The sequence below is a fragment of the Suncus etruscus genome, chromosome 14 (assembly GCF_024139225.1).
Source record: "Suncus etruscus isolate mSunEtr1 chromosome 14, mSunEtr1.pri.cur, whole genome shotgun sequence".
NCBI classification, from domain to species: domain Eukaryota; kingdom Metazoa; phylum Chordata; class Mammalia; order Eulipotyphla; family Soricidae; genus Suncus; species Suncus etruscus.
The window spans coordinates 78381112-78525290 of NC_064861.1; the positions used below are offsets into that span (position 1 = coordinate 78381112).

A 144179-nucleotide genomic window follows, 5' to 3' on the forward strand; every position below is an offset into this window, starting at 1 on the left:
ACAGATAAGAGACTACTATGACAATGATAGTAGAAAATGATCACTCTGGACAAGAATGGAATGCCGAAATAAGAGAATGTGATAGGCATTATAGCCTTCACTAACAATATTGCAAACCACAGTGTTTAAATGTGAGAAAGAGGGATCAGAGCAATAGCACAGCAGATAGGGTATTTGCTTTGCATGCAGTCAACCCAGGTTGTTTCCAATATCCCACTTGGTCCCCCAAGCCTGCCAGGAGTGATTTCTGAGCACAGCCAGGAGTAACATCTAAGTGCTGCTGGGTGTGATCCAAAAAGGAATAAAAGAATGAGGGAGGGGAGAGAGAGACAAACTCAATCATGAATAACTTGGTATCAGTGGAAAAATAAAACAACTGTACTATGAACAAAAACAGTAGAATTGGTAACTTGAGATCATTTTGAAATCACTTGTATCACAGTTGTAATGTTTTCTTTCTTCTGCATAAATAAAACACAAAGTAGCTTTTAAAAATACCCATCATAGAATGAAAAGTGATATGCATGATCTTTTAGTAACAGTATTGCAAACCACAATGCTTAAAAGGACAAGAAGAGGGGCCGGTGAGGTGGCGCTAGAGATAAGGTATCTGCCTTGCAAGTGCTAGCCAAGGAAGGACCATGGTTCCATCCCCTGGCATCCCATATGGTCTCCCCAAGCCAGGGGCAATTTCTGAACTCTTAGCCAGGAGTAACCCCTGAGTATCAAATGGGTGTGGCCCCCCAAAACAAAACAAAACAAACAAAAGGACAAGAAGAGAGTGAGTGAGTGAGTGAGTGAGTGAGTGAGTGAGTGAGTGAGTGAGTGAGTGAGTGAGTGAACAAGAAAGAGAGGAGAGAAGGAAAGAGAAAGTGTGAAAGTGTCATTTATAGAGGCAAACAGCTGGGGGTGGTGAAAAGGGCAAATGGTGGGAAGTAGACACTGGTGAGGGGTGGGTGTTGGAACATTGTATGATTGAAACCCAATAACAAAACTTTGTAACTGTAAAAAATAAAACCACAAAACACCCACAGCTTACTAGGGAATGGAGATAAGATTGTGTTAGTGAAAGTATAGAGTAACAGACTTTTAACCTTTGTACAATGAACTTGACCAGTGTTTATAATTACTCAAAATATGAGTTCTAGGGGCCGGAGTGATAGCACAGCAGTAGGATGTTTGCCTTGCACACAGCAATCCAGGACCGACGATGGTTTGAATCCTGGCAACCCATATAGTCCCCCAAGCCTTCCAGGAGCAACTTCTGAGCGCAGAGCTAGGAGTAAACCCGGAGCACCACTAGGTGTGATGATCCAAAAACCAATACATATAGTATGTACATATATATATAACATATATATATATATATGTTCTAGCCATTCTGTTTCTTTCATTCTTTAAAATACATAAGCTTAAGAATTATGCACTATAGCTTGGCTTGTAACACCATAAAACTTTCTAGTTTTTACAACCGAAAGGTCCACTTAAAGTAATTGTTAAATGATATTGATTGTTATTGTATTGATTTACACATTTCATAACAATCCAACTGTCAGCGGTTTATTTATTCATTTACTTTATTTGGGGAGTGGGGCACACTTGGCTATGCTCAGGGATTACTCCTGGCTCTGTACTGAAGCATTATTCCTGGCAGGGTCTGAGGATTGAGCCTTAGGTTGGATGCATGCAAAGAAAAATATCTACCTGTTATACTATTGCTCCTTGGTGTTTTAAAATGTCTTAGTATCTTTATCATTTTTCTGTCAGATCCTTCAAAGTGGCACTACTGAGTGCACTTCGGGTTCAGGAGCCCTCTTGCAGTCACCTAAAGGCTGCTGGGAGCCGACAGGTCACTCGCCTGGTTAACAAGGTTACACTGACTGTTGGTCAGAGGCAGCTTCTACCTCAGAGGCATTCTCCAGTCTATTCGTCACATCCAGAGGGCTGCCATCGCCCTGAGTGAGAGAAGTCCAAGATAGACTCAGGCTAAAACTGGGAACTTTCATGATCTTTCATCACCTCAAAGTCACAGCTCCACTAGTCTGTGAATCACATGGCAGAGCTGTGACTCAGAGAAAGAGGGAGGTTACAGACACCAGGCTACGAGGACCAGCAAGATTGCAAAGGCAGTAGATATGTGGTACTTGAAGATTTTGAATTATACTTAAACATTAAAAGTTTTGAGTTAGGGCCAGAGTGGTGGTACAAGTGGTTGGGTGTTTGCCTTGTACACGACTAACCTAGGATGGACCACGGTTCGATCCCCTGGCGTCCCACATGGTCCCCTAAGCTAGGAGCAATTTCTGAGTGCATAGCCAGGAGTGGCCCCCAACCACCACTGGGTGTGCCCCCCCCCAAAAAAAGTTATGAGTTATTAGAATAACATTGAAAGCTGGAGCTATGTGTCAGAATTATTCTTTAAGATGAAGAGGGGTTTATGGGATCTTGGAATGAATAGAGTAGATAGGTAAAGAAAGTGAAGGGGACCATTGATCTAAACTTTGAAGGCACCTTACAATTAAGGAGCAGCAGTAAGACTGGAGAGTTCCTGTCACTGGTTCATGGCAGTCCTGGAAAACTGTTAAGGAACCTGACTTTCACAATAAAGCTAGTAAGACATCGAAAGGTTTCCATATTAGTGCTATTTAGACTGGCTATTATATGGCGGATGATTGAGTAGACATGACAGGAAGTAAGTAGTACCTTAACTGATGGTTTTGGTAATAGAAAGAGGAAAGTTGGGCACATTCTGAAATATTTAGAAATAAGCCCAAAAGTCAGTGTATACAATATGTATAGATTGTATACACTGACTTTACAATATGTAAAGATTGTATTATAGAGAAAAATCATGGATAGCTCCTTCTTGATTTTTAAAAAGTGTGTGTGTGTGTGGTGTGTGTGTGTGTGTGTGGTGTGGTGTATGTGTGTGTGTGTGTGTGTGTGTGTGTGTGTGTGTGTGTGTGTGTGTGTGTGTTCTGGGAAAATCATCAAAGATGGAACCCAGGCCCCCTCATATAGGCAAAGCATATTCTCTACTCTACCACAGAATTTTACATTCTGGCCTGGCTCCTCTGTGCTTGGACTTGAGCAATTAGGTAAATGAAGCGGAAGCCTCATGCTCCAATCCCGAGGGATTGGGGAGCATGAGTCTGGAAGCAAATGCAGGCACAAGAAATAATCTACACAAGATTGAAGAGAATAAAACAAGTTCAGGAAAATTCCACCACAAGCTTTCTGCTTGCTAGCCAAAGAGACCAGCAGGCAGATAAACTGGTTGTGGAAATCAAAACCACAAGCAGAAGCAATTTCTCCTGGAGACCCAAGGTCTTTATTGGGAAAAGAAAGACCACCCCTTTGGGTGGAGAACAGGTAGGGGTAAGGGACCAAACCAGAGGTACTTCCAGTCCATAAATGACAAGCATAAGCAAAGAAGAATTATCCTGAATAGAATGAAAACTGGTTGCTCCAATAGATAAACGGAAAATGAAGAAGGAAAGGGAAGCCTGTGGATTTAAAATTCAATTAAGCTGAGGTGCTTGAACAAATGAAAACGTCCAGAAAAAGTCCACTAGGCAGTGGATATATGGGACCTGAAGGTTAGGAAATATACTTAGACATAAAAAGTTAGGCTATGTTAGAGTAACAATAGAAATTGGAGTCATGTGTCAAGGAATTATTCTTTAAGATGAAGAGGGGCTTAAGGGATTCTGGAAATTAATGCCAGAAAGTGGCTAAGAGGAACAAAAGAAGAGTCTACAGGGTGATTGTAGAGTGTTCATGCTGCTATGCCAAGTGATGTTTTAAATTGCATTTTAAGCACCATGTTTTACAATACTTTTTAGTTTGAGGGCCATTATCAGGTTTAGATTACTGGGTCCCTCATCAGTATTCGTTGGATTACTGGCTCCTTCCCTACTTAGCACAGTATTCATTCTCTTCGTATTCTGGTTCTTGCTAGTAAAAATTCCGGGTCTCAGGAAAGCATTGCATTCATTCTCTGGTCTTCCTCTGTTAAGCTGCCTTTCTTCTTAGGAGCAAAAAGCTGTGAGTGGAATTCCTGGCTTGAGTGTTGGAATTCCTGAATCCATTTCACTTGAGTGTTGGAATAATCCTGAATGCAGGATTATTTCCTGCATTTGCTTTTGCTTCAGACCCAAAACCAGTTTCTGGTTTTCGAGCCTGAGGCTTCTTTCTAACCAGGTGTTGCTCATGGCACACTCCTAGTTATGCACTCCGGGATCACATCTGCCTGGCAGGTCTTAGGGTCCAGGGATTGAATTCACGCCTGACACATGCATAGCAAAGCAACCTGTCTTCTGTACTATCATCCTGACCCCTACAATACTAATGATACGGTTTCACATACAATGTTCAGTTCAGACATTACACCCTCCACCAGAAGACCTCCTTCTCAAGATCCTAGTCTTCTCACCAGTACCCTCACTGTCGTAAATTCTGTTCTGTAAACCAATTCGTGTGATTTTTAGGCCATACCCAGTGATACTCGGGTGATACTCCTGACTCTGTGCTCAGAAATCACTCCTGGCAGTTTCATGGAACCATTCTATCCACTGTACTATTGCTCTGGCCCCCTTTGTATACTGGAACTCTCATCTCCTGGTCCTAGGGAGGATTGGAGAATGTGGGTCTGGAAGCAGTGTCGACACAGCAAATAATCCACACAAGGTTGAAGAGATAAAACGGATTCAGGAAATTTCAACCATAAGCTATCTGTCAGCTGGCAAAAGATAACAGCAGGCTGAAGGGCTAGTTGTGAAACCAAAACCGCAAGCAGTTTCTCTGAGGTATTTATTTGGAAGATAAGGAACCATCCCCATGGGTGGAAAACAGGTGGGGGGGGCCAATCCAAAGCTACTTCCAGTCCATGAGTGACAAGCACAAGCAAAGAAGAATATCTGAATAGAGTAAAAACCAGTTACTCCAATACCTGTGTTTCTTTATATCTTACTTAAGCAAGCAATTAAAACAACTTTGGAGGGATGCATGAGGCTGATCCTGATCCAAGCTCAGAGACTACCTAGTATGACCTTGTCATACTATGACCTGGAAGTCCCTGAGCACCACCAAACACCAATGTATGGCTCTGGAAGATCCCCAAGCACTGCAGGGAGACGGAAGGAAGGAAGGAAGGAAGAAAGGAAGGAAGGAAGGAAGGAAGGAAGGAAGGAAGGAAGGAAGGAAGGAAGGAAGGAAGGAAGGAAGGAAGGAAGGAAGGGAGGGAGGGAGGGAGGGAGGGAGGGAGGAAGGGAGGGAGGGAGGAAGGAAAGGAGGGAGGGAGGGAGGAAGAAGGGGGAGGGGGAGGGAGGGAGGAAGAAGGGGGACGGGGGAGGAAGGAGGGAGGGAGGGAGTGGGAGGGAGGGAGGAAGGAAAGGAGGGAGGGAGGGAGGAAGAAGGGGGAGGGGGAGGGAGGGAGGAAGAAGGGGGACGGGGGAGGAAGGAGGGAGGGAGGGAGTGGGAGGGAGGGAGGAAGGAAGGGAGGGAGGAAGGAAGGAAGGGAGGGAGGAAAGGAGGGAGGGAGGGAGGGAGGAAGAAGGGGGAGGGGGAGGGAGGGAGGAAGAAGGGGGGAGGGGGAGGGAGGAAGAAGGGGGGAGGGGGAGGGAGGAGGAGGGAGGGAGGGGGGGGGGAGGGAGGGAGGGAGGAAGAAGGGGGAGGGGGGAGGGAGGAAGAAGGGGGGAGGGGGAAGGAGGAGGAGGGAGGGGGTGGGAGGGAGGGAGGGAGGAAGAAGGGGGAGGGGGGAGGGAGGAAGAAGGGGGGAGGGAGGGAGGAAGGAAGGAAGGAGAGAGAGAGGGAGGGAAGGAGGGAGGTGGGAGGGAGGGAAGAAGGAGCATTGTACATTGGTTAGGAATACAATAGAGTGAGTACCTGCCCTTGTTCCCCAAATTAAACATTCTTATGGACATGCGAATGGTGTTGCTCATTTTTCCTGATGCTCAAAGTGTGATACACTTAAATACAGGGAGTTACAGGAAGATGAAGACTGGCTCAGCAGCTCTTGGGTAAGTCCTAAGATCCCGCATTTCTAAAGACCCAGCTTATGCCAATGCTACTAGTCCAGAGACCACACACTGAGTGGTCTTTGGTGTGGCCTTTGGTCTCCTGAAGGTCTCAAACTTTGCTGAGCCCAGGATCCCATGAAGAATGTCTTAAAAGTATTCCTGGGCCCACTCTTCTAAAAGTCTATGTTTTCAGATCTGGGATGAACGCGATGACTTGCAATTTAGCAAGTTCTCAGGTGATGGTGCCTGCAGGAGTCCAGACTATACTTTGATTGTTCTAGGACAGTGGTTTTACAAGTAGGTCTGCAGATGGATGTCAGTCATAGCTGTATACTGGGTTGGAAAACCACTGCTTCTAGCAGATGAAAAACCAGAGAAGACACCAGAGTTTCTAAACAATGCAAAGAACGTATTCCGTACCAATCAATCTTTGTGGAATGCTCTAGCGCTGGGAGGACAAGTGATGAATAAGAATATTTTTTCTTAGCCATCACCCTCAGAGTCGCTGCATCAGAACTAAAGTCTGATCTTAATTGACTTATTCATTTCTAGGACACATTCCCTGCAGTGAATGTCTGGTTTTTAGAAGCCTGAAAAAGGTTTGTTTTGCTTCCTAAAGTGAAAAGAGTCCAACTACCTTTATTCAAAAGACATATTTCCCCAGAGTGAGAGGATTTCAAGGACAGCCCTTGTCAGCACACAAGTTTATTTTATGGAAGGCTTCTTAACATGAAAACAAAGTTTATATAGTCCCTGCTCTCAAACCCTTACAATGAAAGAAGGCATCAGCAACCACATTGAAACATGACAAATGCCATCTGAAAAGACAGCTGACACTTTTATTAAAGGCATCCAGCAGATACTTCAATCCATTCGCACAGACAGAATGTGTGCTCATTATTAATAGCAACAGACACAACGGAGGTGGAAATATCTAACAGGGCCGAGAACGACAGGCTTCTTGGTTGAAGTGATTTTGTGTTGGAATTAAGACAGGCGGGCAGCTTTCTCCTAGATGAGAAAGGGACCCAAAGGCCAGGCCTTAGCAAAAAAAAAATAAATAAAAAAAATAAAAAAAAATCAACAAGTGGTTTGTGCCATCTGCTGTCAAAAGCCTTCTCGTCTACTTCTCATCATGTTGTCAGCAAGAAAGATGTCCAGTTGGTTTGGAAAGAATAAATAAAACCAACTTTCAAATTAAAAAAAAAAAAAAAAAGAGGGCCAGAGCGACATAGTACAGCAGCAGGGCATTTATTTGCCTTGCACAAGGCCAACCTGGATTCGATCCCTGGCATCACATATGGTCCCCAGAGGCCTGCCAGGAGAGCGATTTCTGAGCACAGTCAGGAGTAACCCCTGAACACCGCTGTGTGTGTGACCCACCCACCCCCAAAATAACCAAGTAAACAGGGAAAATATGTTCAGGTATATACAGAGCAATGTTATTCTAAAAAAGAAAAAAAAAAGGTGGAAAATCTACCCTGGAGGTTGGAGATAAATATTTGAGACAAAATCAACCCTTCCACCCTGTAACACTAGTGGGGTGTAAAGAGATGCGAGGGAAGGTCCGTGAGCACCCCAAGATGAGCAGAGACAGGGAAGGGGGCATAGCAGCCCCATCTGGCTTTCTCGGGTCCTCCAGCAACACCTGCCCTGGGGATTAGCAGGGGTCCCACTGGGCGAGGCCTCACTCTGCCCTGCCTGAGGAGGGGCTCCGCAGGGTGGCATCTTGCTGGAACCCAGCTGCTCCTCCTCTCAGCAGCACCTCTAGGTAGGGCCTGCTACGAGGGCAAAGGCAGCTTCGGCGCCCCACGTGGGCCATGCGAACCCCACAGCTTTCTGAGGCGGCTTTTTGAGGGGGCTTTCTGGGGTGGCTTTCTAAGGTAGCTTTCTGAGTTCTGAGGCAGCTTTCTGAGGTAGATTTCTGAGGCGATTTTCTTTTTCTTTTTCTTTTCTTTTTTTTTTTTTTTTTTTTTTGGTTTTTGAGCCACACCCGGCATTGCTCAGGGGTTACTCCTGGCTGTCTGCTCAGAAATAGCTCCTGGCAGGCACGGGGGACCCTATGGGACACCGGGATTCGAACCAACCACCTTTGGTCCTGGATCGGCTGCTTGCAAGGCAAACACCACTGTGCTATCTCTCCGGGCCCCTGAGGCGATTTTCTGAGGTAGCTTTCTGAGGCGGCTATCTTGAGGAGGCTTCTGAGGGGGCTTTCTGAGGCAGCTTTTTGAGGGGGCTTTCTGAGGTGGCTTTTTGAGGGGGCTTTCTGGGGTGGCTTTTTGAGGGGGCTTTCTGAGGTAGCTTTCTGAGTTTTGAGGCAGCTTTCTGAGGTAGATTTCTGAGGCGATTTTCTGAGGTAGCTTTCTGAGGCGGCTATCTTGAGGCTTCTGAGGCGGCTTTCTGAGGTAGCTTTCTGAAGCGTCTTTTTAAGGGGGCTGCCTGGGGCAGCTCTCTGGGGCGACTTTCGGGGGCGATTTTCTGAGGCGACTTTCTGAGGCGCCTTCTGAGCTCTTCAGGGCAGCGAGCCTCCAGCCTTGCCCGCGAGGCGGAAGTGCGCCGCTTCCTTCCGGCCGGCGCCGCACGAGACGGGGCGGGGCCTCCAGGAAGGGGGCGGGGACCGACGCTGACTGACAGCCGCACGGACCAATGAATGCAGCCGTAGCTGCCCGGCCTCCCAGGCGCGCCCCTTTCCCCGGGGCCGCTGACACCCCCGAGCCCCCCATTTCCAGGGTGTTGCACAAAGCCCCGTTCTCGCTTGCTACCGGCTGTGCCCGCGGCACGCTGCAGCCCGGAGTGCGGCCGGAGGTGCCCCGGAGCCGCACGCAGGACGGCCGAGGCCGCAGGTCTGTGACTGCGTGGCGGGCGGGCGGGCGCGGGACTTCGGGGTGTCCAGCGGGAGGGCGGGAGGTGCAGAGTCCTGCCTCGAGGCTGCACGGAGCTATCGCTTGCACCATGGCCAGGAGGGGGGAGAACCTGTCAGGGGGTGCCCCAGCCCTGCGCCGGTGCACCTTTGGGGGTGCCTTGCTATGGGAAAGGGTTCCAGATCATGCACCCCAAAATGAGGGGCCCGGGCTGGCGACGAGGGAGGGAGGAAGGGAGGGAGGAAGTTGGCCCAAAGGGCGGTGGCGCATTTTTCGGGGCGACTTGTGCGCTCAGGCCACGGGGTGCAAAGGGGGGGGTCCCTGGCCAGAGTCGCCTGGTAACTTGGCATGGGGCATCTGTCTGCGCCCGGGTGCGTGCATGCATGCTCCTGGCTGGCTGCAGGCTGCATGGCCCCCCGGGGGACCCAGTACCCCCACGCTGGAGTTTGACTTACATTTCCACGTTCCAACCCTTGCACAAGGGATGTCTTTGAATTTGGTGGCGAAACTTCCCGTTCCGTGGTGCGTGCGATTTTATTTTATTTTATTTTTCACTGCTGGACACTGAGTTGGCAAATACTTAAGTATTTGTTGCCTATCTTTTCTGCCTGATCGTGTTGGGGTGTCGATTCTGGGGTGTTTAAGACCCCCCCAACCCCTCCAAGTTCTATAAATCAGGGCTCCAGGATGAGGCTTCGGGGAAGGGGGTGTTAAACCACTCTCAATTTTGCAGGCATCACCCCTTCCCCATCCCCATGACCGTCCCCCCACCCCCTATCTTGTCTTTTCCCTCATGGCTCCAGAATCCTTTTCAGTGCTAGCGCTGAAAATGGGTTTGTAGATTTTATTTGTTTGTTTGTTTGTTTGTTTACAGAGATTGGGGGTTGAACCCAGGGCCTCACGCATGAGAGGTGGAGTGCAACCAGGGCTGAGCTCCATTTCGGACCCTGCTTATTATTTATTTATTTATTTATTTATTTATTTATTTATTTATTTATTTATTTATTTATTTATTTATGTGAATGAATGGCTAATCCCAGAATGTTGGCTTTGCTTTTTAAGTTTCTTTTCTGGAGAGCCATTAGTGTACCTTTAGGAATTAATTGTCCAAGCCATTGTGTCCTGCAAGTATTTAATCATTAGTTAGAGGCGCTTCTTGTTGGAGGAGTGAGCAAGATGTTGGTGGGGGGGGGGATTTGGAATCAGCTTACTCACCACCACTGCTCCCCCGCCTCCCACTTGCTGCTTTCATAGCAGACTGTGCTCCTGCTCCCCTGCTGGTCCTCCCACTGCTACTCCCCAGGAGAGCAGCTGGGGCCTGATTAGCACACCTCTGTTGAAGTCACCACCCAGCCCTAATCCCAAAACATCCCGGGTGGAGTGTGTTCCCCAACACAGAGAGTAAATACAGCTGGGTCAGGCCCTGGCATAACACTTAAGGACCCAGTTCGAGCCCCACCAGGAGTGGTCCCTGAGCACAGAGCCAGGAGTAGGCCCTGTGCCCCATCGTGTATGGGCTCTCAAACAAGCAAGCAAGAACACAGGTAAGAAAAACCATGTATGTATGTACCTGAGACAGAGTTCCATTTCAGTTCTTCAGAATCTCGACAGTGAACAGATAGGAACAAATCCTGCTTAAGTAAAGCGGGAACTGGAGAAAATGAAGGCGAGAAGCAGCTTGGCCAGGAGGCGCCTTTTATTCCTCCAGGCATTGCTAATGCCTGTCTCAGAAGAGACCCTTCATTTGTTATGTCAAATAAATATTTGTGTTTGAGACTCTTGGGCAGCTTTGAAGTACTGTTAGGATTTGCATGGGAAGATGAAAGGGCATGTGGAAGCAAGGGAAGCAGCTTAAGTCAGGCCAACACAGATGAGCATAGGGAAAGGTGCTCGCCTCCAGGAAGATGCTCTCTCATCTCTTTACTTTTTCTTTTAACTTTATTGATTGATTGATTGATTGATTGGTTTCTGAGTCACATCCAGCGGCGCTCAGGGGTTACTCCTGGCTCTGTGCTCAGAAATCTTCCCTGGCAGGCTGGGAGACCATATGGGATGCTGGGAATCGAACCGGTAACCCTCCCAGCAAACACCCCATTGCTGTGCTATCTCTCCAGCCCCTCATCTCTTTACTTAACTGTGCTGTCTGTAGGAGTGCTTGGCAGAACAATGCGAGTAAGTCTTTGACACCATGATATCCATCAGGCAAAGAAAAGGAATTAAAGCCACGGAAGTCTCTGAGGATTATTCAGCACCCCAGGAAAGTGTGAAGTTGGAAAGCAAGTTGTCATCTGGTAGGTGATTTGAATTAAAACAGCATTTGGGATCGCTTTTATTTCTGCACAGTTAAGTGTTGCTCTCCAGTAAGCTTTGGTGATATTTGTACCACCCTGTAATTTTTTTCTCTTATGACTAATTTGAGATTTATAAAATTGCCTTCCTCACTTTGGTGAAATTAAGATGGAAGAGATTCTGATGAATAATTGGTAATTATCCACTGTTGGTAGTGTATGGCTACTTTCACTAAAGAATGATGCTTTTCTCTACTTTAGATTTTACTTTTGTTTCTGATTTTTCTAGTTTGTGTATGCTGTTGATACTAGATAGCCTTACCTTGGGTGGATATTTTCATGGCAGTGAAGAGTTGAAAGATGTGTTTAAAGATGTTATTTTAGGGGCAGGAGTGATAACTCGGTGGGTAGGGTGCTTGCCTCTCATCCCTGGCAGAGCTGGGTTTAATCCTGGGCATTGCAGAAGTAACCCTGAGCCTGCCATGAGTAATTTCTGAGTGCAGAACCAGGAGTAACCCCTGAATGCCGCTGGGTGTAGCCTAAAAACAAACAAACAATGTTATTTTTGTTAACTTTCTAATAGTATTTGTTGTTTGGTGGAAAAAGTGGTAAAATTTTATGTTTAAAGAGCCGGAGTGATAGCACCATGGGTAGGGTGTTGGTCTTGCACACAGTTGACCGGGGTCAATCCCCAGCATCTTATGTGGTCCTCAGAGTAGATCCATCATAAGTGATTTCTGAGCATAAAGCCAGGATTAACCCCAGAGTACCACCAGGAATGGCCCCAAAACAAAAGATTAAATATCCAGTGACATGGATGGCCAACTTCTTTCCTCCAGAGTTGCTTTCTTATTTTTTTTCTTTTTTTGTTTATGGGACATACCTGTTGGTACTTGGAGATCCGTGCTGTACTGTGAGTCAAACTGGGTCTACTGCATGCAAAATACATGCTCAGCTCATTAAGCTATTTCTCTACCTTAAAGTTGCTTTCTCAACTCAAACACAGCCAAGAATTTTTTGGTTTGAGGGTCACACCTGGCAGTAGGAAGGATTAATTCCTGGCTCGGGATCACTACTGGCAGTGCTAAAAGGACCAAATGTGGTGTTGAGAATCTGAACCCAGGATAGCCTCAAGGAACACAAGTGCGGCAACTTTATTAACTTATTTTCACTCTGACTCAAGACTTTTTTGTTTATTTTGGGACCACACTTGGTAATGCTCTGGAGTTACTCCTGGCTCTGTGCTCAGAAATTGCCCCTAGCAGGCTCTGAGGACCATATGGGATGCCAGGGATTGAGCTTGGCGTCCATTCCAGCTTTGTTATGGGGTGGACTCATGCAAGGCAAACGCCCTACCACTCACTTCAGCCCCTGACTCAAGAATTTTTTGAAGGGCAACATGACTGCATCTCTCCTGGTAGTACCTAGTAACCACATAGTACTGAGAAACACACTATCATTTCTCTGGTCCAAGATTTATTAAAGGGTGAAAATTTTCATATCCAAGAGACATTTTAAATATTTTGCAACATTTTATATTAGTTACAGCCATGTTACCCTCCTTTTGGGGAGGACACATTTTGATTTGGGGGCCACACATAGTAGTGTTCAGGGTGCGTCTCGAGGGACCATATGTGGTGTCAGGAATCGAACTTTAATCAACTGAAAGTAAGGCAAATGCCCTCCCCACTATACTACCACTCTGGCCCCAATCATATTTTTTCTTACTGGTCAGAGCTAACATAAGTTGTGAAAAACTATTTAATAAGATGAAATTGATCTGTATTGAGAACTCTTGCCATCTAACTCAACTAGTAACAAGGTCTAGCTAATAGCAAAGAAGTTACTTGCTTGTAGCAGGTAAGCCTTACGGACAATATTTTAGTACCTTCAGCCAACCTTGTAGAATGCAAATTCAAGTTTGTTTTTTTTTTTTCTTCTTGTTTACTTAAAGCTTAACTGTAGGGAGCATTCATTTTTACCAAAGCATGCAGTATTTATGCCTGTCAGCACAACGAAACGAAAGTGAAAAATAAGAAACACTCCTACAAACCCACCCATGACTCTTTACCAGTGACATTTTTATTATCTTGCAGTCTAAATGCTCTCTGCACGTGTGTCTCCTCAAGCATTCATATATAATTTTATACAGAATTAGGATCCTGTAGGCTGTTTTGTAGCTTGTCTGCACGTCACTGATGTCAAAAACATATGTCAGTGTAATTTTATAATTTTTTAGTCATTAGTACTAACATTTATTTGAATATTTAAGTGTTTTTAGAACAGTTTAGTGTCTATAGAAAACAGTGGTGACAGGCATCCTTGTGGCTACATTTTGTTGAATGCTTTGTTTCCTAGGGGTATAGACCTAGGTTTAGAATTGCTGATCAAGTATTGGGCCCATTTTGGTGACTTTTTCTCCTTGTTGCCATATTGCATTCCAAAGAAGTGACAATTTTTTCTTCTGGGTGGGGGGGTTGGTGGCATACCCAGCAATGCTCAAGGGTTACTCCTGGCTCTGTGCTGAGATATCACTCCTGGCAGGCTCAGGAAACCATATGGGATGTCCGGGATTGATCCTGGGTCTGTCCTGGGTCAGCTATATGCAAGGTAAAGGTCCTACTGCTGAGCTATTGCTCTGGCTCCAATTTCTTCTTTTAGACAGGTTTGAAAGTGCTTGTGAATTATCAAATTGTGTTATTAGCATTTTTAAATGACCAAATCAGCCAATATTGTAAAAATTAGAGCTTGATGTTTTAATTTGCATTTCTTTACTGTTATCTGTTGTGCTTATTATTCATATTTTTGTATGTCCTAGTCCTGTGTTTAATTTCCTATTTGAATGTTCATTGTATTTTTACAATAATGAAAATTTTCATTTTGTTTTGTTTTGAGCCATACCCCTGTAGGCCTCAGGGGCTACACCTGAGTCTGCACTCAGGAGTTACTCCTGAGGGTTTGGGGAACCATATAGGATGCCAGGGATAAGGGATGCTGGGGGATTGAACCTAGGTTGTCCAGATGCAACGTTAAGCACTGTAAAATGCGTTTTTATGTTTGAGATATCTAAACTTTTGTTTGTTTTTATTTAGGGGCCATCCCAGTTGTTCTTAAGGCTTACTCCTAGCTTTGTTGAGGGATCACTGCTCATTTTGTTTGGGACAACATATGTGGTGCAGAAATCAAACTGCAAGCAAGGCATGAGCCCTACCCACTGAAATAGCTCTCTGGTCTCCTGCCTCCCCTTCTGTTTCTCCACCATCATCACCACCACCACAGAGCCATACCCAGTGGTGTTTCAAAAGTCAAGAGGTGCCTGGGGTAAAACTTAGGGTCTCATTTATACTAAGCATATTCTTTATTGCCTGATTCTTTAAGCTTTCTTATATGCAATTTTTTTTTTTTTTTAGTTTATAGGTTCTTTAACTTGAATTGTATGGCTTGTTTGTAGGTTTTTATTATTTTTTATTGAGTGAAGCTTAAAAACTAAGTATGAAAGCAGGGGCTGTAAAAATAGTACAGGAGGAAGGCACTTGCTTACATGCAGCTGACTTGGTTTGACTCCCCAGGACCACATATAGGCCCCTAAGTACAGCAGTAGTCACGCCTAAGTACTGAGCCAGGAGTAGCCCCTGAGCAGCACCTGGTATGGCTCAAAACTCCTAATTTCTCCCCACTCCCCTGAGGTTCCTATGAGTCACAGCAAAGAATCCTTGACTGGCTCTTGAAGATAGGGAAGACTTCTACAATAACAGGCAACTGGAAATTTAACATCCTTGATAATTGCATGTTGAACTAGTGCATTTTAAATGCTTGACTGATTTGTCTGTCTGTTTAATATTTCTGAAAGGCTGTACCAGTAGAAGACTATGGAAGATTCTATCATTTACAATTGGTGGAACTGTTGCCCTTTGCATTGGACTTCTTACATCTGTCTACCTGGCCACTTTACATGAAAATGATTTATGGTTTTCTAATATTAAGGTATGAGATTTTTTTGACCATTGTCTGATTTATTCCTCAGCTTAGTTGTTAGTTCATATAAAGGACCAAGCCAGTGCATGTTTGCCATAAAGAGTACAGTTTATTATGAGGTTTGATTCTTGAGTTAAAAAAATTGTGTTTAGGGGCCGGGTAGGTGGCGCTGGAGGTAAGGTGTCTGCCTTGCAAGCGCTAGCCAAGGAAGGACCGCGGTTCGATCCCCCGGCGTCCCATATGGTCCCCCCATGCCAGGGGCGATTTCTGAGCACATAGTAACCCCTGAGCGTCAAACGGGTGTGGCCCAAAAACCAAAAAAAAAAAAAATTGTGTTTATTTAAAAATAACGTTAGGATTTTAATAATTTGAGATTTTTACATTTTTTCAAATTAATTTATTCAACTGAGGCAGCAGTTATGCTAAATCAGTATTTTTCTGATTGGATTGTGAAATTGGTGCCATGGGCTTTCTAATTAGAAAACATCTTGAAATTTTCTTAAGGAAATAAAGTAAAAGAAAACGCTTTCCCATGCAGTACAATTGAGAACTATTTGTGGTACTTTTAATTATTATCTTTGTATATGCAATTTGCATCTTTGTATATGTAAATGGTAGACTTTTGTATGACTTTTTTTCTGCTAATATAAAAAATATAAGGAAAATCAAATGCTATTCATTACTCTAAGCCATGGAATCCTAATCTGGCCCCAGAGATGATCTCAGCATAGTCACATTTTTTTAAAAGAATAGTTTATAGAAATAGGTTATGGAGACATGGTTGTGCATCTGAAATCTTTTTTGCTGTCAATATTTTCCTGACCGCCACATTGTTATGTGGCACCATATAAGATCACAACCCACAGTTGTAAGGAGCTATATAGAGAAAGTAATGGCTAAGGATACCTGGTATGTGAGTAAGGGTTGACCAGTTATATTAAGTATGGAAGGTGAATGTCATAGGGACACAGATAGAGAAAATCTAGAGGTAAGAGTACTTGAGATCCTGGGTATTGGGCATAGTTGGAGAGTAGATGGAGAGAGGGAATGGAATGGAAAGATAAGCAAAACCCAGATTAAGAATGTGATCTGGGGGTCCGGAGAGATAGCACAGCGGTGTTTGCCTTGCAAGCAGCCGATCCAGGACCAAAGGTGGTTGGTTCGAATCCCAGTGTCCCATATGGTCCCCCGTGCCTGCCAGGAGCTATTTCTGAGCAGACAGCCAGGAGTAACCCCTGAGCACTGCCGGGTGTGGCCCAAAAAAAAAAAAAAAAAAAAGAAGAATGTGATCTGTTCTCAGAAACAGATTTTTCTTAGCATTGTCAGGTGCTCTAGTTTTACCAAGCCAGTGATGTTTGTCATCATATTGGTATTTTAGGTAGCTAAGGCCAATGTGTAAAGATTGAATTTGAAGATAATGAAACCACAGTTAGTAAACCACTAAGATAACCCTATTTGGTGTGTTCAGTAGTATCTGAATATCCCATTAGGATACTTTCATAAAGGAATAACTTCTATGTGTTAGTCAAAATCAAAGACCTGAAAATACAGGATTTGAATATGATAGGAAAGAATGCTATTGAGAAATAAATGAGAAACTAAGAGGAAGTAAGTATTGTAGTGAAAAGTAGCACAGGGTAAATTGAGAAAATACTTGAAATTTAGAAGCAAAGCAGACCACTTTGAGGATAAAGATCTAAAAAGTATAAAATAAACCAGTTAAATCTAGGTCTTTGAGAACATTCTAAGCAAAGGGAGGAAGTGAGAAGACTGCGGTCAGTGCCTTTCCGAGAGAATGCACATCATATGGCCAGAGTTAGGGCAGTGAGGGGAATGATTCAAGAAAATAAAGGGCTAGGTCATGGAGGCCTTATAGACTGACAGAAATTGGAATTAAGAAGATGGATAAATCCTTTTGTGGGGGATGATTGAGCGGGGGAAATCATTGCTGACTCATTAGCAAATGGGTGGACTTGTCAGTCACTGTAAGAATGAATTCTTGTGGGCAGCTGATCTGAGGGGAAAATGGCAGAACCAACTGCATGGTGAGAATATAGTCCCACAAACTGCCCTCACTTCAGGTGCCAGTCATAAATCTGGGGTGGCCTGAGCTGCCCTCACTTGTTGTTTGTTTGTTTTGAGGTCACACTTGGCAATGCTCAGGGATTACTCCTGATTCTACATTTATGAAATCACTCCTAACGAGTTCAGGAGACCACTGGGGATGCTGGATATCAACTTGGTTTGGTCATGTGCAAAGCAAATATCCCACCAACCAACTGTACTATCTCTCCAGCCCAGGGCTCCACTCACTTTTGACTATAAATTGGAAATTTCCACTAACACCTGATAGGAAGTTCCCCCAACACCTATCACCTGAGTTTCAGGAACTCAGTAAATACAGAAGTCAGGAAAGTTCTGTGATTTTGATTATAGTTTCATTATTGCAAAAGAATACAAATGAGAAGCACTCAAATGGAGAGATGAATGGGCAAAGGCTGAACAGGGTCCCAAACTTCTTCATACACTACTCTGCTCTGCAGTGTAGAATATTGTCAAACAGGTAAGCATACATAAATTCTAGTTGCCAAAGATTTTATTGAGGTTACTTTTATAGACAAGGTTGATTCATTGGCCACAGGTTGAACACAATCTCCAACTGTCCATTGTTCCCCAGAGCTTGGTTGATACCAGGTGGCTCCAAGCTCCAAATCCCAATCACATGGTCTTTCTGGCTTAGCCAGATGCTTCCTAAATCATCTCCTTAGCATAAACTATCAAGGGGCCACCTGAATCACCTGTTTGCATAAACTATCAAACATAGTTCTAGGAACCCACCATGAATAATAAAGGGCTCTGGAAATTTGAGGCTATATTGACCACACATAACAAATGGGGTATGAAGGTCAGCCAAATCATTTATTATGCAAGGGACAGTAAAACAGGAGTGGTGAGTAAGGTTTGGATATACTGTCAGTAACTTTCAGTAGTCCATGTAGGAAAATTTCATATTTATAGATCTGAAAGTATCTGTACTGGGATTAGACATTTTCCTTGTTAATGTGTCAGCAAGGTTGAGGCTTGTGTAGAAAGAGAAAGAGATGGCAGGCTAGTTTCTGTTGGTGCCTTCTCCATTTCGAAGCTCAAAAACAGGCACCTCCCCATCACAGACATCTCCTTAATTTAGGATTAAGCTCATAGTCATGGCATTATTCCCTCTGTGTTCAAGAAATGCATGATAAGCAGAGTATTTTTTTCACAAGAGGAATCCTCAGATGTTCCAACTATTTCTTCAGCCTGAAATACCTCTGTATAAGCTCTTGCTTTATTTTCTTTTGTTTTCAGGCCACACCTGGTGGTGCTCAGGGCTTACTGCTGGCTATACTCAGGAAACACTTCTGGCAGGGTGCAAAAACAAGCACTACCCACTATACTATATCTCTAGTCCTCTTAGTTTTCATCCTAATGAAAATGGTTGAAATCTGTAGCTATTATTGATCAAAGACCTTATTTTCGTGTGGGGGAAGCATACCCATCAGTGCTCAGGGGCTACTCTCCTGGCTCTGTGTTTAGGCGTCATTCTTGTTAGTGCTTAGGGCATCATATTTTGATGTTTGGTCAGCCATATGCAAAGCAAACATTGTAGCCTCTACTATCTCTCTGGTGCACAAGACCTAACTTAGCCAAAGGAAAGTGCTTTTTCAGAATTTGTATGCCTTTGTATAAGTATATTCCTATAATTTATACCATTTTTATATTGGGGCTTATGGGACTAATTGAGAAAAGTGCATATATTTTTCTTTTTCTCTTGTGAGTTATAACTTATCAAAATGACCAGGCTAGTTTTTTCTTATGAAAATATTTTACCTCTTGAATATTTTGAATTAGCTGTAGTCAGGGAGTAAAACTGATGTTTATAAAATATACAAATCATACAGAGAGCTTTATATTCAAAATTATTATTTAATGTTTTTGGTATTCTGGGCCACTCCTGGCAGTACTCAGGGCTTAGAACTGGTTTTGTGCTCAGGGGGTCTCTCTTGTTCGGCTCTGGGGATCATAAAGGGTTTAAGGGATAAAACGTGGCTTGGCCATGTGCAAGGTAAGCACCCTATCCACTATACCGTGGCTCCAGCACCCCAAGTTTTATACCCTTTCAACCATTGTGTTAGATTTCTTTTGCTAGGAAATTGAGAATATGAAAGATATTTTTATGCTCTTTATCTGCTGTATATGTGCCACTGGCGCAGGTTTATATACACATAATTCTATTTAATCTTGTTATCTCTGAAGCCCAAATTCTCTAACTTTAAATTGACTTTTAAAAGATATCTGCGGTTTTTAGCTGCCCTTCTTATAAATAGAGTAGACTACAAAGCTCAGAGCCTCATGCCTTTAAGTCTCAAGACATCTTTGGTGCTAATAGTGGCATATCTGAAGTAGAGTTAACTGCAGCAGTGAGGGAAATGGTGTCCTACATGGAAGGGAGACATGATTCTCTGTAAAAAAAACATCAGTTCAGAAAGAGAACAGAAGGATGCACCATAATGAACTTGGAGACACATAGTGCTGGCAAGTGAGGAACCAATTTGTGCATTTCCAGAAATTTATTATTAGTTGATACTATTAGGGAATTGCAGTTTCATAACACCATATCTACTGCTCACTCCCAAAGCCCCAGTGCCATTCTACCACCAAAGAACTCCTCTCCTCTTTTCCCATACCCCTTCCCTTTCGCTTCTGGTAACCACTATGTTTACATTTAGCCATAGAATCTTTTTTTTATATATATATATTTTTTACTGTTCCATTTGCTTTAACAATTTATAGTCCACGAGTGAAACCATCTTTCACTGCCCTTATTTATTTAGCATGATCACCGCAAGTTCCATCTTCTTTTTTTGTTCAGAAATGTAAAAATGCATCTGCTTGTTAATTTTTTGGCAGGAGAGATTCCTGCTATGCTTAGGAGCCCAGGGACCAGGCCCAAAAGCAATTCTCAGCCCAGCTGCGCAGAAATGATTGTGTACTCCTGGGGCAGGGGACGAAGTATGCAATGCTAGAGACAGAATTTGGAGTCCTTATATGTGCAACAGGAGTTGGGTTCTTGGAGCTATCTTCTCAGCCCCTCATCTTTTAAAATGGCAAAGTGTTTGTCCATTGAAGATATTGACCACACTTGTTTATCCCATAAATTGTTGATGGTCAGTTAGATTTGATTACTTAGGCTCAGCACTTCACTCTGATATACTATTTCCCAGGCCCTACAACCATTTTTTAAGTTATTAATTACCCTGAATAAAAAGTTATTTCTTCTGTTTATCCCTTCAATTTTTCATCTTATACACATACATATTTTACTTATGTTCTTAATGTACTAGCTTCCCAAATTGTTGGGTTGTGACACCTGTGGGAAGGGGTCACATAACTTTTTAAAAAAATGTTTTAAAAGAAATTTTACTATGATTTATATTCATAAGTGTTTTTTATACTTTTACCTGTATACACAAGGGCATGTAAAAATTTGGACAAAAAACTGTCTCAAGAGAAAAGAGTTTAAGAAGTATTTTGTGAGCCTGGAACAATGATAAACAGCAAATAGGGTGTTTGCCTTGCATGTGGCTGACCCAGATTTGATCCCCAGCATCCCATGTCCCCCCCCCCCCCCCCCCCCCGCCCCAGTCTGCCAGGAGTGATTTCTAAGCACAGAGATTTCTGAGCACCAGAAATAGCCCATAAACAAAAGACAAAAGGAAGAAGAAAAAGGAAAGAAGCCTTCTGTGATACCTATATGCTTTTACCTTATAAATATTTTTTTTTTTTTTTTTTTGGTGTTTGGGCCACACCCTGTGACGCTCAGGGGTTACTCCTGGCTATGGCTCAGAAGTTGCTCCTGGCTTCTTGGGGGACCATATGGGACGCCGGGGGATCGAACCGTGGTCCGTCCTAGGCTAGCGCAGGCAAGGCAGGCACCTTACCTCCAGCGCCACCGCCCGGCCCACCTTATAAATATTTTACACAACATTTTACTATTACATATAGATTGCTATGGTGATATAATTTAATATTTTTGGAGTTTAAAATACAGAAAATAGTAATTTAAGTAACCATATTATTTCTATGTTCCTCATCTTTGACTCATAGATTATTTCAAAATGTATAGTTAAACTCCTACAACTGCTTGCTTAACTTTTATTTTTAAGTAGCAGTGTAGAGGGCCAGAGCCAGAGTACAGCAGGGAGAACATTTGCCTTATACACAGCCAACCTGGGTTTGGTCCCCAACATCCCATATGGTCCCTTCAGCCTGCCAGGAATAATTTCTGAGTGCAGAGCCAGAAGTAACCCTTGAGCATGGCCTGCTGTGGCCCAAAAACCAAAACTAAAACCAAAATATAAATAAGATAGCAAGAAAATATGCTAATTCTCTTTTTCCTAAAAATTACTTTAGAGCAATTACCAAAAAAATGTCATATAGATTAATGATAACAGCATGTCCAGACTCTAAAAATAGTCTGTCAATTCATCACAAATCAGAACATCCTACTTTGGGGTGAATTAGGGGGAGTCAGTAATCACATTCTGTTTTTGAAAGGTCTGAAATCTGCAACCACAATATATCATGAAGAACTGTTAACCACAGTGAAACTGAAAGAGGTCTAGACGGATACTGAGAAATGACTCCAAGCTACAGATTTGTTCTTTTTTTAGGGGGGGTTTCCATACCTGGTGATGTTCAAGGGTGACTCCCAACTCCATGATAGGGGTATGTCTCATGAGCGCTTAGGGGTCAGTGGTGTCACTGACCTCTTTCGATCAAAATGAGGAAAAGACCAAAGAGCTCAGTCCTGTAAATCCCACTGTGTCACAAGGAAAATGCTTACTGGCCTCTGCCCAAGATGAATTTCATTGAAGTGGTTGATCTGCTAAAACCATGCCCTGCCCTAGTCAGATTTTAAAAAACCACATTTATATAGGAACTTTAAAATTATAGAATTACTCAGGAATCACTCCTGGTGGTGCTTGAGGAGCCATATGGAACACCGGGGATTGAACTCAGGTCTTCTGTGTGTAAAGCAAATGTCTACCCAATATACTATCTCTCCATCCCCAATTTTTTTCCCTAATTTTAATTGTAACACTGTGATTTACCAAGTTGTTCATAATACAGCTGCTTTAGGTATTAAATATTTAAATACTAATCTCACCACCAGTGTGACCTTCCCTTTACCACTGTCCCCAGTTTCTTACCCACCATCTTAGCCTTTCTCTACACAGGCACACTTTTATTTCATATTGCTTCTAACAGCATAAAAGTAAAAGCAAATAAAATTATTAAAATTTAGATCAACATAGGTTGATTTTAAACAATTGTTACATCTCTCCATGCTGTTACTAGAGTCAGTGTTTAAGGATTTAACTGGGCTGTGGTCAGTGCCAATTGAGCCTTCTGTGTTACTGTTTAGGCTCACTGAGTTTGGTAGATTCCTATGGAACTTTCCTATCAGATTTCCGATGGTACTACATGGCTGACACTATTATAACATATTAAGGTGTTGCTTGGTCGCTCAGTCCAGTATTTATAGATCTAAAACAAATTTGGTCAGTTGGCAGTTTGATAAGGCTAAGTCGTGGAGCTGAGCTGTTTCTTTTTCTTTTTTCTTTTTTTTTTTCCAGACGATGTAGGGGATTGCTTTGAATTACTGTAGTTCATACAGAAAGGGGAATCTGCCTCTTCCCTTTCTGAAAATGCCAGAGTGATTAGCCTAGACCAGATTACCTGGGAAATATCAGCAGCCATTATTTTCTTTTGGCTTCAAATATAATAAAACATTTGCCAATGTGTAAGGTTACATTCAAAAGGATATAGAGATATCTGTGGCAGACTGAAGTAATAAAAGTGCTGCTGTGGCAGAGGCTTTTACACACATTAATGGTAGTGAACATGCCAGTAATTTTGTATGTTAAAACCATGCATATTATAGGGATAGAGAGATAGTAAATCAGATAGGACACTTACCTGGATTCAATCCCAACATCTCATATATTCCCCTAAGCACCACCATGAATGACCCCTGTGCATTGTTGAGTGTGGCCCCAAAACAAACTAAAAAACCATCAATTAAAGCTATGTATGTAATACTATTTTAACCATTTTACTTAAGTTACAATATTTTTTTAAATAGCTATTTATAGAACCTGGAGTGATTGTACAACAAGCCTTGCCTTGCATGCAGCTAATCTGGATTCAGTCCCTGGCTTCCCATATGGTTTCTTGAATATAACCAAGAGTGATTCCTGAGCATAGAGCCAGGAGTAACCCCTGAACATTACTGGGAGTAGCCCTCAAACAAACAAAAAATGGCGATTTATACTTTCAGGGAGATAGAAGAAGGTAGCAACAGGAATTATACATAGGATAAAAAATGAAAGGGCCATAAAGATTTCCAACCACCTTGGAAGCAATACACAAGAATCTAGAATCTGGGAGAATTTAGCATGAGGAGTATTGGATCAAAAATAAGTAAAATTAGTAAATTATTAGAAAGTATAGGGATTAAGGTATAAGTGATGGATGTGGCTGATCCTGTTTCAAATCCACATGGTCTCTGGGCATCATTGTGTGTAGCCCTGGTGAGCCCTGAGCACTGCTGGATATGACCCTTGAGACTCCTGAGCATCATCTGTGAGTCTCTCTGGTACTGTAGGACTGAATCAACACTGCAACCCTGGATCCTAGCATTAAACTGCCAGCCTCACTGGTTTAGAATTGCCAGGAGAGTGTCACATAGCCTTCTGACATCATTTGAAAAGTCTCCCAAAAAGGAAAATCTTGGGTCAGAGACAGCTTAAATGGTCTGAACTTATGGTTTGTGTAAAAACACCTGTGTATGATCCCTGGCACTGCATGGACCCCTCCCCTCAATCTCCCTCAAACAATCCCTGTGCACCACCAGGTATGTCCCCAAGGACCCCCCACTCTCTACTCCCAATCTTAGGTACAAATATAAATTGTATAGACCAACTCATGGGCGAAATATGTGTATCCATCCACAGTCTTACACATCTAATTACACACTAGGGTTATATATTTAAATAATTAAAACTCATTCTAAATTATTCTGTTTTTCTGATTTTACAAAAGACAAAGTGTTGCACCCAAAGACTCTTCAGTGAGTGTCTCAGAACTCAGCCTCTGTACTGGCCTGTGCTGTGCTGCCCTGCCCTTTTATTGTTCTTTATGAGAGTTGCAAGAGGCAAATCACACCTCCTGGAGCTGCATTAAATTGATTTCATTGCATCTCTGTACATGTCTACCTATGGCTGTGAAAGCAAAGCAAAGTATTGATTTTGTTACAAATAAACCAGCTTTTAGATTAATTTGCAAGAAATCAATGAATAATAGGAATCAGTTGAGTATATTCAAATAGTATTTAAAAATTCAATAAATGGACCAGAGAGATAGAACTGCAAGTAAGGTGCTTGTACTTGGCTGACCCAGGTTTCATCTCTCTAGCACCTCATATGCTCCTCTGAGCTCACCAGGAATTATCCCTGAGCACAGAGCCAGGCGTAAGCCTTGAGTACTGCCAGGAATGGCTAATGCCACCCCCCCAAAATTCAATTTAAAAAATTGCACTTAATAAGTAATGAACTGAAATTTCTAAATTAAAATTTCCATTTAGAAATTGAATCAATGGGACCCGGAAAGATAGCAAAGCGGCGTTTGCCTTGCAAGCAGCCAATCCAGGACCAAAGGTGGTTGGTTCGAATCCCGGTGTCCCATATGATCCCCTGTGCCTGCCAGGAGTTATTTCTGAGCAGACAACCAGGAGTAACCCCTGAGCAACGCCGGGTGTGGCCCAAAAACCAAAAGATAAATAAATAAATAAATAAATAAATAAATAAAAATGAAAAATAAAAAAATAAAATAAAAATAGAATCAATTTAAAAAATTGAAAATTTAATTACAATTCAATTTTAAAAATTTACTTAATATGTAATAAACTTAAATTTCTAATAAGTTCTGGTAAAAAGAATCCAGAAGCACATAAGGTAATCTATACACTGTGAAAAATTAATTTTATGTCATGAGTAATGCAAATTATATTTGCATTAGGAAATCTATTAATGTACTTCTTTATCATATCAGTACACTTTCAAAAAGGTACAAAAATGTTCAGTATAATTTTCTTATATAACTTAAATGTTGCAAGACTCACACTTCCTGATTTCAAAACCTAAAATACTAAGGTACCTCCTGATTCTCCCAGCACCCAGCTGGAAATAGCTCCTGAGCACTCACAGATGTGACAAAAATGAAAGAAAGTAAAATACACACACATACACACACACACACACACACACACACACACACACACACGCGCGATTGTGTTTACAAATTATTTGTTAGGGGACATGTATTTGGAGAGACTCCAATAATTAAAACAACTCAATTAAAAAAAAATTAGGTCCAGCCAGAGAGATAGCACAGCAGGGCGTTTCCCTTGCAAGCTGCCGAACCAGGATGGACCTGGGTTTGATTCCCGGTATCCCATGTGGTTCCCCTAGTGAGGAGCCAGGATTAACCCCTGAGCACAACATGTGTGCCCCCCCAATAAAAACTAGGTCCACATCTGGTAGTGGAGGGTGTAGAAGAATGAAAAAGAGTGAGAAAGTAAGGTGAGCTCTACTGCATTGGATGAATAAAAGAAAAAAAATCCTATTATCTCAGGAGACATAGGGGAAACATTTGACAAAATTTGAAGTATGAAAACAGTCAAAATGCTAGAAATAGAATAACATCATAAAGAGTATCTGCCTCAAAAGTCAAAGCTAATATTATACTTAAATGGTAAAAGCCTAGAATATTTCTCTTGAGATCAGGAATATAACAAAGTTATCTACTCTTGCATTTGATTCATTATTATACTGAAAGTTCTAGTCAGTGAAGTTTTTTTTTTTTTTGTCTTTTAAAAATATTTTATTGAAACCATTGTGATTTACAAAGTCCTTCTTAGTTGGGTTTCAGACACTTGACTTGCATGTAGCTGGGTTCAATTTCTGGGATCCCAAATTGGCCCAGCATCACACTACCAGGTGTGATCCCTGATTACAGAGCCAGAAGTAAGTCCTGAGCACTGCTGGGTGTGCCCCTCCCCCCAAAAAAATCGAAATAGAAGATATCCAAAATTATGGAGTAAGTCAAATTTGTAGATGTTCTGATATTTTAAATAGAATCCACTAAAGGGGCTGGAATGATAGCACAGCGGTAAGGCATTTGCCTTGCATGCGGCCAATACAGGAAGGACTCGGTTCGAATACCAGCATCCCATATGGTCCCTTGAGCCTTCCAGGAGCGGCTTCTGAGCACAGAGTCAGAAGTACCCCTGAGTGCCACCAGGTTTGACCCAAAAACAAACAAACAAAAAATAGAATTCACTAAAATATAATACTGTAAGCTTTAGTAAGAGTCCAACATATAAGCAGTATATAAAAATTAATTATGTTCCCATTCAATAGCAATGAAGAAACAAACATGAAATGAACAATACCCTTTGTGATAACTACAAAAGGAATACAATACTTATGAATAAATTTAACAAAAGCAGTATAAAAGTTTAGTTATGTTCAGGAATTGAAGGACTATTTTTAAGAAAGGCATACTCAGCATATGTTTAATATGATAGTTTCTCTGATAGAACTTACTGGAGAAACTGATAGGCCAATCATCAAATTCATCTGGGAATTCTGGAGACCTAGAAAAGCATTTTGATTAAAAACCCTTCAGAGTTCATGGCGAGGTGCGATAGTGCAACGGTAGGGTGTTTGCCTTGCATGCGGCTGACCCAGGATGGACCGTGGTTGGATCTCCCGGTGTCCCATATGGTCCCCCAAGCAAGGAGCGATTTCTGAGTACATAGCCAGGAGTAACCCCTGAGCATCACTGGGTGTGGCCCAAAACCCAACAACAACAACAAACAACACCTTCAGACCTTCAGAGTTCTTTTTTTTTCTTTTTGGTTTTTGGTTTTTGGGGGTCACACGCGGCAGTGCTCAGGGGTTACTCCTGGCTCTATGCTCAGAAATCGCTCCTGGCAGGCTCAGGGGACCATATGGGATGCCAGGATTCGAACCAGCATTCTTCTGGATGCAAGACAAATGCCTTACCTCCATGTTGTCTCTCCAGCCCCACCTTCAGAATTCTGAATTCTTAGGAAAGGTTGCAAGACACACACTTCTTGATTTCAAAACTTAAAGTAAAATAAATAAATAAATAAAACCTTAAAGTAATCAGGTCCCTCCGGATTCTCCTTGCTCCCAGCTGGAAATGACCCTGAGCATTCATGAGTTTGACCAAAAATGAAAGAAAGTCATCACATACACACACACACACACACACACACACACACACACACACACACACACACACACACGAAACTGTTTACAAATAATTTATTTGTAAAGGGACTTGTCTTTAGAAAAACTAAATTAAAATAGGTCAATAAAATTGAGGTCCACGCATGGTACGGAGGTGAGAGGATGGGTAGAGTAGCATATGTAATGGTAGAGATTGGTTCCATGACTTCTTACATGCCCGGCGTGCATGTGCATACTTGAGCATTTCTCCAGCCCAACCTTGTTTTTCCTATGGACAAAGGTCTTAAACAGGCATTCCCCCAAAATAAGCACCCCAAAGGTGGTTAACTACCAGAAGATGAATAAAGTATGAGGGAGACACAAATCAAAAACATAGTGAGAACATCATCACACTCACTAGCAAAGCTTTAAAAGAAAGACATAATAAATATTTACAAGGATGTGGATGGAGACACTGAAACCTTTTTACCCTGCTAGTAGGAATATAACTGACTGTATCACCTCTAAATTAGTTAACAATAACTAAGAAATTATGATTTAGCACTTCAGCTAAGTATATACTCTAGAAGAATGAAATAACATCTACACAAAAATCTATACACAAATGGTGTTAACTACATTTTCCACATAGCCAGAAGACAGAAAAATAAAACCCAAATGCCAGCCCACAGGTGAATGAATAAGCAAATGTCATATATCCTTAAAATGAAAAATTACACTGCTATTTTAAAGGAATTACTGAAATATGCTGCTACATAGATGAACCTTGGAAGCATACTAAATGGAAGAAGCCAGGCTCAAAGAGATACATTTGACCTCATTAATATGAAATGTTCCATCAGGAGAGCCAGAAAGTGATTAGTGATCGCCCAGGGCCAGAGAGACCATGATAGATATGTAGTATGACAGCTCAGGAGTGTGAATTTCTTTTTGGGAGTAATGGAAATGTTCTAAAATTAGTGGTGCGTAACTCTGAATATAATACAAGCCATTAAACTGTACTCTTTTAAGTGGGTAAATTGTATTATGGGAAGTCTATCTCAGTAAAAGTTAAAAAAATTAATGTGTCCTTTCCAAAAACTATGGCATATACCAAATTCTCTCCTGACCCACTAGAAGCATGCTAGAACAATGCTCTCCAGTGGAACTTTCTGTGTTTGCAAATATTCTAGACCTCTGCCAAATACATGTAGGAATTAAGGACCTGAATTTTAATTTTTATTGATTTACTGGTTTGGGGGCAACATCTGGCGGTGCTCAGGGCTTACTCTTAGTTCTGTGCTCCTGGAAGTCTCAGGATACTGTGTGTGGTGCCAGTGTTGAACCTGAGTCAGCTGCATGGAAGCAAGTACTATCTCTGCAGCCCCCTGAATTTCTATTTTTAATTCAATTTTTTGCTGGCACTGGCAGCTAAAGGCAGCGAGGCTCTGGAAGCATATTCTTGACGAAAGTTTGCTATTACTGCTGTTGAAATCTGACATTGTGTTGGAAACTTCTCTCCCTCGGCTCTCACACCATTTTGTTGGGGAGACCCTTCTTATCTTCAGGATATAGCACTCCTCCCTCCCTCCCTCTCTGTCTGTGTTTCTACTTTACTTCTTATACTTCCTTTTTTTGTTTGTTTTTGATTTTGGGTCACACCTGGCAGCACTCAAGAGTTACTCCTGGCTCTATGCTCAGATATTGCTCCTGGCAGGTTCGGGGACCTTATGGGATGTCAGGATTCGAACCATCGCCTGTTCCGGATATGCTGCATGCCCTACCTCTATGCTGTCTCTCCTTCCCTTATACTTTACTTCTTATACTTTACTTCTTATATATTCTCTTCTCCCTTTGTTCTAGGATATCAACTCTAGAATCAACTCTAGAATGACAGGTAGACATGTTTGCCCTTTTTATTCCCTGAACATTTCCCAGCAAATGTATGCTTAGCACTTAAGAGTGGTCAACACAAAATAGGTTGATGCAAAAAGAGCCCATTAGAAGAAACACAGAATTCAATGGTTTTGGCAGAAGCTGTGCATTCCTCTTAATTGATAACTTTTCTTGAATAGTCATTTTACTTCCTTTAAAAAAAAATGCAGTATTCTTTCTCATTGAAACATTACCTCCTTGAGATCAAGGACTCAAATTTTTTTTTTTGGTGGTTTTTGGGTCACACCCGGCAGTGCTCAGGGGTTATTCCTGGCTCCAGGCTCAGATATTGCTCCTGGCAGGCACGGGGGACCATATGGGACGCCGGGATTCGAACCGATGACCTCCTGCATGAAAGGCAAACGCCTTACCTCCATACTATCTCTCCGGCCCTGAGGACTCAAATTTTTAGATCTTTTTGTTTCCCTAATAAGTATCAACTTTAGTGATGAGGAAAGGGGATTTTTTTTATTTGCTTAAAAGCACTTTTTATTTTATTTTATTTTATTTTTGGATTTTGGGCCACACCTGGCGTTGCTCAGGGGTTACTCCTGGCGGTCTGCTCAGAAATAGCTCCTGGCAAGCACGGGGGACCATATGGGACACCGGGATTTGAACCAACTACCTTTGGTCCTGGATCAGCTGCTTGCAAGGCAAACGCCGATGTGCTATCTCTCCGGGCCCAGCACTTTTTATTTTCATCTTTTTTTGCTTGTGCCAACATGTTTTACTGTTATTGCCTTACTTTTGTGATGTTACAGAATTTGTAGATCTTTTACATACTCTTGCACGAGCAAGGAGTCTTTAAAATAAATTGGATTTATTTGCAAATTATAACTTTAATAGTTGTCAGACTAAAATATGCTTCCTTGTGGCCCAGTGGGAGAACTGTCACTTTGGTAGTGTCTAACTGACTCACAAGTGCTGCTTGTAACAATGACATGTCATGACTTTAATCAACTCTGGGGCAAGAATCATTCCATTCTAACAGATGGACATGAATTTCACCAGACAATGAACCATATATGTGCACTTAGAATATGTTTGCTGAGGGCATGATTTCCATTACAGAATTTGAAGAACAGCTGTCTTACCATGAGCTACTGTTTCTTGGTGAGATGATTTGTTAACTTAATTCTAAAACAGATTACATTAATAAAGTTTTTCTTCCAATGAATTCCTCACTACCAGCAGCTTAATTATTGGAAGAACAATTATTGTGCACAATAGTTATTTACATGAGCTTTTTTAAAACTGGCACTTTTTTTTGTAGGCTTAGTGTTACTTTTTAAAATTTTTTCTTACTTCATTTTGGGGGATAGATATTCATAGCCAGTAATGCTTGGAGTTACCCCTGGATCTGACCTCAGAGATTACTCCTGGTTGTGCTTGGGAACCATTTGGGGTGCTGGGGATCAAAACTTGGGCAGTAGTGTGCAAGACAAGTACCTTTCCTGCTGTACTATGTGTCTGGCCAGTTGGTATTATTTTATTTTTTTATTTTTATTTTTTGTTTGTTTTTGGCCTTACCCGGTGACACTCTGGAGTTATTTCTGGCTATGCACTCAGAAATCACTCCTGGCTCGGGGGACCATCTGGGGTGCCAGGAATCGAACCCAGGTTTGTCCTGGGTAATCCGTGTGCAAGGCAAAGCCCTAACACTGTGCTATCACTTTGGCCCCGATTTATTTTATTTTTAAGGGCTTATTTTGTGTATTACCACAAGATGAAAATCACAATTGTGACCAATAAGGGGTGGGTTTTTTTTGATACCTTTTTTCTTTTAGTCCTTCAATTAAATTGCTACACATATTATTTAAAAGTTTTTGCTTACAGATTCTTAAAAATGCAATTCTTGTGTCTTTCATCTTGATATTTTTTCAGTCTCTCAGCATTGCTTTCCTTGTAGAACTTTTGCAAATTAAAGTATGAATTACATGTTTATTTTGCATTCTTTAGAGGTAACTTCTATTAGTGTACATTTTCATTGGCATGATCCACCAGGCAAAGTATAAATTGCTGTAAAACTGGAAAAGTGTGTGAATGAATAAAGCAGATGTTCTCTTAGCATGAAGCAGATGTAAAACTTGCAAGTGTCTGTCTAATAAAGTATAGCATTTGGTTCTATACAGCTGGTGCCAAGATTACCAATTAATCATGTTTGAATGCATTTTTACTAATTAGGTCCCCCTCTGTTCTTTATACATTCTGGGTATATTAAAGAGAGGGGCGGGGCACAGATGCTTCTACTTTTGGTACTTAAGGCAATGGTTTTCCTTTTTCCCATCTTTGTGAAGTCAGCCCTCTTTTATTCTTTGAAATGTTTGAGATATGAAACCCCTACAAGTGAATGTCTGAGTTAGTGCTCCAGTTTGATTGGGATGTTTGATATATCAGAGTGTTCTGTTGCAGGCAGCCCTACTTCGAACACTTAAAGCAGTTGGAGAGAAGAAAGGAGTGTAATTAAACCTAATGTTTTCATTTTTTATTTTCATGACAGAAGCTAATGTCTCCTCAGCTAAAGTCAGTTCATCACTTTTGTAGTTACTTGACCAAAGAGAAATTTGAACATTCTAAAACAAGCAATATCAAAAATAAAAGAGCAATTTTTCCCCTCAAAGATTCAAAATTAAGTACTTAAGATGTCTTCTAAGAAAAGGTGCCTTTACAGCTATGAAAATTAAAACCACAGCACCTGGGGACCAGAGTGATGGCGCAGTGGTAGGGTGTTTACCTTGCATGCAGCTGACCCAGGACAAACCGTTGTTCGATTCCCCCTCCATGGTCTGCCAAGCCAAGAGCAATTTCTGAACGCATAGCCAGGAGTAACCCCTGAGCATCGCCGGGCGTGGCCCAAAAAACAAAGAAACCCACAACACCTAAATTAATTTTTTAGTTTTTTTGGGGGGCCACACCCGGTGATGCTCAGGGGTTACTCCTGGCTCTGTGCTCAGAAAACACTCCTGGCAGTCTCAGGAGACTATATTGGATGCTGGGGATCAAACCCAGGTTGGCTACATGCAAGGCAAACAGTCTAAATCACCTACTGCACATTTGTGTTGCTAGCCCATGCACAGGTGGATGCATCTCCTTTGTTAACATCTGCATGTTCATACTTTATACTTGAATGCAGGGTTTTGTACAGGGAGGGGCTCTTTCTGCTGTCAGAGAAGGCCTCTCTCTCTTTTTTTTTTTTTTGCTTATTAAAATAGTTTTATTTCCTCCTTCATAAATGAAAGAAACTGCAATACCCATATTGTCATGTAGTTCATGGATTACATGAGATTATGCCTTTTTCTAGTATTTTACAGATTATTAACAAATGCATTCATCAGTTTTTCTTTTTTTTATTTATTTTTATTTTACTTTTTTAATTTTATTTTAATTATGACAACAAAGATGCAAAGAAAGAGGACAGGGTAAAGTTACAGTGGAAGCACAATCACCCATAAACAGAATTCTCGGTAGTCCCATCGATGATATCTCAGCCTTGAACTTTCAGCCAAAGAACATTAAGAAAAACAAAACTGAACCCATGTACAATACAATTACTTTGTCCCTCAAATCCCCAGTTGTAGTACATACTATTTCATAGCAGCACACAATATAATCTAAAGACATTAGACTTATGTAACTCCTTAACCATTGAGGGCAAAGTACATTTATCTAGTTCCATGCACATGCTAGTTTAAGTTAACCTCAAAAGTTTTAGTGGGTTGTTTTTCTTAAGGATTGGAGTCAAGGGAACATAGTAAAAAACGGTGTTAGAGTGGCATTTGTTTGCACAGGCCCACCAAAATATAAGGGACATGGAAAGAAAATTATGGCCTAAATACAAGGAGACCCTACCCCTGAGGTTTCCTGGCACAGGACTGACTCTAGGCTCCAAACTAGTTTGTCCAATCCAAGTCATCGTCTGTAGTGGCAATACACCTCCATTCCTCACATAGTCTCTGTTGTTGGTATCATGGGCCTCTCTCTCTTTTAAGCACTTTACTCCCTGTTTTTTTAGCCTCTCCCTCCCCTTCCTCAGAATTTCTAAATAAAACCTATCTCTTCTTCAAAATATAAAAGAAAATTAAAATCATTTATAGTAGCAACAGTTACAAAAATGCGACATCATGGGGCTGGAACAATAGTACAGCAGTAAGGTGTTTGCCTTGCAAGCAGCTGATCCCATATGGTCCCCCAAGCCAGGAGCGATTTCTGAGTGCATTGCCAGGAGTAACCCCTGAGTCTCACCAGGTGTGGCCCAAAAATAAAAAAATATTAAAAAAAAAACCTACATCATTTGATATTGTCCTCTTTTTTTGTTTGTTTTTGGGCCATACCTGGCAGCACCCATGGGTTACTCCTGGCTCTACACTCAGAAATTGTTCCTGGCAGACTCGGAGGACTCTGGGATATCAGGGATTGAACCTGAGTCCATCCCAGGTTGGCCACATGCAAGGCAATTGCCCTACCGCTGTGATCTCACTCTGGCCCCATAATGTACTTTTTATAAAGAAAATACATAGATAAATATAGATTTCCAATTGAATTCTCCTGGCCAGGATGATAATAGTTCAGGTGAGTTTCTGTGAGATCCTGAGTTGGCTGTTTAGTAAATGCATTTGCTCAACCAGCAATGCCAGCAGACGTCCCTGTAAAATACTAACTAGAACCTAACTGGTTCCCTGTTCCCTGGTTGATTTATCCAGAATGCTTGGCAGTCTCGCCTTTCTTTCTCCCTCCTTCCATTTGTCTGTCTACCCATTCCTCCCTCTCCCTTTTTTCCTTCTCTCTCTCCCTTCCTTTCTTCTTCCTTTCCTTCTTCCCTTCTTTCCTCTTTCCTTCCTCAGGGCTTACTTCTTATTCTGCTTAGCAGTCACTCCTGGCAGTACTCTTGACATTGTGACCTTATATAGTACAACCTTATACAGTCCCTTAGTGCCAGGGATCAGTGTTGGAGTTGCAAGGCAAGCACCTTTATACCTGTATCCTTTCTCTGGCCCTGAATATTTACTGTGAATGGGAAATTCATTATATAAAAAGGTTTTCTCCTCTTCTTCTTCTTTTTTTTTTTTTAATTTGTTCTTTGCTGCACTGCTCTCTTGTGGCTTAGTGCTTGGGGGCCATGTAGTGCTGAGGACCAAAATTGGGCCTCTTGATAGCGAAGCATGATTTCCAGCCTTTTGAACTATTTTTCTGCTCCCACTTCCTTTAAAAAATAGAGTCCACAGCAAATGAGGCATCATAGTGCTTCAAGGCCAATAATAATTAGAACTAATTTTTTTCCTCAGAAAATAAATCGATTTAGTTTTATTAAATTTTTTCCTGATAAAATGTGGATCCACTATAATATGGAGAAATATAAATGGAAATGCATTTAGATAATATTTTGCAGAATCTAAACCTGGGTTTTTTTTTGACCACTTGTTTAAACTAACTTACCAACATAGACATGTTTTTATACTACTGTGTAGATGACATAAAGGATCTGAATACTAATAAAATTATTTCTGAAAATCTCCCCATCCTTATTAACAGTTGCCTTCTTATTTTATCAGTCATTTAAATTTCAAATTTTGTAAAGCATCTTGAAACCAAATTGACTAATAGCTATTACTTTAAAATTTCCCCAAAGATTGAATATTTATCCAAAAGCAGTTTAGTGTTTCTTCTATCTTTTCTTCATGAACATTAAACAGTTTTAATTGGTATAAAATTGAGCTCTGAAACATCAGCTTAAGTGGAACTAGTTGTTTCCTTTTTATTTATTTATTTATTTTTATTTTTGGATTACATCCAGGAATTGCTCATGGTTCTGTTCTCAGAGACCACTCCTGGCAGGCTTGGGGGGAATATATGGGGTGCTAGATATTGACCCCAGTTGACTACATTCAAGGGAAATGCCCTACTTGCTGTACTATCTCTCTGGCCCCATTGTTTATATATATTTGGGGGGGGGGGCACACCCGGCCGTACTCCAGGGTTACTCCTGGCTATGTGCTCTGAAATCGCTCCTGGCATGCTTGGGGGACAATGCGGATGGGCTGCCAGGAATTGAACCAGGGTCTGTCCTGGGTCAGCTGCATGTAAGACAAACGTCCTACCGCTGTGCCATTGCTCCAGCCCATTGTTTATATTTTAGAAGTGGTTTCTTTTTTTTTGTTTGTTTTTGGGCCACACCCGATGATGCTCAGAGGTTACTCCTGGCTATGTGCTCAGAAGTCGCTCTTGGCTTGGGGGACCATATGGGACACCCGGGTATCGAATCGCAATCCGTCCTAGGCTAGTACTGGCAAGGCAGACACTTTACCTCTAAGCGCCACTACGCCGGCCCCTAAAAGTGGTTTCTTATAGAAAAAAAATTTAGCCCAATTTATTTTTGAAAAAATGGTTTGTTATAGAAATAAATTGGAAATCCTCAACACTAGATTAGTAGAATAAACCCTAATGACCCAGCTTCAATGATTTATTGGTTGCCTTTGACTGTTCTTATATACCAAGATTTCATAAAACTATTTTCACATAAAACTTTTACCACATATTTCCACATTTTTCTATAAAACTAAGAAGAAAAGATCAAAAGAAAGGCCAAGTGGTCTCAGATGCATTGGTGGGGAAATAAATAAGAACAGAACTAAATATCCAAGCCAAAGTCAATGATAAAAGAATCAAAGGACCTAAACTTTAACAATCTAAACTTAGAGGGAGTTGACACTGATGTTGGGAAGGGCCCTGACTCAAATTTAACTATGAAGGATTCTGTTGATCACAATTGTTTCAATTTAAAAAGAAGTTATTAAAAAACAAGTAGAATCCTGCACACACACAAAAAAGAACTATTTTCAGAGGTTTTTTTTTTTTTTTCCTTTTAAGTTGTTGTTCTGTATTCCGTTTCTACAGTGGAAGTAGTTGAACAAAACTAGGCCATGTAAACCCAGTAGACTTAACTTCATTTCAGGAAGTGGAGCGGGAAATCTCATTCAGAACAGAATGTGGACTGTATTACTCCTACTACAAGCAAATGCTGCAGGCGCCAACTCTCATGCAAGGTAATTACATCTCAAGGTCTTACTTGGGGTCTGTCTACTGTTTTCATGATTCCAGTTATGACATTAAATGTTTTCTAGAATGTGGGTAGGTTGCTTTTTGTTTGTTTGTTTTACACTATTGTGTTTTTTTAGTTAGTGTGCTTTTTTTTTCTTGTTAATATCTAATGAATCCTTGAAAATAGTTTCTCCTTATGTAATACTTTATGTAACTTTCCTTGCCTTGCCTCTCAGCTCTACTCTGTCCCAAAATAAATTTGTTTCCGATCTTGATTTTGCTGCTGTTTTTTTTTTTCTCGTGATCATTTTGAATGAGATTTTTGCAGGTTAAAGATGAATATTGTAAAAACAGGAGTCATTTTAGTAATAAAGGTACAAATAAAATTGATCCCCTGGCCCCTTCTTGTCCTGGTACTGCCACATATTCTTTGATTTTGCAAATGTTCTTTTCCACATTTTCACCTTTTCTAAATGAATTAGATCCTGTAGACTAATCTTTGGTTCACTAAATCAAAGCCCACTTCTTGAAAAATAAAATCTCTCCTACTTAGTACATGATCAATCTATGAAACATGTGGGTGCACATGCCAAGAATTGGCTTTTTCTAGGCATTACTTGGATTCAACATATTTTTGGACAGGAACTTCACATTGAGTTTTAAGTTATTTTATTATAGTTAGGTAACATAGTTATAAATGTTAAATTTATGGTATTGATGTACAAAGTGACTGCATCATTTGTATTCATTTTATCACAATAGAATGTATGAAATTAAAAATTTTTTTTATTTGAGAAGCTGTTTTTAATGTAGTTCCTAGTTCATCCTTCTATCACTTCACTGCTCCTTAAGCAGGTTTTCATTGCAAATAAAATGGGGTACCATTTATTGCAGTCTGCTTCTATTTCTCATGAACTTTGCTAAATCCCTTTAATAAGTTCATGAAGTCCACTTCATTTGTCCTCTCATTTCTCTCTCTCTCTCTCTCTCTCTCTCTCTCTTTCTCTCTCTCTCCTTTCTCTCTCTTATTACCTTTTTACACAAAAGTGAAGCATCCTTGATTCTTTTCCTTGCCAGCTAACAGAATTTCTTACCACGGTTTCACTCTGCAGAGACAAATTACAGTGTTTTGTTGACAACAATAATGTTAGTGGGTGAGTGCCTGGGAGAACCAGGACTGGGGAAAGTCATTCTGTATGAACTCCTGCATGGTATGGATAGCAAAGTGTTGCCAGCCTCACTAAAGCAGCTGTCAAGCTACACTTGGGAATCAGAAGACTGGTGAAGTATAGGGGAGCTTGTTCCTTCCAGAGACTAAGATTGTTCTCAGTTGAGAAGTTAGTTGGAATTTTCACAGGGTTTATTGAGGAAAGGTACTAATTTTGAGAGAAAGAGAGAGGAAGAAGAAGGAGGAGAAGGAAGAGGAGGGTAGTGGGAGAGGAAGAGGAGGAGGGAGAAAAGAGGAGGGGGGGAGAGAGAGAGAGAAACACTAAAGAAAGTATGGACAGCCCGAGAGAGAGAGAGAGAGAGAGAGAGAGAGAGAGAGAGAGGGAGAGGAGAGGAGAGGAGAGGAGAGGAGAGGAGAGGAGAGGAGAGGAGAGGAGAGGAGAGGAGAGGAGAGGAGAGGAGAGGAGAGGAGAGGAGAGGAGAGGAAGAGGAAGAGGAAGAGGAAGAGGAAGAGGAAGAGGAAGAGGAAGAGGAAGAGGAAGAGAAAGAGAAAGAGAAAGAGAAAGAGAAAGAGAAAAAACTAAAAGTATGGACAGCCCCAGAGAGGAGTTCTTGGAGATGCATCTAGAAGCGAAGTAGATGGGCCTTTTCAACATCCCTTGGCTTGGGGCTCTCTGTGCAGTTGAGTTTTATTGCTAGTGTGTTAAGGAGAAAGGGAGTTGACCACTAGTGTCTTCTTCATTTTGTCTTTTGTTTTAATTTGTTTTATACATTCTGGCTTATACATCCTGATTTACATATATTATTGGGTTTCATGCCTATAGCATTCCAACACCATAGTCTTCTCACCACCCCTTTATTCCCCACACATTCACTCCCATCCCCCATCACGGTAAACTCAGTTCCCTAGATTTCTCAGTTCTCAGATTCTATTGTGTTGTGCATTGAAAGTCTTATCTGCATCTTTTCTGCTAATGTTTCCTGGGTGATTTGGGGGGTGGGATGTGTTTGAGTTGGAGACTTTCAATCACTAATAAAGACTTAGTTGGAGTGAAAAAAAATTTAACACTATGAAAATGAATCACTAAGTTCCTCTGTGGTTGTTAGTTGGATTCACCCATAAAAATTTTAATTCTCTTTCACTTCGTGGTCTGAGCAACCATTGAGGATTACTGCTGACCACTGGTAATTACTGATGATTATTGCTTACCATTATGTAAGTTAAATCTTAAAAGTGATGGACAGATACTCTGCCATTCTTCCTGTATTGACTAGAACTCTGTTATCTAGAAAACCTTCTCTCATAAGCTCTTTGATTGACAGTTTGATGTACAATTTATCTAAGAAAAGTAGGCTAAGTGTTAACATTTTTCTCCTATACAAATATGTCAGTTCTACTAATTTGTGGATCTGTATTTGCTAATTTACTTACTCAGACTTAGTTGTAACCCCACAATGAACATTTGTGGTGATTTTGTGGTAACTCAGACATTTGTGGAAGGAGTGGTGAAAAACTTTTGTTACCCATCTCATGTTTTCCCAGTGAAGGTCACATAAGGACCTTTTCTCTTTTATATCACGGTGTCCTTTTCGATCAATTTGGTGCTTGTTTGTTGGTTTTTCTTTTTCTTTTCTTTTTTTTTTTTCTCTTTTGTTAATGATTTTGCAGTTGAAAATGGCCCTCAAGTATATTGCTCAAGCACTGTTTGAGTATGCCTAAGGGAAAAAATATGAAAGTTATCAGCAATCAGAAAAAGAAGTATATTAGATACGCCTCATTCAGGCATGAGTTAATGATTCGACAGTTAATATTAAAGAGGTAATTTTAAACTGAAACACAAAGTATGAAGGTTATGTGTCGAATAGAATGTATGATCCAAACTAAAGACGAAGAATAAAAGGAAATTTTAAAAATACTATATATAAGGGCTGAAGAGCTAGACAGCTAGTAGGGGCTTTACCTCTCATGGTCTGGCAAGCATGTCTAGGAATGATATTTGACTGCAGGGCCCTGAGTAAGCCCTGAGTACTGTCAGGTACTACCTCCTGAGCAAATAAACATATTTTAAAATATATTTATTTAAGTATTAATGATTTCATTTTCAGGACAGATTTGTAGACAATCAATTACTTGAAAGATCTGGAAATTGTGAACTACTTCTGTAGCATTCTCAAAGGTGGTTGTTTTGTTGAAGAGCATTTGTGTCCTTGTGGGACCATTCAGAGTTTCTGGAAGTGTTTTAGCTGAAGGATGAGAGACTACTAGAAGAGAGGGAACATAAATGCTGCTAAACAGCTCCCAGTGGATCACAGTGCCCCCCCCAAAAAAACTTTTTCCTTTTGTTTTTGGGCCACATCTGGTGGCACTCAGGGATTACTCCTGGTTCTGCAGTCAGAAAGGCTCAGGGGACCATATGGGATGCCAGGGATCAAACCCTGGTTTTTCCCAGGTTGACCACGTGCAAAGCAAATGCCTTACCGCTGTGCTATCACTACACCACCACCACCACCCCACACCAACATTTTAACTGGGAACAATATCAGGATATTGATAGAGCTGAAGTTGGAAACTTATGACTAAAATTCAACTACAAACATGCTTATAATCATAGTGCTTAAATAAAGATTTATTAAGAAAAAAATGTAAAATAAGGCAATTATTTTGCTAAATGTCACTGTGACTGCCAGGTCGATTTCTTTTAACACTTTCAAGTCATTTGTCAAGATATTTTTCTGGGGGTAGGGGCCACACACAGCAGTACTCAGGGGTTACCCCTGGCTCTGCATTTGGATACCACTCCTGATGGGCTTGGAACACCATACATAGAGGATGCCAAGGATTGAACCTGGGTCAGCTGCGTGCAAAGCAAATGCTTTGCTTGCTGTACTATTACTCTGGCCCCTCGAGATTAATTTGTAAGCAGATATCAAACACATGAAAAGGTAGAATCATCTAATGGATTTTCATCTATCTATCATCCAAATACTGTTCATCTATAGGTATTTCCCATCTCTTTTTTCTTAGAATTTTTGGTCTAAAATGGTTCGTTATGTCATAGTTTTCCAATGTCTGGGTTTTTCTAGAGCAGGGGTCCTCAAACTTTAAACAGGGGGCCAGTTCACTGTCCCTCAGACCATTGGAGGGTCTTGACTATAGTAAAAACAAAACTTATGAACGAATTCTTATGCACACTGCATATATCTTATTTTGCAATGTAGAAACAAAACAGATACAAATACAATATGTGGCCCACAGCCGATAGTTAGAGGACCACTGTTAGAGTCTTGTGATGCCTGATGTTGTTTTTCTGTAGCATAACTTCTACTAATTAGCAGTTAGATCAAGGAGCTAACTAAGATTTAGTTTATGTTCTTTGGCAAGACTATTCCCTTGGTGGTCTTTATCTTCTACACCCAGTGGCACATGTCTTTCAGTGTGTAGTTGTCTCTCTGTGTGTTGAGACTGACTCTTCCATTATTAAGTTATTTTTAGACTTTTACCTAATGGTTTGTACCATTAGGTGCTTGTACCTAAATATGTTCATGTCATAAGTTATTGTAAAATTATGCAATCAGATTATTCCACCATTTCATTCCTAAAGAAAAAGGTTTTCTCAGAAATGACTAAGAACACAGAATTTCAGTCCCTAAAGGAAAGGTAGGATAAATATTGGTCTAGTCCTTTTACTGGTTTGGTTTTGTTTTGGTTCCACACCCCACTGTGCTCATGGCTTAGTTTACCTACAGCTTTGTGCTAAAGGCTCCTGGTGGTGTCACATGCAGTGCAAGGGATTGAGCTTGGGTTGGCTGTGTACAAGGCAAGCACCTTACCCACCATATTATCCAACCTCTCCCGTTACTATTTTTATTTTAGTTTTTTGTTGTTATTTTTTGCAACACACCTGGTGATGCTCAGGGTGCAGAGCCAGGAATAACCCCTGAGTATTGTTGGGTGTGACCCAACAACTTAAAAATAAGAAAAAAGAAACTCCATTGCCTTTTTTCTGTGACATGATGTTGTAAGACCATTTAGTGTATTTTTTATGCCAGGCCTACTCTCAGCCATTTTCCTAGAAATGCTAGCTATTCCTAGTAGTTATTTAAGAGCCTAGGATCTGGTGCAAGGAATGTTTGTTGCTATTTGTTTGGTGTCCATGGCAATTAAGCAAACAAACAAAATCATTAAGGTCCTGAGATATAATATAGAGTTCGAGGCACTTTTGCTAGTCTTGCCATGACATTGCCAGGAGTGAGCCCTGAGCTCAGATCCAGGTATTTTTTTCTTCCCATATATCCATATATCAATATACAGATATATATTTTCCCACATATCCAGAACTATTTAATGAGCAGAACTAGAAAACATGAATTTTTCCAAGAAAAAATTTGAATAAAGTTATATTGCAGTTCAAAGTTAAGATGTCAAGCTCTTATCCTTCTTATTTTATAATTGTACCATCTTAAGTTGGAAATTTGAGCTATTTTGATATGAGCAATATCATGTGTTTTATGTTGACATTTTAAATAAAACCAAATAATTACTATATAATTAATATTAAATAAAAACTAATTTTTTTTTTTTTTTTTGGTTTTTGGGTTACACCTGCAGCGCTCAGGGGATTATTTATTGCAGACCTATTCTCCCCAGATAGGGGCTAAGGGAGATCCCTTTCCCTTCTAGAAACTGTGGGATAATCAAACCTCAACCCAACTCCCAACTCCTAAATGATGACTCTTTACAACCACCCACTCCATATCAACACTTTCTAACATAGATGCAAAGATGTGGATAGACCAGTTTAGTCTAGCAAACTTCCTACTTGCTGATGGATATCTGACCCATTCCATAAGGGTCAGACCTACAACTGCAACCTAAGAATAGATCTCTAATGTCTGTCTATAAGTGGGTGTCAGTGTGTATGTGGTAGACTCCTCTATGTTAGTGTAATCTGAATTGTACATATTCTCAGCCTATATTGTATATAGCCCCTGTAATATATTATCCCTCCTTTCCCACTCCCCCATTCACCACTCTACAAAACTCCTTTTAACCTTTCACCCCTCAACCCTGACCCATTATTTTACCCTATTTAATCCTCTTTACCTTCAGATCATTTCTGATCTTTTCTGTTTCAGATACTGCATAATACACTTGTGTTGTCATTTTCTTTCTTGTTGGTCTTCTACCTTGGAATGATTCCTAGACATATTCCCTCCGGATCAAAGAATAATTTTGGCTGGGGACAGTACTATATCACATTCCTACCTACTGTATCTGAAAGAATCTGTCCCCATTTTTGGAGATGGGGGTGTTTTGGAGTTTGGGGCATACCTGACAGTGCTTAAGCTTATTCTTGGCTCTTTGCTTGGAACTCATTGCTGGAAATACACAGGAAACCATATCCAATGCCAGATTTAATTTTGTTTGTAAGCTGATTCCCTTTTTTTTTTTTTTTTTATCAACAAGACTTCTAGGATCCACACATTTAATTGGGCCACACCAGAAATCACATACCTGTTGTGATGCTGGGGGTCACTTCCTTGTTGTGATGCAGTACCACTGGAGATGTGGGGTTGTGCCTGAGAATGGGACCCCAATTTCTATGCCTCACCAGTAGGTGCTGTACCACTGAGCCACTTGCCAGGCCCACCTTCCTTCCCACCTCAAGGGCATTTTCAAAATAAGCTTCACAATGAGAACTCAGTGCCATTTTAGATTGCTCTGCTGGTAGGAACAAGGAGGAGCTATTCCCCCCCCCCCCCCATTTGTAATGACTGTGTGCATGTTTTTTTCTATAAACTATTAATTTGACCTCAGCAGAACACCCTCATTCTGTAACACATTTCCTGTTATCCAGCTGCTATTTGGAACATGCTGTTAGCATGGCAGAGAGAAAGTCCGCTGGTAGAAATATGTATGTTAGGGCTTCTGCCCAGTCAGTGCATGTGTCTTGGTCACTCATGTGACACTGGTCACAGAAGCTCACCTGTTCAGAACTTCCAAGTGCAGTGATCAGGGAATGGCATCTGCTACATGTGGTCTTCTAAAGGAGCCTCTGCAAGTCTCCTCTGAGGAGGTCAGGCAGGGGTGGTATATACCATGGCTCAAGTTTCTGTAGAAGAGCTGTATTATTTTTTCATTGCATTCACAAAATTGTTGCCAACAGCCAACAGTTCTTTGCAGGTAAGTCTATTTTATCCTTGCTGTTATATCCTTCATGCCTAGCTCAGTCTCTGGCACTTACTAAGAAGGTAGGAATGGATTTAAATGCATAAATAAATAATTATAATTATTTCTCCTGATTTTTTAAAATACCAATCTTAGGTTTTCGTGGCTTAATATATGATAACAAAACTGAATCTATGAGGACAATTAATCTCCTTCAACGAATGAATATTTATCAAGAGGTTTTCCTCAGTATTTTATATAGAGTTCTGCCCATTCAGGTATGTTGTATTCTGTGATATTAACCTGTTAATATAAGAAGAAAGTAAAAATTTCTCCTATTTTGTTTCAATTTACATGTTATTCTGATATTCAGCTGCTTGATATAAAAATATAAATATTTTAACTTTTCATATGTAATAATGTATATGTTTATTATATATGATCTTTGCTTTATATTTATATAGAATATTAAATATGTATTGTTTATACACACGTTTTTATGCTTCCTGGCTTATTTATATGCAGCCTAGAGGTAATAAATATTTACTTTGGAAAGAGGCCATCACTTCTATGTAATTTTGAGAATTTTTAACAGTTTCTCATGTAAATAAGATAAAACTGGACCTAAAAAGTTAGGTGTGAAATTTTTCTAGTGTAAAGACCAAAGCCAAGGTCTTAAGGACTTCCCCCTTATATCTTGGTAGAGAAGAAAGCCTCTTTGTACAATTTTATATGGAAAGGCGTAAATGTTAAATTTCACATTCATATTTCTTGAGGTGGTTCTAAGTGCTTTCCTCATAAATCGCTTTTGTTCCCTTTTACAGGAATATTTAGAGCCTGTTTATTTTTATATATATACTTTGTTTGGACTCCAAGCGATTTATGTCACAGCTCTGTACATAACCAGCTGGCTCCTGAGTGGTACATGGCTGTCAGGGCTACTAGCAGCTTTCTGGTATGTCACCAACAGGTGAGTCGGAGTCAATAAACCTTTTCCCATTTGAAAGTACAAGTGTAGGGGGCAGGAGTGATAGCACAGCAGTAGGATGTTTGCCTGGCACTCAGCCAACTCAGGATAGATGTGAGTTCGAGTCCCAGCATCCCAAATGGGTCCCTGAGCCTGAGGAGTGATTTCTGGGCACAGAGCCAGGAGTGATCCCTGAGTGCTGCTGGGTGTGGCCCAAAACCATCCCCCACAAAAAGAAATAAAAGAAAAAAAGAAAAACAAAGTACAAATGTAATGAAGTTACTTCACTTCTACTTCAAAGAGAGCTGTTCTACCTTTCTTTGTACAGGAGTATCTCCCCCCCCCACACCTTGGCTTACTTAGTAGTGTTCTAAGTCCTTATTATGTACTTTTTCAGCTGAGAAACAAGACATTGAATTGGAGGTAAGGAGAATTATCCATAATAATCTCAGTTCTATTACCACATGACTGTGTGATCAGTACTTCTCTAGTCACACATCTCATCTAAAGATATTGTTGCTATTGGTGGCCAGAGCAATAGCACAGTGAGGAGGGTGTTTGCCTGGCGTGTGACCAAGTCAGACTCGATCCTCAGCATCCCATATGGTCTCCGAGCCCACCAGGAGTGACTCCTGAGTATAGATCCAGGAGCAATTCCTGCATACCACCAGGAATACATACATATATATGAATATATAACAATATATATAGTTGCTATAAATCTTAATAAGCTTCTAATTAGCAAACCATAAAGGACTGCAAAAATAGAAGGAAATTCTTACGTTATTTAATATCTATTATTAAATATATTATTCATTTCTAAATACCAAAGAGTAATAGTATTCAAAAATATGTTCTTAAAGGAGATATTGCATGGCCTACAGTAGCAGCATTTTTTTTCGGTAGTTATATTAAAATTGTAATATAATTTGAATAATAATCTTATATGATCGTAAGTAAGTAACGTTTTCTGTTTTGCTCTGGGAGTTGGTCTATGTGTATTACTTGGGATTTGCTCCTAGGGGTGCTCATGGAACTGTGCAGTGCTCAGAATTGAACCTTGGCCTCCTGCACGCAAAATATGCACTCATGCCCTTAAACTATCTCCTTCACCCTATAAATTACTTGTTTTGTTTTGGGGTTACACTCATCAGCGCTCAGTGTTACTCCTGCCTACACTCAGAAATCAATCCTAACAGACTCTGGGGACCTTATAGGATGCCGGGTATCGAACCTGGGTTCATACCAGGTCAGCAGTGTACAAGATAAACACCCTACTGCTGTCTATCAGTTCAGCCCTGCAAATTACTTTTTACTATAATCCTATTGAGTGTTTGCTATGTAACGAGCATCTTTAAAAAATCTTAAAAAATATATTCTTTTGGGGCCAGAGAGATAGCATGGAGGTAAGGCATTTGTCTTGCATGCAGAAGGATGGAGGTTCGAATCCCAGCATCCCAAGTGGTCCCCCGAGCCTGCCAGGGGCGATTTCTGATTGTAGAACCAGGAGTAGCCCCTGAGTACTGCCAGGTGTGACCCAAAAACTAAAAATATATATATATATTTTTTTTCAATAGTTTTATAGTGTAGGTTTTATTAATATTACAATTTTTGAGATAAGCAACCTAAGGATTAAAATATTTTATAAAAGTTTCAGTTCATGTATGTATCTATGTGTGTGTATGCACACAAATCAAATTCAGAATGTGAGATCTCTGTGTTAATGGTGACTTTTTAACATTTTAGGGTTTTTTTTTTTTTCCCTTTTATTTCTATGTTCAGGGTCTTTGTACTTGGTGAAGCTGATATTAAACCCAGAGGTCTTTGCATGCAAAGTTATCTTCAGCCCAGTAATTTCTTAACATTTTAATCTGACATTTTGCTTTTTTTTTTTTTTTTGCTTTTGAGACTATATGAAAGTCAAACTTATTGTTCTTACTAATTACTATTCTTACTAACAACTTACTAAAAGTTATTATTGACCAATGTTCAGGGCTGATTCTTGGTGCTGTCTGTACCTTTTGTACTTGGTATTCAGCACCAACATAAACACTATATTTGCCTTTGGGTTCACGTTCAAGTAAGCCAGGAAGAGGCTGCTTTCTTATCTCCTGTTGTGCTGGAGATAAAACCTGGGGCCTGACTCAGATGTGAGTCAAGCGCTCTATCTTTTAACTAGATCATAGCCCAGTAACACTATGACCCTTGACAAATTTAAGACACATCTACAGCACTACAGAAACACAGTGCCAAAATACAAAAACATTACTAATTTGTTGATTCAACTAAATCCAGGGTGGAGTTACACTAATTGACTAATAAAGTTGGCGATAACAAGGCAACTTAGCATGCATATCTGTGGTTTACAAATTGTGCTAATAAAGGTTTGAATCCCAGCTCTACCACTTGGCTAACTGCATACCTATGGAGAGGAATCATACTAATACAAACTAGTCATTATTATCTTTGGGACAAAATTTTCTCAGTGCCAATTTTATATTGCAAGGATGATGACATGGACAAGTTATTATTATTGTGATCTGGTCACCAGGATCTAAATCCATTTACTGCAATATAACTGTCATATTGAGGATATCTTTGAGGAAATTATAATTAAAAAAAAAAAAGGGTCACTTTGACCATTTGTGTTTCCTTTTGTGCAGAATAGATACTACCAGAGTGGAGTTTACCATTCCATTGAGAGAGAACTGGGCGCTGCCATTTTTTGCAATTCAGATAGCAGCAATTACGTATTTCCTGAGGCCAAAATTACAACCACTTTCTGAAGTAAGTTTTTATTAGGCTTTATGCATATTTTTAACCTCGAATTTTATCTAAGAAGCATCAGAAAATGTATGTGGTGCCCTAGTGCCTGTGAATAGTTCCCCTTCTATGACTGATTTTTTAAACTTCAGTTAAATTGAGTTTTCTTTTTCTGAGCTTTTTCTTTCTACTTTGCAAAGAAAATGTTTTCCTATTTGATGTTAAAAAATGTACTGTACATAATCTGCTCTTAAATAGTTGCAGCAAACCCACACACAATTTCTGCAAAACTGTCAGAATTTTTAAGCCATTGCTCTTGGGATGTGATTTGGTGCATTACCGCCTCCATAATAGTGTGGAATACACATACCGTATATGAATATTTATATGCAAAGTGTCACTTTGGTATATTTAGAGTTTAAATAACAAATGCAAGGGGTTTCAGAGCAACAGTGTATGGTTTTTCTATTGGGTTTATAGAGATATTGGCTGCTCTTGAGAAAACTTGTCTGCAAAGCTTTTTATTACTAGAGACATGTAAATTATACCAAGGCTTTCTTTTTACAGAGGCTGACACTTCTTGCCATTTTCATATCAACTTTTCTCTTTAGTCTGACATGGCAATTTAATCAGTTTATGATGCTGATGCAAGCATTAGTGCTCTTCATACTGGACTCCTTGGACATGCTGCCAGCTGTGAAGGTAAGCGTGGTTTTCTTTTCTCATTTCAGAGGGCCACCGTTTAATGTTCTGATGTCGTAGAATGAGCACAAAAGATGCACCTGCTTTGATAAAGTTGAATCTTCTTGCATCTAATGTAAATATGCCGTGCTCAATTGAACTAGAAATTTATGCAGCCTGGTTTGACCATTCTTGCATTCATTCTGCTATTTTAAGTTAGTTATTTTCAATTTTAAGAGATGGCTTTATGTGGAAAGCAAATGCTCACATCTGTTGTCCTTTATACAGCTGATTTAAATGATAAAATCAAGAGTAGCTCTTTAAAAATGTATGGCCTCTTTATTTTTTAACCCCCCTTTGAGGAACTCAATGAGTATACAACTTTTTATGTAATTTTTCACATGTTCATAGGCAAATTCACCCAGTGTGGAATATGCCTGTAGACTGGCCAAAGATTGCATATGAAATCAAATTAATTACAAGGAAACTCTTGTTTATCTCCCAGATATGTGCTACTGTCATTTCACTGCCTGATTTTTCTTCATATGCAGAAGTATTATTTAATGTTTTGTGTAAGTTTTTTCATTTGTAGTTACTATCCTAAATGACATATTTTAAAAGTACATTTTGTATTGTTCAAAATTATTTCAAGTATTTGTGGCAAGATAGTCTAATACAAGAGTTACTCTCACTTATTCCATATAAAAGAGATATAGAAATCTGTAGGTATTGTCCAAATAGCAATACATATTATTATCCACTGAGGTGTTAGGATAAGCACTGTGGGGGAAAAAATGCCATCATGTATAAGAAAGACGTTGTCCTATTCAGAGTGAGTTTGCCATTGAGCCAGGATGGAGTGGGGGAACTAGACAGTTTGAATAGAGAAAGAAAATTGTCATACAAATACCAGTCTAGAAAATGAAACTTCTTTTTCAACTGACAAGATCTCACAGCAATAGGAAGCTCCAAATTGGGCCACAAATGAGGAGAATAGAATCGAATGGAATGTAAAGGAATAAGGATAAGAAGGTAAAATGCAATAAACAAGACAAATATATAAGGCAAGGTTAGAGGATATGGAAGTGAGAAGGAGGGAGAGAGGAGACAGGATTTAGCATTTCTGTAGGTGTGAAGCAGAGATCACTCATGTACTGATACTAAGAATCTAGTGGTTATCAGTTTTTGAAGTGAGGTTTTGCTGTGGATCTAAAAGTCTAAAAATGTATTTACCCTTTCACCTGACACTTCCATACCTGGGAGTTTATCTTAAGAAAATAATAAAACACATGTTGGTTACCATTTTTGCTGTGGTAAGAAAAGACTGGAACAACTGAAGTTATTAATTAAGAATTATAAGGAGTATTGTTAATTAATATGGCAGATAATGACAGATGGTATTAATAAGGTTTATTCCCCCTCTTCTTTTTCTAAAGAATAAAATGGAAAGTGAGCAAATATTATGGAAATATCAAGAATCAGCAGTCATTTTAAATTTTCTGTGGTGAATATTTCTTCTAAAATTAGAAAACAGAGCTGGGGAAATAGCTGGGAATAGCTTTGCATGCAAAATCCACTCCCTAGCACAGTAGAACTCCAAGTACTGCAACCCCCAACACCATATTAGAAACATCTCCCAAGTACTGGTTGGGGTGGGGGTATGTGGCCCCCAAACAAGAAAAGCAATAAATATAATTAGAGGGAGCTGGAGAGATAGCATGGAGGTAAGGCGTTTGTCTTGCTTGCAGAATGGTGGTTTGAATCCCTGCATCCCATATGGTCCCCCGAGCCTGCCAGGAGCGATTTCTGAGCAGACAGCCAGGAGTAATGCCTGAGAGCTGCCGGGTGTGATCCAAAAAACAAACAATATACATATTGTTTATTTTGTTTATATATATATAATTAGAGAATGAAAAATACTTAGCACACAAAGAGAAATAATAGTGACTCTTTTTCATTTTCAGTTCTAAATTTTGTTCAGCTGTAACTTCTTTGAAAGTATACTGTAGTTAAGGTGATGTGTTGACATTTACAGTGTTGGGGTGTACAGTAGCCTCAGGTCACCACCACCAAAGTATGCACTCCTGCCCTTGTGTCCTAAACTCACCACCCACTCCTCCTAATCTGATCATTTTAAAAAACTCTGTTGATGTTATAAGTAGTTACAAATGAAACAGTTCTGAGTTATAAAATCAGTTGCTACTATCAGCTTTAAAAATAACCAGCTCGGGGGCCGGGCGGTGGCACTGGAGGTAAGGTGCCTGCCTTGCCTGCGCTAGCCTAGGACGGACCGCGGTTCGATCCCCTGGCGTCCCATATGGTCCCCCAAGCCAGGAGCGACTTCTGAGCGCATAGCCAGGAGTAACCCCTGAGCATCACCGGGTGTGACCCAAAAATCAAAAAATAAATAAATAAATAAATAAATAAATAAAATAACCAGCTCAACAGCCTGCTGCCATGTCAACAGCCCAGCCTCACAGCTTCAAGACTAATCTTGGAAGAGACACCAATCTGATGAAAGTCATGGGAACATAGGTCTTTGGGCTCAAAATGAGGGGGTTCCTTCCAGAAGGAACTGAGCCATGTCCCCCATCCTGCAGATGCCCCTGCAGCCAAACACTCACACCTCACAGCCACTGCCATCCAATCATCCCTACTTCACAAAAAATAACCAACTCTTTATTTGTTTTTGTTTAGGGTTTTGGGCCACACCCAGTGGCACTCAAGGGTTACTCCTGGCTCTGAGCTAAGAGTTAGCTCCTGGCAGGCTCAGAGGACCATATGGGATGCTGGGGATTGAATCCGGGGGATTGAATCCAGGTCTGTCCTAGGTCTGTGTGCAAGGCAAACCCCTACTGCTGTGCTATCACTCCGGCCCCATAAGCAACTCATTTTTTTTAATATCTTTATTTAAGCACCATGATCACATAACCAACTATTTAAATTGGCAGATAGTTCTACTTCAAAGAGCCATAGTTTCTTTATAAATAGTAATCACTGATCTCTAATCAGATTAATTAGTACAGAAGAGGATCAGATTAATTAATTAAGGAAAAATCTGATTAATTAGTACAAAAGAGGAAATACAGATTCAGAAGCTTCTGTGACAGGAAGCGTTATCTTGTCAATGTCCTCTGTACTTGTCATAGATGATTTAGAGGTTCTACCTGGATGTACCCAGCTGTCATTTCTAGTTCTGTGCTCAACAAAGATTCTGGTCAATGCCAAGGATACTATATGTAGTGCTGGGAATCAGATCTGGGTGGACTATAGACTGCATGCTACTGAAGTATTGGCCAATCTGGTATTTTATATCTTGCAAAAGTTTCCTTTAGGAAAGAAGGAAAAAACAATAACATTCACAGATGTGGGAAAACACATATGTTTTGTGACCAACAGACTGCTTTTAAAAGTTTTCAGTCATAGTTTTTCTGAACTAAAACGTTTAGCCACTTAGATGTTTTACCTTTTTATGGCCATGTAATACACGATTTATTGGAAAGTAAAAATGATAATAAAATTATTTAAATGTTACTTAAATGTATTGTTATGCTATACATAAAATTTTTAATTAAAAATTATAGTTTTCTTCAGGCCAGAGCCATGGTGCAGCAGTAGGGCGTTTGCCTTGCATATGGCCAATTTAGGACTGACCACGGTTCAATCCCATATGATCCCGCACACCAGGAGTAATTTTATTTTTTAAATTTCTATTGTGATCAAAGTGAATTACAAATCTTTCACAGTAATATTAAAGGTACATAGTGACAATGAATTAGGGGCTTTCCCACCATCAGTGTTGTCCTCCCTCCACCCCTGTTCTCACATGCATGCATCCTCTATCTTCCGTCAGGAGTGATTTCTAAGCATAGAGTCAGGAGTAATGCCTGAGCATCACCAGGTATGACCCAAAAACCAAAAAAAAAAAAAAAAAAAAAAGAAGAAGAAAGAAAGAAAGAAAGAAAGAATTTATAATTTTCTCAAGTATTCTTATAGTAGCATGTTATAAATATAATAGTAATTATACATTCTTTATAATTTTTAAAAGTTTGAAACTTTTTTTTTTTTGGGTAGCACTCAGAGATCACTCCTGGCTCGATGCTCAGAAATTGCTACTGGCAGGCTCGGGGGACCGTATGGGGTACCGGGATTCGAACCGCCAACCTTCTGCTTGCAAAAAGGTCACCTTACCTCCATGATATCACTCTGGCCCCCAAAGTATGAAACTTTTAAAAGCAATTAGAATATAATCCTGATTTTGGAATAGGATTATGAATTTTGCACCAGTAAATGGTTTCTTCCAGTATTTTTGAGTAGCTAAGAAGTAAAACAGGTTTTTCTTCCTTCTTTCAGAATTGATTTACTGTAGCAAAGGTTTCTTTTTAAATATTGTTTCATTATCACAAGATGATGTGCAACCATAGATTGTGAGGTATCTAAAATTTGCCACTGGCTATATAGCAATCTTTTAGACAACTTTATAGTGTGGCATAAGTTCATTTTCCTTATTTCCAGTATGTGGTATATTTAAAAATAAAATTTGGGGCCAGAGCTATAGCACAGTGGTGAGGGCATTTGCTTTGTATGCAGCCAACTTGGGATTGATCCCCAGCATCCTGTATAGCCCCTGAGCCTGCCAGGATTGATTTCTGAGTGCATAGCCAGGAGTAACCCTGAGCACCACTGGGTGTGGCCCCAAAACCAAACAAAAACGAAAACAAAGAATCTGCATTTGCCCTGCTCTGCCCAGGGCACACTTTGAGTACAGTGCCAACTTCTCAGTGCCTGGGAGGAGTACTTCCAGTGCAATGAGTGATTGTGACTAAAAGGAAGTATTGACAGAAAAAGGAAATTGGTAAAAAGAAGAAACATTCCAACATCAGGAAGAAAACAAAGGCTTGAAATAAAAATCTTTTGATTTCTACAAATTTCTACAAAAAAGACTAAGACTAACCATGTCTTAGTCTTTATTAATGTATCATTTGAAAATCTGAAAAACCACTCAAAATTCTGTAGAAATAAATCCTTACTGTCTTAGTAACTTACAGGAAGGCAAGAAAAGAAAGGAAAGGGAGCAAAAGATAGAGAACAAAAATATGGCAAGATTCAGGGAGAGAGTTCAAAGGGGCAGAGCACATACTTTGTATGTGACTGTCCCTGAATTTTATCTCCAGACAGCTCTGTCCTCTAGCACTGCATGGTGTGGCCCTGTTCACTCCAGGGGATATCCCAGCCTGGCTGGGCTAAGTAACATATTACCAAGTCCAGTAACTACCAATAGGCCCATACTGCTAGGCAGGGCATTACTGGAGTTGACTTCTGAGCCCTCAAGTTTCTGTGGGAAGGCCTCCTCTTCCTCTTTCCTCTGCTTCTTCCTCTCCTCCTCCTCCTCCTCTTCTTCCCTCTTACTCCTTTAGTCAGAAAATTAAACAAAGAAGATAAAAACAAAAATTCTGTTTATTTGCACTATCTGTATCGGATTTCAGTTTGGCTTTCCTGTCCAGAATTATTTCAGGCAAAAATCTATCTTTCCAGTCTTTTTAAAGAATTTTACTATCTTCTTGACTTATTTTATGGTTGGAAGCTCTGAGATTTCTTTACATAGCAATTTCACAGTGTTTAACATTTCCTTTGTCTTCTTCAGGAATGCCTTCTTTTTTCTTAATTTCTTAATTTCTAATCTCTATCATTTCTTCTCTTTCTGTTTTACTTTTTGATAATATATCTCCTGCCTTGTTGCCTCTAATAAAGCAGCGATTCGAGGCCAGTAAAGCCATTTTCTTGTCTTGGGTCCCACTGCTATCTTGGTCCAATTGCATGTGAACATTGCAAAAACTATTCCATCGGAATTTATACCAAGGAATTTTCCATAGCCAGATTTCAGAGCCATTATGGAATCACACAATTGGACAGCTGTAAATTGCTCTGAAGGACTTGGACCCTCATCAGCTTCTTTATATGGAGTTCTCAGTGTAAAAAAATCCATTGTCAAGTACAAGTATGTAGGTTCCTTTATCCATTTCAATTGCTATTGCTCCTGAAATGCCACTGAAGTTTGTTACTGTTCATCAGATCCCAACAATGTCTAGTTGTCAAGTTGGGTATCTTCATTCCATTCTTTCTTTTTCTTTCTTTCTGGCTTCTTTCTTTCTTCTTTCTTTCTTTTTCCTTCCTCCCTCCCTCTCCCTCCTTCCTTTTTTCCTTTATTTCTTCCTTCCTTCCTTCCTTTTTTTCTTCTTTACATTTAGCCTTGGTTTCCTTGAGAATGAGTTTGATAGATTTGGCATATAGTATTCTAACAGAGTTCCCAGGACACTTCTGTACAAAGAATTAGGAGTTAGCTGGTTCAGGACAAAATACTTGGACTAGCACAGAAATGGGTGAGGGAAACACAGAAATAGAGACAGGAGGACAGACACCCTAAAAGTGTAGACAACAGCAAAAGTGGATGACATTTAATTGAAACCTTAGTCTCTAAGCTCCCTGCCCCACGAATATACTTAATGAATTAAAGAGTTTTTAAAATGTAGTAGTGTCGTATCTATCAGAAATTACTTTAAAAGTAAATAAGCTAAATAAGCTCTTTTAAAGACCAGATGATAGTGCAGTGGATAGGTAGTTGCCTTGCACATGGCAGACCTGGGTTCAATCCTTGGAATCCTCCGAGTCCTCCACGAGTGACCCTTGAGCACAGCTGCTTTGTGGCCCCAAAAAGGTAAAAAAATAAAATAAAATAAAGACATGAGTGGATTCAATTTAAAAAGAAAATCACAATCTAACTATTATCTATAAGGTGCCAGAGCCATAGTACAGATGGTAGGGCATTTGCCTTGTATGTGGTCAACATTTGGTACTCCATATGGTTCCTGGAGCACCATGAGGAGTGATTCCTGAGTGCAGAGTCAGGAATAAGAATAACCCCTGAGCATTGCCAGGTGTCCACATTAAAAATAAAAAAAAAGGGGGGCCGGTGAGGTGGCGCTAGAGGTAAGGTGTCTGCCTTGCAAGCGCTAGCCAAGGAAGGACCACGGTTCGATCCCCGGGCATTCCATATGGTCCCCCCAAGCCAGGGGCAATTTCTGAGCATTTAGCCAGGAGTAACCCCTGAGCATCAAATGCGTGTGGCCTGAAAAACCAAAAATAAAAAAATTTTTAAAAAAGGAGAAAAGAAAAATAAATGGAAAAAGATATACCACCAGCACTGTAGGGTGTGACCCCAAAACAAAAACCAAAAAAAAGGAGTGATTATGTTAATACCAAATAATGTAGGTGTCAGAAGAAAGGATGTCAAGGACAGTAAAAGACTTTTATAAGATGCTTTTTGAAGAAAAAAGTTAATTTATTAAGAAGACACAACAATACTATATTAAGTACCAAACAACAGAAAAACAAAATATGTGCCACATAAACTGGCAGATCTAAAAGGGGAAATAAGTTATTCCCCAAAAAGAGCTAAGCGCTTCAACACCTCTTCTCAACAACTGGTAAAAAAAAAAAAAAGCAAGACAGAAAAATATGAAGATAATAGTACTCTACACCACCATCTGTCTCGAGAACTGATCATTATTTATAGAACACTCCACCCAACAATAGCAGAGTAACTATTCTTTGTAGCTTTCTACAGAATCAGAATAATAATCAATATACATTGCCTCCTGGCCCTAAGGCAAAACCAATTAATATAAAAGTATTAAGATAGAGAATACATATTTTGGCTCTTTGTTTTGCAGAAAACATTACGTTATCTGACCATGATAGATTCAAAGTGGAATTTAGTACAGAAAGATTGGAAAATTTTTTATACCTTGAAAAATACCCTTCTAAATAACCAGAGGGTTACAGAATAACTGAGGGAACATTAAATTCAAAGGTAATGAAAATGCAACCTATCAAACTCCACAATAGCAGAAGCATCAGTTAGGAAAATGCTTAGCATCAGTTAGGAAAATGTTTAGTACTAAAGGGAAAGTCTGAAATTAATCTACTGAGCTTTTACCTTAAATAGGGTAAAGAAGACAAAAATATCCCAGTGCAAGCAGAGGAATAAAATAGTAAGAGTAAAAAAAGTCAATGCAAATTAAAAATCTAAAAATATTAGAAAAAATATTCATGACATTACAATTAACTTTTTATTTATTTTATTTTTAATATCTTTATTTAAGCACCAGAATTACAAACATGATTGTAGTTGGGTTTCAGTCATAAAAAGAACACCCCTTTCACCCCTGCAACATTCCTGCCACCAGTGCCCCCATCTCCTTTCTTCCCCATCCTGTCTGTCTTTAAGACAGGCATTCTACTTCTCTCACTAATTACCATTGTCATGATAGTTGTTAGTATACTCCTTTCTTCTTCCTTCCTTCCTTCCTTCCTTCCTTCCTTCCTTCCTTCCTTCCTTCCTTCCTTCCTTCCTTCCTTCCTTCCTTCCTTCCTTCCTTCCTTCCTTCCTTCCTTCCTTCCTTCCTTCCTTCCTTCCTTCCTTCCTTCCTTCCTTCCTTTTCTTTCTTCTGGCAGGCTTAGGGGACCATATGGGATGCTGGAGATCAAACCCAAGTTCATCCTAGGTTGGCCAAGTGCGAGGCAGACTCCCTACCACTATGCTATCGCTCTGACCCCAATGTAGTTATTTCTTTAACTGCACTCACCACTCTAGACACAGAATAGTCTCACTCTTCTATAGGTTTTAAGAAAAATAAAAGACATTATTGTAATAATACACAGACAATAGAAATTAACTTTTTAATATTAAAATCTTTATTGAAGTTCTAATTGTATTAGAACATTAAAATTCAATCTTAATAGACTTGGATATATTTGGATATTCTAAGTCTCTATGGCACAATTTATATTTTATTCTATATATTAGTGGTTAAGATCACAGACTCCAAAACTAGGTAGAGGTAATATCTGTGAGTCATCACTAAAAACAAATATTCACTTTAATTACAAATGATTAGGGACTTGAGGAAGTATATATTATATATAAATTGAACCAGCTGATGGAACGTGGAAAGTTCCAGTTTCTTACCCCACTCTTCCCTCCTCCCTTTAGATGTACTTTTTTTGGGGAGAAGGGATTGGGTCGTACTCAGTGGTGCTCAGGGGTTCAGGCATTACTCCTGTCTCTGTGCTCAGAAATCGCCCCTGGGGTGCCAGGATTAGAACCGCCATCCGTCCTGGATCAGCTGCATGTCAGACAAACACTCTACCACTGTGCTATCTCTCCAGCATCTAGAGGTACTTTTGATAGTCCAGTACTTTCCAGTACATAATACTTCTCAGTTTTACATTTTGAGCTCTTCACCCAAATTGTTTCTCTTGAACCAAGGATGTCAATAAATTTACAAAACTGCGATCTTGTTGTAATACAAATTCCACTTCACACTTTTCTTAGAAACTTGTCTACTTGATATAAAAAGAAGGCTGATAGTTGGAGTGACAGCTCAGTGGTAGGGCATTTGCTTTGCATGCTGCTGACCTAGGACAGAGCCAGGTTGGATCCCTGGCATCCCATATGGTCCCCTGAGCCTGCCAGGAGCGATTTCTGAGTGCAGAGCTAGGAGTAACCCCTGAGCACTGCCAGGTTTGGCCCAAAAACAAACAAACAAAACAAAAAAAAAATGGCTGATAGTTTTATTGGAAAACTATATATCTGTGACTAAACTTATATTGTTAAAATTTATTTTTAAATTTTATTTTAGGTCTTTTAAAAACTTTTTAAATCGGGCCTGGAGAGATAGCACAGTGGCGTTTGCCTTGCAAGCAGCCGGTCCAGGACCTAAGGTGGTTGGCTCAAATCCTGGTGTCCCATATGGTCCTCCGTGCCTGCCAGAAGCTATTTCTGAGCAGACAGCCAGGAGAAACCCCTGAGCACCGCTGGGTGTGGCCCAAAAACCAAAAAAAAAAAAAAAGAAAAATTTTAATCATGATTTTAGGGTTTAATGCATATGGTATTTCAGCCCCAAACTCCCACCAGAATGTCCATTTCCCTACACCATTGTCTCGGGGACAACCCTACTCCAGTTCCATGACCTGGTAAACTAGTAGACCAGTTTTTAGGTTCTGTTACCTTTGGGCATTTGTTATTCCCTTTTTTGTATCTTTATTTTCCATATATAAAATAAATTATCCATATTTGCCCTTCTTCAGGCTGATTTTGCTCATCATGGTACCTATTTTCCAATTGCTTGTAGGTTATAGAAATTTGCATGATTTCATTTTTTCTTAAAGATGAGTAGTATTCCATTGTATGTTTGTACAATAGTTTGTTTGGTAATTTTTATCTTGGATACTTGGTTTTATTTCTCCCTAGATTTTGGCTATTGTGAATAGTACTACAATGAACATAGAAGCACAGATACCATTTCTTAATAGAGTTTTGGGGTCCCTTGAGATAGAAGCCAAGAAGTAGAGTTTTGCTAGTCATATTGAAGCTCAATTCTTAGTTTTTTGAGGAGTATTCATACTGCTTTCCAAAAACATTGAACCAAATAATATTCATACCAGCAGTGGACGAGTTCCTTTTTCCCTACATTCCTGCCAGCATAGGTTGTTTTTGTTGTTTTGGGTTGTGAGCCAGTCTGTGTGAGGTGAAATCTCATTGTTTTTATTTCATTTCTCTAATGATAACATGCCGAACCAATTTTTTTCATATACATATTGGTAATCTGTACATCTTCTTTGAGAAAGTTTCAGTTCAGCTCATTTTTTGATGGGGTTGTTTTTTATTTTGTTCTTGGTAAATTTTATGAGTGCTTTTAATGCTTTGTTAGATGAGTGGGAGACAGACATTATCTCCCAGTTTGTGGGGGTATTTTTTCTGATTATTGCTTTGCAGTGTAGAAGCTTCTTAATTTGATAGTCTCATTTGGTTAGTTTGGCTTCCATTTGCTTGGCCAATGGCATTGAATTGTTAAGGGTGTCTCTAGATACAGAATCATAAAGAGTTTTCCTCTGTATAAGTGGATACAGGTCTGATATCAAAGTCTTAATCCATTTTTTTAATTTTTATTGTGGTCAAAGTAAATTACAAATTTTTCACAGTAATATTTAAGGCACATAGTGACAATGAATGAGGGGCATTTCCACCACCAGTGTTGTCCTCCCTCCACCCCTGTTTCCAGCATGCATCCCATATCTCCTTCCTTTACCCCCCTTAATGCTAGTGTAACTGTTACCCACTTGTATAGCTTGTTGTAGATTGGGTATTGATTCTGTTGTTGTTGTCTTTGGGTTTGGTGTTCAAGTCTGATCATTATTTTCACTAAATGTTCATATGACTGTCTGGTCTTGGTACCATCCATTTTCCCCCTCAAATTATGAAGCTGAACAAGATGATTCCAATAATGTGGTTCTGTTGGAGATATAAGAAAAGATAAGGGAGAAGAAAAGAAAAAAATGTGCTCGCTTCAGCAGCACATATAGTAAAATTGGAACGATACAGAGAAGATTAGCATGGCCCTTGAGCAAGGATGACATGCAAATTCATTAAACGTTTCATATTTTTTAAAAGAAAATAAAAGAAGAAAAGAAAAAAAAAACAAAAAAAGAAAGAGAACTAGGAGGAGTCCATCTAGGTATTATAAATATCCCTTTAGAAGAAGAAAGGGAAAAAAGAAAAAAGGTAACAAAACAAAACAGACAAAAAATCCATTTTGAATTGATTTTGTGCATGGTATGAGAAAAGGAATAGGCAAATTTGTTAGTCACAAGTAAAATATGAAAATGATTTTCTACATAATTCCAATAAAACCCACATCAATAGGTGTGCCCATCTCCCTCCTCAAGGGCCACATCATGCATCCTTTCACCTTCAGCCCTGACAACCCCCAACTCCATTGTCTATACAATTCTCCCATTTTGTTGCCTTTGGCCCCCTTTGTTGTCACCTTGCTGTGTTTATTCTTTAGTCCCACATATGAGTGTCTATTCTGTCCTGTATCACTTTCTGTACCTATTCCTTTCCTTCTGGCTGACTTTGCTCAGCATGTGTGTGTTGTGTTGCTGCAAATTGCATGATTTTGTTCTTTCTTATAGCTGCACTGTGTTCCACTAGGTATATGTGTGTATGTGTGTGTGTCCATGTCTGTGTGTGTATACTTCTTGATTCACTTACCTGTAGTTGGGCATTTGGAGTTTTTCCATATGTTGCCTAGTGTACTAAATGCTATGATGAACATAAATCTGTATATATCCTTTCAAATTGATGTTTTTCACATTAATGTTTGGAGGATACATGCCAAGAAGTGCTGGATCATGTGGGAGTTCTACTTTCTTTGGAAGTCTCTGCAGAATACTCTTGCAAAATCTCTGCAAAATATTGAATACAGGCTGAACCAAACATAGATATTTGTTACCTTAATATACATTATCACCTTAATTTTTAGTTGGTTTTTGTTTGTTGGTTGGTTTGTTGTTATTTTTGTTTTTGTGCCACACCTGACAATGCTCAGCGGTTACTTCTGGCTCTGCACTCAGGAATCATTTCTGGAAGATTTGGGGACCATATGGAATGCCTGGATTGAACCTGGGTTGGCCTTTACCTGCTGGACTATCTGTCTCCCTGTTTGTTTGTTAAGGAAATTGATATTAAGGAAAGACAGAATTAAATGTCCAAGCCACAGAATCAACCACAATGAAATCATGAGACTCCAACGTTTAACAACCAAACTTAAAAAGGTGTCTGTTATGATGGCAGGCTGGGGTGGTGGGAAAGTATGGAATGGACTCTGCATACATTGGTGGAGGGAGATTGATATTGGTGGTGGGATTGGTGCTGACACATTGTATGTCTAAAACTTAACTATGAATAGCTTTATAAATCACAATGCATTCAGTAAAACAATTAATAAAAATGAATTTAATCTGAGCAATCAAAGTGCACACAAAGACTAGAATAAATTGCAGGGCAAGTAAGTAAGCCTAGAAAAGAATAAAATAAAATGGTGTGGAGTCTTTTAGATATGGAGGATAATATAGGCAAAAATAGAATAGGAAATCATTGCAAATTTACTCTGTACTTCAAAGGTGCCTATTGATGGGTTATGTGATATATTCCTTGTCCCTGCTTTTCATTTACCTATTGAATATTGATGTATCACTAACTTCTTAGTGTCCTGCTCAATTGGGAGCCAGAATCAGTGAGCAATATTATATTGAATAACTGGCTAGATAAGAGCTCACCAATGGCTGCACAAGTTGCCTAAAAAATAAAAGAAAAATTGGGACTAACATGATAGTTCAGTGGTTAGGGCATTAGCCCAGCTGACCTGGGTTTAATTCCATGTGATCCCCTGAGCCCCATCAACATTGATTCCTGGGCACAGAGTCAGAAGTAAGACCTGAGCACTTCCAGGTATGATCCCAAAACAAAGAGAGAAAGACAGGCAAAAATAGTCTATTGGTTTTTAATCAGGGTGCCAAGGTAATTATGATGAAAGAATAATCTGTTCAACACATGTTGCTGAGAGGCCAGAGCAATAGTACAGCAACGAGGACACTTCCTTGTTACTGACCCAAGTTTGATCCATGGTATCCCATATGGCTCCCCTGAGCCCACCAGGAGTGAGCCCTGAGTGCAGAACCAGGAGTAAGACTTGAACACAGCTGATGTGACCCAAAATCAAACAAAGGAACAAACAAAAATACGTTTCTGGATTAGGTGGATATCTTACAAAAGAAGGCCCCATCTCCTCCTCATACACATTAATGAACTCAAAATTAGTTATTAGGGACCAGGGAAATGACTCTGCCTTTGCCTCAATCAGACCGCTAGTAAAGATTGCTGTCACTGACTTTGAGACTTAGGTTCTTGGCCACTGCACTGAACTGTGTGACCTGCTCTGACCCTCTCAGATAGGACAGTGAAAAGCCTGCCCCGGAGGAGGGATCAGCAGGGAAGTTAGGCAAATAATTACATCAGTCTCACAAGGGAAATTTGTTTTTAAATTAGCCTTAAGAGAAAATTTGGAAATAATGGATTATAATAAAATAATGGTGTTGGCTGTAGAAGACAATTGTGAAAAATTGTATTTATTTTGGCTTGTGGGGACCACAGGTAGCCAACTACTCCCTGCATGGTTCTCAGAAGATACACATGATGCCAGGAATCAAACCCACGCCTCCAGGGTGCAAAGTATGTGACCTAGCACTTTGAGCAATCTCCCAGCCCCTATTAAAGAGTTTAGGAGAGAAATGAAGACAACGTGCTATTTTCTGGCCACAGGATATACTTTCAGCATTTGCTTCCTCTACTTCTTATTAACTCTGTTTGTTTACTCTTGAGTGTTTTAAAATTCAGAGGTGAATAACCAGTTGGAATTTTGGGGGTGGGAATGATGAAGGGAAGTGAGGGTCAGGGTCAAATTCTGCAGTGCTCAAGAGCCATTCCTGGCTCTATACTCAGGCAGGAGTCATCCCATGCAGTGAATCAGGGATCAAATGGTGTCAGTGACTGAACCTTTGTCTAACAAAGCAGACATAGGCAAGTACCTTACCTTCTGTCTTCTTTCTGGCTTCTCTTTTTCAGATCGTCTCACTCAATTAAATGTGTATTCTGCAATCTTTGTTACTTGTTATATATCCAATGAGTAAATAAAATGTCAGCATTTCCTGATTTTATATATTTAACCATCTTAACTTTTTTTAATTGTTGCAGGCAACATGGCTCTATGGCATACAAATAACAGGCTTACTGCTTGTTTGTATTCTTCAGTTTTTTAATTCCATGATTCTTGGATCACTGCTTATCAGTTTTAACTTTACAGTATTAATCGCTCGAAAGCTTCAGGTAGGTCTTTGTTTCATTCTTAGTAAAAATATACTTAATTGTTCAGTTGGCTGGAGAGTGATGTGTGTGTATTTGTGTGGGTGCGGGTGTATGTATCTAAGTAAGAGATAATAACATTTTATTTTAAATCATTCTTTTGTTTGGACATTTTTCACTTTCTAGAGAATTAAGCCACAATTCAGGAATCAGCCAAAGAGTCTCATTGGAGTATCATTGATTTAAAGATAAAGTAAAAGAAAATGCTTTCACTTTTTTCTTCAGTGTGGAAACTCAAGAAATTAGAACATCCAAACAAAAATGAAGGGGGGCCAGAGCGGTGGCGCAGGCGGCAGGGCATCTTCCTTGCATGCGCTAATCTAGGATGAACCTTGGTTCAATCCTTAGTGTCCCATATGGTCCCCCAAGCCAGGAGCGATTTATTTTTTTTCAAGAGCGATTTCTTTTATTTTTTTAAATAATTTTTTTATTGTGATCAACATGAATCACAAGCCTTTAACAGTAATATTTAAAGTACATAGTGACATTGAACCTAGGGTATTCCCACCACCAGTGTTATCCTCCCTCTAACCCTGTTCCCAGCATTCCCCTCCTTTGCCCTTCTAGGAGTGATTTCTGAGCGCATAGCCAGGAGTAACCCCTGAGCATTACCAGGTGTGACCCAAAAACCAAAAAAAAAAAAAAAAAGAAAGAAAGAAATTAGAACATGTTTGTAGGAATGTTTTTCTCAAGGCTTAAAAGTAAGTGACCACCTTATCCTTTTGTTTGTTTGTTTGGTTGGTTGGTTTTTTGGTTTTTGTTTTTGGGTCACACTTGGCGGCACTCAGGGGTTACTCCTGGCTCTACACTCAGAAATCACTCCTGGCAGGCTCGGAAGACCATCTAGGGTGCTAGGATTTGAGCCACCATCCGTCCTGGATCTGCTCTGTGCAAGGCAAACACCCTACTGCTGTGTTATCTCTCTGGCCCCACCTTGTCCTTTTTGATGTAGTAACTACCTCCATCACCACCGACTATTACCATATTATTGAGTTTTAAATTAATTTTGTTTTGAGCATTTTGAGACTCCAACAAGCACCATTAAAAGGAATGGGACATTCTTGGGATATTTTGTTTGAAAACTTTTGCATTATGATAGAAAATTTTTTAAATGTACATGAGATTTTAAGGGGCCAAAATGATAGTAATGTGAGTAGGGATAAAACTGACCCAGATTCTATCCTCAGCACTTCATATGGTCCCCAAGCCTCACCAGAAGTGGTTCCTAAGTGCAGAGCCAAGAGTAAGCCCTGATTGCCACCAGGTGTGCAGCCCCCCCCCCCCAAAAGAATATGTACAGAAGATTTAAGAATCAATTTCAATTTTTTCTTTATAATATCAAAAGCTTATCTTTTTGTTATATACTTATGAGGAACATTTGTCATAATTGTTTCAACATAAGAATACATTTTGTTTAATGGTTTTGGAGGAATAAATCTTTCTTTTATTAGACTTTTGAAAGAAGGTTGCTATGAACATACAAAGCTTTTTTAAAAACAGATTTTATTCAACTATAAACTGGTGACTATAGTTAATAATACTGCATTGTGTGTTTGAAAGTTTTTAAGAGGCTAGGTCTTAAAATTTCTCGTAAAAAATAAAATATGTAGCTCTGCTGGCAGATATTAAGTAGAGTTATTATAGTATTTCACAATATATACAAATGCTGAATTATGTCATATACCTAAAACTAATAAAATGTTGTATGTAATTGTACCACAACTTAAAAAAATTACAGCCATCCAGAAAATAAACATATTTAAGCTCTTTAATACTATTATGTCTGGGGGGGGGGGGAAATACTATTATGTCTGATGAATCAAGTTATCTGAGGGTTATAAGAAAACAATAATATCAATGAACTCAAGTTACTTTTTAATGTTGGAAGATCATTTTAATGTTGGTAGGTGAATCATGATTAATAGACAAATAATCAAAAAGATTCTATGTATCTCTAAGTAGAAGATCACAAAGATTTCTAAGGGGAGTAAAGAAACATTTTCTCTTCTTAAAGCGTTTGTTATTTAGGGATGTATTTACTGTTTGAAATCAGAAATATCAGGGCTGGAGAGATGCTCAGTGGTAGGGCATTTGCCTTGCATGCAGCCAATCCAGGAGGGACGTTGGTTTGAATCCTGGCATCCCATATGCTCCCCCAGGCCTGCCAGGAATGATTTCTGAGCACAGAGCCAGGAGTAACCCCTGAGCGACACCAGGTGTGCCCCAAAAACAAACAAACAAAAAAAAAAGAAATTAGAAATACTAAGACAGTATAGCATCATGAAAATTAATAGTTTATATTTATCCCCTTAGATCCCTACATAATCATAAGTGTTTCCAAAATGACATTAAATTTTTTCACCCCTTCCCCCGACATTAAATGTTTTTTATTAAAACTAAATTTTTTTTAATTTCTAGAAAAATCTGAAAACTGGGAGCTTCCTTCATAGGCTCGGGAAACTTTTGTTGCATTTGTTTGTGGTGTTCTGTTTGACATTCTTTCTCAACAACATTATTAAGGTAGGTTAAAAAGATGGCATCCTTTTAGATGACATCATTTTAAATCACAAGTTTTACTTAAAACAGGCCAGGGTTTACTTGGTTTCAGAACAGGTTTGTTTTAGTGGTTAGTCATTGGCTTCTTTAGAGGCTTATTGCTTGAACTCACCTTTGAGTCATTACTTTTTTTCAAGGCTCAACTTTAAAAAGCATTAGATCAGGCCCAGAGAGATAGCACAGCGGTGTTTGCCTTGCAAGCAGCTGATCCAGGACCAAAGGTGGTTGGTTCGAACCCCGGTGTCCCATATGGTCCCCCGTGTCTGCCAGGAGCTATTTCTGAGCAGACAGCCAGGAGTAACCCCTGAGCACTGCTGGGTGTGGCCCAAAAACCAAAAAAAAAAAAAAAAAAACCCATTAGATCAATATTTCTCTGTATTTATAATATTCTACTTTTTAGTGTTGTGTACCCTGTAGTACCAGAAAAAAAAAAAAGTGGCATGGTTTTTGTTGGGATAAGTAAGTCCGCAATAGATTAGCTTTTAGAACCACAGTGATTGTGATGGTCTAACCCAGTGGTTGGCAACTTTTTTTTTTCAGCTGAGCCAAATCTTGCCAAAACCACGATTGAAATTTATTTTGAGAACCACACAGGGCGTGCACTGACAGAGGCTAGGAGCAGGGTCCTGACTCCTGGAGCGGCTGCCCGGCACACAGAAGAGCCAAATTAAAAGTGTAAAGAGCCACATGTGGCTCATGAGCCGCAGGTTGCCGACCACTGGTAACCTTACTACTGGCCTGGTCTCAGTATAGCACTTTGATATCCATTTGTATGGCAGATCAGATAGTGAGGCTTTCTTTTCTAGCCATTTGACTGTCAAATTAAAAAAAAAAAAAGGATATATAAACAGCTGCATTAAACTCTAGGTTCTTGCCATTGTTTTTCTTAAACAATATCATTCAAACTTGGGACTGGAGAGACAAAACAAGACAAAAATTAACTGAGGGGCTGGAGTGGTGGTGCAGCGGTAGGGTGCTTGCCTTGCACACAGCTGACCTAGGATGGTCCTGGGTTCTATCCCCCAGAGTCCCATATGGTCCCCTAAGCCAGGAGCAATTTCTGAGTAACCCCTGACACCAGTGTGTCCCCACCCCCCCCCCAAAAAAAAGATTAACTGAGCAGAATAATTGAGCATTTTTCTAGAAATAGGCTGAGATATCTGTAGTGCATTCATGACAGTCAGTGGCCATGTACTTGGATTAAGCCTGGCCCGGATTATTCCAGAGCTGCATACCTGGTCCGAAGGATAACATCGGCTCAAGTTGCCTTTGATGTTTTTACTAGCACTTGATCTGAGGGGAATTAGACAAAGTAATCCTGAGACTCCTTGCTGTTTTTGACTATACCAGACTATACCTAAGTCTGTTCTAGGACTATTAGAATCTCTTCAGAGTAACTGGCTTGTTTTAGTTTTATGATCCTCTAAATGACATTGATGCTTTTATCTCCCTTGTTGCATTTATGGCTAGAATGTATAAACTCAGATCTGCAACTCATCTCTGGAAAACATGTTTTGTGTACTAAACCTCAGTTGTGGATGCTTTTCTTTTTTAGTATTCTTTTGGTGCAATTTCTTTTCTCATTTATAGTATGTCTTGTAAATTATAATTTTAAAATACAATTATGTAAATTAAAATTATAATCATGGAGTAACCTAGCACAGGGGCCAAGATAGGTATCCTTCATGCACTCAACTTCATTTCCTTCCCCAGCACTGTTTCCCCCCCTAATAGCCCCAGGAATATCCCTAGAGGCCATGCAGTACCCCTACATCCAGCCCTGGAGATCCCTGATTACCTTCTGAGTGGCCCAGATCATCCCTAGAATCCCAGATTGAGTAGCACCTTGGGCCTTCACAGTGGACCTTCTGCCAGGCATTGCTCCTAGGCTCTCTGAAAACTATTTGGGAAGCCAAAATTTATGATTACTACTGATACTATGTTTCTGTTTACCCCTGGAGGTTAATACTGTACTTTTGTCTTTGTATAGATAAGTTTTACATTATTTTTATCTACAAACAAAAGACTTTGTAAGCAAACCTTGTAAGCAATATACCCATTTAAAATTTCAGATAATCTTATTGGTGTTCTGATCTAGAAAACTTTATGTCATCACTAGGCTTCATCACTAACTTTATGTCTCCTCTTCTTGAAATCAAAGAGCTCTTCTATCTGTTTTGTTCCTTTAACTTCTACACAGCATGTTTTGTTTTCTTTGGGGTTCATACCTGGCTATGCTCAGAGCTTCTGGCTCTGTCCTCGGATACCACTCTGGGAAGGGCCTAAGGGAACATTTGAGATGTAAGGGATTGAACCCAGGTCTGTTGCATGCAAGGCAGCTTCTTTATCCACTGTACTCTCTCCTGCTCAGTATTTTGTGTTTTAAAAAATGTATGCTGTGGCTAGAACCAGTAGTACCATGGGTAGGGTTCTGGCCTTTCATGTTGCTGACCTGAGTTTGACTCAGCATTCCATAGAATCCCCTAGCACACTAGAAATAACCCCTGAGTATCCCCAGGTATGAACCCCCCCCCCCAAAATAAAAAAAATTGATTATGCTAAAATAAAAAAATATAAAGAAGGAACTTTCAGATCCTTCTTTAAAATTTCCAAGTTCTAAGAATTATTATAAATATTTACTAACTAATATTATACAAGTGTACACATTTATGCAAGTAGAGAGTGCTTCTATGTATTAGTGGCAAATTATCAGGAAGCCATACCTAAGACATTAAGAATATTTTTTGTTTTCTCTCTCCTCAATAGAAAGTTCTTAACCTGAAGTCAGATGAACACATATTTAAATTTCTGAAGGCAAAATTTGGGTTTGGAGCAACAAGGTATGAACAAATTGTAAATATATCTTTTCTGTTAACTCACCATAACATTTAAAGCATAAATTGTGGAGCTGGAACAATAGTACAGTGGATAGGACATTTGCCTTGCATGTGGCCAACCTGGGTTTGATCCCTGGCACCACCAGGAGTGATCCCTGAGCATAGAGCCAGGCATAACCCCTGAACATTGCTGGGTGTGGCCCCAAAACAAAAACTTGTTATTGGTCAAGTTGGCTCAACTTGTTATTGGCTCAACTCTCTTGAGCTCAGAAGTAGAGCACTTGAAGTATATTTGAGATTCTGGGTTCTAGCCCTGGCCCTCCAAAAAAAAAAAAAAAAACCATCAACAACAACAAAAATAACATAAGCTGTTACTGTGCTTTCAACAATTGATGGTAAACTAATTTTGAGGGGAAAAGAATGTAGGTTACTTATCTTGTGTTAAATATAACAAATTTCTTCCATTTGTCCCCTAGAGATTTTGATGCAAATCTCTATTTATGTGAAGAAGCATTTGGACTCCTGCCTTTCAACACATTTGAAAGACTTTCAGATACTCTGCTTTTTTATGCTTACGTATTTGTTCTGTTCATCACAGTGATTGCAGCATTGGTTGTTGCCTTTCATAATCTCAGGTATGGTACATTGAGGAATTTAATACTTTGATGTGCTTTAATGAATTTGTTCTATGTTGCAGAAAAATTACTATGTTGGAAATGACTACATCAAACACAGAATAGCATTTATCTTAAAGGGGAAGATATCCAACCTAGAGTGGACTGACTCTCATAATAATAGAGCAATTGTGATATAATAAACAGGAATGATATGATAGATTTTGCTTTAAGTCCTGACTTGTACTCTGGAGAAGAGTGTGATCTTAGAGCCAGACATCACCTTTCAATATTTTGATTTCTTTATTTTTATAGAATGGGGACACTCAGGGCATTTATTCTTCAGGGTTTTTGAGAAATAAGTTAAAACAACATAAGGTACTTACAATAGTGTGTCTTTCCGAGAGAATTTTGTAGATTTTAGCTCCTTACTAGTATTATTTTATTGACTCGTAAACTCTTTTTATTATATTTTTCTGTGCTTTTCTTCCTCGGACCTTCTTACTTTCCATAAAATATCAACAGTTTCTTGTTGTTTGTGGCCACTTGTTTAGGGCTTATTGAATTGTAGAGGACTACAGTTTTTAGCATCTACTTAAAACACCTTTTGAACAATTTTCTAAAAGTTAACGTTCTGCTAATCTAGAAGCAAAAGTCAAGAATGTGTGCAGAATTATTTTTAAACTTGTAGACTATCTCCCCAATCAAGTTGATGGAAGATTTCACATTTACTATCTATATTAAACAGAAGGAAAATTAAGTGTAAGAAGTTGAAGCTACTGTCATTTGTGAAAACTTAATGAAGCTCAGAAGGAAACCCTTTTTTTATGTAGTTACCTTGCCAATTAAGGTGCTAGTGAACTATGATTCACAGCCACCGGAGAGCTGTTTGAGGAGAAAAAGTCATTAAAATGAGCCCAGATCAGTTGAGGTGTTTTATGATTATTAAGAATGAAGCAACATTGAACCGTGAAAATATTTCACCGACTATAAACTATTTTAGTATCTTTTTGAAGTGTTCCTTTTTATACCGAGCCCAAGGTAAAAATTTAGTTCTGTGAAAATCGATGAGAATTATTCTAGATGATGTGATTTAATTTACTCTGGACACACCAAGTGCCAGCAGGACTCCACACTGTGCCCAGAGCAGGAAATTCACTTGTCCTGCACTGTTAGGGAAAATGCCCACTATGCTCAGTGGGAACCTAGGAGCTATGTCTGGAGGCTTATACCGCATTTGGTCATAGATAAAGACTTTAGAGAATCCTCGTCTTCCAGCTAGGGATCTAAGCTTTCATTAGAGGGAAAGAGCTGCATTCTTTATTTGAGAATTATAATTGTCTTCGTAGATCTTTTTTAATGTAACTTGAAGGCTGTTTTATCAGTGCCAATCGCATTGATCTAAGAATAATTCTAAGAATAGTACTAAGAATTCTATTTCATTAATACAAGTCACCTGCATTAGTGTTCTTCTTCTTGTCATATTCATGGGGTAGAAGAGTGACCAGGGGTAGAACAGAGATGCTGCAGAGTTCTCCCAGGTGTCAAGGAAAAAAGTGTTTGTTTTTGTCTGGGGGTATTTGTTCAGTTTTAATACAGAAGCCAGCCTGGAGGTTACAATAGATAATATTTAAGTCAGGCCTTGAACTCCTCTGGTGAGAGGCAATGTATGTATGTATGTATGTATCTACCTATCTATATGTATGTAAGTATGTATGTATCTATCTATCCATCCCTCCCGTCAGAGCTAACACTGCTGTAAGCGTAGGGCCCAAACTTCAGTAATTCAACTTGAAATGTTTCTGTCAAGGAGACTGGTAGAAGGAGGTGGAAGGAAACCAATGGGTGGAGGGATGCAGACTCCGACACTGGTGTTGGGATTGGTGCTGGACCATTTTATGCCCGGGAGCCCATTGGAATAAATATGTAAATTACAGTGCACATAAATAAAAATTTCTGCTAGTGATAAAATAAAACCTGAGGGCATTGTTTAATTTAAGAATCTGGAGTGGAGTGGGGCTGAGGAATAGCACAGGGGTAGATTGTTTGCCTTGCACGTGGTAAACCCAGATTCTATCTCTGGCATCACCAGGAATGGAATGACCCCTGAGCTCAGAGCCAGGAGTAACCCCTGAGCACCACTGGGTATGGCCCGAAAACAACAATAACAAAATGAATCTGGGGTGGTCACATGTGTTGCCTGGATACACAAGCATAGGTCGCCCTGGGTCTCCCCTCTTGAGAATCACACTTTCTTGGGGGAGGGCACACCCGCCAGCAATCGGGGGTTTCCTGGCTCTGCACTCAGAAATCACTCCTGGCAGTCAGTCTCGAATGGGATGCTATGGATCGAACCCGGGTCTGTCCAGGTTCGTTCACGTGCAAGGCAAACACCTTACCACTGTACTTTTGCCTTGGCCCTGGATCTCCCTTCCTGAGATGTTTATTTTCCTACTTTGACACTGGGTTGTATACCAGGACTTTCTCCACCATTAGAGAACCCTGCACTCTTTTGAGCATGTAACTTGCTACTCTCTTTTTTTGGGGGGGTGGGGGCACTCCTAGTGGTACATGCAAGCCCCCACTTAAGCAAACTATAGGCCAACTCTCAGGGCCTGTTATCACTGGCTGATTGTTCTATTCCCTTACGATGTTTCTTCATATGAGATCAACCTGTACTTTCCCTCCCATAACTAATCAGCATGGCACCTTCTTATTTCATCCACATAGCATCTTACTAGAAGATTTCATGTTTTCCTTTGACAAATAGCACTTTTTTGTGTGTATATATCCCACGCATTCTTTATTTATCAACTGTTCTTGAGAACATGGACTGTTTCCAGATCTTAAGTTATTGTAAATAGTGCTGCAGTGAACGCGAGAAAACTCCACTAAAGATTCTCAAAAAAATTTTGTTTTCTCTTGTCTTGTAATTGAATACTTGAAGCATTGTAAATTTTTACTTAAAATGTTACCCATTAAATTTTGATTTTAATTACTAATGCACTTGTATTGTCAGTATTAGAATCCCATAACCATGCTCTGAACTGATCAGTACTGACTTATTTTGTCTTAGAAAAAAATATTTCTAAATAGCTGAAGGCATGTTTCTTGTGTCTTCTTTTAAAATATTCAATTAACTTAAGTTTATGCATCCAGTTTTAATTTTGAGTATTTGCTATTTTATGCAGTGTTTCTACAAATCAGCCATCCACGAATAAAATACAAAAGTCAATTGACCTAAAACCTGAAACTGCCTACAATTTAATTCACACTATTTTGTTTGGATTCTTGGCTTTGAGCACAATGAGGTAATCTTTTCTTAGCTGTTTGGCTTTTATTATTATTATTATTATTATTATTATTATTATTATTATTATTTGACCACTGTTTGTTTGATAATTTAGCATGTAGCATTTAGAATGTAGACATTGATAACCATTGTATTAATTAGTTTCCATAACAATGTTCTTGGTTGCCATCCTCTCCAACTACAAAATATATTTATAATGTTTTAGTTTTGGTTTCTGGTGTTTGGTTTGGGGGCCCTACCTAGTGGTACTCAGGGTTTATTCTTGGCTCTGTCTCCAGGGGTCAGTCCTCGAAGAGCTCATGGGACCCTGTGTGGTGCTGGGGATTGAACTCAAAATGACTAGTACAGGGAAAAATACCATACTATCATCCAACCCCTTAGTATGTCTTTTGTTTTTTTCCTTTATTTCCAATATTGCCCCCTCTTTTTTACTTAGAAGATAATTATCAAAACACAGTAAATTTGGGGTCGGAGAAATAGCATGGAGCTAGGCGTTTGCCTTTTATGTAGAAGGTTGGTGGTTCGAATCCTGGCATTCCGTATGGTCCCCCAAGCCTGCCAGGAGCAACCCCTGAGCGCTGCTGGGTATAACCCAAAAACCAAAAAAAAAAACAAACAAAACAAAACAAACCCACAGTAAAATTAATAGTTAATTCTTGTTTCAATGGTCTTCATATTGTTTTTTTTAGTAAGATTCTCCTAAAGCACAGATAGTTCTGTTTCCTTCAGAGCTGTCTTAGTCTCTACTTCTTGAGTGCTTAGTACCATATTTTTCCCTCTAAAAGAAGCACCTGATTATAAGACGCACATAGTTTTTAGATGCTCTCCTCACCTGCACTCAGGCTTCAGCTCCAGGCAGCATTCGCGCCATAAGATGCACTTTTGGGGGGAAAAAGTATATCTTATGGTATGAAAAATACGGTACTTGTTTTTGTTTGTTCGTGGTTAGTACTTGTTAACTTTTGCCTATCTCTATCCTCTCAGAATGAAGTACCTCTGGACCTCACACATGTGTGTGTTTGCCTCATTTGGCTTATGCAGCCCTGATATATGGGAGTTACTTTTGAAGTTGATCCATCTTTATAACCCAAAGAGGGTAAGTTGCTGTCCCTTTCTTTTTCCCTTCACCTTTAGTAGCTTTTAGCTTTTAATATTTCTTTACCACTTTTTTTTCAGTAATTATCCATACAGTGGCCTGATAAAATGGATACCCAAAATTGAAACTTAAAAACAGATCTTTGTTGTATAATTATTTAAAAGAAATTATACTCATTGAAATTTCATGTAGATCTTATCTTTCAAATCACTTTTTTTCAGATCGTAAGTATATATGCAAAATGTAGACATCATAGAATTTAGTGAAGAGCACAAAAGCAAAGTGCCAGTAATCCATATATCCAGAATGATAAAAAATATATATTCTCCATTATTATTTAGTGTATGGTAATAAAAACAGCCTATAAATGCAGTTCTGAACTTTCCCTCCTATAAACTGACTAGGTTTGAAGGTGCAAGTATTTTATGAATAATTGGAAATGACAATGGTTTGTTTATTTTATATTGGAGACATACTGTGTGAAATTTTATTTCCAGCATTTTGTTTTTAGACTTGCTTTAAAAATAAAAGTGTTCAAAATATTTGTAATCCCTAATGTTTTTCTTGTATAGATATGTATAATCCGATATACAGTGCCAATCTTAATACTGCTGTATCTATGCTATAAGGTAAGAACTATTTTCCTGATTTTTTTATCATCAATAGTCTCTTATTTAGCAAGATTATTGTTTTGAGTCCACGTACTTTGGGTGTTAGTTAACAAATAATACATTATATGTCACTTAGTACTCTGGTTAGAAATACCTCCTGAAAAAAAAATAAAGAAAGAAAGAAATACCTCCTAAGCAATGGGAGAAAACAGTTTCCTCATAGTTTTTTTTTTTAAACAAATAAAACATTATGATTAAACACTACTAGAATTCGATCATTTGAATTGATTTTAGTTTTGACTTGTTATTCAGATGATACAGTTCTGCAAATAAAGATGATTTTAGTCTGATTTTTGAGGTGAATCAAAGAAAAATTATCCTTCCTCTGCTTTAAATACAGCATGATTTCTAAAATGCATTGTACTGTAATCAATAAAGTTTAGTAGATTAAATGCTTAAAATGATCTTTATAAAAGGACTGGCACATATGAATAAATTTAGTCTCAGATAATCCTGCTATGTGTTCTTCAGTTTCAAAGGAAACCAATAAAATCCTTCTTGTTCTCAGTTGAGTAATTTTTGAAGCAGCTGTGACTTTGCTTCTGTGAAAGACAATTAGGTCGACTACTTGGTGACTTGTCATATCTTATGACTAAGAAGCAAGAATTGTCACCAAGGCAGGTAGCATGGATTGTTTTCACCCTTTCTGTTAAAAAAAATTACATTACATGTTCTTGAAAAGTAGAATTCCCCCCCACAGATCGCAAGTTAAAATAATGGATTTCAGAATTCACTGTATAAACCCTCCTTTGGGACTAAGAGCCTCAGAATAGTATCACATAGAGAATCTCAGTTTTATTTCCTAGATTTTCCTGTCCAGTTTTATTGGAAGTAACAATTTTAGGCTAAAATTCAATAGGCATAATGTTGGCTAATTCTATTATTAAACATTTCAAAAAGTTATTTTCTATCATGTTCCACTGTATCAAAACACCACTCCAAGCAGAGCACTGTGCTAACTGAGATTCTGGAGAACATAAAAAGAGGTTCTTTTTACATCCTACATCTGGGAATTTTATTGCTCTGATGTAAATAATTCAGACTTCTTAAACATCTGGAAAGCAACAGCTCAGGCTCAAGCTGAATTTCTGTTTAATAATGAATGAAGAAACTTTATCTTTGATGCTGTAGGAAGAAACACGGTGCTATCAGGAAAGAAAGAGCTCCTATCATTCTTAACCCCACCACCAACAGGGCCTGCACACTGTAACAATCTTATTCCAATGCTGTGTGTGGAGACTAAATTCTTTTATGTCTCAGCTCCTTTCATCTTGATTCATTTTTTTAAAAAAGCTGATTGAGGATTTGAATCTTTGTGGTTAGGACACCGTAGAAGAAATCAATTCGAGAACACTGACTCTCAAAGTGTTGTCCCTAAATCAGTGGCATCAGTTATTTTCTGAAAGGTGGTCAGTCAGACACACAGATATTAGCTCCCCTCCAGAGCTGGAAGATGGGAATTGGGTCAAAAAATGTGTGCTTTTGTTTTTTGTTTTGTTGTTTTGTTTTGTTTTGGGGCCACACCTAGCAGTGTTCAGGTTTTACTGTCTCTGCACTCAGAAATCACTCCTGGCAGGCTCAGGGGACCTTTTGGGATGCTGGGGATTAAACCTGGGTCCATCCCAAGTCAGCGGCATGCAAGGCAAATGACCTATCGCTGTGCTATCACTCTGGCCCCCAGAAATGTGTGGCTTTAACTGACCCTCCAGGTGCTGATAGACCAGATTTGAGCGCTCGACTGGGAACAGGATTTCTTAGCTGCCATTCTGGTTTTTTGTTTTGTTTTGTTTTGTTTTGTTTTGTTTTGTTTTTAAGCTGGATCATAGGAGGAGACTGGCTTGTGCATTGTGAGAGGTTTTGTAGAACCCCATCTTCTACCCACTAGATGCCAGTACTATTTCCCTTCAGTTATGACAGAGCCAGGAGACCATTTTCAGGGTAGATTTTAGGGCCGGAGCACATGCCAGGCATGCAAAATTCTCAGTTTCCATCCCTGGGGGGCCACGGCACTGCTAAAGAACCCTTTCTCCTTTCTAAAATGTCAAACTCTGAGAAGGGGGCTAAAATCTGCCCTCCGCTCTCTTAGAACTACTGATGGCACTGAAAAATGCTTCATTTCAAGGAAATCTTTGTAAGTATTCCCTGAGCAGGGAAGATAGTACTCTAAAGAATCCACCTAAGGATCTTTGGCCTAATACTTAGTATTGAGCTTTGGAAGAAATTCTAATGGACCCTGCTTTCACTATAAAATACTTAACATACTTTAGTATCCTAGAACTTTTCAACAAAACAATCACAAAGAAAATGAAGGTATTTACACATATTAAAGGACATTCTGAAACTAAATTTGTTTTCAAAATACTGAATAAATTTATTTGTAAGCAATGTGGTGAACTTAAACTTTATTGTAAAGCTTGATTTGATGTCAATTATAAGAAGCAATTATAAAATAGCAATTATAAGAAGCTTTCCCTTTTTATTACCATTTTTGTTATTATATTTCTTGAGGGTGACCTATTTAAAATTATAGGTTCTCAACTCTTTGGAACTAATAGTTACATAATATTAATCTCATTTTGATTAGTCTATTTGAGTTGTGAAATCTCATGGAGTACCACTGGTCATTTAGAAACAGAATTTAGTTCACTTAAAATTTACTTTCACTTTGCATAAAGAGATTCTCAACAACCCTAATTACTAAGTCTTAGCACTTATTAGATTAACAAAAGAACTTTCAAACTAGAAAAATACCTAGCACCTATTGAATACACAAATCTTAAAATAAGTTTATACCAAAAGAATTAGAAACCTATTGGAAAGGCTGAGGAAATGGCTCATGAGTCAGAGGCACCGTGCCCTGCAGGTGCAGTGCCTGGAGTTCTACTCCCAGTAGCATGGGGCACCCCCACACAGTACTGATGACAGTAGTGCTGGAGACCCCCTAGATCTGGGGGACTTCCAGTCCACTCAGCCTCAGCAGTACCGCATTGTTGGATTCTAGCTTTGAGCCAGTTAACCATGTATTTCCGAAGTGGCCTCCAGGCTCCCTAAACTTGGGTTGGGAGAACCCCCTCAAATTAATTAAAATTGAACGATAGTATTCTGTGAATCTTCAAAATGAATAAGGATAATGAATAATTAAAATATTACAAAGGTATTAATTGGTAGCTTTTTTCCCCGCCCCCGCCCGCGTCCTTTAATTTGTAGCTTTTATTGATCCTCCTCTAAAAACTAAAACTAGAAGTTCTGATACCTGATTGTCCATCACCCTAAATTTTTCTGATTAACCAACCCAGCACAAGGCTTAAATACTAGTAATAACAACCAAAGGTGTGATAGAGCGGAAATCCTTCTTCAGGAAATACCTCCCATAATCTGGGGACTTTCCTATCTTATTTTCCCTTCCTTTCTTTTCTAAATAAGATCTTTACTGATTTGGGGGTGGAGGTATGTGCTAATATGGAATAGATAAATAGCACATGGCCAATAGGGTTCAATCCCTGGCACCATATATGGTTCCCTGAGCACAACCAGGAGTGATCTCTGAGCACAAAACCAGAAGTAAGCTTTGGGCAGAGCAGCTTTGGTGCTCCCTCTCCCGCCAAAAAAGTATGATAGGGCTAAAAGACAACTATAAATTAGCCACTACAGTTCTATATATATTAATTTTTTAATACTGTATTTCAAATTCACTTAAGCAGAAATACATTGCCATTAGTCTTCTATTTTAATATATGAAATTAATTCTGCAGTTCACCTAAAGAACTTTGTCTTTGCAACCAATTGTGATTTGATAAAACAATGAACATTGAATTAAGTTGTTGAATTAAATAGACAAATTGCATTAGCTAGGCGGTAAGCTCAGTGTAATTTTTTTATTATAGCTGCATAACCTTAAGTAACTCAAGTTGACTAGGAAGTTTCATTGGCATAAGTATAATAATCAAATCTGCCACATTTTTCCTGAATCCTACTTTCAGAAGCTATTCTCTTCTATTGTACCTGTAATTTTATTATATCTAACCATTTACCTAGATTTCAGGTACAAAATATATAACTATCTTGTCACCCAATGAAAGGAGGCTGGCTTTGGAATGAGGTTTCAGATAATGGCACCTGCCTCATTGTTACCTGGTCAAGTGAAGTTTACGCACTGAATCAAAGATCTTTATATTAATAGAGGAAAATAAGTAGCAATCATGACAGAGCTCTCTGGATCATCCTTTTTCTTGAGTAGAGAGGAGGAAGAGAGGCTTAATATTCCAGAGCAATTTTGTAGCTCTAAACTAATACCACTAGCTATATGCACAGTGAAACGACAGATTTATGCTGTCACTGCTGGTTGTCACAGCTTCTTCCTGGTTGTTCTTCCAGTGTATTTCGAGTAATAGGACACAGAGGTATTCTGTCTTACTAGATATGAAATTCACATTGCAATAGCATGTTCTTATATAAAACAAGAACTCTCTTTTTTTTATTAAAAAGAATTGGTGACACCTGTGGTCCTGATATGGTTAGTTGTGACCCCAAATAATTTTAAAAGCTTTTCTCTGTCATGACCTCATACTTGAAAGAATGTCATGCTAGTAGCCCACTTACTGTGTTTATCTAGTCCACAAATTATGTATAGCTTCTTTTTCACTTTAATCTTATTAATAGTTATGGGTGTGGGGTAGATTTTATTTTTGTTTTGTTTTGTTTTTAATTTCAGTTCTGGCCAGGAATGATGGATGAACTCTCCGAGTTGAGAGAATTCTATGATCCAGACACAGTGGAGCTGATGAACTGGATCAAGTAAGATGATCTTTCTAACCTTTAACCTTTAAAGTATCATTTAAGAATTATGGAGCCAGAGTGATAGCACAGCAGGGAGGGCATTCACCTTGCACCTTGAACCAACTTGGGTTCGATCCCTGGCATCCTATATAGTCCCCTGAACCTGCCAGGAGTGATTTCTGAGCACAGAGCCAGGAGTAATCCCTGTTGGGTTGTTGCTGTTGGGTGTGCCCCAAATCTTTATTGTGAATATACCTACATTCTTACTAGATTTTTCTTTAAAACTTCATTTTTGCAAATACTTACATTCAAGAAATATTCTTTCCAACCATAGTTTCTTAAAAATCAGGAAGAAGGAAAATCAGAAAAAAGGGAAAAGAGAGAGTTTTTCAAACTCTTGAAAAATTTGAAAGAAGGTGGTATATTCCTGCCAATTTTATATCAAGTGCTGTTCTTTTAATACCATCCACATTCTCTGTTAATGTTGACACATAAAGATATTCTTCCTCGATTAATCATTTAAACATTTTGCAGAAAACGACACTTAATTGGATTCAATGCAGATTTCATTTCAACAGATTAAATTGTTCAAGGCCTGGTGGAAATTTAAAATACAGTAGCTAGAGTTTTTCTTCTTTGAACATGGCAACGCTTCAGCATGATAATGGTTCTTTCTTTTGCCGGCCTTTTGATGCTTTGTCTCAGTCTTCAGCATCAGGATGAAATTCTTGCGCTTCAAAGCTTTGTTAATAACTTCTGCCTCCCACGAGCAAAAATAAACTTTCCTAACCAGAGCCACATTCCAGTTCCTGCTTCATAACCAAAAGCAGCCCTGTAATTATTCACACATAAATAGATACTGCAAATCCTGTCTGACATATTCAGAAAGCATCGACTGTATTGTCCCCATCACTTAGACTTTTAGTAGCCATATTGGCATTTGCGCATGACTAATGTTTACTAACCAGTACAATTTAGCACCACTTGGTGTATAAAGAGATGGTAAATAGGGTTGATAGCTTGCATCTCCTGAGGGCAATACATGGATTTTTATAGAGATTTATGTCTAAAATATATATGTGCATTTGGTCTCAATGTCAGACTGAGTTGGACTCGCTGCAGTGAGTCTCATTTTTCATATATTTTTCCAATGCTGAGAAGGCTAAGCAGTGCTTTGTCTTTATTTATTTATTTAACTTTAAATCATGGCATACAGTTGCAGAGTAAATAATCCCTTCTGTGTATGGCAGAAGAGAGTTTGTTGTGCTTAAAAAAGAAAAGCTAATTACTTTGGCATCAACATGTCAACTGGAGATTTATGTCATGTTTATCTAAAGGTGAGGCAGATATTTTCAACTTTCAAAATTGCACTGTTGGTATCACTGGTGCCAGGTACTGATGGATCATGGAGCTGCAGATCTTCTGGGTCTACCTGGATAAACATTATAATCATCCCACCTCACTCCTTGGAATTCAGGGTTCAGTGTCATGACATCCTCCCAGGTTATCCTTATAATAAGTCAGACTGGCTGGACTTGCAATAGTGTCTTTGTTTTCATACATTTCCTCCCAGAAAACCACTTAGAAATATTAATTTTTGGTCCTGAAAACTGTATGAGAGTTTATTCAGGTATAAAGAAAGCAATCTGCTAGTTGGTTGTTTCTCACTTAGGGAAATGATCCATTTCTTAGATTTTCCTCTTTGTGTATGTATAGATAACACATACTCTTAACTTTTTTTTTTTTTAAAAGATTTTTTAGTAACTGGGATATATTTGTATTGTTCGGGGGGGGGGGTTTCCATTGTGCACTAATCTTGCCTGCTTCCTTCAAAAAATTCTTCAGATCTAAATGATTGTTTTTGCAAAAATAGCTGCTGGGCATGCTTGGGGAATGAGTATAAGTGATGATGAATGGATGCCAAAGAGGGTCTATTTAGACATGACATCGATTTATTTGAATCAACAATTACATCAGCTCTGGTTTGTAGGCTTCAGTTCCAAGCATAGGGAACTACTCTTCTTCTCCTAACTGCCCTGTTGTCCTCTGGTTTTAAAGCATCACATCTGACCTACAGCTTTCAATTGGCTGCCCAAAACAGGCTTTCTGTGATCATGGCAGGTTGTAGATATGCAGGAGACACCAGGAATGAGTCTCCATGTCTGCTTAAAATCATCTGAAGGAAGGTGGGGGAGCCCCAGCCTGCCCGTGGGAGACCCCTTGGTCTCTCAGCATGTCGTCACACACACCAGCAGACCATTCTGTGTCAAAGTGTTATTTGAAGTCAATTATTGGGGTAGGGACTGACATAGTGTTCATCGCAAGATGTCTGCCCTCCAAGCAGAGCAGGATGAGAAATACAAATTGCTCTAAGGAACACCAAGTGACCCTTAATTCTAGTACAGGCTACTCCTTGTAAAATATCACTTTAAGCAAGGTAAGTGGTTACCCAGTCTTTGCTTTGGGTTCTTAGAGCAAACCAGGAGCTAAATAGGAACCTGCATCTTTGTGGGAGTCCCAAGGACACTCAGCTTCCAGTTGGAGATTATTAGGTCTGTTTTGAGGGGTCCCCTGCTTGGACAACAAATGCAACGATGTCCTTGTCTCTGTGGTGTTAGCTGTTTTCTTCTTGAGAAGCTTAAGACTTTCTGGACTAAGCAAGTAGCCTTCAAGGGCATTAAGTGTATTTCTTTGGCATACAAGTTCCCAAGATATTCAGCGTATAGACACCCTTTTCAGGAGGGAAAAAGGTATCCTGGAAATCTATCTTCTTTTATGAAAAAACAGCTGCTCTCTTCTCCCCCAATACTACCCTGAGGTAGTATTGCCACTTGGGGAAGCAACTGCTTTAGAATAACACTTACTGATATGAAAGTATCAAAACAGTGACACCATATGTGTGAAAATATTTAAAGACTTAGCAGCTGAAATTGTATATTTATTAATTCATTTCAGTAGGCACATATTGGGAACCAGTCCTGCATGTAGAGGACTCCGCTTTATACCTGTAAGTGTCGAAAGAAGCCATTGCAACTATCTCTGATTTGAGGAAATGTAGCTGACTCTCAGCACTCTTGCCTTCATTCCTTCCTTATGGACTCATTGGCCTCATTTCACAATTAATAGAGGCTTAAGTTTTAGAGGAAAAATATTTTTGGAATTATGGTTTTGGTAATAGAAGTAGTTTTTTATTTGTTTGTTTGTTTTGTTTTTTCTTTCCTATATTTTATTAGTAGAGGGTTTTATTTTTCAGGAAAGAAAAACCTCACCTACCTTCTATCCTCATCCCTACCTTTTCACCCTTGTCTTCTTTTCTCACCCCTGCCTTCTCTTTCCACCTTCTGTCTTCACCCCTGCCTTCTCTCTCATCTCCTTTCTCGCCTCAGCCCTGCTTTCTTTCATCACCCCTTCCTTCTCTCTTCACCCCCACCTTCTATCCTCACCCTACCTTCTTTCTCTCCTTGCCCCATTTCTTCTACAGTCCTGGCCAGCATATCTCTGTTGCCTGTCTCATGAGTTATACCAGAATTCTGCCTTGCTGGCAGCAGATTGAAATGCCTGTTTCTTTTTTTTTTTTTTTTTTTTTTTTTGGTTTTTGGGCCACACCCTGTGATGCTCAGGGGTTACTCCTGGCTATGCGCTCAGAAGTTGCTCCTGGCTTCTTGGGGGACCATATGGGACGCCGGGGGATCGAACCACGGTCCGTCCTAGGCTAGCGCAGGCAAGGCAGGCACCTTACCTCCAGCGCCACCGCCCGGCCCGAAATGCCTGTTTCTTATCCCTTTTTACTGATAATGTTTCCTGGACACATAGATTAAAAACTTAAGTTTTTCTTTTTTTCTTTCTGTTATCATTTTCCACAAAGTACAGCTGGTGATTTCCTAGGCTTTGTGACCAGAAAGTGTTCACTTCAGTAGCTACGACACCACTCTCAACTCATCTTCATCTTCTGTCCTTGGACCACTTATTTCGTTCAGGGATTGGTTTAGTTTGGTTTGGTTGGTTTATATATATATATTATAAATTTTCTACATTTATTTATTTATTTATTTATTTATTTGGTTTTGGGGCCGCATCTGGTGGCACTCAGGGGTTACTCCTGGCTCTGTGCTCAGAAATCACTCCTGGCAGGTTCAGGGGACCATATGGGGAGATGGAACCTGGGTCTGTCCTGGGTTGTCCACAAACAAGGCAAATGCCCTACCCCTGTGCTATCGTGCCAGCCCCACTTTGGTTGGTTTTTTTAAAAGTGAAATTGTTCCTGAAAATTTTCTAATATCTATAGATTTGAATATTTTGAATTTTGACATTTTAATTTTTTAATTTTTAAAAAGTATACACACAAGAGTTAGCTTTCTCTTCTTCCCTTCCTTCCCTCCTTTTCTTCCCTTTTCCCTACATTGCTTCCTTTCTTCCCTTCCTTCCTCCTTTTTTCCTTTCTTCCCTCTCACTCTCTCCCTTCGTTCTTCCTTCCTTCCTTCTTTCCTTCCTTCCTTCTTTCCTTCTTTCTTTTCTTCTTTCCTTCCTTAACAGCTTTTTGAAGTTCATTAAAGAGTCATGCATTATAAGTTACTGACACAAGTCTTAAGCACGTAATATTCCAATACCAATCCACTGCCAGTGTCAACGTACCTCCTCCAGAGTTCCTGTGCTCCCTCCCAGCCCTACCCCAGATGTGACATTTTAACTTTTTGACTTTAGGAAAGTCTTTTTTAAAACTAAGAATAATCTTTTCCCTTGATGAAAACTGAATGAATGTCTACCATTTCCTTAATGGGACTGGGAAAATAACCCTAATTTTCTTCACAATTGATCAAAGTAGAAAGAATTCAAAATTTTAAATATGATGTAGGTCAAGTTCAGCCTTTAAATGCCTGTAAACCTCTTTTATAATTAACGAATCACTTTTATAGTTAACAAATCACAACTATAAAATTTTTGAAGTGTAAAGAATATATTCACACATTGTATTATAATGCCCTGTTTACCCATTAGTTCAATTTGTTGAAAGTTGATAGCTTCAAAAATAAATGAGATTATTCGTTAAAAATGTCATCAGGTCCTCCCGAAATGACATTTAAATTACATAATGTAAATTCATTTGACCTGTGAGCCCTTATCATTACTTAGTGACAGTCCTTATAGGACAAAGTGTTTGCGTATTGGACAGCTTTGCTTTGGAGCTTGGCAGGGAACTATGAAAACAAATCACCCTTCATTTTATACATCATTTGTTCAATGTTGGTTAAAAAAATCGCTTTGTTTTTCTATAATACAGAGACATGAGAGTCAATAGTTAAAAGCATAGGAAGTTGTTTTTTGACAAAGATTAGAACAGGAAAGTATTTATGAAAGAATACCCAGTATTACATCTTTTATAGTCCCTATTTCTACTTAAGGACAAACAATCCCTGTTCTCTTTGCTAAGTTTACCACAACGAAAATCTAAAAACAGTGAATTTGGGTGGTTTTATCTCTTAGGGGTCACCATATCTGATAGTGTTTGGGGTGCCATGCAATGAATGCTAGGGATCAAACTCAGAGCTTTGTACAGGTTACATAGGTTCCTTCTCTCCCTTCTCTTCCTCACTCTCTCTTCCCTTCTCCTTCCCATCCTCACCCCAGAACCTGAGGTTTTTGCTTGTTTCTTCTTTGTTTGCTTTGTTTAGGGGCCACACCTGACTGAGTTCAGGGCTTATTTCTGGCTCTGTGCCCTGATCAAACCCAGGCTGGCTGCAAGCAAGGCAAATGCCCAATCTGCCTTACTGTCTCTCTTGCCCCACACCTTAACAATGGTTTGTAAGATGTAGGGAAAAAAATGCTACTGGTTTTTTGTTGCTGCTGTTATTGTTCCACTTTGCTTGTTTATTTGACTTTTGCATTTGCTGTACAGGTAAAATTTAAACATTCAAAGCAAAACATTACAGATTTATGATGAGGCTACCATATAAAACCATATCAGACATAATTAAGTGAGTCAATTTCTGCTACACTGGGAAATCAGAAATAAGTTTTCAAAGATGTATTATTTCTACTTGATTTTTTAGACAATAGTGTTATCTGTGTTTTTCTTCTTTAAAATCAGGGGTCTTTGAAAGCCCCTGTTAACAATGCAAAGCATTGCAGCTTAGCAGTTTAAATGCATTCCATTTCTTTCAGGATTTGACTCTTACTTAACCTTAAAACTTTTTGTTTTTAAATTGTTTTAATTAATGGTCTTAGTGCATACTGTCGAAAGTGGTATTATTCACCACAATTGTACCACAACTTTCATTTCCTTTCCATTTTAAGCAGTGATAGCCTCTGTCATAGTGATTGCTTGTGGCTGATGGCAGATTAGACTCCCAAGAGCCAGAGTTTCTTGGCTCAATAAAGAATAACTATAATTTTTACTTACAACTAAGGGTACTATGAGTGACCTGACAATATGAAATGTTGAAGCATCTTATGATGGCATTGGGTGTGATCAGCCCCGCTGCTAGATTGTGATTGGTGGGGAGTGACAATAGGTTTGGCACTCTCTAGGCCACCGTCTGTACCAACTAGGATGGCTCCCGGAGTGCTCCCTGACATGGCTGCCACAAGGCCCAAAGATGGCCACCTTTGGGCATTGAGATATAATGTATCTATATTTGCAGTGAAACAGCATATGCCCAATGATATTCAACAAAAGGAAGAAGACCGACTTAATTAATATTTATCAGTCTTCAGCTATTCTGGAATATGACAAGTGAGGGCTTTATAGTCTAATTGACATAGGTTAAGAATTTAGTAAGTAGCAATGGAGTAAATTGCATCTTGGTAAAATCTTTGTGCATGTGCCTATTTTCATGCAAACCTTCATATTTCTGTGACCGGGTGGAACGTCATGAATTCCTTGCCAATTGTGTTTAAGGGAGTAAGCAAACATCTGTTTGTTCTTGTGTTGCTGAGTCTGGTTGTCAGCATTGACAACCTATTCAGACAGAGCCAGCTTGTGTAACATGGTTTTCCCTAGTAATCCATGTTTCGGGTCCTCAGCTGAGTAGGGATAACACAGCCTGCATCATTCCCTGTGTATTCATAGTAGATATGACCACTTTCTTTCATCACTTAAATGTTCTTGGAATTCAAGTGAAAGTGAATGCTAGTTGAAAGAAAATCTTGAATGGTTAGAAGAGTAATTTATAAATATTACTGTTGATCTCTAGGGTATCTTGTACAGAGACATCTAAAGCTTTCATTGGGCCTTTTTGTGGTCTTATCATAAAACTGAAGAGAAAAAAACAGCATCCTATAATGTGATGAAGCTTTTCTTAGAAACAGAGAAAAAGTCTTGCTCTGCTCTCCAAAAAACATTGAGAAGAGCAGCCTATTCCAGTTTTGTCCTGCAGAATATGTTGAGATTTTAATTAGATTCCTTCTAAAATTGTCAGCATCATTGTGACTTTCTCTAGCAGGTATAGATTTTTTTCTTTCTGTTTCTCTTCTTTTCTTTTTACTTTATTTTTTGGTGGAGGGCACACCTGGCAGTACTCAGAGCTTAACTCAGGAATTACTCCTAGTGAACTCAAGGGATCAAACCTGGGTCAGCCATGAGCAGGCCCTACCCATTGTGTTATCTCTCCAGCCCTGAACTCCCTTCTTTTCTTTCTGCCTTCCTTCCATTTTTCCTTCTTTCCCCCTCCCTCCTTTCTTTTCTTCCTTCCTTCCAAGCTTTCTTTTCTTTCCTTCCTTCCAAGCTTTCTTTTGCTTGCCTTTTTTTAATTTTCCTTCCCTTCCTTTCCTCCTTTTATCTAAACCTTCCTTTCTTTCTCACCCAATCCCGACAGTGCTGAAGATTGCTCCTTGCTCTGTACTCAGAGTCACCCCTGGCAATACTCAAGGGACCATATGTGATTCTGGAGGTCAATCCAGACTCAGTCAAATGCAGGACAAGCTTCTTACCTGCTTTCTTGTTTGACTCTTTCTGTCCAAAGACCCTCTTCTTTAATAAGAATAATTTTATCTTGCATTATTCCTACTGGGCCTCTATTTGGAATTCTACAGCAATTGTACATGAAGAGAAATTCACTAAGAGCCAGGTTCTAAGAAATAGTATAGGGGGAAGGCCTTCCTACCATGAGGCCAAATCCACTAGGAGCGATCTCTGAATACAGAACCAGAAATGATTTCTGAGCATTGTTGAGTGTGGCTCAGATCCTCTCTCCTTGGCCCACTCCCACCTCTCACCAACAAGACAAGGATTTTTGCCATTTTCATAATCAAATGATACCTCAGCTGCTGGAGTACTAGTACTGTGAGCAGGTGCTAATACTACCCTCATTCTATTACACATGATTGACCTGGATTCAATCCCCACTATCCCAGCACAGAGTCAAGAGTAACCCCTGAGAATTGCCAGATGTAACTCCCCCTCAAGAAAAAAGGGAGAAAAAAAATGATACCTCGTTGATTAATTAGCAAGAGACTATCTTTCTAAGATTTCTTTGTCGGAAAAGAGAAAGTTTAGAGTCACCACTCGGTGGTAATTAGTTCTTGAATCTGTATGTGGGTGTCCTTCATTATCTAAGATGCATATAGCAAAGGAATACATAAAATACTAAATGTACCACAGAGATTTTGTGCATCCCCACCTTGAAAAACTAGATATTTGCTATTTCATGATATTTTTCCAATTCTTTTATTTTCACTAATTCTGTTTTTCTGAAAAGTATTTTATAGTAAGATATCTGATCTTTGTTTGCTGTCTATAAATAGAAAACCTTGATAATGACTCATGACCAACTGCAGTTTCTAGCTTTATAATTTTTTTATTTTACTCCAGGCAGTCCTGTAAGCTTAACACAAACATCATAACCCCTCTTTGTAGGGTTATTTTTTTTGTTTTTAAGAATAGTTCCTACTCAGACAAAGGCAGGAGAGAGTTGGGGGTTTTTCGCCTCAAAGAGAAACTCGGGAGATATCTGCATCCTCAGACAGTTTTTTATTAGACTACAGCCATCAAAACAGTAAATTAGCATTTTCCCAACATTGTCAAAACAGATAAGTAAACTTTTTGTGCAATAGCTCGAGTGTAAATCAGAGACACCCAACCAGCCTCTTGTGAGTTCTGATTCTTAGCAGCTCCTAAATGTAGCTGAGGAATCCTGAGGGTGATACTGTCTTTGCTGTTGGCCTTTGAGAAAAACTGAGCAGTGGTGTTAATTCAGACCTGAAATCTTACAGCTCTCATACACCGAGAAAAGCTGTATTTGCTGGAAGCATGCAGTTGCTAGCCGGAGTCAAACTGTGCACAGGAAGGACTTTAACCAACCACCCACACTATGAAGACAACAGCTTGAGAGAGCGAACCAAAGCGGTAAGGGCCCACCTGGGGACCAATGTTGGCTTTTCTGTGTTTACTGAAACCGGAGCATAATGTTGTTTGTATTTTTGGAGAGAGAAGCAGAACTTAAGGCAGAATCTTCTAGTTCTTATCTCCGGGTATACCCACATCCATCTGAGGCCTGCTGTGCATGCTAATAATCCTAGTGTCGATAGGAAAAAGATGGACAGACTAAACACCTTGCAGTATGGATTGAAAGAGAGAGAGAGAGAGAGAGAGAGAGAGAGAGAGAGTGTGTGTGTGTGTGTGAATAGATTATGTAACCACAGGACTCAAAATTCAAAAAATAAAAATAAAAATAAATAGTGAAGAAAATCCTGCCTACCCTTGTCTTTTTCCTCCCTCCTGGGTCTCCTCGCAGGAGGTAAATGGTATTACCACAGATTCCTGTGCCCTTCCACAAGTATTTCAGGCACATACAAATAATAATACATAGAATCTTATGAATATACATATAAATATTTATACTTTATTATCTCTGATAATATAAATGTGGGCATATGCAGGTAATTGAATTGTTTCCTTCCCCCTTAACCAAAGAAATCGTATACTACCTTTTGCTTGTTGTGGCACTTAATATATTTTAGAGATAATTCCATATCAAATACTTTCTAGTGCATTGACATTTTCCTTGATATTTATAAAAATTGCTTAATACTTTTTTGGGGGGGCATATCCGGTAACACTCAGGGGTTACTCCTGGCTTTGTGCTGAGAAATCGCTTCTGGCTTGGGAGACCATATGGGATGCTGGGGATCAAACTGAGGTCCGTCCTGGGTCAGCCGCGTGCAAGGCAAATGCCCTACCGCTGCGCCATTGCTCTGGCCCCAAAAGTTGCTTAATATTTTTATGTGGCTGTTGCATATTTTGTTTAGTCACTTTGATAGTTTCTCTGTTTCACAGTTATATAAACAAACTTGTTTTTTATAAACAAATTTATATAGGTGTGAAATTAGAGGTATGAAAGTGTTGGCCAAAGGTTCATTTGTCATTGAGGTAGTTAATTTTTAGGGATTTGGTGGGGGGAGTTGGTTTTGGGGCAACATCCGGCAGGTAGTGCTCAGGGCTTACTCTGTGCTCAGAGATCACTCCTGTGTGGTGCCAGGGTTGAACCAGTGTTGCTGCTTGCAATGCAAGCACCTTACTATTTTTCTGACCCTAGGTAGACTTTTGGTTTGGTTTGATTTGGGGCCATACCTGGTGGTGCTCAGGACTGGCTCTATATGCAGGGATCACTCCTGGTAGGCTTTAGGAACCATATAAGATTCTGGGGCTTGAACCAGGCAAGCCACAGGCAAGGCAAGCTACCCGTAGTACTGTCTCTAGCCCCCATTAAGTAATGTTTCATATAGAGTGTACCAACTTCTATTCCAGTCAATAATACCAAAGAGTTTCTGCTTCTTTTCTCTCTAAAGGGGTTTCAAATGTTTCCTGTTATTTTTTATTGGTCACTTTTAAAAAATATGGGTCACTTCATTTTTGGCCACACCCAACAGTGCTCTAGGGTTACTCCTAGCTCTGTACTCAGGAATCACTGTTGGCAGGCTTAGAGGACTATGGGGTCCTGGGCATCGAACCTGGGTCTGTCGCATGTTAGGCACGTGCCATATGCACGTGCTATCACTTCATTCCCTGTGGGTCACTTCTTAAAACCATTTGTTAAAGAAACTTATTTGGGGTAAGATCTGACTAATCTAAGAAAAATATTTTTTTACTAACTCCCCTGTTACATATGAGAATCATCTGAACTTAGAACTTAACAGTTCCTAATGTGGAAACTCTTTGATTGTCCTGTTTTTCTTTTTGCTGTTGTATTTTGGTTTGGAGGGACACACCTGGTAGCGTTCAGCGGTTACTCCTGGATCTGCACTCAGGAATTACTCCTGGTAAATTCAGGGGACCCTATGGGGTACCAAGGATCAGTCATAAGTAAGGCAAATGCCCTACCTACTGTACTACTGCTCCAGCTCCTGTTGTTTTTTTACCTAGATAGTTCCCTTTGGTTAACTAGAGAGAGAAACAAAGACTCACTAGACCCAGATCTTTGCAGGAAGGAGTAGGGTGGTTATACTCAGAAAGGTAAAAGAAGGACATATCAAATGCTCAAGGAGTCCTTCTGTGCCCAGTTACGACCTTTGAAATGTGTTGTCTTTGGTCTGAGACCTGGTGCTGGTCTAGAGTAACCTCCTATTGCAGCAGTGGAAGAAGCTGACATCCCAGTTTCACCCAGCTGAACAGACGTATTGAACTGGGCTCTCAGAACCCAGTCCCTGAACTCAGAAGCATTATCACTAGAAATTGTCAGAAAACCAGGAAGTAGCACTTCCTGTTACACCCTCTGATGCTGCATATAGCATAGCCTCTTCCAGTGCCCAAGCCCAAGACCCTGAACATTTGTGTCTTAAGTAAGAAAGGCTTACGACAATGGTGAACAGGAAGGTGTCACCTTCTACTGAACTGCCATTGCATGTTGAAAGCTGCTTTTGCTCCAGAAAGGAGAAGTGAGGAGATGGGAAAGAGACGTGTAGATTCTGGTCTAGCTGGGGACCCCCACAAGGGTCCTTCTCCCCAACTACCATTATCAGAAATGGAGTCCTCTTTCAAATATGTCTCTCAAAACTACCATGACACTTAATAAATACTTCTAGTGAAAAGATCCCTTTATTGGGTCTGTGGCTAACCCCAATTTAATCCTGGCATCCTGAGCACTGCCAGGAGTGACCCCTGAACCAAGTACCAGGAATAAGTCCTTAGCTCAGCATGGTATAACCCCAAAACAAACAACAATCCAATAAGCTTGATTAAAGGTCCCCTTACTAAGTTAGAGATTTAATCATTGTTTACCTTGCTGAACTACCCATAAATAACTGCCCCTACTGATAAGAAGATAGATTCCTAACATGACCTAAGATTTTAATTTCAAAGCTATTTGGTATCAAAATCAGTAGCTTTTGTGTACCTATTGCCCTCTTCCAAGACTAAGCAGCAGCATGGTCTTTTTGGAGAACACACACACACACACACACACGCGCATACACACACACACACACACCTTTTAGGTTTGCAAGAACAGAAGAGGTTGGTTCAGGGAGAGCAGGAACTAGGAATCTCAGTCTTAGAGTCAGTCTCTGCATCTGAGCATTATTTTGCCTTATTTCCTTCTTATTTCATTTTGAAGGTTTATCAGATATATGCCAAGAGGTCTCCTGAGGAAGTGCATGCTCTCCTAAGGTCCTTTGGTACTGATTATGTCATCCTGGAAGACAGCATCTGCTATGAGCGGAGACACCACCGGGGCTGCCGGCTGCGGGATCTACTAGACATAGCCAATGGACATGTAAGCACATGCCAGCGAGTGCCACGGAAGACAGAGATACACTTGACCCCTGAGTGTAAAATAAAATCCCAGAGTTGTGAGATCACCCACGCACCATACTCTTCCCCCACACGCAGATGGGTCTGAAGAAGCAGGATGGGGGGGGAAAGATTCATAAACCAAGCCAGTCAGGAAAGAGTCATTATAGTCAGTCTGCTTTTTGCCTCATGGCCTCTCTGCCAGAGCCAAAAGCTAGCACTGCTTCTTTCTTCATTAAACTAATACCCATCCCACCAGGTGAGGTAGGGTGGAGTAAGATCCAGGTGGGCTTTTACATACCAAAGGAAGAAGTTACAGGGGCTGGAACGGTGGTGCAAACAGTAGGGTATTTGCCTGCCTTGCATGCACTAAACTAGGATGGACTGTAGTTTGATCCCCTGGCATCCCATATGGTCCCCCAAGTAAGGATCAAATTTCGAGTGCTTAGCCAGGAGTAATTCCTAAGTGTCACCAGGTGTGGCCCAAAAAGCAAACACACACACACACACACACACACACACACACACACACACACACACGAAGAAGTTACAGGGAAAGAGGAAGATGGGGTAATGCCTTTGTTTTGGGTTAATTGCTGGGTGTCATCTTATACCTGATTAGTGTTAAAATTGGAAGGGGCAGATTGATAGGACAGTGAGTAGGGTGCTCGCTTGCTTTGCACTCCTCCAACCCAAGTTTGATCCCGCACATCCTATATGGCCCCTGAGCCCTCCTAGGAATGATTCCTGAGTGCAGAGCCAGGAGAAAGCCCTGAGCAAGGCTCTATGTAGCCAAAACCCTTCCCTCCCAAAACTAAGAGTTTGATACTTGAGATGTATGGAAACATATTAGGAATTGTCTCTCATTTTTGAAGACTCTTAGAGTGATGCTTTTCTGACTGCCACACAGGTTAGAATGAGAGGAAGGTCCTGGATGCCAAGTATCACATCAAGCTGTGGCTTTGTCTTTATTCGGTTTCCCTCATTAAGATTTGCATAACTATTTTATTTATTTGAGAATTATTGGTTTGGTTTGGTTTGGAGGCTGCACCTGGCTGTTGCTCAGAGATTACTCCTTGTGGGCTCAGGGGACAATACATGATACCACTTCTCAAACTCAGTTGGCAGCCTGCAAGGCAAGTGCTTTTCCAGCTGTACTGCTTCTCCAGCCCTACATAAGTGGACTTTAGCGGTTTTATATATTCCCAGCGTATTTCTTTTTTTTTTTTTTTTTTTTTTTGGTTTTTGGGCCACATCCGGCGGTGCTCAGGGGTTACTCCTGGCTGTCTGCTCAAAAATAGCTCCTGGCAGGCACGGGGGACCATATGGGACACCGGGATTCGAACCAACCACCTTTGGTCCTGGATCGGCTGCTTGCAAGGCAAACACCGCTGTGCTATCTCTCCGGGCCCCTTCCCAGCGTATTTCAAATGGACACTAGTGCAAGCATTGTTTTGTTGTACTTGGAAGTTGGCTTTCCAAACTTATAATTTCTCTATTTTTATTGTCCTTTTGACCTTACAGATGTGCTCCCTAGCTTCATTGGGGTAATCATTTTATCACATACAGGTATTTAGTTTCACCACTTTAAATGCATAACTCTTATTTATCAATTATGCCTCAGTTTAACTGGAGAGAGAAGAATATAAGAATCAGGATTTTTGCACAGGGAAAATTAAACAACTATAAAATTCTTGAATATGGTTAGATAAAGCCAGGCATTCACTTAGTTTTGGTTTGTAAATAACTTGTTAATCGAATTACCTAATTTGAGAATTTGCTTTGATTGCTGATTCTCTGCTTTTGGGTAGGGGGACATAACTGGAGGTGCTCTGGGGTTACTCCTGGCTCTCTGCTCAGAGATCTCTCTGACCATGCTCAGAGGACCATGTGGGATGCTGGAGATCAAACTTGGGTTGACCGCAGACAAGGCAAGCGCCTTCCTCACTGTACTACCTCTCTGGCTCCTGCATTTTTTTAATTAGTAAAACAGTATAGTGAATCCCTAAGATTCTGGAGAGCCCAATTCTGGCTAGCTTTGGCACTGAAGATTAACACTGACTTGCTCCTTTAGCCTTGGTTTATTCATTCTTTTGTTTGTTTGTTTGTTTTTGTTTTTGGGCCACATCTGGTAATGCTCAGGGGTTACTCCTGGCTATACGCTCAGAAGTCACTCCTGGCTTGGGGGACCACATGGGACGCCGGGGGATCGAACTGCGGTCTGTCCTCGGCTAGTGCTGGCAAGGCAGACACCTTACCTCTAGCGCCACCGCACCAGCCCCTGGTTTATTCTTTTGAAGGGGACAATACGAATTAGAAGGTCTAAGTTTTAATGCGTGGTTCTTTTTTGTTGTTGTTTTGTTTTGGGGGGAGCCATACCCCATGATGCTCAGAGCTTACTCCTGACTCTACACTCTAGGATCACTTCTAATAGGGTTATGGGACCATTTAGAGTGGCAGGGATCAAACCTGGGTTGGCCACATGCAAAGCAAGCACCCTACCTACTGTACCATCTCTCTCACTTGTTCCTGTTTTTATTGTCTCACAACTATGATGTTCTCCTGTTGTGTATGTAAACATTTTTATGAGATTACTATGATACTGACCCTACCCTGATCAGTGATTGTGCCCTACCCTAGGGTGTGACCTGACATTCTGCTCCCACCATTGGGTGGTATCTGCTCCCACCATTGGGTGGTTCCTGATTCGGGGGCATAAAAGCAAGGGTCTGTGGAAGGCTTTTTTCCTGGGGCCTATTCTTAGGCCTTTTGGCTTTGGCCTCTTCACGGAATAAAGAGTTATTTTCTTCGGAAGCCTGCCTGCCTGTTGGCTTTCTTCCCGCCGCATTCACCTCAGAACCACCGGCTGAACAGGGTAACAGAGCATGGTCCAGGCTGGAGGAGAAAGGCCTCATCCTCCATCCCTCCTTCAGTCAACCTCATCAGGGGCTGATTTGCAACATTCTCCCTTCACCAAATTGTTTTTTTCTTTTGGCTTTAGATGATGGATGGTCCAGGAGAGAATGATCCTGATTTGAAACTCGCAGGTCACCCACGGTTCTGCGAAGAGGTCAAAAGAAACCTGCCTCCTTACCTAGCATACTTCACTAGAGTCTTTCAGAACAAAACATTCCATGTTTACAAGCTCACTAGAAACAAGTGACAAGCTTTCTGTTCAATCTCTATTTTTGATACATAAAAAAGTCCATCAAACTCAAAAGATGTTTCATATGTAATTGAGCAGCCAGTACCTTAAAGCTGTGATATGAATAAGTTCTACAGATGTTTACACAACTATCATCTTCGAAAGTATCTATCTTGTCTTGTCTATAATGTCTTTGGCTTAAATGTACTTTACTCACACAAAGAGTGATCAAGAAGTTGGTTGGTCTGAAGAGCAATAAATATGTCATGGGTAGATTAAACACCACTATGCTGGAAATGCAAAGCCTGATCAGGACTTGAGATAATGTTCAGTTGACTTAAGGCAGGTATAGTTGAAGTGCATAAAAGGGGCACATAATTGGATTTTTTTAGTATTATTTCACTTGGTCTTAATGAAGACCAGTTGATGGCTTTTAAAAATCCTTTATCACCGAAAACTTTTATAATGTTTTCCAGTTTTCCTGCTTTTAATGGTAAAAAAAAATCATGTTAGCTCTTTGTATGTACTTAAAACTTTCGTGTTGTGTTTTGTCCAAAAAATAATGTGATCGCTTATATATTGTCACATGTTATGAGTATGTGTATACACGCATGTGTGTGCATGTTTGAATCCTGAACACAGAAAACTGTCACAAGTTCCATATTGTAAGTCTTAAAGGAATAGAAATGTAACATAGCAAGTGGAATTTGTTACCATTATTTTAAAACTTATTGATACTACGGTATTTAACGTATATCCTGCAAGTAAGATCCTTTACCTTATTTCTTATTTAGATTTACTGGGTTTGCAAAATTTTATAAACTTTTGTTGTTAGCCTTTGTATTTTTTACAGCCTAGAATCTTGCAAAGTCTGGATATTTTTAAAATGTTGTATCTTAACTAATTCACTAATACAGTATTTTTGGCAGAGAGCATTTTCATACCAAGTTTGATTTACGGTCTCCAATCTTACTGTGAGGGTCCTGGTAGCGTTATTTTTTTCCTTATTAAAGGTAACCAAGTGCCTCTAAGTCATGCTTATTTGTAAACAGTCAGATTATGTATATCTGCTTTAAAATTTTTTTGATAATTGATTTTATAATTAATTTCTAATGAAAAGGACATGTAAAAGTTGCTGATAAAAGCAAATTGTAAATTTAATTCAAGATGGCTAGTGGAATTAACTTTCTCCCCTATCCTTGCCAGTTGGAAATGATTTAAATGTTTCTCCTTGCCATTGCATTGAAGCAAATTACCATAGACATCAAGATGGATATATCACATATTCAAATAATTTGTTCTTCAGTTACTTCTTATTAATCAGCATTCAGAAAAAAATTTACACTGCATATTGGGCTCGAGGAAATTCACCCTTTATCAAAAATAAAAATGTTGATAGTAGGTGGGATATTAAATTATACAACTGAAACTCCTGAATTATATCTTTCCCATATCCCTTAATAAGGTTGGAGACCAATGCAGTTTAGGATAATACAATAATGAAACATTTTAATCAGCACTAAACTGTACTGAAACAGTCATGCTGCCTGGCTGCTGTAGCTGACAGCTCAGGTCAGTGCCTCCTTCAGAGAGTGCCTTACTCTGACGAGACCAAGCACATGTAAGGTACAACATGTCAAAGTAGGTCACTTCGTTTTTAAATCCTATGTGACCTTCTCAGATATATGTCAGTTATTTTAAATAGTTCTGTATGCACTAATTTAAGCACTTGGGAATACAAGAAATATATACTTAAATCTTTATGCTTACCCTTACCAATCAATGGCATATATTTAAAATACCATGATCTTTTTTATTTTTTCATAGTCTAGGTGCCATTGTTGCAAAAATATTTAGTGTTCAATCTTTGCTTAAAAAAATCTAAAGTGCCAAAACTATTTTGCAAGGTTGAATATTTTACAAGTCTCTTTCCAAGACACTGTGATCATGCATAGTAGACATTTTTATTTCCTGATGACCAAATCTCTCAATGAACCACATTAGATATTTTTCGTGCTCGTCAGTGGTCTGTTCTAGGACCTTCTCATGGAGTACAGAGAAGGAAAGTCTGAAAAGGCAACTGACTCTCACCATCCAAAACAGGTGACCCGTGGCCTAAGCTTTCTGCCACACAGATCTTATAGACTGTTTTGGTATTTGGCAGTAGCCACAACTGTGGCTATTTTGAGGGATCAGATAACTCCATTTTACTCCAGAGTTAGAATTTAAAAGAACCTCTTAAGTAAAATAAGTGCTCTTAATGAATTTCTGCTTACCTGAGTCACCAGATCCCTTGAACATCTCCATCCCTCTTGTAAGTTGACTGCTTCCCTCAGTCCCAGCCTCAGGCTTCCTCCTTGGCATTTTCTCACCTGTGTTCCCTATCTTGAGTTCTGAACACCAAATTTCTCTGAGTGTTGCTGCTTACTGTCAGTAGCCAAGTGAGCACAAATTTAGGAAATATAGATATGAAAATATTTCTATTAAAATTAACTTTGATTTCTTTAGAAAGATTTGATAAGGGATGAATTGTAACAGCAGAAATAGAATGTGTAGGAAAATTGTAAAATATTGGGAAAACAAAATCAAGAAAACTTTTGAGCTAAGATTTTTTTTTTTCATTTAAACTAGACTGATCAGGAGGTACCAAAAAATTTCCCTATCATGTTATTGGCATGAGACCTTACTCAAGGGAAAGATCTTGGCTTTCTATCAGGATTAGTAAATGAGTATATAAATAAATATTTAAAATGATGAGTCCCTTCTTGCTTTATGAAATGTTCAACTACTGATACTGATCACAGTGGTTAATAGAAGTTCTTTTTTGTTGTTGTTTTTGTTTTTTGTTTTGTTTTTGTTTTTAGGTCACACCCGGCAATGCTCAGGGGTTATTCCTGGCTCTATGCTCAGAAATCAGCCCCAGCAGGCTTGGGGGACAATATGGGATGCCGGGATTCGAACCAGCGACCTTCCACATGCAAGGCAAACGCCTTACTGCGGTGCTATCTCTCTGGCCCCAGTTAATAGAAGTTCTAACAGAAAAGTTTAAGTCATTTAATTATAAACTTATTTTAAAAATCAAAATTTATTTCAGATATGTTAGTCAGGAGCAAAATTATTGTTCCCTTGAAAATTATTGTTTCCTTGAAAAAAAAATTTTTTTTTTCTAATTTGTTCCTGTAGTTTATTTCAGATTTTAAAGGGCCTGGCCAAGAGCCCTCCCCTGAGTCTGAAGGGGAAGAGTTGGGTCACAGGGCGGTGAGAGGTGAAATCCAAGGGGCATTCTTGAGCTGGCAAGGAAACACAACTGCCAGAGAAGTTCCAAAATTTCAGGGTCTCTAGCGCCACCTCGCCAGCCCCAAGAGTTGCTATCCCATTTCTATTGTTTGCCAGGTGTCAATTCAATTAAAATCAATAAAATCAATAAAAATCCACATGGCATTCTCGCTTCACCCTCTAGCGCCACCTCGCTGGCCCCAAGAGTTGATATTCCATTTCTATTGTTTGCCAGGTGTCCCAAGGTTAGTAAAAAGAATTAGAATTAAATTCAATTAAAATCAATAAAAATCCACATGGCATTCTCGCTTCACCCCGTGGCTCCGGTGGGGTCGGTAATTATTTTTTTAACTTTGATTAAATTTAAGTGTGTGTGTATGATAAAAAGAACATGTAGATCACTTTATCTGGTTTGGATCTTCACAACAAGACATATCTGATTCCACATGGACTTTGTATAAGATAAACAAATTTATCAGATCTTTGACCCAAATCTAACTGACATTGAAGCATTTCATGTTTGGGGACCAAAACAATAGCACACTAGGTAGGGCGTTTGCCTTACACACAGCTGACCCAGGTTCGATTCCCAATAGCCCATATGGTCCCCTGAACCTGCCAGGAGTGATTCCTGAGTGCAGAGCCAGGGAGTAATCTCTGAGCACCATTAGGTGTGGCCAAAAATTAATTAAGTATTTCATGTCTTAAGTTGTATTTAAGCTTTGGCATTTATGGAAGATTTAAATGTTCTTGGATCATGTATCTTGGTTAATATGCTCCCAAATTCTTTATATATGACAATCTTTGGGCCTGGAAGAGAGGCTTGTCTGTTTATGAGGAAAGGCTTTTACAGTGAGAGTAGCTTACTTTCTTGTGGCAACTGATTTTCTGTATTTAACATCCTAAGGGCAGATCTTACAAAGAGCTTTTATAATTTGTTGTACTGATTGTATGGAGATTGTATTACTTAAATAAAGCTCTTTCAAATTGCACAAAATGTATTTTCTGCATTTCTTTGACAGTTAAAAACCAAGGAACATATAGTCAATATGTGCTAAAAGTATGGTCACTACAGATAGATGTGACAAAGTTTAATAATACTTGCTCAATTAAAAAAGTTTTGTTCCTTCCATTGAATTTGGTTCAATAGAACCTTAAGCTTTAGGCAGAATTGTACACAGAGACATAAAGCTGTTTGATTTGAACTTTGAAATTGTTTCTGCTTCTTGATTGAATTTTTAACCTGCAGTAATTCAGAAAGATGGGTGGCAGTCTGTATTTTGCTAAGAGTGTCTGAATAAAAATATTACTCAAAAGTAGATACTAAAATATAGTGTAGTAGTTAGGGTGTATCACATGCTTAACATGAGTTCACTCCCTGGCCCCATTTGATCTTCTGGACACCAGCAAGTATTGCCTTAGAGAACCTCAGCTTCATCAGGTTTGACACCAGAGGAAGCCCTCGTGGTCCTAGGCACCATGGCATCTGAGCAGCGCCATGCCCTTGAGCCCTTGCCTTGAACTGCCAACCCAGTTCATTATCATCATGAGTAGCCCCCAAATCCTGTTGGGAGGTACTCACCAAAAAAGTTCTGAAATTTCATCAGAAATTATATGAGATTGAAATATTTCCAGCTGGAAGGACCTGGCAATAAAGTCTCCAACATTCTCTACCTAATTTTTTTAACTCTATAAGTGCACCATTAAGATGCTTACATTTAACTTTATTCTTTTTTGTTTTGTTTTGTTTTTGTTTTTGGCTCACACCCGGCAGCGCACAGGGGTTACTCTTGGCTCTATGCTCAGAAATCGTCCCTGGCAGATTTGGGGGACCATATGGGATGCCAGGATTCGAACCAACGTCCTGCATGCAAGGCAAACGCCCTACCTCCATGCTATCCTGCCCCCATTATTTTATTTTTTAACTTTATTTAAAGAAAATGCATCACATAGCTGACCATAATACATTTGTTTCCAGATAAGTGAAAGCAGTTATTGGGGTAAAAATATAGAAAGAATAAAAGAAAAAGGAAGATAAGACAGTTTAAAAATAGAAAGAAAAAAAATACCGTAGCAAGCACATTTATGAAAACTATTATAACTCCAGTGAAGTCATGAATAGAATGGCAGAAGGTTTAGTAAGCTTTTATTAGCTGTCAATTCTGTTAAATTGGTGTGTTCCGGGGCCAGCGCAGTGGTGCGAGAGGTAAGGTGCCTGCCTTGCCTGCGCTAGCCTTGGATAGACCACGGTTCGATCCCCCAGAGTCCCATATGGTCCCCCAAGCCAGGAGCGACTTCTGAGCGCATAGCCAGGAGTAACCCCTGAGCGTCACTGGGTGTGGCCCAAAAACCAAAGAAAAAAAATTGGTGTATTCCATAGGGATGAGAACATCAAACAAATTAAGTTGTCCAGAAATTCAAATCATTATTACTGATACTGTGAATTTTAGGGGTGAAGAAGGAAGATATGGAAAGAGGGTGCCCACACTTGTTCAAAAGCACTGGTGATATTAACCCCCAAACCAGTTTACCTGAAGTGTGGTCAGATCAGTGTCCTTAAAGGGAATCATAGAGCGGTGATAAGGCAGGACCAGTGGGAAAATGATAATTTTGGGTGATGGAGGCAGCAGGCATGATTTTGGCAGGGCAGGGGCTTGACCCACTTTCTCCTCCCAAGATGGCCAGCTTTCTGCTGCATAGGCTGGTGTACCCTGTTAGATTATACCGTGTTTTACCCAAAACAAAGATCTTCCCTGGTTTCTTTGTATCTGTTTGTTTATAAGTTTGTTTTACCCAAAAGATTGTCTTATATGTAAACCTGATCAGTACAGGCTCAGAATAGCCTGAGCTATTTGATTTTACTCAGTTCTTACTCCCTCACCTGGGGGTGGTCTCTTTACTCAATAAAAATGACAGTTCTGACAGACAGCTAGCTCTCTATACAAGGTAGAAGATTGCCAGACTACATGTGTTTCATCCTCAGCCTGGTCTAGATTATTTCATGTGTAACCCTGGGGTTGGAAATATAGTACATGGGGTGACTTTACAACTAGTGCCCAAACAGGGACCTGAACCCTGGACCCTCAAATCTTATGATCTTTCATGGCTCAGTTTACAACTCTTTCAAAAAAGAGTGACTCTATGGGGCCCGGAGAGATAGCACAGCAGTGTTTGCCTTGCAAGCAGCCGATCCAGGACCAAAGGTGGTTGGTTCGAATCCCGGTGTCCCATATGGTCCCCTGTGCCTGCCAGGAGCTATTTCTGAGCAGACAGCCAGGAGTAACCCCTGAGCATCGCCGGGTGTGGTCCAAAAACCAAAAAAAAAAAGAGTGAGTCTATGGGACTGACACAGTTCAAATATCTACTTACACTTAACTATTACGTATATTTTATGTGCAATTATTTTACTTGTGACATAAAGCACAATGCCGGTTAAATGTTTTTTGTCTGCCACTTCTTTCAAAAGAGGTATTTGAAACTCATATGAAGCTATTTTCATTAATTCAGTATTAGGAGTTTTCATTTAAGTTTATTTTTCAAGATGCATATAGAACTATAGAATAATGGAAAATCAGTTTATTGAGTTTCAACCAACATAAGAGCAAGAGAAGTGTGGAGAAAAGGTAAGGAGTGGGGAGAACATTGAACAAAAGGAAGGAAGAGAGAGTCCATATGGTAAATGTAGTTAATGCTTTGGAAAATGTTTGTTTCAGTTATGCATGCAGGTTTTAACTTGCTTGCATTCTGTATATAATGTATTTTTTTTATTATGAGCTACATTTTGAAAACCATGTTCTTACAGAGTCCTTGAAAGCTGACACCTCTATTCTTGTTCCCCGTTTCCAACAGTTAAACATTATGGACTTTAAAGGACTGTTTTCAGTTGTGATTTTAGCGTTACTAGTTTTAAAATTCATATTTTTTAAAATTTAGACATCATGATTTGCAGCATAATTAATGATAGGGTTTTATGCATACAATGTCCCAATACCACATCACATCTTCCAGCAGTGACTCACCCCTCAGCATCTACTACTCCATCCCCATCACCCCACCCAAGTTAACCCAATTTTGTAGACCAGTTCTCAAGTAATTTATCTTGTAGAATATATACTCAGTTGCAGATAGTATGTACAGAGCTTACATAAGCATAAAAATGTTTCCTAACAATATCAATGAGACAACATTGTCCACCAGTTAGTATAATTTAAACTGACTTAAATTTTTGTTGTTGTTTTGAGCCACAGCTGGCAGTGAGGGGTTGCTCTTGGCTGTGTGCTCAGAAATCACTCCTGGCAGGCTCAGGGGACCATATAGGAATGCTGGGGATCAAAACCAGATCTGTCCCAGGTCAGCAGCATGCAAGGCAAACACCCTACCACTGAGCTATCATTCTGGCCCCTGACTTGGAATATTTTTGTAATGGAAAAAGAAAAGTTAGAACCAACAAAGCAAAACAGGAAACAAGGAAGGCAAATATTAGAAGGATAAAAACTAAAATGGGTCAACTAGGAAAATACAATAAATAAATTCCCGAAAGCTGATATTTTTTAAAAGGCCAATAAAATAGCGTATATAGTTCTCTTCCAGGCAGATGCAAATACAAGTCAGTTGATTATGATTGTAGGAGTAAGGTCTTTAGTTCCTAAGGACAATCCTGTCCATTGGCAATTTGCAACATTGCTCTTGAATGTCAAAAGTGAATTTTTCCAAGAAAAAAAAAATCTCGTTATTTTCTTAAAGGACTTGCGTAGGCCTGGCCCATTTTTTAAATTATATAATCTTCACTTATGTCAACCAATTAATTTGGGGCCTGAATTCAGTCAAAATTTCTTCACCTTTAACATATTATAACCTCACAGAATCATGAGAGTGATATTCATCTTATTCCTACTATAGGGGATTGACTTATATAGTGTGTGTCCACCAGAAGGACCCATCTTTGAATTTTACCTTGCACAGATAGGTTAGAAAGAAAATGAGAGAGGGCAAAGAGCTAGTAGGACAATGAGGAGGGCACTTGCCTTGCATAGAGCTAACCTGAGTTCAATCTTTGGCATCCGAGATAGTCCCCAAGCACTACCAGGTGTGAACACTCAGTGCTAAACCAGGAGTAAGCCCTGAACACTGCTGGTGTGACCCTAAAACAAACCTAAACACAATGGTCTGGCTAAAACTTCTGATAGTAACTAATACAGGCAGAAAAAGAAAGAAAGCTTTCTCCCTTAGAGCCTTTTCAAATGATGGCACAGGGAAATGAAGTTTAGACAGAGAATGGCAGTTTTATAGAAGAAACGGATTTCTCTTTATGGTTGCTAAAGTGTCTAGAATTTGGCAGTAGTTGCAAGGGTAGGGCACCAAAGAAGAGAAAGGACACCCCAAGAAATTTTCTACTAATTTTCTACGACAGGAATGGATAAGCAGAGAACATTAGGTAAATGACAAGAGCTGAACAAATTACAAAATTAACACGGTACTGAGAAGACACTGGAAGAGGGGTACAGCCAGAAAGGAGAGACTTCAATGAACCCCTCTGCTAGAAACTCAATTGCTGCCACAGAAAGTTATAACTTACTCTAATTAAAAGCAAATGAAAATCTGCTAAAGATATTAACTTTACCCATGATCTCAATGGTCTAAAGCTTTGTGTAGACAATGGTAGCAATCAGAAACATCCAAGCCTAATAAAAGCAGGACTCACAAAACTGACTAGCCTCACTAGCCTTAGTCTAATCAGATAATGGGTTATTTACCATATATTTCAAAAATATTATATTATTATTATTAAGTGCCAATACAGATTATCTATTAGGCAAATTGATACTATGGACAAGAGTAATGGAAATTCTAGAAAGATGTAATAAATTAAGTACTCAGTGATGAGTTAAGTAGCAAATTAGACACAGCTAAAGAGACTACTGTCCAACTGGATAATAAAGTAGAAGAAAATACTCAAAGAAAAACTTAGTTGGGGGAATTGATGGAAAAGAAAGGATCATGTGATATTTTAATTTATCCTCTAAATAACTGAAGTGTCTCAATAAGGAAATAAGAGGAAAGAGAAAGAGCCTTTTGTCTCTTGGCAAGCTCCTTATACTCTTTTAGCTTATTTCTTTTTTGATAAAAGGATGCTTACTAATAATATTTATTTGGTCACCAAGTGGATTAGTAACATAACATTTCAAGTACTGATCTAATACTTTGCATATATCAAGTATAACAGGTAGAAGTTTCAAGATATAATCATTAAAATTAGAATGTCGAGAAACCTACAAGTCCTATGAGTTAGACACTAAAAGCCCTGTCACTTTTGTGAAATTTCCCCACAGTAGAAAAATATGACTAAAGAAAACATAACTTTGGAGACTTGGAAGAAGATTAACAAAACATGTATAAGGGGCTGGAGAGATAGCATGGAGGTAAGGCATGCAGAAGGATGGTGGTTCGAATCCTGGCATCCCATATGGTCCCCTGAGCCTGCCAGGAGCGATTTCTGAGCGTAGAGCCAGGAGTAACCCCTGAGTGCTGCTGGGTGTGACCCAAACAACAACAACAACAACAAAAATTTTATATAAGAAAATTGACTTTCCATTAATCTCTGAAGTGTGGATTAACATCATCAGAGAGAGAGCAAAAGGAGAGAGTGTAAGACAGAGGAACCACAGAAACAGACTTTTGGAAGACACAGCATCATTGTTGAAAATAAATGTCAAAGCCTTGCCAAGATGCTCATATTCATAAAGAAACAGAAGTGTGATTGTGTACGAATCTGCTTAAGAGAGGTAAGGAGTGAAGGAACATGATTTCAGCACTAGCACAGTAATTAGAACAGCAGTATGCTAATTAAGACTCATAAATTTAATGAAACTATTAGCATTTTCTCTTGCAAGAAAAGGTGGATGTGTTTTCCCCAGGAAATGACACCTGTGAACAATTATCTCTCATGTCATTGCTATTAAGATTATTTATATAAGTTGTACTCATTTAGCATTCTTGGCTGTTAATGTTTTAAAAAAAAATACACCTGATATCACCCTAGATTCACTCTCCCTAGCTAGGGAAACATTTTGGAATTATTGACAATAGTGTAGTAAAAATAGGCAAGAGCACTATTGGGAGACCTACGCTGTATAACTTAGATCTCTTTTGCGAACAGATTTCTGTCTATTATGCAGAGAGGAGGTCTTGAGGGAGAGAGATGGTTATACTCAGTGGTGATGTGGTGTTGGGATTAAGTTTGTGAGAAACCATTATTAATTGTAAACCAAGAAAATAATTAAGTGTTAAATGGGTGCTGAAAGGAAATAATAAAGTGATATGCCTGACACCCTACGAGTAACAGTATTGTAAATCACAGAGTCTAAAAGGGAAGAAAAGAAAGAAAAAAAAGAAAAAAGAAGAGTGTTGCCAGAGAGGCAGGCTAAGGGGAAGAAGGGAAATTTGTGGACATTGATAGAGGCTAGTAGACATTCAGGGCTTGATGATGAAACATAGTATATCTGAAACTAAATCATGAATAACCTTGTAATTCAGAGTTATTAAATTCAAAAACATTTAGAAAGTGCTTCAGAATAATTGTATGTTTAATAGCTTGGTTGGTTACAGACAAAGCCTTCCCAATGTTCATCATTCAGCTCAGAATTCCTTCTGGAGGAAGTAACTTGTCACCTGCTCTGATGGGTGGAACCTGTAGATAGAGAAGATCCTATGATGAAATACAGATGAGAAAGAGCCTAGAAATGGTCATGACATGTTCTAGAAAAGGCTATAAAAAATTCTCTGTGGAAAAGACTGAACTAGCTGGGAAGTTCCATGTTGAAGGTTACAGAAAACTCTATTCCAATTGTCATAAGCCATTAAAGAAATTTACTAACTTTATTTTAGACCTTTAGGTGAGCTTTAATCTATTATAAAGATGAAAATGATAGGTTTTTATGTTTATCAGATTTATTTTTTCTTATTAATGTATGTATTTAAGCACCATGATCACAAATATGTTTGTAGTTGAGTTTCAGCTAGAAAAAAGACAGCCCCCCCCCAGAGCCAGAGAGATAGCATGGAGGTAAGGCATTTGCCTTGCATGCCTTGCATGCCTTGCATGCCTTGCATGCAGAAGGATGGCCAGTTTGAATCCCGGCATCCCATATGGTCCCCCGAGCCTGCCAGGAGTGATTTCTGAGAGTAGAGCCAGGAGTAACCCCTGAGCGCTGCCAGGTGTGACCCAAAAACCAAACCAAAAAAAAAAAAGAACCCCCCTTGTGCCAGAGAGATAGCATGGAGGTGGGGCATTTGCCTTGCATGCAGAAGGATGGTGGTTTAAATGTTGGTATCCCATATGAGATGGTCCCCCAAGTCTGCCAGGAGTAATATCTGAGCGTAGAGCCAGGAGTAACCCCTGAGAGCTGCAGGGTGTGACCCCCCCCCCAAAAAAAAAAAAAAAAACAAAGAAAGAAAGAAAAAAAAAAAAAAAAGAACCCATATTGGGACCAGAGCACAAGCGATAGAGCATTTGTCTAGCACGAACTAACCTAGGACAGACTTCAGTTCGATCTCCCGACTTCCCATATGGTCCCTCAAGCCAGGGGCGATTTCTGAGTCCATAGCCAGGAGTAGCCCCTAAGCGTCACTGGATGTGATGCCCCCCCCAAAAAAAATATCCCTTCCTTCACCAGTGCAACCTTTCCATCACCAATGCCTTCCTATCTCCCTCCTCCCCCACCTCCCGTCTGTCTTCAAAACAAGCATTCTATTTTTCTCACTCACTCCTAAAATGGTAGTTTTTTAAACCTGCAGGGATTAGGGGACACATTAGTTTCAAAACTGAAAACTTTCAGGGCCAGAGTGATATAAAGGGTCTTGCAGACAGCCAACAGAGCCTTCAGCAAGGCTGGGTGTGCTCCCACACACTAAAAAATATTTTCATATTCTCATTGAACCTACGTTGTAGTGAAGAATACAGACAACGGGTAAGAAAAATAGAAAAATTGTCAAATGTTTAAAGAATGGTAAGATGTTCAGATGCTGTGATAGAGTGAAATTGGGTGATTTCATGGTTTTAGGTGCTCAGAAGTCTACTCTGAGATACAACTATAATTTGATGGAAGGGAGGTGGTCAGGATGCTCAGGGAGGGAAGAGGTTTCTGTTGTGTGGTAGTTGGGGACCACTATGGTCAGATAAAGAACTTGGGAAGGGAGAGAGTAGCTGCTAGGAGTCAAACCACAATAAAGTTAGAGTAAGGTCTGAATTCAAGGGCCAGCCCACAAAGACCACCAAGGACACGAACAGCACTCCAATAAGGCATGGGAGTCTATTTACCAGCTTGCTGGGGTCGCCCCTCTAAGGCCACTTACTGTGCTCTCAGGCTCCTTTTATTGGGTTACAAAGGCTTCAAACCATCCGTTAATCTTTAAGTTGTTTGGCTGTTGTCTAGTGTTTCCTCTTATGGCTTGATATCTAGAGTGAAATATTATGTTATTATTGTGTTTTTCGGGTCTGCGTAAGCTGAAGTAGTAGAAAAGGAGCTCAAGCACCCACAGGGCACCCGTGACCTTTTCTACCCACAGGTCCCTGGTTATTGCTAATTTATCTGTTTTGGTACATGCTCTCGAAGTTTCTGAAACTGGCTGTTCTGGCCTAGTCTTTGTTTCTTAAAACTTGAGCCTGTCACACATCACAAAGAATGAGAACAAGCAGTGTTGGCGGGGATGTGGAGAGAAAGGAACTCTTATCCACTGCTGGTGGGAATGCCATCTAGTTCAACCTTTATGGATAGCAATATGGAGATTCCTCCAAAACCTGGAAATCGAGCTCTCATACAACCCAGCTATACCACTCCTAGGACTATACCCTAGGAACACAAAAATACAACACAAAAATCCCTTCCTTACACCTATATTCATTGCAGCACTATTTACTATAGCAAGACTCTGTAAACAGCCAAGATACCCTTCAACAGATGAATGGCTAAAGAAACTGTGGTACATATACACAATGGAATATTATGCAGCTGTCAGGAGAGATGAAGTCATGAAATTTTCCTATACATGGATGTACATGGAATCTATTATGCTGAATGAAATAAGTCAGAGAGAGAGAGAGAGAAAGATGCAGAATGGTCTCACTCATCTATGGATTTTAAGAAAAGTGAAAGACATTTTTACAATAATAATTTTCAGGCACAAAAGAGAAAAAAGCTGGAAGTTACAGCTCACCTCATGAAGCTCACCGCAAACAGGGATGAGTTTAGTTAGAGAAATAACTACGTTTTGAACTATCCTAATAATGAGAATGTATGAGGGAAATAGAAAGCCTGTCTAGATCACAGGCGGGGGTTGGGTGGGGAGGAGGGACATTTGGGACATTGGTGACGGGAATGTTGCACTGGTGATGGGTGGTGTTCTTTACATGACTGAAACCCAAATACAATCATGTATGTAATAAAGTTGGTTAAATAAAAAAAAAACTTGAGCCTGTCATGGCTGTACTTAGGTTCATAGCAAAGCTAGGTACAGTTAATTCTAAATCAAACTTTAGATCCTAACATTAGAATTTCAGGGCCAGGGCAATAGTACAGTGGGCAAGGTGCTTGTCTTGCCCACAGCCAACCTGGGTTTGACTCCCCCAGCATCTCTTATGGCCCCCTTTGCCCACCAGGAGTTTACTGAGTGCAGAGTCAGGAAGTATCACCTGAACACAGCAGGTATGACCCAAAAAGACCAAAAAAAGGTGGAATTTCACTTTAAATATGATAGAAAATCATTGGAAAATGTGGTTGTGACTTTAGTTTATATTTCAGATATATAGTATATATATTTCATATACATTTCAGATATATATGTATTATGAGTGCTGTATTTGTTTTCTACTGATGCTATATCCAGTTGCAAAAAACATATATATATATATATATATATATATATATATATATATATATATACTTACTTCACAGGTACCATATCTCCCTGTCACTATTCAGCATGGCTGCTCTATGCTCAGAATCTCCAGAGGAGAAAAATCTAAGTCCCTTCTGAGGGCCGGGGATGAATCCATGCCCAGGTTCATCTAGACAGTGTGCAGAGGTCAGTTCTAAGCATTTGTAGAAAACTAAGGTTCTCGTTTTTTTAACTTTATTTATTTATTGATTCATTGATTGATTCATTGATTGGTGTTTGGGTCATACTCGCAACATTCAGGGGTTACTTCTGGCTCTGCAGTCAGAAATCGTCCCTGGTAGGCTGGGGGACCATATGGGATTTGGGAATTTAACTGACTTCCTTCTGGGTCGGCCACAAGCAAGGCAAATGCCCTACTGCTGTGCTATCTCTCTGGCCCCAGTTTCTCATTTTTTAATTGAGTCACTATAAGTTATAAAGCTATTCATGACTGAGTTTCAGGCATACACTGTTCCAACACCAATTCATTCACTAGTATCCATTTTCCTGCACCCAGGTACTATTTCCCTTCTGCTCCCCAGCCTGCCTTTATAGCACAAACTTTTTTCCTCCCTCTGACTTCTTTTAGGTACTGTGATTTACAATACTATTACTGATAAGGTATCATGCATATCACGTTACCTCCTTCAGCCCCCAGTCTTTATCCAGCGTGACCACTTTTCTCTCTCATTGTCCTAGTGACCTGACCTCTTCCCTCTACCCCATCAAAGTAAGCTTCCTACAAGGGACCAGTTTCCTGGTCCTTATCTTTGATTCTTTGCTGTTATAATTGTCTTTATTTTTTTGGCCACACTTGGTGGCACTCAGGGGTTACTCTTGGCTTTGCACTCAGAAATTGGTACTGGCAAGCTCAGGGGAATCAACCCCAGATCCATCCGGGTCGGCTGCGTGCAAGGCAAATGCCCTAATGCTGTGCTAATGCTCCAACTCTCTATCATTGTCATTATTTGGGGGCCACTCCAGATGATGTTCAGGGGTTACTCCTGACTCTGCATTCAAGGATCATTCACTCTAATAGTGCTTAGGGACCATATACAGTTCCAGAAATCAAACTCAGGATGGCCATATGCAAGACAAGTGCCCTACAAGCTGTATCATCTATTGCTCTGGCCCTCCTTTTCATTTCTATTAAAAGGTTCTCTTAGCTTGCTCATGCTGGAGAACAACCTTAACCATTCAAACCTCTTTGTGGTCCCAGTATACTGCAGACTGAATTGCAGGAGACTTATTCTCCAAGTCTTATTGACTTATTGACTTAGTGACTTATTCCTCCAAGACCCTCCCTGAGCGTAGAAGTCCTGCCCCAAGGTGGTACCCTAAAAGTGCAGGGCCCTGTTCCTAGGATAGGAACTGCTGCCTGAAAAGGCAGACTAAGATGACCAGAAGCCACTACCTTCACCCCAAAGCAGGTGTGTCCCTTAGAAACAGTGACTCTCTGCTCTAAATTCACAAATCTGGCTTTTAGACTCCTCGGTATTTACCCAAATGTATCCAAAATTCATGTCCACACCCAAACCTGTGGACGTATGCTTGTAGTGACTTTATTAAGAATTGACAAAATATGGAAACAAATGAGATAGTCTTTAGTAAGAGAACGAATAAACCATGATACATCTGGCCATGGAACAGCATGAACGAACCTTAAAGTGTATGTAACTTAGTGAAAGAAGCAATTGGAAACCATGACAAATAATATGATTGCAACTGTATAACACTCTGGAAAAGATGAAACAGCAGAGAGTAAAATAATCATTGTTTCTATGGGCTAAGGAGAAGAAAGGTTGAATAGCAAAAGGATTTTATGGGAAGGGAGAAAATTCTGATGCCATAATGACAGGTATAGTTGTCAATACCCAAAGTGCTTAGAGAACCCAAAGAGTCCAAGTACGAAGTACAGAGTTTGGGTAATAATGATGCAGGTTTATTAGCTGTAGCATCTACTCTGCTGATGGAGTTAGTTGCTAGTTGGAGAAGCTATCTATGGTGGGCAAAGAGCAGGAATCTATGGAAAATAAACCCAAAAGTCTATTTTAAGTTAATTAAATGGAACTCTGTCATTTGCAGAGAGAGCTCAAAATGTCTGCAAAGAGGACCAAGGATGTGTCTTATGTGGTGCAATCCAAACCTACCAAGTACAATGCTTTGAATTTAACCCCTGGTACCACATGCCTTCAAACAACATACCAGGTAGCTCTGCTACTCCTAAGTGCCTACAGGTCATTCCACTGCACCACTGACCCTGGCAATCACCATGAGTGATCCTCTGAGCACTGCTGAGTGAAGCCTCTAAAGAAAAATAAAATTGGGGCCGGGCGGTGGCGCTGGAGGTAAGGTGCCTGCCTTGCCTGCGCTAGCCTAGGACGGACCGCGGTTCGATCCCCCGGCGTCCCATATGGTCCCCCAAGAAGCCAGGAGCAACTTCTGAGCGCATAGCCAGGAGCAACCCCTGAGCGTCACAGGGTGTGGCCCAAAAACCAAAAAAAAAAAAAAAAAAAAAAAGAAAAAGAAAATTAAATGTAGAAATTTTGAGCCTAGTGTATAATCACAGTAAGTCATAAAGAATTACTACTAATGGTTGGCTGGGGCTTTTTCGGAGTGACCGTATTTTAAAGGGTCAGCATTAATCATAAATCCATTAGCCATTAATAGTTCTGTGATATTTTATATTTATGTCTATTGTAAGAATAACACAATCACACAAAACCTTGATCTCATCTGTATAATTTAAGTTGTTTTTCAACTGCCAGCAATATCATATCATTGTTATAGTAAGAAATTTGAAATAGATTTTTCTCTTCACATGCATAATCCACTATGTTGAACTTAAGTTATAATATACATCAGAACTAGAACTATTTGTCTCCTATTAATCTATTGGATTTGGGGCAAGCAGTACATGGGAAAGGGCCGGTCCCACCTACATCACTTGTCACCTTGGATTATGGAACACATGGTCATAGAAACTTAGGACTCAGTTTCCTGAACTGTAAATGGAATAAATCAGTAGTCACATCCTAGAGAGTTTTTGACATGATCTAATTAATAAATTAAAGCCCTTATCACCAGGCATAAAATAAGGCCCTAATGTTCTTTTTTTTTTAACCCAGCCCTAATGTTCTGACATTATTCATACTTATTAGAAAGGATCTAGCCTTTATAATTATTCTAACAGTGTAAGACCTTGGCTCCTCCCATAGACAAAAATAGACCACCTATGAGCAGACAGTTAGTCCATTGTTTGCCCTTGGCTTCTGAAATATGGGGCATCCACAGAAGACTACACCTGGGCAATGATTGAGGGCTTCCAGGGCAATGCAGTTAAGGTAGGGAACCATGTATTTCTGGGAACTAAATTGCACTTGTTCTCATACAAGGCATGCTCCTTTGCCCCTTTAATATCTTTCCACCCCTTCTTTTGTACAAATAAAACAGCATTTATATTCTGAGATATGATGGAGAAAACCACTGAGATCATCATCTGTAGCATTAAATAATTAATGATGGTGCTGGATGGAGGTGGATGGATGGAGGGATTTTTCTCTGCCATCCCAGGCCACGTGGCTCCACAATCCCCATTCAGCTGGAGGGTCCCAGGTTTAGGTGAACGGCGGAATTACTCATCCAGAGACAGGCATCAGGAAGCATCAACTTTATTCATGCCCTATCCACCACATGTGTGGCCTATATCATAACCTTTTAAGCATTTGCTATTCTTGTTTTTTTTTTTTTTTTTTTTGGTAGTTTTTGGGTCACACCCGGCAGTGCTCAGGGGTTACTCCTGGCTTCATGCTCAGAAATTGCTCCTGGCAGGCACGGGGGACCATATGGGACGCTGGGATTCGAACCGATGACCTCCTGCATGAAAGGCAAACGCCTTACCTCCATGCTATCTCTCCAGCCCCAGCATTTGCTATTCTTAGCTTGCCCTGCATCTTAACTCCTTTCAGCCATCTTCCCTTTGACCTCCATGCTGGCCAAAGACCAAAAGCACCCTAATCCCCTGGGTCAAAGGCCTTATCTACCTTTTCCAAGACCCCTCCCAGGAATGGGCAGGGTCTTGCAGGTAAGGTCAAGTTACCTAGGGAGAATGGAGGGATGAGGCTTCAATCATCCAAAACAGACGTGGTCCAAGATGGCGTCTTCAGCAAGATCTTCATTTAGAAGCCCTACAATGATTTCTGTGCCTGCTTGTGCCTGGTACCCAGTACAATGAAGGATCTTTTTTATTTGCTTCAATGTCTATGCTGTCTGCACTTTGTCTGTCTTCACTATGGCTTCATCCACACTCTATTAGCATCCTCAGGGGTCTGTGTCTCTGTATATCCAACCTCTTTTCAGATAGTAATCTTCTGATACTCCTGTCTTTTAACTGCTCACAAGAAACAATCACATTGTCTATATTAACAATCAAGAGAGACCCAGGGAGATTGCTCAGAGATCATGCATGTATGCTCTGCCTGCAGCAGTCCCTGGTTTGATCCTGAGCACTGCCAGGAGCAATTCTGTGAATCAAGCAGGGAATAGTCCCTCCAGTACTGCTGGATATAACCCTAATAAAAAAAAAAGAATAGAATAAATGGATAAAGACGATGACACCTTTAAGACTGTGAAGCCTTTAAGACAGTAGTTAAAGAAGTGCTTGGAAAGCATTTAAGAACAATCTCCATAAAATCAATGCTTTGAACTTGACCGAGTCCAAACTCTCCCAAGAACTTAATACATATGATTTTTTCCGCTTTTTTCTAATCCCTGAGAATGTAGTCACTGGACACGTGTATGCTTATCAGCCTCTGCCTCCCTTCAACACTTCTCATATAGCCACTGCTGGACTGGTTGAAACTCCTCTGAGTATTCCTGTCAGCAGCATTTTAAACTTGTCAAGTCTGCTTCCCCAGGCACATCTTCTCTTATAGTGCTTCTACTGTGATACCTGGCTGTGAGCTGTCCGAATGGTTTCAGTATGAAGTGCCTCTCCATTACTGATGTGTATGTTCCCATCACTCCGAAGCAGTCTACTCCAATGTAAGTTCTAATAATAACTAAATGGAGACCTTACCCATCCGACAGAAGCAAATAGCCAGTTTAAAGTGATGTTCGCCCATCCATCACCATCCACCTTGTGAGTGGCCATGATGTATTCTGTCTGTTCTGATTTCATTCCCAAACAGGGAGTCCAAGCAAGGAGATTTATACAGGAGAACTGTTCCTTCCACAGTCTGTTTTTTCCGAAAATTTGACTCATTGGCAGAGACAAACAGCCTTCACATTTCCAAGGCTTAAAAGAACTTTAAGAGACCTTCTCCCAGGGACTTCTCTTGCTCTCTCTGCTCTGTGTGATGAACCACTTTGTTACCATGGCAAAGGAAAGATAACTTTGGAGTTTGATGTCAGTAATGAAAAAAATTTTTTCTGGTTTTTTGGGCCACACCTAGCAGGGCCCAAGGGTTACTTCTAGCTCTGTGCTCAGAAATCACTCCTGGCTCAGGGGACCATATGGGACGCTGAGGATCAAACACAGGTGCATCCTGGGTCAGCCACGTGCAAGGCAAATGCCCTACCACTGTGCTACCACTCCAGCCCCCCAGTAATGAAATATTTTGACCCAAAGCAACACATGCCTCCTTGCAGTTTATGCGCCCAAATTGACAACTCCCCAAGGTTAGTACAGTAGGTCAAGCACTTGTCTTGCTTAAGACTGACCTGAGTTCAATCTCTGGCACTCCATATGGTCCTTGAGCCTGCCAGGAATGATCCCTGAGTGCAGAGTCAGAATTAAGTCGAGTGTACTCAGGGGTTATTCCCAGCTCTGCACTCAGAAATTATTCCTGGCAGGCTCAGGAGACCATATGGCCACCACGTACAACCCGCTGAGCTATAGCTCTGGCCCCAGAACCTCCCCCACTTCTTTAAAGTTATGGCCTCATTTCCACACTATGAGATTGGAACTGTCATTGAATGAGAGCAATCAACTGTCCATTCACCAGGAAGAGCTGGAGCTGCTCAGCCAAAACTGTCCCTGCTTGCACTTTTCACACTGTCTCCTTCCAGCAATCCCTAGAGGCCCTTTCCTGTTGATGTGCACCAGCACTTCTACACATTTTGATGATTCTATTACCAAGGAATATTAAGTAAATTATCTGTACCTGCCAAGAGGCAGGCTTCAGAGAGGCTGAAAAACTGGTATCAATGGTCGGAGAGAATGTTATACTGGTTGTGGGATTGTGTTGAAATAGTAAATGCCAGAAATAACTACTGAATAACAATTCTGTTAACCGTGGTGTCTAAAATAAAGAAGTTTGGGGCCGGGCGGTGGCGCTAGAGGTAAGGTGCCTGCCTTGCCTGCGCTAGCTTAGGACGGACCTCGGTTCGATCCCCCAGCGTCCCATATGGTCCCCAAGCCAGGAGCGACTTCTGAGCGCATAGCCAGGAGTAACCCCTGAGCGTCACCGGGTGTGGCCCAAAAACAAAAAATAAAATAAAGAAGTTTAATTTAAAAACTTTCTTATTCGTGGGCTGGAGCAGTGGCACAGCGAGAGGGCATTTGCCTTGCATGTGGCTGACCTAAGGACAGACTGTGGTTCGATCCCACAGTATCCTATATGATCTCCCATGCCAGGAGCAATTTCTGAGCACATAGCCAGAAGTTACTCCTGAGCGTTACTGAGTGTGGTCCAAAAAAAAACAAAAACAAAAACAAAAAACCATTTTTATTCTTGAGCCTGATTATGCCAAAAGGATCCTCCTAAAGCTTTCTACTTTATACAAAAATTATAGATGTTTTTATATTTTGCCACCATTTAAAATCTATTTTGGTGCCAAAGAGATAGCAAAGCAACTTATATATGGCTGACTTGGGTTTGATCTTCACCATCCCTTTTGGTCCTCCAAGCACTGTCAGGAGAGATAGCTCTCAACACCCATTAAAAAAAAATGAAACTTTGGCTCTAGGACAGGACACTGGCTACATGCTTCCTTCTCAAGGTAGAACTGTTTGCCCTGTTTGTTAAAATAATCTTCTAAATGAAAAAAATGATGTTTTATTTATTTGTTTGTTTGCATGTTTGGGACCATACCTGGTGGTGCTCAGGGGTAACTCTTGGCAGGCTCAGGGGCCATGTGCAATGCTGGGGATTAAACCTGGGTTGGTCGTGTGCAAGGCAAATGCTCTACTGGCTGTGCTATCACTCCAGCCCTGAAACAGATTACAAAACTCTTTCTAAAAACTAAATTCTTTACTTTTATATAAGTGATGCACATGAAAATATATAAATAGGGCTTAAAGAGATAATGCAGCAGACTAGGTAAGGTAGCTTACTGCACATGCAGCTGAGCCTGGTTTGATACCCAGCAACTGCCTAGGGTCTCCCAATTATCAGGAGGGGTGATCTCTAATCACAGAGCCAGGAGAAAACTCTGATAATCACTGGGTATAACCATAAAACAAAGTGTAAACCAGGACTAAAAATATAGCTTAGTGGTCAACACATGCCTTGTATTTTTGAGACTTGGGTTGGACCCCCACCCCCAGTACTGAAAAAAAAAAACACACAAGGCAGATATAATTTGCAAAAGGAAACTGAGAACACTAGAGTGGCCCAAGGCATACAGAGCTAAAGGCTGCAGAGGCCAAGGCTGCCAGGATCTAGCTCTGCAAGACTCCAAGGGGCTTATGGGGACCAGCTGCCAGGTGGAGCCACATGCTCATCCAGGGATGCCAACATGTAGCAACCACCCACTCTAGACTGAAAGAGAGAAAAAAGAGACATTTAAACCAAGTATACTTTGATGGAAAGTCACCAGCCAGAGGTGACTGAGGAGGCCCTGGAACAAACGGGAATAGATACAAAACAGGCAGCATCTCTCCGATTCGTTATCTCTGGTTCCCCATGGACCAGCAGGTGCTACTCTGGTCACTATTCTTTGACCGCCTCCTCTCCCTCCCCGCAAAGATTTAATTTTTTTTCTTTTATACCCAGCATGATGGGAGTATTTCCAAGGGGTGTGTCCAAGTTCAACAGTAATTACTGTGTGGGTATCCAAGGGATGTGTCCAAGACTAACTAAGACAGATTTAATTTGCAAAAGGAAACATGGCTAACACTATAATCAAATATATAAATCCTATATGAAGGGGATTAACAAAGTCATAGAAGCCTATTTACAGCAGAAGTAATCATCAGATACTTTTTGCACCAAAAGTCATACCATTAGCTATCCACATAGCAGGTGTGGATGAAAATGAAGGGAATGCATGGACAAAGAGAGATAGAGCAGTAAAGGAGTTAATCAGGCTATAAATAAGTGACTGTATAGAGAAATTATTTAGTTTTGTTGTGTAGCATATCAAGAAGGATCTTCTTAAAGTTTGTGATAACCTAAAATCATGGTATAAGGGCCAGTGTGATAGCGCATCTGGTAGGACATTTGCCTTGCACTTGGCCTACCAAACTTGATTCCCAGCATCCTATATGGTACCCCTGAGCCTGCCAGGAGTGATTGCTGAATGTATAGCCAGGAGTAACCCCTGAGAAATGGTTTGGTGTGCCCCCCCCAAAAAAACAAACAAAAAAACACAAACAAAAATATAAAAAATAAATAAAATAAAATGAATCCATGGTATAAAAAAGTAAAAGTATATTGCTTTAAAAGTAAAATACCAGGCCAGAGAGATAACACAGTGGTAGGGCATTTGCCTTGCATTCAGCAGATCCAGGACAGACAGTGGTTCAAATCCTGGCATCCCATATGGTCCCCCATGCCTGCCAGGAGCAATTTCTGAGCACAGAGTCAGGAGTAACCCCTGAGCACTGTTGGGTGTGACCCAAAAATAAAAAAATAAAAAAAGTAAAATATCTCAAATATGCCCACATCACAGCTTCTGATCTTCTGTTTACTGCTCTGCCATCTTAGGTGAGTCTGCCTTTGGCTGACATTACTGGGCCTACTCAGAATTGAAAGGAAGGTCCTCTCCTTTCCAGGTGGATGCCAGTAACCTCCATATCTGACCTGCAACTTATTAATGGGCCCACACACAGCTCCAAAAATGACAGATCAACTCAAATTACACACTGCTCATAGATATATTTTCTGTCATTCAGTGAAGACATGCAGAGAAGAAAACAACCAAGTCCCAGCCTAATCTGTCAGCATCTTCCAGGGCTCTGACTACAAAGATTGACCCCTAGCCCAGCAAGAGTACTAGAAAATTAATGGGATAAGACATAGAAGCCAACCAAGTCCAATGAGTAAAAACAATATCACTGAGACATAAACACCACCAACCACCTCAAAGTCTTTAGTGACACCACGATGAGGATAGTCAAAGAAATGAACGATAGCACAGGTAGTCAGCAAAGCACAAAAAAATATAATAGTCAAAATGAGAACCTGTTACAGTCAAAAATGACAAGGGCAAAGTGATAGTAGAGAGGGCAGGGCACTTGCTTTTCACATATTTCCTGAGTCTGCCAAGAGTAACTCCTGAGCACTGTTGGGTGTGGCCTAGAAACCAAATAAATAAAAAAAAGAAGAAGAAGAAGAATTGCCAGAGTCCTTGAATAATAGGTAGGCAAATTGGATAAAGAAACAATAAAGACCTCTCAGTAAGGGGCTGGAGCCATAATAGAGCAGGAAGGGTGTTTGCCTTGCACGCATCCAACCCAAGTTCAATCCCCAGAATCTCATATGGCCCCCAGAGTCTGCCAGGAGTGATTTCTGAGTCCACAGATAAGAGGAATCTGTGTGTGCTATTGGGTGTGGCCCAAATTTAAAGAAATCTCAGTAAGAATTTTCCAGAGTTGAACAATACAGACACTAAGATCCAAACAACCTGAAGGGTCCCAAAGAAAATAGACTCAACTAGAAAAATTCCAAGGCACACTGTATTTAAAAAAAAGACAAGACTCAAAGATAGTAACAGGATATTTAAAGAAGAAAGATCAATTACCTACAAAGAAAAATCCCTAAAAATGTACAACAGAAGTATCAAAAGAAACTCTAGGCAAAAGAGAATGAAGGGATGCAGTACAAAAGCTCAACAAAATCAACACCTCACCAAGAATATTCTGTCCAGCTAAATTATCATTCGGATTCAAAAAAAAATAATAATTCAGAGTTTCATGGGCAAGTAACAACTTGAATTCATAGTCTTGACACAAGTTTTCAAGAAATATTAAAAGAACTTCATTAAGAGACAGAACAAACTTCCTAACATGTGACATTTATATGGCACTCTCTCACATAAGATTGTTCTCTACTAGGTTAACGTATGTTTGGGGCTGGAGCAATAGCACAGCAGGTAGAGCATTTACCTTGCATGCAAACTGTTCAAGTTTGATCCCCAGCATCCCATATGGTCCCCCAAGTCTGCCAGAAGTAATTTCCGAACACAGAGTCAGGAGTAATCCTGAGCACCACCAGGTGTGTCTCCCTCCCAAAAAAAGGCATGTTTACTCTTAGCTTGCTAAGAGAGTTTATACATTTTTAATAATCAACTAACATTTCATTTATATGATTGTTCTATGTCTGGTCAGTTATTTTTTAACATCCAGAGATTTTTATTGAAACATTTTACTTATTAATGCAGACACTTTAAGCACTATCTATAATATATTTTCTGGGGCATATAAAACCAGTCTTTTATATATACATATATATTTTATATGTGCAATATAAAAGCAGTATTTAAAAAGGATATAAAACCATATTCTCTTTCTTAGTATAAAACACTTTGTACTTTTATTATAAATGAGAATGTTCTTATTTTCCTATTTAAATCTTAATTCTTTTTATTCTCACTAAATTTCACATTTGTGGGTTTTGCCTATTTCATGGAAACCTTAAAGCAGGGGTCCTCAAACTTTTCAAACAGGGGGCCAGTTCACTGTCCCTCAGACCATTGGAGGGTCTGACTATAGTAAAAACAAAACTTATGAAAGAATTCTTATGCACACTGCATATATCTTATTTTGCAATGAAGAAACAAAACAGATACAAATACAATATGTGGCCCACGGGCCATAGTTTGAGGACCACTGCCTTAAAATATATTAGCAAAGATATTTTTAATTTATTAATGACATGGAAGACATGAGATTCAAGTACAAATTAGATAACAATGAGATATCATCTCACTAGATTGAGAGTGGCACTTATCAAAAACAATGGGGACAATCTGTATTGTCTGAAATGTGGTTAAAAAGAAACTATTACTGTTAGTGGGAATGTTGTCTGGTTCTAACATGGTGAAAAATAGTATAGAGAGTTTTAGTAAACTTATAATTGAGCTGTCATATGACCAGCAATTCCACTTTACACCCAAGTCAAAAAAAATTCATTCAATTATTTAAAAATACTTTGCACCATTATTAATTGCACAAAGCACTTAGTACAATAGCTAAGATACAGAATTATCTTAGATAATAATTGTTGGATACAGGTGTCCAACAACAAATGAATAGATTATGAAGATATGGTAGATACGCATGTTGGAATACTACACGCTACAAATACTACATATTTGCAAGGAACAAATATAAACATGCAATTTGGAGAACCTAATTGGAAATGGAAGATATTTTGAGTAAAATAAGCCAGAAGGAGAAAGAGAAACACATAATCTTAATTATCTGTGGTATATAAAATAACTGGATGAGGAAATGTAATGTAGTAAAGGGAAAATGCCTAGATCACCCTCAACCCCAGAAAGAAAGAAAGAAAGAAAGAAAGAAAGAAAGAAAGAAAGAAAGAAAGAAAGAAACAAAGAAAGATAGAAAGAAATAGAAACAGAGAGAAAGATAGAAAGACAGAGAAAGAGAGAAAGAAAGAGAGAAAGAGAGAGAGAAAGAAAGAGAGAAAGAGAGAGAAAGAAAGAGAGAAAGAAAGAGAGAAAGAGAGAGAAAGAAAGAGAGAAAGAAAGAGAGAGAGAAAGAAAGAGAGAAAGAAAGAGAGAGAAAGAAAGAGAGAAAGAAAGAAAGACAGAACGAAAGAAAGAAAGAGAGAGAGAGAGAAAGAAAGAAAGAAACAAAGAAAAAGAAAGACATAAAGAAAAAGAAAGAAAGAAAGAAAGAAAGAAGAAAGATAGAAAGAAAATGAAAGAGAGAACGAGAGAACGAAAGAAAGAAAGGAAGAAAGAAGAAAGAAAGAAAAGAAATAAAGAAAGAAAGAAAGAAAGAAAGAAAGAAAGAAAGAAAGAAAGAAAGAAAGAAAGAAAAGAAAGAAAGAAAGAAGAAAGAAAGAAAGAAAGAAAGAAAGAAAGAAAGAAAGAAAGAAAGAAAGAAAGAAAGAAAGAAAGAAAGAAAGAAAGAAAGAAAGAAAGAAAGAAGGAAAGAAAGAAAGAAGAAAGAAAGAAAGAAAGAAAGAAAGAAAGAAAGAAAGAAAGAAAGAAAGAAAGAGAAAGGAAGGAAGGAAGGAAGGAAGGAAGGAAGGAAGGAAGGAAGGAAGGAAGGAAGGAAGGAAGGAAGGAAGGAAGGAAGGAAGGAAGGAAGGAAGGAAGGAAGGAAGGAAGGGAAGGAAGGAAGGAAGGGAAGAGAAAGGGAAGTAATGGGGGAACAGGGATCAGGGTCAGTTGTATCACTATATATCCAAAGCATATAACATTGAAAATATGAGATATTGGGATCAGAGAGATAGCATGGAGATAGGGTCTTTGCCTTGCATGCAGAAGGATGGTGGTTGGAATTCCAGCATCCCATATGGTCCCCCGAGCCTGCCAGGAGCGACTCTAAGCGTAGAGCCAATAGAGACCCCTGAGCGTTGCTGGGTGTGACCCCCCAAAAACAAACAAAAACAAAACAAACATATATATGTGTGTATATATATATATACATATATATATGATGTAAACTATAGTCACAAGACTTTAAAATATGCCTGCCAAGGTGGCATGCCAGGGCACCATGGTAGGATAGAGGTGGAGGGGAGGAGGAACATGGGAACACAGGTGGAGGGAAGTTGACACCAGGGGTGGGATTGGTGTTGGAATATAGTTTCCCTAAGACTCAATTATTACTAACTTTGTAAATCATGGTTCTTCCGGAATTTTTTTTAAATGCTAAGGATTCAAGTACAAAACAAAATGTAATGGAATATATTTTAAATTCAAGAGTTGAAAACTTAGTTATGTAAATGAGAAAAGCCAATGTACTTATGTTGTATTACATGATTTAAATATCATTATTTACATTGGTTAAAATTACATAGCAATCAATCATCACAAAATTGACTTTTACTGATTTATTTTCTGATTATTACATTTGCCATTCCTTTAAGTTTTGTCAGAGTAAGTAATATAAAATAAATTTGTTGCATGCCAGGCGAAAGGGCAGGCTGCGGAGTGTGGGAGGGAACTTGGAGACATTGTTGGAGAGAAGGTGGTGGCTAGAACATCCCATACCTGAAATAACTCTATTATGAAAAACTTTGTAAATTACAATGTCTTGATACAATTTTTTTAAATTTATTTAAAGGCTGACATTAAAATTAATTAAAAATATAAAATGTTGGGGCCGGAGAGATGGCTTGGAGGTAGGGCATTTTTGCCTTTCATGCAGAAGGACGGTGGTTTGAATCCCTCCAATGATCCCCCCAAGCCTGCTAGGAGCGATTTCTGAGCATAGAGCCAGGAGTAACCCCTGAGCACTGCCGGGTGTGACCCAAAAACCAAGAAATAAAATAAAATAAAATGTCTCACAGAATTAAGATACCCAATCTACAACAAACTATACACAAAGGGGACCGATTACATTCACAGTCCAGGGGGCAAAGTGGGGAGGGATGGAATGCAGGCTGGGAATAGGGGTGGAGGAAGGACAACACTGGTGGTGGGAATGGCCCTAATTCACTGTCACTATATACCTTAAATATAACTGTAAAAGACTTGTAATCCACATTGGTCACATTTTATATTTAAAAAAAATATATAAAATGTCTCGAAGGCAACAGAACCTGAGAGCTATCTATTGAAATGAGCTTCTTGCCAATAGGGAAGAAGGACAAGAAGGTGTGGTTGGGAGGGGGTCTTGGGACAGTGATGGAAGGAAGCAGACACTGGTAGAGGGCATGGTATTGGAATAGTGCATGCATAAAACCGTATTGTAAATCACAATACCTCAAAATGAAAAAGAACATGTTCCTGGATTCAGATAGCATGAATATTTATATTCCCTAAAATTTAGTGTTGCAATCCAAACTCCCAAAGGTTATAATTTTCATAAATGAAGTCTCAGAGGGCGAATGGGCGTGGAAGTACATTGACTAAATCACAAAGGTGAGGTCCTCATGAATGAGAATTGTGCTTTGAAATGAAAGACTCAGCAACCCTTCACATGTGAGGACACAGGAAGAAGCCATGACTCAACTATCCTGGCATGCTCATCTCAACATCCTGGTTCCAGAACTGTGAGAGAACTTGTGTTCTGTTAGAAATTATAACTTATAACTGCCGAATACACAAGAACACAACTTCAACCTTGTGCACCTACAGGACAGCTGCCATCAGAAGACGAGCAGTTGAGAAGCAGTGAACTAAACATTCTTATTAAAAAACAAGAAGCCAAGCTCCTTTCCTTCCAGTCCTTTCCATTACTTCAGCTGGCACCCATTGGATGTTTGGGATTTCTTTCATGTCTTGAAAAATCTGCATAATGTAAAAATAATAACATTTTAATAAGTAAATTCTGGTTTTAGGGCTCCAATTTCCAGTCATTTCAACCTTGTTTTTTTTTTTTTAATTTCGATTCAAGGGTCACCATAAACTTCATTCCTCATATTCATAACTAGTTTACTTTGGTTGATTTCATTTTATTCTTATTTTATATAGATTCCATCAACAAAAAGTCCATCAATAGAGAAGCATTTGTGAGTTTCTAACTTGAAAGCTTGCCTCTACCATAGTCTGCTAATAATTGTTCCATTATCCTTTGGCAATCTTGAATTTGCAGAGGAAGTTCGAAGCCAGTCCGAAATTTCCTGTGAAAATCTGACCTTATTGCACTTGTTTCTTCTGCAATTTGTGTCAGTCCTGAAGGCTTTATGAAGTTTTGCATTGTTATAGTGAAATCTTTCTGTATACAAATAAATCATCTTTCTTTTTGATCTAAATCTGGTTTTGTTGCATTAGTTTTGTTCTCTTAAAAAACTCCTCCTGTCAGTTCTATCCTTATGGTCCACTTTTCCCCCCATTATCTAATCAAGTCTCTGTATCACCTCTGCCCTTGCCCTCCCAGCATTTCCCCTCAGCCAGTCAACTTCTTCCATGGCTATAGCACAGATTTAATTCCAAGGTCTTTGAGGTGGTTTTCATTTAATAGAGTCCTTCCCTACAACTCTACCTCTGAGATTCCCTCTCATCTTTCTCCTGTCCAGTGTTCTTGCCTTTCTTGGATGACATTCTTCATGTATAGGTTTGGCCTCTAATTTCTTGAAAATTTTGGAGTTTTATTTAAATAGCTCTTTAATTATGTGATTTGGTTGCTTGCATTCTACTACTGAGGTATCTCCCTAACCTCAAACATGTTTTTTTAACCTATGCTATACTCCTTTTTTTGTTGTTTGTTTGTTTTTGTTTTTTTGGGCTACACCCGGTGGCACCTTGGGGCCACTCCTGACTCTGCACTCAGAAATCACTCCTGGCAGGCTTGGGGTATATGGGTATAAGGGATGCTAGGGATTGAACCTGAGTCCATCCTGGTCAGCCATGTGCAAGACAAATAGCCTACCTCTGTACTATCGCTCTGGCCCCTATTCTCCATTTTTTAAGTAGTTTGTGCTTCAGTCCCCAATGGTTCCTTGCTCTTTAACATTTTTTTCATTGTTTCTGGGCCATAATATGGCAGTGCTCAGAGATTACTTCTGCCTGCACTTAGGGTTCTTCTTGGCAGGCATGGGAGACATATATGGCATGTCAGGGATTGAACCTGGGCTGGCTGTGTGCAAGGCAAGCACCTTACTCACTGTGCTATCTCTCCAGCCTTCATTGTTTCCTTTCCAATAGTCTCTGAGTAGAGATAAGCCTGAGAATTGGATAATGTGGCATCATTTTTGTTTGTTTGGTTGTTGTCCAGAGAATCTGTTCCATTCTTTGCCTTAAATGAGGGACAAAGAACTAGCTGTAGACTACACGGAAGCAGATACCAGAGAGTGAGTGACAAATACTGAAGTCCAATTTTGTTTTTTGCTGTTTGTTTGGGACTAACAGTATTCAGGGCCTACCAGGAGAACCGTGAAGTGCCAGGAATCCAGCCTTTTGCACTGTTTTGACAAAAGTCACTGTTATAACTTAAGAGAGTTGCCTGCATATCTTTTCCATTTTTTCTCTGCTATTTCTCAGAGTTCTTCTCTTTGGTATATGCAAAGAAACACAACAGAACTCCTCAGCTTAAGCTAAAAATCTGACAACCCTAAACTAGCCGTCTTTTGTGGCCTCAAAAACCACCCAAAACTTAGCAAAGAACAACAAATTATTATCCCTTATCTTACGATCTTTAGGTCACTCATCTGATGGTTACTCAATTTGTTGGCAACCCCTGGCCTGGTTGTCTCTAGTTTTGCCTTTTACAGACTGTCACACATAGCATGAATTACATAGCATGTCATTCTCAGGCCGCTTCTTCCATTTAGCACTATCTCTTTAGAACCTATCAATATCTCCATGTTACTTTTCATAGATTCAATAGCTGTTTCCAGTTTTAACTGATTATAATCACAACTGCTATAAATATTAGTGTGCACATTTCTGTACGGCCATAATTTTTAAAATAGTTGGGCAAAACCTGAGGAGTGTTGGTGCTACATCATATGGTAAGACTATGTTTAGTTTCAAAAGAAATAATCAGTTTTCCAAAGTGGCTGTACTATTTTGCCTTTTCTTTGAATTTTGAGCCACACCCGGTGACACTCAGGGGTTATTCCTAGCTATGCGCTCAGAAATCGCTCCTGGCTTGGGGGACCAAATGGGATGCTGGGGATCAAATGGCAGTCCTTCCTAGGTCATCCACTTGCACGGAGATGCCCTACCCTGTGCCACCACTCTGGCTCCATCCATTTTGCTTTTTCTATCAGCAATAAATAAATGTTCCTTTTGCCTTCCATCCTTGCCAATAATGGGCATTGCCAGGCTTTTGAAATTTAATGTTATATGTGCATTGGTATTTTATTATTGTTTTAATTTCCATTTCGCTAATGGAAAATAATGTTGGATATCTTATTACTTATTTGTGTTTTTACTAGTGAAGTTTCTATTTGGATCTTTTGCCCACTTTAAATTAAGCTGATTGAGTTTTTAAAATTCTTTACATAGTTTAGATTAGACCTTTGTCAGATAAGGTCTAATTATGTTTTCTCCCAAACTACGATTTATCTTTTCCTTGCAACATTTCTCTTAAGTGTCCTATACAGAGAATTTTAAAATATTAATAAAAGCCAACTAATCAGTTTTACCTTTTTTTTTCCCTTTATTTTGAATTTTGGGTCACACCCAGCTGCTCTCAGGGGTTACTCTTAGCTCTGCACTCAGAAATCACTCCTGGCAGGCTCAGGGTTCCATATGAGATGCCGGGAATCGAACCTGGGTCCGTCCAGAGAAGGCCACGTGCAAGGCAAATGTCCTGTTGCTCTGGTCCCCAGTTTTATCTTTTTTTTTTTTACTTCCTTTACTTCATCCTTTACTTCTTCCTACACTTCATTTCTTCCCTTCATGTTCTTTCTTCCTTTCTTCCTTCCTTTCCTTCTTTCATTTTCCTTCCTTTCCCTCTTTCTTTCCTTTTCTTTTTTATTTCTTCTTTCTTTTTTCCTTCTTCATTTTTCTTCCTTTCCCTCTTCCTTCCCTTTCCTTTTTATCTTTCTTTTTTCTTTCTTTCTTTCCTTCATTTTCCTTCCTTTACCTCTTCCTTCCCTTTCCTTTTTTATTTCTCTCTCTCTTTCTCTCTCTCTTACCAGGCTGAACTCCTAGTTCTGTGTGCAGAGGCTACCCCCTAGCAATGTTCAGAGCACATTAGATGGTACTAGAGATCAAATATGAGTAGGTTATTGCAAGACAAATGCCTTACCTACTATATTAACCTTTTGGCCATGTTATGTCTTTGGTAATTATATCTAAAAACTTATCAAACTTTAGATCAAGGTTTTACTTATGATTTTTCAGGAAGTCTTATAATGTTGCCTTTTTTTATTTAGATCTTTGCTCTATTTGAGCTCATTTTGTGAAAAACGTAGAGTATATCTTCAGTGTTATTTTATGCATATGGATGCATAAATATTCTAGTGATGTTGGTTCAAAAAAAGTAGTTCTTTTGAGGCCAAAGTGATAACACAGCAGGTAGGTGTTTGCCTTGCACCTGGCTGACCTGAGTTCTAGCCTGGTCTCCTATATGGTCCCCCAAGCCTCCCAGGAGTGATTTCTGAGTGCAGAACCAGGAGTAACTCCTGAGCACCACTGAATGTAACCCCCAAATAAACAAAATTTATTTCAAAAAATTATTGAGCCTATTTCTAGGCAATATGTTCACTAGAAAGATGTGTTATTCTCTGTTCTGTTATTCTGTTATTGTCTTGCTAGCATGGTACTGTCTTGATGACTGTATAGAAAATTCTGAAACTGGATAGTATGAGTCATGACTCTCCAGAATTGTGGTATCTATTTCAAGTCTTTTACCTTTTCAAATAAACTTGAGGATCAATTTATTGATATATGAGTTAAATATGTCCTTCCAAAATACTCATTGGAATGTTACTTAGGATGGGATCTATTTAGGTCATAAGGACGTAGTCCTCATGAAAGGGATTAATGCCTTGTAAGAAAATAGGTAAGAGAGAAACTATTTGTTTGCCACATGAACATATATCAAGAGAGTGGTCAAATGTAAACCACGAAGAGGATTCTCTTCAGGAACCAAAGTAGCATTAGTGGACTTGGGATCCTCTTAGTTTTCAGAAGTATGTGAAATAAACATCTATTAATTATGCCTTACAATTTATGGTAGTCTGTTACAGTTTTTACTATAAAAGACTTTGTTGGGATTTTCAATCAGATTACAGTGAGTATATAAACCAGGTGAGGGAAAACTAATATTTTTATAATATTGAGCTTTGAGGCCAGAAAGATAGCAGAATAGTAGGACATTTGCCTTGCATGTGACTGACTTGGGAGGGACCTGGTTTGATTCCCGGCATCCCATATGGTCCCCCAGCCTGCCAGGGGCAATTTTCTGAGTGCAGAGCCAGGAGTAACCCCTGAGTGCCACCTCCAAGTGTGGGCCAAAAACCAATCAATCAATCAATCAATAAATAATAAAGTTTAAAATATATACATATAATATTGAGTCTTTTACTTTGGTGGGGATTGAACAAAGGTCTTCATACAACAAAGCAAGTGATCTACAACTGAGTTACATACTAGGTCCAATATTGAGTTTATGAATAATATTTTACTATTCAGGTTTTTGCCTTCTTTCATCAGTGTTTTATAATTTCCCACAAATTAACTGAAATTATTTCATTACTGTTCTTTCATTTATTCATTTTATTATTGATTTGGGGCCACAACCTAAAGATTCTCAGTGCCTATTTCTAGTTTTGTGCTCAGGAGTGAATCTGGGCTCAGAGACCCATATGTGCTACCATATTGAACCAGGATCAGTTGTAAGCAACCTTACCTCCTTACTATTTCTACCATTCCCTTCTTTTTTATTTTTAGTGCAATTCTAAACCACACTTTCTATTTCAAATTTCTCTTGTCACTGGTGATATATAGAAAGTAAATTTCAAATTTTTTATTTGTTTTGGTTATAGCAATTAAATTCAAACCTCATGCAAATAAGGAAGGCTCTCTGCCATTGAACCATACCCTAGGCCCCTGTAATTGAATTTTATGTATTAATATTATAATATTGTATTTTAAAGTCATGAAATATTTGCTTCTTTCCAGGATATTTTGGTTATTTGGGTTTTTAAATTTTATTTTATTGTAACAATTGTGAGCTACAGAATTCTTCATAGTTAAATTTTAGATATATAGTCAGAGCCCTTCCCACCACCAGTGTCAACTTCCCTCCACCAATGGACTCAGAGTGCATCATATACCATCACCCTTTGCCTCCTGGCCTGCCAGTATAACTGTCCCCTTTAAGTTTAGACTGTTAAAATTTAGGTCCTTGATTCTATTAGCATTGACTTTGGCTTGGATATTTAGTTCTGTTCTTATTTATTTCCCCACCAATGTATCTGAGACCACTTGGCCCCTGGCCCCCAGCCTTTCTTTATTCCTTTCCTCTTCGTTTTATAGAAAAATGTGGGAATATGTGATAATTTGTGTAAAGTTATGCATGTCCCAAGGTTCTATGAAAAAGGCAGGAGACTTTTTAAAAGATAAAAGATTTTAAAAATACAATAAAAAAAGGTATGTGTGTGGCAATTTGTTTTTTTTGTTTTTTTGTTTTTTGTTTTTTTTTGTGGTTTTTGGGTCACATCCGGCAGTGCTCAGGGGTTTTTCCTGGCTCCGTGCTCAGAAATTGCTCCTGGCATGCACGGGGGGACCATATGGGACGCCGGGATTCGAACTGATGACCTTCTGCATGAAAGGTAAACGCCTTACCTCCATGCTATCTCTCCGGCCCCCTTTATTTTTATTTTTTTTTGTAGGATCTATTAGATATTCTACAAAAACATTCGGTATCAGCTGTGAGTTAGAATAATCTTACTTTTTCATTCCCAACTTATATACTTTGTTTTGTTCTATTTTTATCTTATTGTACTGGCTGGGACTTCAAGTAGGAATTAATAGAACTGATGATTTGCTCTGATTCTTGTGAGGATTTTTACATCTTTGAACATAGATGTATTCTTCCTGTTTTGTAATGTCTTATCTGACTTTTAATTAAGTTAATGTCGGCCTTGTGGAATTAGCTGTGAAGTGTTTGCTCTCCTTGTTTATTCAGGAAGAGTTTTGAAATTTGATATTATTTCTTTCTTGGAGGTTTGGTAGAATTCACCAGTAAAATTCCAAGTTACCTGGGTCTGCTGCTTGCTTGTCTGATTCCTTTCTTTGTGAAAAGTTTTTGATTATTTAATTATTTTACCAGGTACAGGCCAAATTTTTTTCCTCTAAGTTTTGCTTTTCTGCATTTTATTTTCATTTTGGGTCCTGGGAGGACATGAGTGCCAGGGATTGATCCTAGAATCCTATGTATGTGTTCCAGCCCATTGAACTATCTCCCTGGTCTTCTAAAAGTCATTTTTATAATTTGTATATTTAGGCCATTTTATCTAATTCATTAAATCTGTGGGCATAAAACTATTCATAATGTTCTGTCACTGTCCTTTTACATCTATGAGATCAGTAGTAATGACTCCCTTACTAAATTTTTTTATATTGGTGATTTATGTCTTCTCTCTTTTTGTCTAAGTTACCCTGATAGATGTTTAGGAATTTTACTCATCTTTTCAAAGAATTAGCTTTGGGATTCAGTAATTCTGACCTATGATCTTCCTGTTTGACTTTTACTGAATTCTGCTCTTTTATTATTTCTTTCTTTCTGGCTTTTTTTAGACTTAATTTTCTCTTTTAAAAATAGTTTTGGGGCCCAAAGAGATAGCACAGCGGTGTTTGCCTTGCAAGCAGCCAATCCAGGACCAAAGGTGGTTGGTTCAAATCCCGGTGTCCCATATGGTTCCCCGTGCCTGCCAGGAGTAACCCCTGAGCACCGCCGGGTGTGGCCCAAAAACAAACAAACAAACAAACAAACAAAGAAAAAATAGTTTTGTTGGGCTGGAGTGGTAGCACAGTGGTAGGACATTTGCCTTGCATGTGGTCAACACAGGACAGGCCCCTGTTCAATTTCCGGCATCCTATGTGGTCTCCATATGAGCCTGTCAGGAGCGTTTCTGAGTGCAGAGCCAGGAGTAGCCCCTGAGAGCCACCGTGTATGGTCCCAAAAAACAAAAATAGTTTTATTAAGATTATGAATATTGGGCCCGGAGAGATAGCACAAAGGTGGTTGGTTCGAATCCCGGTGTCCCATATGGTCCCCCGTGCCTGCCAGAAGCTATTTCTGAGCAGACAGCCAGGAGTAACCCCTGAGCACCGCTGGGTGTGCCCCAAAAACAACAACAAAAAAAAAAAACAAAAAAAAGATTATGAATATTATCTTACTATTATATTTAATTTGTTAAAGTTAGGTTACAAATTTTAGATACATTTCTTTTTTTTTTTTTTTTTTTTGGTTTTTGGGCCACACCCGGCGGTGCTCAGGGGTCACTCCTGGTTGTCTGCTCAGAAATAGCTCCTGGCAGGCACGGGGGACCATATGGGACACCGGGATTCGAACCAACCACCTTTGGTCCTGGATTGGCTGCTTGCAAGGCAAATGCCGCTATGCTATCTCTCCGGGCCCTAGATACATTTCTAATATGTGTGTTTAAATTCACTTTTATATACTGTTTGCACTACCTTATCACACATTTTAACAAGTTCAATTTTATTTTATTTTATTTATTTTTGGAAACCACACCCAGCAATGTTCAGGAATTACTCCTGGCTCTCCACTCAGGAATTACTCTTGTCGATGCTCAGAAATCGTATGGGATGCCGGGAATTGAACCCAGATCAGCTTTGTGCCAGGTAAGTGTCTGATCCCTGTACTATCACTCCAGCTCCTCAATTTCATTTTAGTATTGTTCAAGGTTTTCAATTTTTTCTTGAGACGTGCATTAGAACTTATTTAGAAATGTTATTTCATTTCAAGTACTTGAGAATTTTCCCTATATATCTATTACTGACATTAAGTTTCATTTTTATTTTGTTCCGAGAACATACTATGTGTAATTTCTAATCTTTTGAATTTATTAAGCTGTTTGTCCTGGACAAGTTTGTGGCCTATTTTGGTGAATATTGTACTGTTGGAGAGAACAGTCAATAGCTAAAGTTTAATTAATAGCTTGATCATTTATATCCTTTCTGAATTTCTGCCTGCTTGATCTACAAATTACTGGAAAAGTCTGGTATTCCAAAAAGTGGACCTACCTATTTCTTCTACTTTCTTGATGCTGAAGCTAAAACAAAATATCGTAAGAACTTCCTTTTACTTTTACACCATTGAAAAAACCTGCACTCAAAAGTGTTGTCTAAGGGGGTACAAAAAAGAAGTAAAAGCTTCCTTCTTATTTACTTCTGTCACTGGGGTTCTTAATGTGCTCTGTGTACACATTAAATGAAGATGAATCTGTAGGCAATCCATGAAATAAAGCCTTGGGGCCTAGACCGTTTACACATGCAAAGCATATTACTCAAAAGCACTAAGGTATCTAGTTTGTTTATGCAGACATACATGTTAATGAAATGCTGTCAAATAGGCATTTTTACAATTAGATTATAACTTCTTTTTATCCAAAAAAAAAACCCTCTCAAATTTAACTCTTTTGAAAAAAAAAAGCTATCAATAAAATGTTTTTGTCTGAATAAAAATGTTTCCTATTCAGGGGGTAAGAGAAATAGTACAATGGGTAGTGCCTTTGCCTTGTGTATGGCCAACCTAGGTTTGATTTACAGCTTTCCATCTGGACCCAGGAGTAATTTCTGAGCACAGAGCCAGGAATAACCCTTGAGCATCACCTGATGTCACACACACACACACATACATACATACATACATACATACATACATACACACACACACACACACAAATGAGGCTTTCTGTTAACTTCTTCTTAGTTGATAATTTATTTTAAATGTCATAAAATGATAATTATTTGGTAATGAATGATAGTTAATTTATTTTAAATATTATAAAAAAAAATATGTGCTGAGCAAAATGAATTTAGTGACAAAGCTGGATATTCCAATGGGGATCAGGCAGCAAAGAACTAAAATAAAGAAGAAGCTGGCAGAGAGATGAGACTCTATAGATGATGACCCTCCACTGATGTTGAAAGGAGGAGGCTCAGAGGGAGGACAGCACCTTGCTCTGTTACTATCCCTGGGCCACAGGGACCCTCTACAAAGGCACTCTTGGAGCCAGCCAGGCCTGACCTCCCCATCACACCACCACTCACACACTCACTCGGTGAATTTCATGATGCTCTACCGAGAGCCAGGAAAATGATGACTTGTAATCTCATTCTCAGCAGGCCATAATATAATTTACATGAGCAATGCATGTGGCTCTCATGGGAGTCCAGTACTCCCTAGGCTTTCAAAAATTGTTAATTCACTACCCTGTTCATCACTTTTCATCCTGTCTCTTGAAAATATATTAAAATATGCCAAGACATAGAATTTCTGGGTCCTAGGTAAATTCTATTTTTACTTTTTGAGAAATAACCAGATGGCATTCCCAGCAACAGTTAATGAGGATTCTCCACCAATACTTGTTTCCAGGATTTTTTTTATATCTATCATTCTTACTGGTGCAAGATGGTGTCTCACTGTGTTCTGGTCTGCATTTCCCTGGTAACTTCTGACAATGAATCGTTTCCATATGCCCATTTATTACTTTATGTCTTCTTCATGAAAGTGTCTTTTGGTCTCCTTTCCCCATTATTTAGAAAAGGTTATTTGGGGTTTTTTGTTGTTGAGCTTCAGAAATACTTTAAATATCTTGGATATTAGCCTATGATTTAATGTGTAGTTTACTAATAATTTCTCCCATTCAGTAAGTATCTTAATTTTCCCTAGTTTTTTTTTAATCCCTAGTTTTTTAGTTTAATACAGTCCCAACTATTCCAATAATATAAAAACATTAATTCTAAAAAATCTATACATAACTTGGTTCATTGTAGCACTAAATACACTAGACAAGACATAGAAACAAGCCAACTGTTTAATGACAGATGAAGGAATAAAGAAGGTGTGGCAGATAAACACAGGGGTACTATGCAACTTAATGAAATAAAAATAAAATCTTGCAGTTTGCTATAACCTGGGTTGAACTGGAGGTCATTGTGTTAAATGAAATCAGTCGGGGAAGAAAAACAAATGCTGGATTATCTTATTCATGATCACAGAGTATATACAGAAACAAAACAAGACCACAGACAGTGTCAAATGAAGACAAACACCCTTGGCCATTGATGCAGAAATAAGATTAACAAGCAGTGGCTCTGAGGAATGAGGATGAGAGAAAGAGGGAGAAGCTGACTAGAAGCAACAACAATGACAAAAAAAAAAGTGGTAGCTGGAGAGACAGTACAACAGGGAGGGCACTTGCTTTGCATGCAGCCAAGTGGGGTTCAATTCCCCAGCATCCCATGTAGACACCCTAACCAAGTAATAATCAGGACTGATTCTTGAGTCTTGAGCCAGAAGGAACCCTGAGCACCGTCGGGTGTGGTAAAAATAAGAAGTGACAGAGGGCCTTCAGCACTTTGAAGGTGGTCAGGGCACTTTTGTACAGCAAACTGTAAAAGTTAACATTATTTTAATTATGTTACCCAAATTACAAGAAATATATTAAGGATTTTTCAAATGTATGAAAGGGACGTGTGTTAAAACTACACCAAAGTACGCCTTGTCCCCTATTACATTAGGAAACATGGAATTTCTGGGGCTGGAGCGATAGCGCGGGTAGGGTGTTTTGCCTTGCACGAGGCTGACCCAGGACAGATCTGGGTTTAATCCCCGGCATCCCATATGGTCCCCCAAGCTAGGAGTGATTTCTGAGTGCATAGCCAGAAATAACCCCTGAGCATCACCAGGTGTGGCCTAAAAACAAACCAAAAATAACAAACAAAAAGAAACATGGCATTCCTATGTGACAGAGGTGGCATGAGCAGATGGAACATTCAAGAAAAGAACCAGGTAATCTGTATAGAAAATCATGAAATTGGAACATGCTCTCTCCCTCCCCACACCCTGATTTACAAAAGTAGAAGCCTGATAAGCAAAACTTTAAAAGGTGCCTCAACAATAAAACATAAGGTGTCTTTAAACAAAATACACAAAGCATCAATTATAAAATAAATTTGCTTGCCTTTAGTTTTGGTTTGGGGCCACACCCAGGTTTTTTCAGTGCTTTCTCTTGGCTCTGTATTCAGGAAACCCTCCTGGAAGTGCTCCAGGGACCACAGTGATGGTGGAGATCACTGTAAGCTGTAATGGAAAGCAGTACTTTACCTGTTGTACTATCTCTCCAAGACCTAAAAGAAAATTTGATAAAAATTGACATTGGGGGCTGGAGAGATAGCACAGCAGTGTTTGCCTTGCAAACAGCTGATTCAGGACCTAAGGTGGTTGGTTCGAATCCCAGCGTCCCATATGGTCCCCGTGCCTGCCAGGAGCTATTTCTGAGTAGATAGTCAGGAGTAACCCCTGAGCGCCGCCAGGTATGGCCAAAAAACAAACAAAAAGACATTAAAATTAAGAACTTTTGCTGGATTTGTATTCATTTTCTACATTGTTATAACTTCCATAGTCTTATTTTATCTCAAAAGAATAATTTCTCTCTCTCTCTCTCTCTCTCTCTCTCTCTCTCTCTCTCTCTCTCTCTCTCTCTCTCTCTCTCTCTCTCTCTCTCTCTCTCTCTCTCTCTGCTTTCAGGTTACATTTGACAGTGGCAGGGTTTACTCCTGCCTCTACACTCGGAGATCACTCCTAATGGGGCAATGGAGAACATACCATATTTTTCGTATCATCAGATGCACTCTTCAGTTCCCCCCCCCAAAAAAAAACTGTGTCTTATGGAGTGAATGCCATCTGGAGCTGAAACCTGAGTGCAGGGGAGAAGAGCATCTAAAAACTATGTGTGTCTTATGGTCAGGTGTGCCTTATATAGTGAAAAATATGGTATATGGTACTGGGGGGGGAAAAACCCTGGTTGACCACATGCAAGGTAAGAGCCATAATCACTGTATTATCACTCCAGACCTCACATGACTTAATTTCTATATTGTACATGTCTGTCACTGGACATTTGAGTAGTTTTCAGATCGTGACTATTTCATGCATCATTATAATGAGCACAGGTGTGCGTATATATCTTTTTTGAATTAATGCTCTTGTGTTATGGAGTTCAATGCCAAGCAATAGAACTGCTGGAGTATATGGAAATTCTGTTTTGAAAATTTAAAGAAATCACTATCCTTATTTCCCTAGAGGCAAATGCCCTACCACTGCACTATCAAGGGGTTCCAGGAATTCCATATTTCTTAATGTAATAGGGGGCAAGGCATACTTTGGTGTAGTTTTAACACACATCTCTTTCATACATTTGAAAAATTCTTAATATACTTCTTGAAATTTGGGTAACATAATTAAAATAATGTTAACTTTTACAGTTTTGCAGTACAAAAGTGCCTTGATCACCATCAAAGTGCTGAAGGCCTTCTAGCACTTCTTCTTTTTTTATTTTTATTAAATATATTTTTATTTAAGTAACATGATCATATTTGGGTTACAGTCATAACCAGAACACCCCTCTTCACCAGTGCAACATTACCCCTCCCCCCTTCCCATCCTTCGAGACAGGCATTCTACTAAGTAATTTGCTTTTAAGTTCAGTAAGTTGTATTTTTTTCCTTAAAGGATAAGAGTAAAAAAATATAGTAAAGGTGTGATAGTGGCAATTGCCAATGTTTGCACAGGTCCAGAAAAATGGAGAAAATGGAAAAAAAATCCTTGACCTGTTCTTTTGCCACACCCAATGACACTCAGAGTTATTTCTGGCTCAACATTCAAGAATCAATCCTAATTGGTACTTGGTTGGGGTGTCCACATGAAATGCTGGGGAATTGAACCCCACTTGGCTGCATGCAAAGCAAGTGCCCTCCCTGTTGTACTGTCTCTCCAGCTACCACTTTTTGTTGTTGTTGCTCCTAGTCAGCTTCTCCCTCTTTCTCTCATCCTCATTTCTCCAAGCCACTGCTTGTTAATCTCATTTCTACATCAATGGCCAAGGGTGTTTGTCTTCATTTGACACTGTCTGTGGTCTTGTTTTGTTTCTGTATTTACTCCACCAATAGTAAGTGAGGATTCCATTTTGATCTCAACCCCACCACACTGATTGTTTCTGAACTTTTTCAGATTCCATTCTCAATGGTGTGAGGTGATACATAGCTCATGCTGTTTTATTAATGACCCCCTTAAAAGCCCTACCTCCAAAGTATGTGGCCACATTCTGAGAAACTGATGTTGGAATGTGGGGGAACCCCAGTTCAGCCCATAATATCAATTACCGCCCCCAACTTACATAACAAAATTCAAAGAAACAACACAGGTTGGATGAGAAAGAGAATTAATAGAAAGTTACCCACAATTGCCAACTATTGAAACCACCGTGAGGAAGAACACAGTAATCATACTAAGTCAAGCATGTTCTATGACCCAGAAACTTCCCACTGTTCTACACCTAGAAGAAATTTTCCAGTGTGCACCAGAAAAATATTGAAGTTTATTTATAGGCAACATGATTCATAATCTTAAGAGAAAATAAGACAAGAACACAAAGACAGAAAATGGGACAGGTGAGTGATTGTAAGAAAAAGCAACTGAAAATGCCAATGAGAGAAATAGGGTATATATGATGCAAATATATGGATACCAATGATATGTAATTATCATAAATATGCACCTATTATGTATGTATATGTTGTGTATGAATTATTTCTTTTATTATTTTCAGGGGGCCACATTCATCAATACTCAGGTGTTATTTCTGGCTCTGTGCTCAGGAGTGACCCTGAGAATGCCCCCAGAGGACTATATACAGTGCTATGAATTTGAACCAGTGGTAAAAATAATTTCTATTAATAAAGGATTAAATTTTGATACATGCATATAACATGTTAAGAATCTTGTTCTCAAAGACTACTTTGGGTCTTGAAAAACACACCGGTGAATGGTTCAACATTTCACAATAACATAGAGACTAAATCAAATTAGAATATGTTTCTTCTAACTACACACAAATTCCTGGAAATGGTATGTTGACATGCACCATACACACAGATGTAGTCTTTAATCCATGATCAGCGCTGACATAAGAACAGGTACCTTCAATGAAGCAGCCAGCATGACCCCCTGAAATTTAAAAGACACTTAGTGCAAAATAGGAAATACGTGTAGTATGTGTCATACTAACACATGCACAAGAATGTGGGAAACAGCAAAGGGGAAAAGGAGGTCCCCAAACCCAAGGTAGTTGGATGTCCTTCCATAATAATAAATGATAGATTCAGGAATTGGAATATTTCTCAAGTGGTAAAACACATTTATTTTCCTGAGTTTATCCCCTTAAACCCAAATCCCAACACCCCAGTAGCAAAAGACGTGTCCCCACCAAAAAATCCAAATAATAAATTCAAAGTTGGCAAAACTAACCATCATATTTTCATTCTACAGCTTGTGGTTGTGTTAAGTTTTACATCACTGTGTAGAAAATTATCTGGTTTATTTCACATGTTTAATTTTTAATTATTTATATATCTTTAATAATTGGTATTGTTACAATGGTCACACCAAACACATAAAATACTTTCAAGATGAAAAATTGAACCGGGGCCAGCAAGGTGGCGCTTGAGGTAAGGTGTCTGCCTTGCAAGCCCTAGCCAAGGAAAGACTGTGGGTCGATCCCCCGGTGCCTCATATGGTCTCCCAAGCCAGGGGCAATTTCTGAGTGTTTAGCCAGGAGTAACCCCTGAGCATCAAACGGGTGTCACCTAAAAAACCAAAAAAAAAAAATTGAACCGGTAAGAATTAATATTTTTCATGGAGAGAAGAGATGTACTGTCTTCCTCACAGGAAAAGTACAAAATAACCAAAGGTACATAAAAAAATATTCTGCATGACTAATCAGAGAGATCTTCAGAAACCAAAACAACAATAAGATATTATTTCAAAGCACAAAGAATGGAATACATCAAAAAGAACAAGAACAACCAGTGCTAGCATGAATGCAGGGAGAAAAGGACTCTCATTTACTGCTAATGGGAATGTTGACTGGTCCAGACTTTATGGAAAACAATATGGACATTCCTAAAATAAAACATAGGAATTGAACTTATATTTGACCCAGAAACTCCTCTTCTTGGAATATACCCCAACAACCCAAAAACAAAATGTAGAAATTATATTTGCACCCTATACTTCTTGTAGCAATATCGACAATAGCCAAAATTTGAAAACAACTCAAGTGTCCACAAATAGACTGCACAAAGAAACTATAGTACAGCTACACAATGGAATCTACATTACTTAGTCACAAGAAATGTGCTGATACATGGAGGAACTAAAAGAATATCAAGGGGGTTATTCTGTTTATGACTGAACCCCAACTACAACATGCTTGTATCATGGTACTTAAATAAATATATATATAAAGAATATCAAGCTGAGTGATGTTAATCAGAGGGAGAGAGAACACTCAGAATGATCTCTCATATGCGGGATATAAAGAAACATAATGGTAGAATGAGGAATACCTAAAGATGATGGAAACAAAGAACATGAAGACTGGTATTAAGTAAGAAACAAGTCCTTTGAAGGGGCTGGAAAATGTGGGGAGGGGTTGAGTATGGTGGAGAGAAGTGGTCAACCAAGAGGAGAAAGTGGCACTAAAAGATGGTACAGTTATGTCGGAAGTCCTACCAGCAACAATATCAAAAACTACAGTGCAAAAATCGTTACGATTTTTAAAATTGCTTTTTGTAAAAAAATAAAATCTGTTAGCAAATGGGGGTGGAAGCCTTGGTGAGAAAAGTGGACACTGGTGCTGAAACATTGTATGCCTGAACCCCAATCATGAGTAACTTTATCATTTTACAGTGACTGTAGGAAAAGACAGTTTAAAAAATTAATTCTTTTCTTTGTCCAACAGTGCAAAATGGTAAAGTAAATAGAAAATACATCAGTTATAAGATTGGGGGGAGGGTATACAATTCTCGTAAGTTCTTGAATATTGTGTGAGTTGGACTTAAACTGGCTCTACAAAGTCTTAGCTGAATAATTAACATTGAATTCAGATTCCTATTTGTAATAAGATTGGAAAAGATAAGTAAATCAGGTCTGTGACCATTTTACCCCTAAATACAATTTCTTCATTATAAGGAACAAAACAGAAAAGAAGTTAAAGAACTTCCTTAATAAAAGCACTGAACTGCCACAAGTCTAATAGACTATTAGAGCCCAGATGAAGATGGAAAATTGCCTAATAAAAATTGCAATTTGCATAGATTTGCCCCATAATTACAAAACTTATTAAGCTCCATTTTCCAGATACTATAATGGGGTTCACCTTTCATTTAATGCAATTTGTGATCACTGACTACTGCAGGCAGCAACTGTGGGTAAAATCAAATCCATAATTACATTTTTGGTTCATATGTGAAAGACTGAAATATTCATTAACTGATATATAGGTATATATATTATTTGTTAAAATTAAATAGAATAAAAAGAATTCTAAAGAAAGCTTTACTCAATCCTTTAAACTTACCAGGAGTCTTGTCTATGGACTGTGCAAAGTAAGGTTATAAAGACTACAAAACAGAGGAAAGGCTAATCAGCTAATGAATCAATTGGGTCTATATTAATTCCTTCTGGTTCAATAGAAGACATGTTTATTAAAGTAACTTTCCAAATGTGTGACTGGCTCAGAGAGCAGCAGATAGCATTAGTGCTCAATGACAGTTTTCTGCTTAACTTCATCAACACCAACTGTCTTATGGGTAACTGAGACTGGACCAAAGGTCCCTAAGGAATGGGACTTTCTGGGGCCATGTTCCTGCTATCTGATTTTGGGGCTCCTGGCTGGCATGCTGGCATCTGTTTTTCTACTTCTGAGACTATGGGCTGGTTCAGGAAGGCAGCTCTTGGCTGGTTTCAGAGGCGAAGCCTGCAAGTTCCTCTCACAGACTCCACATGAGGAGAGCCCCACCAACAGGACACGAGGGACCCCTCTGAACCCTTCAGCTGCCTCCTATAAGCCTGTGAGAAACCTCTGGTGAGACCAATGGAAGGATCCACCCACTGAACCCAGTCTATCCATGTCACTGTGAGAAATGATGTCAGGATTGGGTTTTTGGTTTTGGAGTTTTGGGATTGGGAGGATTGATAGTGGGTCACATACCCAGAAGTGCTCAAGGGCTACTTCTGGCACTACTTAGGAAGAGTAGTGCTTAGAACACCAAATGGGATGTTCAGGACACCATATGGGATCGAACCCAGGTTGGTGATACATAAGGCAAGTGCCCTACCAGATGTACTATCACTCAGAGTGAAACCAACCTCCGAGTTGGTTTTAAATACTAAGTTTAGGGATGGTTTGTTAAGCATTCCCAGAAAGATGACCCAGATTGATTCTCCAAACTCAGTTTCCCAGGAATGAGTCTCTTGGCCACCAGAAGTTGCCATAGTGAGAATGCCCATTAAGAAAAATTCCCAATACACAAAATTTCCTTCTCCTCCCACAGGTAATTATTGTTGCCGATTAAAACACATCGGGGAGCATGCCCAGCTATGTTCAGCGATTATTTCTGCCTCTGCTCTCAGAGATCACACCTGCTGGTGCACAGTGGAACCTTATGTGGTGCTGGGGATCAAACTTAGCTCTGCCACATGCAAGGCAAGCACCTTGCTCACCGCCTCTTCAATCCTGATGTCCCAGATTCTTCTCCCACTGCAGTAGAGAGTCTGTTCACCCCAGTATGAGTTCCCAAGGACCTACCATAGCCCTTAAGGTACTGGCTACCTCCTGGTGCCAGAGATGTCAGGGGGAAAATTAGGGGATGGAAGACTTTTTCCCAGGGATTCTTTCTTTCCTTGAGGGTGGGGGGCTCCCAACCAAGCAGAACCTATGTGGCCTGAGGCCATTCCTGGGAGACTATGTTGGCCTGATGAGTCAGCAGTGGCCTTTGAGGCTCTTCTATGTCTAGGGAACTATCATGCCATGGCTGTCTTGTGACCTGGTGCATAGAAAGCTGCACTCAATCTTCTCAGCTCTCCTGGACTGGGGACACTGTATGTGCACAATGTACATATGTGCAGGTGGACCCACCGTTTATGGTACTCAGGGACCACTCCTGGTGGTGCTCAGGGACAATATACATTCAGTCCTGGGGACTGAACTCACATTGGCTATATATGCAAGGCAGACACTTTAATCTGTACTATTTTTCTAGCCCAAAATGACATAATTGGGGCACAGATATTTGGGCTACATCCCTTAAAGCCTATTTAATATCAACAAGGTATTAAAATCCCATGGGCTATTTCTTGCTCTGTACTCAAGGAAGCATCAGTAGTGCTAAAATAAGTGTCTCACCTCCTGGACTATCTCTCCAGTCTAAAAAGCTATGTTTTAATGGCATTCCTTTCCATTACTAATGCTTTCTCTTTCTTCTTGATTAGCATTGCTCGAGTGTGATTCATTTTCTTTTTTTTTTTTCCGTTTTTTTTGTTTGTTTGTTTGTTTTTGTTTTTGGGCCACACCCGGCGGTGCTCAGGGGTTACTCCTGGCTGTCTGCTCAGAAATAGCTCCTGGCAGGCACAGGGGACCATATGGGACACCGGGATTCGAACCAACCACCTTTGGTCCTGGATCCAACCACCTTTGGTCCTGGATCGGCTGCTTGCAAGGCAAACGCCGCTGTGCTATCTCTCCAGGCCCATCATTTTCATGTGTTGCATGTGTGAGGCCCTGAATTTAATTACTGGCCCTACATGTGCCCATTTTTTCCAGCCCCATTTTTAAAAAATCATTTTCCCAGCCCCGTTTTTAAAAAGTTAATTTTAGGGCCAGAGTAATAGCACAACTATAGGGTGTTTACATTATATGCAGCTGACTGAGGTTTGATCCCTGGCATCCCCTATGGTCCCCCAAGCCTGCCAAGATGAACTTCTGAGCACAGAAATAGAAGTAACCCATGAGATCCACCAGGTGGGGCCTGAAAACAAAATAAAAAAAAAATTAAAGTTATTTTTTTTGTTTTTCCAGAAGCTGCTTCTTATTTTACAATTCTAGTCCTTTTTCTCATATTTGTTGATCTCAAATTTAATCTTGATTTTTTTACTTTATTTTTGTTTGCTTTAACTTGCTTTCTTTACCTTTTTTGTTTTGACACATAGTTCATTTATTTTTGTATGTTTTTGCCTAATAATGAAAATGCTTTATTTTTCAAACTCTGAGCCACATGTTGGCTGCATCTCTCAAAGGCTCTGGGGCTTCAAGCCTGTGATCTGAAAGTCTAAGATACCAGGCATTGCTTCCCAGCTGGAGTTAACACTTGATAGAGTTCCTAAAAAGACTTTGCTTTCGGGGCCTGGCGGTGGCGCTAAAAGTAAGGTGCCTGCCTTGCCTGCGCTAGCCTTGGATGAACCGCGGTTCGATCCCCCGGTGTCCCATATGGTCCCCTAAGCCAGGAGCAACTTCTGAGCACATAGCCAGGAGTAACCCCTGAGCGTTACCGGGTATGGCCCAAAAAACAAACAAAAAAAAAAACCAAAAAAAAAAAAAAAAGACTTTGCTTTCTTTCCAGGTTAAATATTTTAGTTCCAACATTTTGTAATTGACTGCTAATTAATTACATTGTTAGAAAATGCACCTTGGGGGCTGGAGTGATAACACAGCAATAGGCCATTTGCCTTGCATGCTGCTGACCTGAGATCAACCTGGGTTTGATCCCTGGCATCCCACATGGTCCACTGATCCTGCCAGGAGCAATTTCTGAGGGCAGAACCAGGAATAATCCCTGAGCACTGCCGGATGTGGCCCCAAAACAAAACAAAAACCAATATAAAATAAGAAAATGCACCTTACCTGGCCTGCCATATAGAAGCAGAACGTTTCATAGGTGCTGAGACAAGTGGGCACAGAGTCTTACGAATGCACACATCAACCATCTTGCAAACCTTTCAATTATTTTGTTTTCCCTATTTGCTCTATCAAAGATTGAAAAGATGCAATTGAATATCTCACTCTGATATTTCTTATAATTTATTTTTCTTTGTTGTTTTGGGGCTACACCTGGAGATATTCAAGGTTTAGTCAGGAAACTTTATGCGGTAGCAGGCAGGGACCCGACTCAGGTCAGCAGTGCAAGACTAGACAAGACTCAGGCACATGATTTTTTTCTTTTTCTTCAGGAGCTCATATGTTTTAACTTCAATAACTTACCGTATCTCTTTCGATGAAGTAAATGTTATCCTTATATATCATATCTTCTTCCATTGATGCAATTGTCCAAATACACATCACCTA

General features: G+C 39.5%; 1 protein-coding gene and 1 non-coding gene across 2 annotated transcripts; both read left to right on the forward strand.

Moving 5' to 3' along the window:
* Nucleotides 1-8727: 8727 nt before the first annotated feature.
* Nucleotides 8728-96478, forward strand: DPY19L3 (dpy-19 like C-mannosyltransferase 3). The gene is made up of 19 exons (XM_049786231.1): nt 8728-8863; nt 11031-11172; nt 15020-15153; nt 36388-36478; nt 43966-44087; nt 44634-44779; nt 47440-47563; nt 48107-48241; nt 62877-63008; nt 65463-65564; nt 68367-68440; nt 68914-69072; nt 72243-72362; nt 73349-73460; nt 74033-74089; nt 78843-78925; nt 88115-88247; nt 91453-91611; nt 94630-96478. The coding sequence occupies exons 2-19, from the start codon at nt 11070-11072 to the stop codon at nt 94789-94791; spliced, it is 2148 nt and encodes a 715-aa protein (XP_049642188.1). The 5' UTR covers nt 8728-8863; nt 11031-11069; the 3' UTR covers nt 94792-96478.
* Nucleotides 59620-59726, forward strand: LOC126029061 (U6 spliceosomal RNA). Its single transcript, XR_007502717.1, has one exon. It is a non-coding gene; the product is annotated as a U6 spliceosomal RNA (small nuclear RNA).
* Nucleotides 96479-144179: the final 47701 nt, after the last annotated feature.

Bases quoted from the DNA above. Each gene is read 5' to 3' on its own strand.
- DPY19L3 (XM_049786231.1), top strand. From the start codon at position 11,070: ATGATATCCATCAGGCAAAGAAAAGGAATTAAAGCCACGGAAGTCTCT. The intron at 36,479-43,965 runs GTAATTACATCT...TACCAATCTTAG, and splicing joins GGCGCCAACTCTCATGCAAG to GTTTTCGTGGCTTAATATAT. The intron at 47,564-48,106 runs GTAAGTTTTTAT...TTCTTTTTACAG, and splicing joins AATTACAACCACTTTCTGAA to AGGCTGACACTTCTTGCCAT.